General features: G+C 43.7%; 2 protein-coding genes, 1 long non-coding RNA gene and 1 pseudogene across 5 annotated transcripts; all 4 read right to left on the bottom strand.

Moving 5' to 3' along the window:
* Positions 1–38904: 38904 nt before the first annotated feature.
* LOC106593771 (exocyst complex component 5) lies at positions 38905–58622 on the bottom strand. Of its 3 annotated transcripts, none has more exons than XR_001325970.3 (19): positions 58395–58622; positions 56744–56838; positions 55941–56088; positions 55574–55768; positions 52596–52660; positions 52306–52334; positions 52099–52208; positions 51847–51891; positions 50897–51037; positions 50701–50783; positions 50396–50605; positions 50015–50162; positions 49796–49904; positions 49518–49638; positions 49280–49366; positions 49058–49166; positions 48567–48782; positions 45121–46693; positions 38905–41847 (listed from the first exon to the last, which is right to left on the bottom strand). XR_001325970.3 is itself a non-coding variant. In XM_014185184.3 (18 exons), the coding sequence occupies exons 1-18, from the start codon at positions 58419–58421 to the stop codon at positions 46505–46507; spliced, it is 2127 nt and encodes a 708-aa protein (XP_014040659.1). In that variant the 5' UTR covers positions 58422–58622; the 3' UTR covers positions 44823–46504. The 3 variants fall into 3 exon arrangements, 1 of the variants encoding a protein (XP_014040659.1); XR_006769495.2 differs by lacking the exon at positions 38905–41847 and having other exon boundaries at positions 44823–45295; positions 46387–46693; XM_014185184.3 differs by lacking the exon at positions 38905–41847 and having other exon boundaries at positions 44823–46693.
* Positions 58623–73091: 14469 nt separating this feature from the next.
* Positions 73092–74699, bottom strand: LOC106585955 (zinc finger BED domain-containing protein 4-like; annotated as a pseudogene).
* Positions 74700–84242: 9543 nt separating this feature from the next.
* Positions 84243–90501, bottom strand: LOC145877550 (uncharacterized). Its single transcript, XR_014391849.1, has 4 exons — positions 89758–90501; positions 89288–89371; positions 87063–87180; positions 84243–86944 (listed from the first exon to the last, which is right to left on the bottom strand). It is a non-coding gene; the product is annotated as an uncharacterized LOC145877550 (long non-coding RNA).
* A 1421-nt stretch (positions 90502–91922) lies between these two features.
* LOC106593636 (solute carrier family 35 member F4) lies at positions 91923–116436 on the bottom strand. The gene is made up of 7 exons (XM_014185027.3): positions 116091–116436; positions 96788–97088; positions 96018–96237; positions 95760–95885; positions 95457–95649; positions 95290–95379; positions 91923–94364 (listed from the first exon to the last, which is right to left on the bottom strand). Exons 1-7 carry the CDS (start codon positions 116311–116313, stop codon positions 94123–94125), a joined length of 1395 nt encoding a protein of 464 aa, XP_014040502.1. The 5' UTR covers positions 116314–116436; the 3' UTR covers positions 91923–94122.
* Between the last annotated feature and the right edge of the window lie 27743 nt (positions 116437–144179).

Below are 144179 nucleotides of genomic sequence, written 5' to 3'. Positions count from 1 at the left end.
TCAGCCTGGAGTAACATGTCGAGCGTCCGTACCAGAACTCCAGTGCTCCCCCACAGCCCGGTTTATCCTGTGCCTCCTCCTCGGACCAGGCCTCCAGTGGGTCTCCCCATCCTGGTCCATCCTGTGCCTCCTCCCAGGACTAGGCCTCCAGTGGGTCTCGCCAGTCCGGAGCCGCCAGAGCCGCCCGCCAGTCAGGAGCCGCCAGGGCTGGCCGCCAGTCAGGAGCCGCCAGGGCCGGCCGCCAGTCAGGAGCCGCCAGGGCCGCCCGCCAGTCAGGAGCCGCCAGGGCCGCCCGCCAGTCAGGAGCCGCCAGAGCGGCCGCCTGTCCGGATCTGCCAGAGTGGCCCGCCTGTCCGGATCTGCCAGGGTCGTCCGCCAGCCGGGCGCAGCCATCGCCGCCCGCCAGCCGGGCGCAGCCAGGGTCATCCGCCAGCCGGGCACAGCCATTTCCCGAAAGTCCGACTTTTCACACATGCCAACTCATTTTTCTCAGAAGCATCTGCATTCACCACATGTTGTGTGGTTATCCTTAGAAATATTCTCCAGACTTGTCCTAGAGAGAATTGTTGATATGTTGTCAAGTTTTTTATTCTAGATAACATTTTATTTGGAAAACTGCACCAAAAAGGCATTTTATGTACAGTTGAAGTTGGAAGTTTACATACACTTAGGTTGGAGTCATTACAACTGGTTTTTCAACAACAAATTTCTTGTTAACAAACTATAGCTTTGGCAAGTCGGTTAGGACATCTACTTTGTGCATGACACAAGTCATTTTTCCAACAGTTGTTTACAGACAGATTATTTCACTTATAATTCACTGTATCACAATTCCAGTGGGTCAGAAGTCCACATACACTAAGTTGACTGTGCCTTTAAACAGCTTGGAAAATTATGTCATGGCTTTAGAAGGTTCTTATAGGCTAATTGACATCATTTGAGTCAATTGGAGGTGTACCTGAGGATATATTTCAAGGCCTATCTTCAAACTCAGTGCCTCTTTGTTTGACATCATGGGAGAATCAAAATAAATCAGCCAAGACCTCATGAAAAAAAATTGAAGACCTCCACAAGTCTGGTTCATCCTTGGGAGCAATTTACAAACGCCTAAATGTACCACGTTCATCTGTACGAACAATAGTACGCAAGTATAAACACCATGGGACCACGCAGCCGTCATACCGCTCAGGAAGGAGACGCGTTCTCTCTCCTAGAGATGAACGTACTTTGGTGCGAAAAGTGCAAAACAATCCCAGAAAAACAGCAAAGGACCTTGTGAATATGCTGGAGGAAACAGGTACAAAAGTATCTATATCCACAGTAAAACAAGTCCTATATCGACATAACCTGAAAAGCCGCTCAGCAAGGAAGAAGCCACTGCTCCAAAACCGCCATAAAAAAGCCAGACTACGGTTTGAAACTGCACATGGTGACAAAGATCGTACTTTTTGGAGAAATGTCCTCTGGTCTGATGAAACAAAAATAGAACTGTTTGGCCATAATGACCATCGTTATGTTTGGAGGAAAAAGGGGGAGGCTTGCAAGCCAAAGAACTTCATCCCAACTGTGAAGCACGGGGGTGGCAGCATCATGTTGTGGGGGTGCTTTGCTGCAGGAGGGACTGGTGCACTTCACAAAATGGATGGCTTCATGAGGTAGAAAATTATATGGTTATATTGAAGCAACATCTCAAGACATCAGTCAGGAAATTAAAGCTTGGTATCAAATGGGTCTTCCAAATGGACAATGACCCCAAGCATACTTACAAAGTTGTGGCAAAATGGCTTAAGGACAACAAAGTCAAGGTATTGGAGTGGCTGTCACAAAGCCCTTACCTCAACCCCATAGAAAATTTGTGGGCAGAACTGAAAAAGCATGTGCGAGCAAGGAGGCCTACAAACCTGACTCAGTTACACCAGCTCTGTCAGGAGGAATGGGCCAAAATTCTCTCTACTATTATTCTGATATTTCACATTCTTAAAATAAAGTGGTGATCCTAACTGACCTAAGACAGGGAATTTTTACTAGGATTAAATGTCAGGAATTGTGAAAAAATGAGTTTAAATGTATTTGGCTAAGGTGTATGTAAACTTCCGACTTCAACTGTACATGTCTTTAGCATTTTACAGATAGAAAGATGAAAAAAGTATTTATCCGCAATCTGCTCTGGACAGGTCCGGTCCTGGAGTGTCTTAACAAATTGAAACAAAAACATTTTGGCTGACTTCATCCAATGTCCAGACAAATTCATTTGCGTGGTTTACAAATATTTGCATATTTAATGAGATATAGCCTAATTTGCCTATTTTAATACAATATTTCAGGATTTTCTTTTTACAAAAAGTATTATATTTGTGTCTACATTCAACTGGTAAAGGTTGATTGTGATATGATTAGGAGAAAAACAAATCCCTATTATATTGTGGTGCCTGGCCTTAAAGTGCTTGTCTTGTGGGTAAGTTAATTTGTGAACCTATCATTCCTAGTCTGTTGTTAATCATGCAGGGTTTATTTACCAGGCACAGGTCTGCAACCTTTGGGAAGTGTACCACTACGGCCCTCTCATTGGATATTGACTAGCTAGTTTTTTGATTGTGCTAGCAGTGTGGCTTGCGTGAATAGCTGATGAGGTTAGCAGACATTTGATTTCTAAGACCATATCAACAAGGGGGTGTTAGAGTTGTTTGTTCCTCTCATACACTCACAATTGCTCAACAGCTTTGAGATAATTTCTGTTAACTCCTTCAGTTCATTTCCCCCTGATGAAAGGACATAACCCAGGAGGGCTCTGAAGAATCATCATGGCCATTATGACATTAGCCAGGGCTTATCCTAGATAAGTGGCTGAGCCAACCCACACTAACACTAAGGAGTTTAGGATTCTGACACGATGACACAGAGCAATACAGTATCGAGCAATGGCGGCTATCAGAGTGGTGATGGACAGGGGTGTGTAGCCTTCAATATAAGTTCAACGTTCTGGAAAGGGTTAAAAGGGGACTATCCAATTAAGAGGATGTCTCTTTGAAAACATAGACAAAAAGTTAGATCACCAAGTGAGGTGAGTGACACTGAACAAATGCTGGAGAACTACACCCCCCCATCCACTAATAAGCTTGAGCTACCGCCATTACGTACAAAGGAACGACTGCTCTTTGCTAAACAGTCTGTCAGTTAGCCAGTTAGCCTATGTATGCTGTCATGGACTTATTAAGGGTTCTGTGAGGAGGATGGTTCTCTTTGAATGGGGTGAAGAGGCTGTTTAATATATACAGAAAATTAGTGGGGGGAAATACCTTTCTGCTGGTCTGGGGATCGACCAAGGGGGGTGCTAGCTGGGATGACCAGGGGGTATGGTGTTGCGGGGTGGTGGTAGTGGGGAGATGATTACATGTGATGTATCCCAGGTTGTAATCCCTGGACAAGAGATTGTGAGTTCCTTTCTAGCCAGCAGAGGGGCTCTGGCCGGGGAAGGCGCTGAGCTTAATTAGACTTGTCTGGAGGAGAGACGGGCTATAGGTGTAGCTAATTAAGATCATAGCTCTGGCTGAAATGGCTTAAACTGCACAGCAATAGGAATCAGGTCCCCGAGGAGGCAGCATTATGCCAGTTAGACATCATCTTTCCCCAGCCCATGAATTCACACATTAGGAGATAAGAGCAGTGGCAGGCATAAGGGGGAGGGTTAAGGGTACAGGGCGCATGATTGCATGTTACTTTTCTTTGCGTTGATGGAGGGGGGTGATCGTGCAAAAGAAATCAATGTTTGCATTATGTTAGTTTGATTACATTTTGCCCACATGGTGGCCCACAATTGTTATTACTTTAAACATTTGCATTTTGACAAGGTGGGGGCACCAGTAAGACATTTTTTTTGTTTTTGATGTTTGCATGAACAAATTTAAAACATGCAGTTTTGAAAATCCACAGTAGGTCAATGTGCGAATCTGTCTGAATCCCCCAGTGAAGGTATAGTGATTGGTCCTGTTAGTGCCAAAGACACTTGACAAGGAGACTGGAAGTGAATCAGACTGGAGGCCTCTTGTGTTTTCTGGCTGGTGTGTTTAGGTCCAAACAGACATTCCCATAATCCTCAGCATCAACCGCCACTACTCTGTTCTGCTCTGTTCTCTGTATGGTTCTCTCTGTGATCTGTCTGCTCTGTGAATGTTGAGGAGCCCCGTTGATGCTCAGAGGTACAACATCTTAAAACAGAGTCATTACAGTTCTGGGTCAGATGGAAATGCACGTTTGAACAAGATTTTTTCATGGTGTTTCATAGAAATATGAACAAGATAGAGATCAGAATAAAAAATATATACACTGCTCAAAAAAATAAAGGGAACACTAAAATAACACATCCTAGATCTGAATGAATGAAATAATCTTATTAAATACTTTTTTCTTTACATAGTTGAATGTGCTGACAACAAAATCACACAAAATAATCAATGGAAATCCAATTTATCAACCCATGGAGGTCTGGATTTGGAGTCACACTCAAAATTAAAGTGGAAAACCACACTACAGGTTGATCCAACTTTGATGTAATGTCCTTAAAACAAGTCAAAATGAGGCTCAGTAGTGTGTGTGGCCTCCACGTGCCTGTATGACCTCCCTACAACGCCTGGGCATGCTCCTGATGAGGTGGTGGATGGTCTCCTGAGGGATCTCCTCCCAGACCTGGACTAAAGCATTCGCCAACTCCTGGACAGTCTGTGGTGCAACGTGGCGTTGGTGGATGGAGCGAGACATGATGTCCCAGATGTGCTCAATTGGATTCAGGTCTGGGGAACGGGCGGGCCAGTCCATAGCATCAATGCCTTCCTCTTGCAGGAACTGCTGACACACTCCAGCCACATGAGGTCTAGCATTGTCTTGCATTAGGAGGAACCCAGGGCCAACCGCACCAGCATATGGTCTCACAAGGGGTCTGAGGATCTCATCTTGGTACCTAATGGCAGTCAGGCTACCTCTGGCGAGCACATGGAGGGCTGTGCGGCCCCCCAAAGAAATGCCACCCCACACCATGACTGACTCACCGCCAAACCGGTCATGCTGGAGGATGTTGCAGGCAGCAGAACGTTCTCCACGGCGTCTCCAGACTCTGTCACGTCTGTCACATGCTCAGTGTGAACCTGCTTTCATCTGTAAAGAGCACAGGGCGCCAGTGGCGAATTTTCCAATCTTGGTGTTCTCTGGCAAATGCCAAACGTCCTGCACGGTGTTGGGCTGTAAGCACAACCCCCACCTGTGGACGTCGGGCCCTCATACCACCCTCATGGAGTCTGTTTCTGACCGTTTGAGCAGACACATGCACATTTGTGGCCTGCTGGAGGTCATTTTGCAGGGCTATGGTAGTGCTCCTCCTGCTCCTCCTTGCACAAAGGCGGAGGTAGCGGTCCTGCTGCTGGGTTGTTGCCCTCCTACGGCCTCCTCCACGTCTCCTGATGTACTGGCCTGTCTCCTGGTAGCGCCTCCATGCTCTGGACACTACGCTGACAGACACAGCAAACCTTCTTGCCACAGCTCGCATTGATGTGCCATCCTGGATGAGCTGCAGTACCTGAGCCACTTGTGTGGGTTGTAGACTCCGTCCATGCTACCACTAGAGTGAAAGCACCGCCAGCATTCAAAAGTGACCAAAACATCAGCCAGGATGCATAGGAATTGAGAAGTGGTCTGTGGTCCCCACCTGCAGAACCACTCCTTTATTGGGGGTGTCTTGCTAATTGCCTATAATTTCCACCTGTTGTCTATTCCATTTGCTCAACAGCATGTGAAATTGATTGTCAATCAGTGTTGCTTCCTAAGTGGACAGTTTGATTTCACAGAAGTGTGATTGACTTGGAGTTACATTGTGTTGTTTAAGTGTTCCCTTTATTTTTTGGAGCAGTATATATATATATTTATTTTCAGTTTTTCATCATTTTATCCACCTTCCCATGGGATTAGACCTTTCTAAGCTGGAAATGTGTTACATTCAACATCCCTTGTTCATATAACCAGAAGGGGGGGTGGTGTAGATTTTATTTCCACATAGCTGTTAACAAGGGCCCGTCTCTCCCTCCCATCTGACCACCCGTCACCTTTAAATCTGCCTTTTCATATTCGTCTCAAAGCTCCATGTCAATGAAACAGGCCACTCACATAACTGGATCTCTGGACAAACAAGAGCCGAGTGAGAGAGAGAAAGAGATGCAGACACTATTAAAGACAAATTATTTAGCTATTCGTGAGGGGAGAAAACTTGCTCTTTTATTCTGATCTCTCACTGGCTCTTTCTCTCCCTCTATCTGTATCCACAGAGAGTTTGATTTGCAATTTAGGAAAAATAGCCAGTTGGCAGGAAGGTCTGAACTGTTTTTCTGCCATTAGGCATTTTAGTATTTATGGCCTGACCTTACTCAAAGTTATGTATTTAGAATTACAGTCTCAGTAAGATAAGATCTAATACTTAAGTTAATAAATTAGAATTATATTTGCATTGTACTCCTTTTGTCAGTACTATACTACCCATCAGTAATGTGTTGGAAGGCTATTGCTACTTCAACACTTTAACAGCTCTGAAAAGACATGACACTGATTCGTGCTTGAAATGTTTGGTTTCATACATGTTGAGTGACAAATCTCTGACAGCAGTGGGAGCAGAGAGAGTGTAGCCTACCTGGATGGTGGTCCAGTGATGGAGCCTATAGATTAGGGGAGGTTGGGTTGACCGACAGGCCTGGGACGAGTGAAGACTGTCAGGCTGCTGATTCACAGAGAGCTGGGGCTCAGTCGAACGCATTAGGAAACAAATGGATCCCGACAATCCTGAACTATGCTGAACCAAAATATAAACGCAACATGTAAACCGTAGATCCCCATGTTCCATGAGCTGAAATAAAAGATCCCAGACATTTTCCATACGCACAAAAAGCTTATTTCTTTCAAATGTTTTGCACAAATGTGTTTACATCCCTGTTAGTGAGCATTTCTCCTTTGCCAAGATAATCCATCCACCTGACAGGTGTGGCATATCAAGAAGCTGATTAAACAGCATGATCATTGCACAGTTGCACCTTGTGCTTGGGACAATAAAAGGCCACTAAAATGTGCAGTTTTGTCGTGCTATTCATTCACCGCTATCACTTCATGTTTCAGCATGATAATGCACGGCCCCATGTAGCAAGGATCTGTATACTCACCAGACATTTCACCCATTTGGGATGCTTTGGATCGACGTGTACAACAGCGTATTCCAGTTCCCGCCAACATCCAGCAACTTCGCACAGCCAATGAAGAGGAGGGGGACAACGTTCCACAGGCCACAATCAACAGCCTGATCAACTCTATGCGAAGGAGACGTGTCACGCTGCGTGAGGCAAATGGTAGTTATACCAGATACTGACTGGTTTTCTGATCCACAGCCTACCTTTTTTTAAGTGTCTGTGACCATCAAATGCATATCTCTATTCCTAGTCATGTGAACTCCATAGATTAGGACTTAATGAATTTATTTCAATTGACTGATTTCCTTTTATGAACTGTAACTCAGTAAATATCGTTTAAATTGTTGCATGTTGCGTTTATGATTGTGTTCAGTGCACATCCGTGTGCTGCGTGAAAAATAAATACTGAAATGGTAATGGGAGAGCCATGAATCATAAGCCCAAGGTAAGCTATGTAATGCTGGTAAGATGGTGACTAGTGTTTTATTGTTGAGGAGAAAAATCCTTTCCACCATTCAGGAGATGAAATGCAACAGTAATACCATTAACTTTCACCCGGATCACCAAAAGCCATTTAATTGCCAATAGCAGCCTATTGTTTGGAGGGGTAAACACAGGCTTCAGACTGGGTGTGTTTCTGTGTGATGGGGCGAGGGATGGAGGGGTTATATTCGAGGGGGGCACAGTGTAGATGTCTGGAGAATGATAGCCCTTTCAACACACACACTCACACACGCTCACACGCTCACACACACACACAAGTGGCCCATGCCTAACTAAAGCCCCGCAGTAACTAGCTTAACTAAAGACTTTAGGGAAAGTAAATTCGGACAAACTCATCTCTCCTTAATACCTGATTTGTTCAACAACATGATTTGGGGCGCGTCTATTCAAGGCCTTTTTGGGGCGAGCCGAGGTCTTAAGGCTCAAGTCTTGTACCTCGCGGTTATTGTGGTCTGTTTTGGGGTTTGTATCAAATCTTCTTGTGCGGGTGTTTGTGTGGACGATCCTAATGCTGGCTAATGGGCTTCAGTGGCGTAATGGTCTTCTCGGTCCTATTGAGGACCCCATGGAAAGCAGCATAAGCTCTGTGGAAGAAAGGCTCCAGCCAGACCTTTCAGTGCAAACTTTTTTTTAATTATGGGGAAGAGGCCACCCTCCATCACCCCTGTTTTCACCCCAAATCTTCTGTCCATTCTCCCTGAATCCCAGTCCCCACTGAACCACCCACCTCACCAAACCAGCAGCACCCCCTTTCCGGCCTGCGTGCCCAAACCCGTCAACAATATCCCCACCTAGAGCCAGGACATTGCCCTCCTTCCCCGTGGCCCGGTCTCATCCAGCCAGTGCTGACCCTGACAGCTATGTCCCGGGGAATAAATTGAATGTGAAATGCATGGTGGGTCCTCACAGACTCCATTGTGCAGAGGGGGAGTCTGGGAGGCGAGCAGCGTCACTGGCCCTCATCCCTGATCGAGTTTGACAGCTCGTCGGGAGGAGGCAAGGAAAATGTTTTCTTTCTTTCATTCAAAACCGAAAGAGGGCCTTTTTCAGCCCCCTCCTTCTTTACCCTGCCCCTCTTCTTTTCACCCTGAAATGAAATAGGCCCAGGCTTTCCCTGGACCAGCTCCCCTGAGACCAGACTGGGGCAAAGGACCTTTTCTCTAACTCCATCTTTCTCTCCTCTCTGTATCCCTCTCGCTTTCTCCTGCTCTTTCACAACTCTACATCTCTCAACATTACTATCTGTCAGTCTTTTTGTCGTTCTCTCTCCATCTGTCTCAGCTCAACTTCCCCTCCATCCAATAATATCCCCATTTTAGTTGGGTCTCCCATCCATGAGCAGGTTTAAATGCTCTTGATATCATTCTACTAAAGCACCAAACCTGAAGCATCCTTATTGTCCACTTCGGTCTTTGTGACCATGTCTCTCTCTCCCTCTCTTCCCATCCCTCTCCATCTCCAGAGCCCACATCATGTGGTTGAGTCCTGGATGATCCTCTCCTTGACCTTGAGTGATTATTCTGTCGTAGAACATTGGTCTTTCTTCAAAGGATTATTTATAATTTTACTGTGTGTTTGTCATGTTAGTAAGTTGTTGCCAATTTTGAAATAGATAGACTGATCCGACTATGATTTGAACACAGCAACATCTTGTGAGTAGTCATCACACATTTCTTCTGTGTTTATTTGTGCATGCTTGTATTGTGCGTGTGTGTTCATTCTCTCAGTACAATATAAAAAGTGCTATTTGGTCCGTTCCACTTGATGGCTGTCAGGCAGGCGGTCTCCCTCCCCTGGAAGCGGCAAACTCCTCATTTAATGCAAATGACAGTCATCTAGAATCCAATGCATTTCTCATCGCTGCACATTGCCTAATCAATGTGAATTGCTGTGTAAAAAAACAACATTGGCTCCCTGTAATAGTTGTTTTTGACCGAGTCAAGTGCAGCTCCTAGAATTAATCCCAACCTGAGATTCAATTATGGGTGTCTGGATAAGCAGAAGGGGGGTAGCATTGTATGCAGTGGAGAGAGGAGTGTTTGTGTGTGTGTGCACATGTGAATATGACCTTTGCTGGACATGAGATGGGCTCAGCCCACAAAATGTTATATGAAGGCTTATGGGATGACCATAGGCTCCAGGACCCCAATGACAGGGAGAGGGGCAAAAGGCTCTCCACACTCTGTTTCCCTGAGTCCCAGTGTCTATTCAGAACCCACCCACGTCAGCCTCCGTGGTCGTGCCCTGAGTAGCAAAGGGAGATGTGGAAGATTGGCTGGTAGAGTTGCAAAACCTCATTGTCACCTTTTTCTAATGAGGTCCCTGATCGTCAGCTGTGTTCTCAGTTCTGATATTGCCCCAAGAGGAGGTGTAGACTTTGGGCTTGAGTGGGGAGGTGGTGGGGGTTGCAATGTGGGTATCAATGTGGGCTGACTTCATCAATGTGCGTGAAAAACCAGGATCCCCGGAAATTCATTTCTAGTGTGCTGCTAGATAAGCATGTTTCAGTTCTGTGTTTGTGTGGTTGTGTTCTGAAAATATGTGGTGTTCATTATAAGGTGTTAGAATAGGTATTTTAATTTTAATTTACATTTACATATTTTGTGTTGTTTGGATACATCAACACCTCAAATGTAAATAATGATCAATTTGGACATATTGGATTAGTCCAACAGCCAACATGGAAATTATTTTTTTATTTACAAAGTTGATTTATTCCATAGAGAATATTACTTTTTGATTTTGTTTTCATCACATTGAAGGGAACACATGCACACTCGCTTGCGCGCGCGCCCACACACACACACACACACACACACACACACACACACACACACACACACACACACACACACACACACACACACACACACACTATTAAGTTGATCTTCCCATCCAGCCCAAGGACATCGGTGCTGTCTCCCTCCCTCCCCCTCATCTCCTCTTCCTGAAATACAACAGTGGGCTAATGACAACATAAACACAGAAAGGCAATTTAGCTCCCTCTTTTAGAACTACTTTGAAAATAAAGGAATTTTAATTATGGACACAATGAAAAAGAAAAAAGGACTAAAAAGAGAGAAAACACTCACGCATAGTAAACAAAGCTAAAACAATTATCTTCTGGTGACCAGTCTGTGTTTTTAGAACATTCATTTAATCTTTTATTTACTGCAGAGAGAGAGAGAGAGAGGGAGCGCAAAAGACAGAGAGGAAAAGAGGGAGCGTGTGATGGGGAAGGAGGAAGAGCGATAGGAGAGAGGGGGAAGGGTTGAGCAAGGGTAGGGTGAACGAGAGAAAGATAATATGCATATATTTATATAAATAGCCCCACCCTCCCAATCAAAAGATGCATTTTTATTAGGGAAATGATTTAGCTAAAGACTCGGAAGGAGGAGCGGGGGGGGGGGGGGGGGCAGTTGCCATTTTGTTGTTGGAGATATCTTACCCCACCACATCATCACAAATACAAGTATAGAAACAGCCAACCCCCAAAGACAACATTGTATTTGTCATTTCATTCATCTCTGAAAGAGAACGGAATGACATTGTGAGGTTCCTCTGATGGGATAAAACCAACAACGACAGCAACAATCACACAACACAGAGTGGTGAATTAGAAACCCAATAACAGTGTCTAAAGACAACCTCTACTTCCTGAAGAGCAGTAGTATATGCTGGAGTAGCGGCAGGTTGCAGCAACCTGGCTCCGGCCTCTCTATGGAGTTTCTATACTTGTATTTGTGATGATGTGGTGGGGTAAAGGTGTGAGGTTGAGAGAAGGGTCATTACCGAATTTGTTACACTTAAGTCAAGTCAAGTTCATTTGTCACATGCTCAGGAAACACATGGTGTACACAGTACATTACATTACTTGCAGGTTCTCTCTCAGTAATGCGACAACAATAAGATTCATTTTTTCTAATGAGGTACCTGATCAATAATAATAAGGAGATAATTAGACGGATAGTCCACCTGCTCAGTAAGGCTACAGATAACAATAACTGCTACATAAAAACCATGCATCCTCATTTAGAGGGTTAGGCCCGCGTTTTCACCATGCACTCCTATCCAGTGGTATACTGCAATGGAAACCTGGGAGACTCTCTGATGGTTTAAACATTATTCTTTGAGATTAGGAGGAAAGCGTGCATATAGAGTAGTGAGTGTCTGTATGAATAAGTAAACCATTGTGTTCCAAGTATTCTAAAATGAGGATTATGAAATGATTGAATATGTATATCTCCTTCTAGGAGGAATACAAAAACACATAGCCATAAATAGGAAAAATTGTATGTGTACTGAAATGATCACAACAACGCACAGTCCATTTCTGATGAAAAGACGCACTCACAGTCCACTGTTGATCTAACAATTACCCTCCTCCACTGTTAGGTGAAATTGTGGGGAAGTGATGCTGTTGGCTGCCTGGGCCTTGTAATTGGCAGAGAGGATGTCCAGCGGGAGGCCGGTGTAAATGAAATATAATGAATCTATCACATCAATTCCAAATGAGCTACTGACACCTTTCCTTTGATGCAGGCAGCCGCAACACTGCTATGTAGATCCGTATCAGCTCTCTGAATGAACACTGCCTTCCACGGCGCCCCTGGGTTCCTCGGATGTAAAAACTAACATAGCAAGGCAAAAGCTACAAATCTCAGTTTGCAATGGGGAGAAAATTCCATAGGATATATTTTGTGTAAGAGGCCTGCTCATGCCCCACCCCCCACCCTGTCCACAACTTCAGCTGTGCGGCCCGGTGTTAAAAGACCCGGAGGAATACTGTCTTTGTCATCCTGCCGTTTCAGGGTGAAGAATAAGAGAAGTTTAATCCCCATTGTCCAGGAGTCTGGGGGGTTCGGCGGCTGTAAAGTGATCCAACTGGCCCCACTAATCCCCCCATACTCACTCGCCGCCACATCAAAAACACCCCCACCATCCCACAATGCAGCAGGCCCCAGACTTGGACCTCAATGTGTGCATTCTAAAAAGGAAAATGGAGCAAAGAAAAAGTTGCAACAACAGAGTAGAATGGACATAAAGACAGTTGTACAGAAGATAGGGAGCGCTTTGGGGCGAGGGTGGGGTAGGGTGGGGCATGGTAGGTTCTCTGGCCCCTCAACACACCCTCTCTCTCCTGCCACTCACCCCCCCAGGTCAAGCCCCTGCTGCTGTTGCTCTTTTGTGGGCCTCCCTGGTAACCAAAATATTCCTTGGGTCCTCTGTATCTATGTTCCTGAATTAAACCCCAAAACAGGGAAAGAGGACGGGTACCTCTGCCGACTCCACATCGGCTTACCACTGCCCTCTCAAACTGGACACAAACGTCGGGAAGCCATCGTCTCACACTATTATTAACAGATGACTGTTACAAGGCTGCTTTGGTTTTCCTTTCTCATTTCAGAGAGCGGATCATCTATCAGAACACCATGTCTAATTGAGGATACATACATTTATCCATCATGTAATGTACGCAAGTCAAAACGTGAGGTCCCATTTGTTATTTTATGAAGTGCTTGGATAAATTAGAACTAATGGGGTATGCATATAATACATGATGACAATGACGCAATGACAATGGTGGCAACGACAATGATAATGACAATGACGATAATGATGATGATTCTAAGCCCAACAGAGAGTGAGGCTGAGTAAGCAATAAGGCCAGAATAGGTGTGGTATATTTAAGCAATAAGGCACGAGGGGGTGTGGTAAATCGCCAATATACCACGGCTAAGGGCTGTTCTTAGGCACAACGCATCACGGAATGCCTGGATACAGCCCTTAGCCGTGGTATATTGGCGATTTACCACACCCCCTCATGCCTTATTGCTTAAATATACCACACCTATTCTGGCCTTATTGCTTACTCAGCCTCACTCTCTGTTGGGCTTACCACAAACTCCCGAGGTGCCTTATTGCTATTATAAACTGGTTACCAACATAATTAGAGCAGTAAAAATAAATGTTTTGTCATACCCATGGTAGACGGTCTGATATACCATGGCTGTCAGCCGATCAGCATTCAGGGTTCGAACCACCCAGTTTATAATGGCCAATATACCATGCCTAAGGGCTGTTTTTATGCACAACGCAAATATCCTCTGGTATATTATCTGATATACACATGGCTGTTTCAGCCAATTACCCACGGGGCACAGATGTCAATTCAATGTTTATTCCACGTTGGTTCAATGTAATTTCATTGACCAGTGTGTGCCCAGAGGGTAGCAACCCAAACTAGTTGGTTTATAATGTGTCTTAAAGTATGAACAGTAGGGGCCTCCTGAGTGGCACAGAGGTCTAAGGCACTGCATCGCAGTGCTAAAGGCGTCACTACAAACTCGGGTTTGATCCCGGGCTATATCACAACCGGCCGTGATTGGGAGTCCCATAGGGCGGCGGAAAATTGGTCCAGCGTCGTCAGTGTTAGGGGAGGGTTTGGCCGGAGAGCTTTTACTTGGCTCATCGCGCTCTAGCGACTCCTTGTGGTGGGCCGGGCGCCTGCAGGCTGACCTCGGTCGTCAGTTGAACGGTGTTTCCTCCAACACATTGGTGCAGCTGGCTTCCGGGTTAAGCAGGTGGGTGTTAAGAAGCGAGGTTTGGCGGGTCATGTTTTGGAGGACGCATGACTCTACCTTCGCCTCTCGAGCCCATTGGGAAGTTGCAGCGATGAGACAAGATAAAAATTGAGGTCTATTTGTTTTTTTGTTTTTTTGTTTTTTTAAGTTTGAACAGTAAAGGGATATGGAAGGATGGGTCTGAATTATTCCTTGGTTCTGGTGTTCTGCTATACATTTAAAGAGAGGAGAGGTGGGCGATGGATAAGGAGATAGAGTGAACAGAATGGGGATTTGGGGACTAATAGATTCGAGAGGAAAAAGGAGGTTAAAGTGGAACTGAGAGCATTTTAGGGTGGGGCGGGGCAAGGCAGGGTAGATTTGGGTAGGGTGGTGTAGGGATGGGTAGGGTAGAGTAGGGTGGGGAAGGGTAGGGTTGGATAGGGTGATGGTAGGTTGGGGTCTGGTTGGGTAGTGTTATATTGGGTAGGTTAAGGTGGGGTAGGTTTGGGTATGGTTGGTAGGGTGGGATAGGGTAAGGTAAGGTTGGGGTAGGGTAGAATTGGGGTAGGGTGGGGTTGGGTTGGGTAGCGTGGGGTAGAGTTGGGGTAGGATTTGGTAGGAGAGGGTGGAGGTAGGGTAGGGTTGGATAGCGTGAGGGTAGGTGGGGGTAGGGTAGGGTAGGGGAGAGTTTGTTAGGGTAGGTTTGGGTGTGGTAGGGTAGGGTAGGGTGGGTAGGGTTGGGTAGTGTTGGGTAGGGTAGGTTAGGGTAGGTTTGGTTGGGTGGGATGTGTAGGATTGGTAGGGTAGGTGGGTTGAGGTAGGGTTGATTGGGGTTGGGTAGGGTAGGGAAGGGTAGGATTGGGGTAAAGGGTAGGAAGGGGTATAGGGTGTAGATGAAACATGTGGAGGGGGTGGTGTGTGTCTGTGTGAGAGGGAGCCAGGAGACAGCTGTTTAAAATTCTGTTTCCTGCAAGTGAAGAGGCTAATCCTGCCCCCATAATTCCCTGCAGCCAAATGCACCCCTCCTTCCTCAACATCACCACTCCCTCTTCTCTATCTCACTCTCTCTCTCTCTCTCTCTCTCACTCTCTCTTTCTCTTTCTCTCTCTCTCTCTCTCTCTCTCTCTCAGTGCACACTTGGTGAGTGACAGCACAATGCCCAGGCCCTCGCACGCTTATCTAACTCTAGCAGATGGTCGACTTGGATCAATGCACACACGCCACGATCAATGGCTGCGATAAAGAGCGGCGGGATGGTACTCGCTCCTTCTCCCTCTCTCCATCTATCTCCCTCCCCTTACGCCCAGTCTACTGCCCCCTGCCCAATTGTTTATCTCCTCTCCTCTGCCCGTCTGCATCTGCACTGGCACCCACCAGGCCATGGGACCCTGTTAGAGCAGGTCCTGCTAATGGCAGGGGTGTCCAGTGTGCTGCCTGCTGTCTCCGCTTCGCTCAGTCTTCTGCTGTCTGTGAGTGCTCTGAGCCCCCTCTCTCTCTCGATCAGGCTTATCATGAGATCACTGCTTCAGCTCCCTCCCTCCTCCCATGTCCCCACTCCCTTCTCCCTCCCTCCCCCCTGCTTTATCTCTCTGTCGCTCTCCTTCTCTCATACAGTCAGTCGCCCTGGTCTTATCTACCTTGTCAATCTCCCACAGCTGTAGTCATTCTCTCTAGCCATACAGGAGGTACCCCTGTTGTTCCCATTTTTGCTCTCCCTGCGAGCCCCCTAACCGTGCCCTGCCTATTAACCCTTAGGCTGCTGTCCTCTTATGATGTGATTTGACCCAGTATAGACATTGTACAGTGTTACCCATCGGTTTCTATACTTCCATAAGTGTTCCGTCTTTAATTTCCCATTTAGACAATGACCATATAATCTCTAAGGGGATCTCAGAGTGGGCCAGTGTTGTGAAGTGAATCAAACTGGGTCAAAACTGGAGCTGTGAGGAGGAGAAACTGGAACAGAACACTAACTGGGTGGAAGAGGTCCCACTGGGAACTATGGGAGGAACTGGGACAGGGTGCATGCTGCTATAGCGATATAGACACTAAAAGAAAAAACGCTACTCAGAAATACACAGTGGCATCCTATTCACCAATAGCACGTTGAAGTAACAACCCTGATGACTTCCTGCCTCAGATCAAGGGAATGAATAGCCCTATAAACCAGTGCATTATTCTCACCCTCAGACAGAGGGGTAGGTGACTTGTCAGCTGTATAAACTTTGCCCAAGTGTAAGCTTTCCCCTTGTCCTTCTCACTATTTTTAATAGGCCGTTGGTGATGTAATGCAGTTCATAATAAGCCCATTAACGGCTTTCTCTGTGCTGATGGAAAACGCAGTGGCAATATGGACACCTCTGCTATCTATACCTCTCAAATCCTCATGCATATTCACACAGTGCCGAGACAGGGAAAGAGCAGACAAATAAGTGCCTGGATTTCATTTCTTTGGGAGCCTAAGCTATTTCAGCTTGCTGGGGCCCTTTCCCTCCTCACACTAAGGATGGCCTCAGCCTCATCTATTCTCCGGGCCTCACTGCTTTCATTTGCCTTCAGTTAACGTGATCAAGGAAATTGTGTGTGTGAGCGTGTGTGTGTGTGTGTGTGGAGTGTGTGTGCAGGTGTACTGCAACAGAGGGTGATCATGAGGCATGGTTTTGGACTATAATCCCTGTTCGGGGGGAAGACAGGCACAACAGATTAGACTGCCTGGCCTAACAACCACCCACAGGCCTATACACTACCGGTCAAAAGTTTTAGAACACCTACTCATTCAAGAGTTTTTCTTTATTTTTAATATTTTCTACATTGTAGAATAATAGTGAAGACATCAAAACTATGAAATAACACATCATGTACCACATCATCATCACTACATCATGGTGTAACCAAAAAAGTGTTAAATCTGTCATCAAGGCAAAGGGTGGCAATTTGAAGAATCTCAAATATAAAATATATTTTGATTTGTTTAACACTTGTTTGGTTACTACATGATTCTATATGTGTTATTTCATAGGTTTGATGTCTTCACTATTATTGTACAATGTAGAAAATAGTAAAAATAAAATGAATGAGTAGGTGTTCTAAAACATTTGACCGGTAGTGCACACACACACACACACACACACACACACACACACACACACACACACACACACACACACACACACACACACACACACACACACACACACACACACACACACACACACACACACACACACACACACACACACACACACACACACACACACACACACACACACACAGTACCATGGGCCCCATACAAATAGATGTATCAGATATGTCAACCTGATTGTATGAACTGTACTAGTCAGACTCTATCATCATTTATCTCAGCTAATGTGTACATACTGTACGTGTGTGCATTAACGCTGTAATGTATTCCCTGCAGCTTAAACGCCCACGCAGTGATGTCCAATGGCTGCTCAGCCTCTGTCTTGCTCCAGGTCATCTTCCAGCCCTCCCCTGGTAATGCCTCAGCAGCCATCAATCACTTTGAACTAAAGCCTGAAAATGTCATCATCACAATGGCATAAGGAGGCTTGCATATGATGTTCCCTCATCATAGTACCTTCTATACAATACCATTATCACTCATAAAAGTTATCAGAAAACTGAGAATCCCCCAAAAGAAAGAACAGACAATCATCTCAACTCAAATAAATGTTGGTTATGAAGAAAATGGAGAATCCCCCAATAGGAAAGGTATTGAAGACCATGTGAAACCCCTAGTGGAGTGAGAGGGGAGCCCAATGTGCTGACAGAGGGCTCGGCAGGCTCTCTCTCAGGCTGGGCTGCCCTTGGATCTGTCCCTGGATCTGTCCTTGGATCTGTCCCTGGATCAGGACACAGTCTGGCTGGCCACACTGAGCCCCACTCAGCTATTGTCACATGAGCTAGAGCCTGGAGAGGCCACTGCTTCCCCTCTGTCCCCCTCTGCCCCCCCCCCAAACCTTAATCCTGCTTAATTTGAGTGCAAAGAAATTCACATGTGCCAGTAAGAACGTTTACAGAGTACACTGCCTCCATTTTCCCTCCGAAAATATAACACAGCTTAACCGCTAAGCTTTATTGATCTCACAACTTGATAGTGTGATTAAGGGGGAGAGACGGTGCCTCTAAAACAGTGCACACTTATAGATTACAGACCACGCTACACTGATTTTAATTGGGAATCCATTAGCGTGGCTGCAGTGTCTTGGCAGGGAGTCTCTCTCTGCTCCTCAGCACAGATACCTACCACTCTGTGTTTAATGCTGTGTGTGTGTCTGTGCCTGTGTGTAAGGAAAGCCTCTCTGTGTTGTGTTTTCCCAAGAAACGTCTCCCGCTGCCTCCACCGTTAGCAGCCGTTGTGATGGAGAAGTGAACCGGAGCGGAGCGTATGTGTGTGTGTGCCGTGGGGCAGAGAGATGCAGAACAGCAGATTCCACCCAACACTGATTTGAACACCTCTGTACAGTGGGTGGGCATGAGGCAGACGCAGAGCAGTAGGACATGTAGCCACCCAATAGCTGTTACGTTACACTCCAGTGAAAGGTAGTTCAGCCACAGCTCCACTGACAAAGGTAAAGCTATAGGCTGCTGTAGAGAAAGCTTTGATAGGGAAATCATTTACATTTGTGTTACAGTGTATACTTATGGAGAGTTTATTTTAGAGTCTAATCAGCATAATCCGTTTTTGCTTTTTGAGCATTATTTAATTTATTAGGACCCACATTAGCCGATGCCAATGGCGACTGGGGTCCAACACATTACCAAAAATACATTACAGACAAAAGACTTTACAATTTACATACATTTAAAAACAGTAACATGCTGTGTGTGTGTGTGTGTGTGTGTGTGTGTGTGTGTGTGTGTGTGTGTGTGTGTGTGTGTGTGTGTGTGTGTGTGTGGTGTGTGTGTGGTGTGTGTGTGTGTCTATCAGTTACACATACATGTCAGTACATACACCCGACAAGTAGGTCACATGGGGGAGAGGCGTTGTGAGCAAGATGTTTTTGAGTTCACATGCAAGTAAAGAACGTTTCTTACACAAACCCACAGGCAAGTAAAGAACGTTTCTTACACAAACCCACAGGTAAGTAAAGAACGTTTCTTACACAAACCCACAGGTAAGTAAAGAACGTTTCTTACACAAACCCACAGGTAAGTAAAGAACGTTTCTTACACAAACCCACAGGTAAGTAAAGAACGTTTCTTACACAAACCCACAGGTAAGTAAAGAACGTTTCTTACACAAACCCACAGGTAGGTAGAAATGAGAAAAGTTGTCACAATCCAATCAATGTCTCTCAGATCATGTTGGCTTTTAGTCTTGGCTTACTTAAGTACCTACCTTCATGTTTGTGTTTTCATTTTAAATTGTATTTTACTGGCTAGAGCGCACATCAGAGCAATGTCTCCCCTCTGAAAACACCTACTCATTTCAGCACTGATTCATACCAATCTAATTCAAATTCCTGGGGGATTAGAGACATCTAATTTGGTGATATCACAGTCCTGCACACTTTAGATGTTGTATTCAACCAACATTCCCCTCCCCCTCTGTCACAGCGCACACAAACACAACCGCACAAAAACACACATAGCACTCTACTAGTGAACCTGAATGCCACGCTGATCATATTTTGCATGTGTTCGGTAGAGCCAAGAGCAAATCTGGTCCCCAGTACTAACACACAGACCTATCCTATGTGATGATGGCATGGTGAGGGACAAAGGCTGCATTTAAACAGGCAGCCCATTTCTGATTTTCTTTTCACGAATTGGTCTTTTGACGAATCACATCAGATCTTTTCACATCAGACATTTTTCAGAACTAATTTGATTGGTCAAAAGTTAGAAAAAAAAGATCAGAATTGGGCTGCCTGTGTAAAAGCAGCCAATGAGACCAGGGAGACTACATCAGGGCACAACAAAACCAGAAAACAAAGAGATAGCAGCTTCCAGAAGGAGTTAGAATAAGGGGTGACACAGTATAACAAAGCACTGATGGATCCAGATTAGAGAGAGGGAAATAGCAGTCCTGTAAGCTTTGGACCAGGACCAGAAATAGGCATTAAGCAGCAGACCAATTTCAGGCGCTGCCACTGACTCAACTTCCCTGTCCCTCCAACCTCCACTCCAGCACCCTCTTCCTATTACCACTAGCAACATTGTTTTCCACTCCAACCTTTCAGACAAGAAGGACCATGAGGCTCCTTCCCTCATTAGTCTAGAGAAGCAGTGGTGCTGGACTCCTGAAACAAGATACTGTGATGTTCATATAATTTTCATAACCCACTAGTGTTAGTACAGTCCACCCCAGCTCCAGGTCAGGTATCCAGCCCCAATGTGGCCCTGTTGGCTGGGACAAGCAGGGTGGCATGACAATGATGGATGGCTGTGAGCCTGGTACCAATAAGGCCCTCTGAAAGGTCCATATAGAGGTCCATATGGGGCCCTGGGCCCTGGGAGATGAGCCCACCGGGGAACCTACTTTAATTTAAATCCCCAGAAACTGGCAGCCAGCTATGGCACTTTCCCCGCGCCCTGCACCCATCCCAGACCACCGCCTCCACCTCCAGCCAGCCACTTTTGTTCCTGGGACCCACAAGTTTTTCCCCTTAATTAATTCAACAGAAAGTAATTAAACCTTTGCTTTCCACCGACGTGCCTTGTCTGCCCCCACCCCCACGCACCACAAAGGAAAGGTATGATGGAGAGGCAGGCGCAAGAAATTAAGAACACTATGCCAAATGACTGTCGGAAGCAAAACAATATAAGCCCCCTGAGTCAAAGGGCCAGGGCTCATAATAAAGGAATAACAAGACCAGGCAGAGAGCTGAGATGAATGCACTGTGGCGGCCAACGGGTCTCATTGTTCTGTGGCGAGGTAGAGGCTGTTAAGGTGGAAGGCCCCAGCCACAAGCCCAGCTCTTAATTTGCTGAGTGGTGTAAGGCCTCAGGGGTGCATGTTGTTTTGGCCAGAGAGGCAGTAATGCACTTGGCAACGGCTCCTCTCCTCCAGTTTTTGGTCAGCACTTTGGAGCTTTTGTGGAAACTTTGAAAAAAAGTATTTTCTTCTCCTTCACAATATACAGTACTCTTAAAGGGAAACTTCACCGCTAGACTCTATTTGGGCTGTTCTTCCAGTCTCTCTACATAATTACGAGTGATGAGAGGTGTTTCAGACATCATTTTTGCGCCAGGAATGACGTCATTGGTTGATTGATCATAGCCTGGTTCCTCTCTAGGTTTCTTCTTAGGTTCTGGCCTTTCTAGGGAATTTTTCATAGCCACTGTGCTTCTACACCTGCATTGCTTGCTGTTTGTGGTTTTAGGCTGGGTTTCTGTACAGCACTTTGAGATATCAGCTGATGTAAGAAGGGCTTTATAAATACATTTGATTTGAATTTGATTTGATTAAGCCTGCTGTCTAAAAATGAATGGAGTCATGTATTGTAACAATTATTGTGGCCTTTGTGTTTTGTCAATTGCACGATCATTCTAGCAGCGAATAGATAGGGTTGTCATTGTTCAAAAGAAACATTGAACTTGTCTCAATGATGTTCCTATCTGCCACGACAACCAAAACTAACCAAAACATCACAAAATCTCACCATAATATAGTCAGTGGCGACCCGTTTTGAGCCCCACATTTATAGCAAAACAATAGTACATATATATTATTTTGGGGGGGCTTACCTGTTTTGAGCCCCACATTTATAGCAAAACAATAGTACATATATATTATTTATTTTGGGGGGGGATTTCCTATTTTGCATGTTATTTTGGCATCAATACGTGTCACATATCAGTTAGCAAACAATGTAAAACATATATATATATCATTTAGTTAATGAAGCCGCATACAAACATGGTCTCTTTTTTGTTTTCTTGAGTAAGGCAGCTACAAAATGCAGGTGTTTCAGCCTAGCTCAGTGCTTTCTGTGGTGGTGGGGCAAGCCAGCAGAAAATAGGAGCATTGCGCCGTGATTGGCTCAGTGTTCTGTCACTCATGGGGACACTATGTCACAGGCCTAGTCTAAGTCCCCTTTGGGCCCTGCCATAGAGTTACATTAGAAGAGCCCTTCCAAGAAGGCTCAAAGTCATTGGCCACAGATAAAATTACGTCAAATCACGTTATATGTACAGTAGCTTTGATTGGATTGATCATGTCAACATCTTACTTTCAAAATCTTAGCTAGCAGTCATCATCATGAATCAAGTCGACAATCTACTGGAAAATCCTTTTTAATCCTTGGAAGGAATCAGTGGCTATCTGCAAGCATTGCAAAGCAACCACTAGCCTGCTATTCAGTGGAGTGGCTGTGTGGTTTTTTTCCGAGTTCACACCATAAATCCAGAGAATGCCAGACTTCAATGGCAATTTTTTATGACAAAATTTGCCCACACAGGACCGCCGCGCCACCTTTCTGTTAAAGTGAGCACAGCACAAGGTGAGTCCAAAAATGTCTTGTAACGTTATGCTGCTGCATAAATTATGTAATATGCAAGGGAGATATGTATACTGTAGCTAAGAAAGTAATACTAAGTGTATGTTGTGTAGTAAGCTGTAGCCCATGTGCCTTAATAATTTAGTCTATTTTGAATAACATGGTATTGGCCGGTGTGTGCTTGTTTGCAGACTTTATTTGTACAGCTTTGACAGCGCTACTGATAATAGTGGTGGCGCTTGACTTACACGTGCAAATTCAAATTCTATAATAGAATTGTGTTATTTGACGTGTCAAATTAAAAGCTTATTTAACATGTCAAATAGTGTTATTTGACATGTATCATTTTTGACATGCAAAGCGTTCAATGTGCCTCACCCTAATAATTTGGTCTATTTTCACCTCTTATTTTCACCTACTGTTCTAATTTGGTGGTGCACATGTAGCCTATAACCTGTTTTAGAGAAATGTAATCATTGAATATTGTAAGAGCCCTTTATTTATCCTATGGTTCTGACTTGGTGTACAGGGAGAACACTGTAAGAACGGCCCATGTTCTGAATTCTGTCGCTGTACATTTCAAAAGTGCTGAACAAATAGTTACATCGACTACGTCCGTCGTCACTCGCTCGCTAATGCCTTAATCGAAATTACGAATTGCCTATTTTCCGCTTGTTGTCCCCTTATGCCATAGTTTGTACATCTCAATTGTCAGTAGAAATCACATTTGTTTAAGCATGTCAGCCATATGAGCAATGTTTTTTTAAAACATGCAACGAAAAACAATAACAGGTTTTTAAAGGGGAAATTTCATCGCTGCTTTTTCACTGTATATGTCCATTAATATGTTAGTAACATATAATATGTCATAAAAATCAAGAAGTTCCTCACTAAATCAAATCAAAATGGTCACATACACATATTTAGCAGATGTTATTGTGGGTGTAGCAAATTGCTTGTCTTCCAAGCTCCAACTGTACAGTAGTATCTAACAATTCACAACACACACAAATCTAAAAGTAAAAGTATAATAAATACACTGCTCAAAAAAATAAAGGGAACACTTAAACAACACAATGTAACTCCAAGTCAATCACACTTCTGTGAAATCAAACTGTCCACTTAGGAAGCAACACTGATTGACAATACATTTCACATGCTGTTGTGCAAATGGAATAGACAACAGGTGGAAATTATAGGCAATTAGCAAGACACCCCCAATAAAGGAGTGGTTCTGCAGGTGGGGACCACAGACCACTTCTCAGATCCTATGCTTCCTGGTTGATGTTTTGGTCACTTTTGAATGCTGGCGGTGCTTTCACTCTAGTGGTAGCATGAGACGGAGTCTACAACCCACACAAGTGGCTCAGGTAGTGCAGCTCATCCAGGATGGCACATCAATGCGAGCTGTGGCAAGAATGTTTGCTGTGTCTGTCAGCGAAGTGTCCAGAGCATGGAGGCGCTACCAGGAGACAGGCCAGTACATCAGGAGACGTGGAGGAGGCCGTAGGAGGGCAACAACCCAGCAGCAGGACTGCTACCTCCGCCTTTGTGCAAGGAGGAGCAGGAGAAGCACTGCCAGAGCCATGCAAAATGACCTCCAGCAGGCCACAAATGTGCATGTGTCTGCTCCATGAGGGTGGTATGAGGGCCCGACGTCCACAGGTGGGGGTTGAGCTGACAGCCCAACACCGTGCAGGACGTTTGGCATTTGCCAGAGAACACCAAGATTGTCAAATTCGCCACTGGCGCCCTGTGCTCTTCACAGATGAAAGCAGGTTCACACTGAGCACGTGACAGACGTGACAGAGTCTGGAGACGCCGTGGAGAACGTTCTGCTGCCTGCAACATCCTCCAGCATGACCGGTTTGGCGGTGGGTCAGTCATGGTGTGGGGTGGCATTTCTTTGGGGGGCCGCACAGCCCTCCATGTGCTCGCCAGAGGTAGCCTGACTGCCATTAGGTACCGAGATGAGATCCTCAGACCCCTTGTGAGACCATATGCTGGTGCGGTTGGCGCTGGGGTCCTCCTAATGCAAGACAATGCTAGACCTCATGTGGCTGGAGTGTGTCAGCAGTTCCTGCAAGAGGAAGGCATTGATGCTATGGACTGGCCCGCCCGTTCCCCAGACCTGAATCCAATTGAGCACATCTGGGACATCATGTCTCGCTTCATCCACCAACGCCACGTTGCACCACAGACTGTCCAGGAGTTGGCGGATGCTTTAGTCCAGGTCTGGGAGGAGATCCCTCAGGAGACCATCCGCCACCTCATCAGGAGCATGCCCAGGCATTGTAGGGAGGTCATACAGGCACGTGGCCACACACACTATGAGGCCACACACACTACTGAGCCTCATTTTGACTTGTTTTAAGGACATTACATCAAAGTTGGATCAGCCTGTAGTGTGGTTTTCCACTTTAATTTTGAGTGTGACTCCAAATCCAGACCTCCATGGGTTGATAAATTGGATTTCCATTGATTATTTTTGTGTGATTTTGTTGTCAGCACATTCAACTATGTAAAGGAAAAAGTATTTAATAAGATTATTTCTTTCATTCAGATCTAGGATGTGTTGTTTAAGTGTTCCCTTTATTTTTTTGAGCAGTATATATTGTCATGTATACTCCCTCTCCGGCCTCTAGGTCATCAGGCTGCTGATTATCCCGCACACCTGTCACCATCGTCTTGCGCACCTGCACCTCATGACACTCACCTGGACTCCATCACCTCCTTGATCATCTTCCCTGTATCTGTCACTCCCCTTGGTTCTTTCCTCAGGTGTTATTGACTCTGTTTTCATGTCGGTGCATTGTTTGTGTTTTCTTGTTCATTATTTATTTAATTTATTAAAACACTCACTCCCTGAACTTGCTTCCCGACTCTCAGCGCACTCGTTACATATATAAATATTAGGACGAGCAATGTCGGAGTTGCATTGACTAAAATAGAGTAGAATAGAATACAGTATATACACATTAAATTAGAAAACAAAGTACAGTACCAGTCAAAAGTAGTTTTGTCTTTATTTTTACTATTGTCTACATTGTAAAATAATAGTGAAGATATCAAAACTATGATATAACACATGGAATCATGTAGTAACCAAAAAAGTGTCAAATCAAAATATATTTTAGATTCTTCAAAGTAGCCACCCTTTGCCTTGATGACAGCTTTGCACACTTGGCATTCTTTCAACCAGCTTCACCTGGAATGCATTTCCAACAGTCTTGAAGGAGTTCCCGAATATGCTGAGCCCTTGTTGGCTGCTTTTCCTTCACTCTGTGGTCCAACTCAATTGGGGTGAGGTCGGGTGATTGTGGAGGCCACGTCATCTGATGCAGCACTCCATCACTTTCCTTCTTGGTCAAATAGCCCTTACACAGCCTGGAAGTGTGTTGGGTCATTGTCCTGTTGAAAAACAAATGATAGTCCCACTAAACCCAAACCAGATTGGATGGCGTATCGCTGCAGAATGCTGTGGTAGCCATGCTGGTTAAGTGTGCCTTGAATTCTAAATAAATCACTGACAGTGTCACCACCAAAGCACCCCTACACCATCACACCTCCTCCTCCATGATTCACAGTGAGAACCACACATGCGGAGATCATCCATTCACCTACTCTGCGTCTCACAAAAACACGGTGGTTGGAACCAAAAATCGCAAATTTGGACTATTCCGACCAAAGGACAGATTTCCATCGGTCTAATGTCCATTGCTTGTGTTTCTTGGCCCAAGCAAGTCTCTTCTTCTTATTGGTCCTTTAGCAGTGTTTCTTTGCAGTAATTCGACCATGAAGGCCTGATTCCCGCAGACTCCTCTGAACCATTGATGTTGAGATGTGTCTGTTAATTGATCTCTGTGAAGCATTTATTTGAGCTGCAATGATGGCTATTTAACAGCCTGATGGCCTTGAGAAAGAAGCTGTTTTTCAGTCTCTTGGTCCCAGCTTAGATGCACCTGTACTGACCTCGCCTTCTGGATGGTAGTGTTGTGAACAGGCCGTGGCTCGGATGGTTGATGTTCTTGATTACGTTTTTGGCCTTCCTGTGACATCGAGTGCTGTAGGTGTCCTGGAGGGCAGGCAGTGTGCCCCCATTAATGCGTTGGGCAGACAGCATCACCCTTTGGCCAGCCCTGCTGTTGCAGGCGGTGCAGTTGCCGTACCAGGCGGTGATAGAGCCTGACAGGATGCTCTCAATTGTGCATCTGTAAAAGTTTGTGAGGGTCTTAGGGGCCAAGCCGAATTTCTTGAGCCTCCTGAGTTTGCGCCTTCTTCACAACACTGTCTGTGTGGGTGGACCATTTCAGATTGTCAGCGATGTTTACGCTTAGTCTACAAGCAAGCACTGGCTGCTGGGGTAATATTTCATTGGTTACCTTACTAAGAAGTGGAGCAGAGCTAGCTTGCTAGCGAACTTCATTTGTTTATCTCAACCAAAATCTAAACCAATGTAATTGTAGGATACAGTGAAATTCTTATGCTCAGAGCTCCAACAGTGCAGGTCAAAAGAGAAGTGAGTGTGACAATAATAACAAATAATAATAATATAGACACATTTACAACTGTAGCAATGATAAATCTCCATTGGTTGGTGGGGTGGGAGCATGGTAAGTGTCAATAGAGGCAGTAGCAGGGTAGAATGTCCATAGAGGGGGGGCAGCAGGGTCAGCGGTGGTGGAGTTGCCATTCCAGGTTGTGATGCAGCCTGACAGTAAGCTCTTGATGGTGCTCCTGTGGAACACTAAGGGCCCTCGGGGACAAATTTCTTCAGCCTCCTGAGGTTGAAGAGTCATTGCCGTGCCTTCCTCACCAATGTATCCGTGTGGTTTGACCATTTCAGCTTATCGGAGACGTGTACGCCGAGGAACTTTACGTTATTGATTGTCTCCACTGAGGCTCCATTGATGACGATGGGGCAGTTCCCAACCTGATGACAGCTTTGCACACTCTTGGCATTCTCTCAACCAGCTTCATGAGGTAGTCACCTGGAATGAATGTCAATTAACAGGTCTACCATGTTAAAAGTGAATTTGTGGAATTTATTTACTTCTTAATGAGTTTGAGCCAATCATTTGTGTTGTGACAAGGTAGGGGTGTCGTGGTATAGGCTTGAGGGGGAATGTACACGGCTGTGACAATAACCAAAGAGAATTCTATTGGGAGGTAATATAATGGATATAATGGAGTTTGATATAAAATGTTTTATATCATATTTTCTGCAAGTGTACTGACAAGTGACTAAGTGATTCAAGCTGCATTAGAACCAATAAAGTGTTGACTTCAACTTTTGGATCAATTCATTGTGATATTCATGAAATATATTTACTGCTAAAACAAATTATGCAGGGAGTTGGTGTATCATTTCAACTTCCATTTGTTCATCATCAACATCAAAACATTTCTCCAGTTTTCTCCTAGTCTTAAAGAAAGTTAGCTAGCTAGCTATAACATTAGGCTACAATACATTTCGGGTATAGCAAACAAAGCTAGCTAGCTAAACTTGGCTAGCTTAGCTTGTAGTGGTAATAGCGAGCCCTGTTATGTCCGAATCTATCACAAAATTATACTGTACTGAATTACACTGCCTTGTGTGAGAAGAGAGCTTAGCTATATTGCAAGCTAGCTACTGACAGCAGAACAACTTACCTGTTTGACATTTGCCCTCCTGGTCCAGCTGGTCTAGCCTGCCGCCGCCAGTTGATCTTGGAGGTTCTGAAGAACGTCTCCAGCACACCTCTATCCATTTGTGCATTGAAACTTCGATGGTCTGTCACACACACGTTCCATGGGATCTGCAGTGACCCTGTCCAGGAAGAACTCAAAGGAATAGGGCAGAATGTCCCTATGTTAGTATGTCCAGCTCTTCTTGGAAAGAGGAATCACTAGAAGCAGCTGTTGTAATTATTGAGCTAGCCATCTCAGAAAGACAGTGCACGTTAACATAGCTCTTTTGAACCTGTACAAACTACTACCGCCCCTGTTTTGAAAAGCCTGTCTTCGAGGGTGGGAACAGAATTGGACAAGGAAGTAGGGCTCCCATCAGGCTGTAGTCTTTCCAAAGCCAGATAAAATGAGTCAACCTAGATATCCTGTTCGTCATTTTTTGGGGGGGCTGTTCAAGCACACACATTTTTCCCTTGAGGCTAGTTGAAGTTCGGTAGTCTACGCCCAGTCGTGGATGATTAGTCAATAGTAGGGATTCTTAGTTAAGGGTTTGTTGTCATTCAACAACAGACGACTAGTTTTCATGTACCGGTATCTTACATCTTAGTTGGATGTAAAAATGTGCGACTAAGTCCACCTCTGCAAAAATGTCCAAATTAATTACATATTTCTTGACTTAGTAGATTCATTCAGACTATTTTGAGGAAGTGTACTGGTTTACGGCATCTCAAGAGGGACAAACAGTAATATTGTCGCTTTTTCAAGCAAAGGTATTTTAACAGAAATTGGAGCACAGATGTTCACTTCGCCTAGACGAATTCTGCTAGGAGCAAACCGAACCTATGTATGTGGACACCTTTATTGAACCTTTATTCTGTCAAGGAGTCATGCTGAGACCAAGGTCTCTTTCACACCAAAACACATCAAGTATAGACACCAATATACACATGAATATTCATTCACATCAATACACTAAAAGCAAAACACAATCATAGAAAACAAACACATTCTTCAGTCAGCCTTTTGAATTGCCCTAGACGCACCAATTCATTAGATTTTAGAGAGCCTTGGAGTGTATCCACAAGTAAGGTGCAACAAAAACTAAAGGCAAATTGACCTAACTCAGTGGAGACCAAAGGGACCTCCAGAGATAGCCCTCCCTGAGACCGGGTCTGGTATCTCGTACGTTAACAATGAAGTATACGGTGGAAGGTCATGCAGGAGGGTTTTATATAAGAAGAGTGAAATGCATCGGTCTACGAGACTTCAGAGGGCCAGTCTACTTTCTGATACAGAATGCAGCAATGTGTACTGAACCTATCGCCCGTAATAAAGAGTAGTGAGTTATGATGATAAACTGCATCCAATGACTTTGATACAGTGGCAGTTGCATTCATATAGACAATATCCCCATAGTCTATAACCGAAATGAATGTTGACTGAATTATTTGTTTTCTGCTATTTAATGAAAGGAATGACCTATTCTTAAAAAAATAACAATTCTTAACTAACTCATTAACATGCTTTTTGAAAGATCGCTTTTCGTCAATCCAGATGCCCAGATATAAGCAGAGACACGTTCATAAACCAGCAGATGTATTTTTACGTGATTTGGAAAGGAACATATACTTGGTTTTACCTGCTTGTGGATTTGACATCTCTAATGCTGTTCCACCTCCGACACTGGCAAAAAACCTACTATGCAGATATCAGCTCGCACGGATCTGATAGAATCTAGCCCGAGAAATCAGATTAGATGGTAAATTAGCCAGCCTTAAAGGCCCAGCGCATTCAAAAACGTGATTTTTCTGTGTTTTATACATTTTTCACACTTAGGTTGGAATAATACGGTGACATTGTGAAAATTCCATTTTAGTGTACGAGCTGATTAAAAGGCCACCTGAAATGTCAGCCTGTTTTGGTGGGATGGAGTTTTGGCCTGCCTGGCAACATCACCAGGCAGTATAAGTTAATAGACCAATGACAGACAGCAATTTTTTTTAGGCTCGGTCAATAAGACCCCACACTCATATCACTCCCAGACATTCCTGGCAAAATTATTTATATAGAAATTGCTCTTTGCTAAGATGCTACTGTATTTCTTTTTTGACCATTTTAATTGAAAACAATCACAGTAAGGTACTTAATTGTTACCCAGAAATGATTTGATATTGAGATAAAAACAGCTGCATTGGACCTTAAAAAAACAGATTAGGGTGTTGGTGACAGAATGGACCTCTAACAGTGAGCATGGGTCCTCCATGAGTCCTCTTTTTCATTGGTCAGTCGATATTCCTCCATGTTTGGGCCATTTTTGCCATTCACACTGAAGAGGCCCTGATTTCCATGTCTAACCCCAGTGTCAGTGGGCCACATAGCTAACCCATCAGTGCTTCATCAGCAGGTGCAGCATGTCAGCACCTCACATGATGCACTTCAAACAAGCCATCTCACTACTGCACATGTAGGCGCTGACACTCATTTGCTCAAAATATTGTCCTTAGACTGTTACCATCATCTTTTCTCCCCTGGGCTTTCAAGCAAGTCAACTCTGTCTGCTAATAAGGAGAGTGAGTTTGAAGATGTTAAGGGTGGTGTCTAGGGTTGTCTATGATGCTTGTAAAGTTAGGAGAAGGGATGGTTAAGCCCATGTCTTTGAACTACGGTGTGGGATCAGACAGATATTTGCACAGCAAATATTTTAATCCCTAACTAATCACTTGGTGAGTCCAGTGTGGGTTGAGGTTTTTGGGGGTGATGGAGGGGTACGGGGGGCTGACGTGGTGGCCTGGCACATTCCTCATGTCAATGACACTTTTGTTCCAGGGGATTGTGGGAAAAGTCAAACAGGGTGATCTCCAGAGTGGGCCACTGGATGGCTGGAGCTGTCGACTAAATGCTTCTGTTCCGCTTCCAGCTAGGCCATGTGGATGGATGCATGCACGAGACACACACAAACCCCAGCCGTGCTAGCCCTAGCCAGACCAAGGCACACTGCATGGCTCCAGGGCCAGGCTTAGTTAGTTATCCCAGGGGCCTTGTCCACAGGATGCCTGATGTTTACTGGATGCCACAGGTGTGTCTGGGAATACATTTTAGAAGTACCTCTCAGCTTTTACACCTAGTGACATATGGCTCTGGGTTGGACAAACTAGTCAAATGTCTTCCAATGGCCATCCTGCTTCATGGTCTCGAAAAGGCTAGGCAGGCAGGCACGCACGCACACAGACACACACACACACACACACACACACACACACACACACACACACACACACACACACACACACATCTTTCACACACGTAATACTACACATTTTAGCATCCTTCCCTACTCACCCGTTTGGTGACTGTCTGCATTTACTTTTTATTAAAATATTCCTAATCACCATGGAGACAGCGCCAGCCGAGAGAGCAGACAGGAAGCGTGATGGACAAATTAGTCAGAAGTGCTGCCTAAATGGATGGTAAGGGCAGAGGGGGGGAAGGGAAAGTGAGTATATATGTGAGAGAGGGAATCAGAGAGAGAGACCAGGAAAGAGAGAGGAACAGAGAACCATCTCCATTTCACCATTCAGCTGTGCCTCATATTGCTGAAGCACTCCGCCAGATCACAACCCACTAACTGATAGAGAAACAAATTAAGGAAAGGCTGTTCAAATAGATATGCTTCTAAAGGAGATTTAAGGAGTGGAACTGATTGTTCATGTCGGATTCCGGCGCTTCAGAGCCCTCACCCAGGGGGCTTGGCTTTCAAAGCTGGGTGACTCGCACACAGAAACACTCCATTAACAAAGTTCACCTCTCCTCAGTGCCCCCTTCCTCCTCCTTCCACACCAGCCCTCTCCTCTCCTTTCCTCAGTGCCCCCTTCCTCCTCCTTCCTTACATCCCCCCTCTCCTCTTCTTCCACACCAGCCCTCTCCTCTCCTTTCCTCAGTGCCCGCTTCCTCCTCCTTCCTTACATCCCCTCCTCTCCTCTCCTTCCACACCAGCCCCCTCCTCTCCTTTCCTCAGTGCCCTCTTCCTCCTCCTTCCTTACAGCCCCTCCTCTCCTTCCACACCAGCCCTCTCCTCTCCTTTCCTCAGTGCCCCCTTCCTCCTTCTTCCTTACAGCCCCCCCTCTCCTCTCCTTCCACACCAGCCCTCTCCTCTCCTTTCCTCAGTGCCCCCTTCCTCCTCCTTCCTTACAGCCCCCCTCTCCTCTTCTTCCACACCAGCCCTCTCCTCTCCTTTCCTCAGTGCCCCCTTCCTCCTCCTTCCTTACAGCCCCCCCTCTCCTCTCCTTCCACACCAGCCCTCTCCTCTCCTTTCCTCAGTGCCCCCTTCCTCCTCCTTCCTTACAGCCCCCCCTCTCCTCTCCTTCCACACCAGCCCTCTCCTCTCCTTTCCTCAGTGCCCCCTTCCTCCTCCTTCCTTACAGCCCTCCCTCTCCTCTCCTTCCACACCAGCCCTCTCCTCTCCTTTCCTCAGTGCCCCCTTCCTCCTCCTTCCTTACAGCCCCCCCTCTCCTCTCCTTCCACACCAGCCCTCTCCTCTCCTTTCCTCAGTGCCCCCTTCCTCCTCCTTCCTTACAGCCCCCCCTCTCCTCTCCTTCCACACCAGCCCTCTCCTCTCCTTTCCTCAGTGCCCCCTTCCTCCTCCTTCCTTACAGCCCTCCCTCTCCTCTCCTTCCACACCAGCCCTCTCCTCTCCTTTCCTCAGTGCACCCTTCCTCTCCTCTCCCTCCACACCAGCCTTCTCATAAGCAGCAGCCCAGTTCTTGCTAATGATGTTCCAGGGAGCTGTGCTTTAATATATAGGCTGGGGACAATCTGAGTGTGGTGAATAGAGGGCCGGAGTTACAGTCCTGATTACGATGACTACTGGGGGGGGGGGGGGGTTACAATAAAATAAATAGCCGCAGGTTTAAAGAAGGACAGAGATCATTGGCCATACACAGAGACAGGGGTTCTGAACAGCACAGAGCAGTAGCTCGGCCATTGAGTCCCTGGATTAGAGAGTCATGGGACCAGGCAGGACCATTACCCTTGCCTGGCTACCCATCCACATCACACCGGCCAATTGACATTTCTTCTCCACGATGAGTCTTGATTTACCTCTCTCCCCAACGATTTCTAGAATGCGAACACATTCTGGGACAATTCTGATTGGTCCCAGAAATCGATGGGTTGGGCCAGAGCCAGCCTACATGATGACATGATCAACTTTGATACTCTGATTGGTTAGATTTGTTAGAGATGATCCAATCGCTGATTCATTTGTTTTGTACAACGCCCCTCATTTTGAAGTCACACAAACAACTTGTAGGATGGCAGTTTCATACTGAATGTATGTAGCGAAAGCTAGATCAAGGGAATTACATTCAGGGTGAGTCTTCAGGCAACCATTACCCCTGAGTAAAGGAGCTCAAACCCAACCCTCTCACTCAGATGGAGAGGAAAAGACTGGCTGATAGAATGAAGCCTGCCGCAGTCTAACAGATAAGTTCTGCAAAATTACTGTAAGTGGAGCAGAATGAGGAAGATGGGTTTCTTCCTGATGGTCCGAGAGTTTTAAGATACATTTTCATTGATGAATGCTTTAGAAGATGATCTCTTTTGGACTTGGCGGTGAGATAAATGAACTGGTGACCAGAGAGGTGCAGGTTTAAATCCCAGGTTGGGAAAAGTTGATTTTGGTTGTTAACCTTCACTTTAGTCAGTCTTGGATTATTCTAGCCCTGGCCTTCAGATTCCCACCCATGTTGTTCATAAAGTTGTTATTTATCATTTTGATTTCTCTGCATTTGTTTTAACTTTATCTCTGTGCTCTGTTCTGTGTGTCTGTGGTCTTGAGGACAAGGAAATATTTCAAGATGATATGCTTCAATGTGAGCAAGGTGCATAATACAGATTTCACAGACAGTGCTCTGCTCAAGACATGTAGACTTGAGATTAGTGTGAGAGTCAGACATTGAATGAGGTGCAGTAGTGAAGGTTTTTATTTGATGGGAAAAGAGGAGTGGAAAAGGAGAGGAAATCTCTGAGGAGGAGAGATAGACAGAACAAGAGCCAGGGAGAGAGAGAGAGAGAGAGAGAGAGAGAGAGAGAGAGAGAGAGAGAGAGAGAGAGAGAGAGAGAGAGAGAGAGAGAGCAAGATATGGATGGCAGGCAGCAATTACTGAGGCTCCATGCGCAAAGAGCTGTGTGTGTGTGAGAGTGAGAGAGAGAAAGAAAGATAGGGAGGGAGGGAGAAAGAGAGGAGGGAGAGGGAGGATTGAGATCTCTGCCTGGGCCCCTGCTGACACATACAGGCAGATCACAGGCTCATCATGTCAGCTCTGTTTGTGGCAACCCTCCCTCATCAAATGACAAATTTGCTCCACGTTTACCTTTATCAGATCTGGGGAGGGGGAGCGAAGGAAAAGAGATGAGAGAACAGGGGGGGGAGTTGCGAGTGCCTCTCTGCCACCGCCATCGTCAAGGGGCCAATTACTTGCTCCTCCGACAGCAACTCTGCCATCCCAGCCTTTCATTCGGCCGCCTGCCCTCTTCCTCCTCATCGTCTCTACTGCCACTGCAACATCTGCCTCTGAATATGCAATGAGTTTGTCAAGGAAGAGAAAACCCTACATCCTGCACAAAGCTAATATTTGCGAACATCAAACCTGTCTGTTGTGGCTTGAGCGGGATGCTGCCGGTGCTGCTGGGAGTCTCTCCCCCTCCAGCGGTAAGATTACTGGCCCTGTTACTGACTCCTCGCCTCGCTGCCCTCCTACTCCTCCTCCTCTTCCTCTCTTCCCCATTGGCCACCCTCCCCTTATCGCCCATGCTGGTCAATCATTTTCTAATGGAGTCTTAATTAACTGGACCAGGGCTCATCAGTGTGGTAATTACTGTGGAACGCTTGCCTTTCAAAATGAAAACGCTATATCAACCAATTTCTTTAATTTGTATTTTTTCATCAGAAATGATTGCTTATGGGTACCTTCATGTGTGTGTAAATTATTACTGTTCTCAGACTTTTAATAAATAGATTTTTGATGTGTATGAAAATGTTTTTCTTTTTGCAAAATGCTATATACTGTATCCATTGTGTAGCTGGAATGGAATGTTTGTATCATGTATATTTTAAATGTGAAATGTGGTTGTCTCACCTAGCTATCTTAAGATGAATGGATCAGAGCATCTGCTGAATTACTAAACTGTAAAATCTAAATGTTTTACATACAGATCTCATATTACTGTATTGAATAATTTATTATAAAAAATAAATAAAATTATCATGTCACAAATGTGTCATTTATACATTTCTTAATAAAAAATGTAGCTATTTGTTAAAGTTGACTGTGTAAAACCTAGCAGTACTGCTTATTTCTCTGAGAGTGAGATGGATATACAGCATTTTGCAAAGAAACATCATTATTTGTCCCTGTGAACTGAAACCGTCAAGTGATAGATTTTAAACAAATACATGTCTGTCCTAGAACAACCCCATGTGAAAAAACACCACTCTCTTTCATCATTTACCAACATTTCTGAAAATGGATATATAGCGTTTTGGAATTAAACTCTTCAATTTATCAAAGTTTGACCACCGAAAAGGAGACAGTGAAGGCTTGGGACTAACTGGATTGTTTCTGTATATCTTTTGCATTTGCAGTATATTATGACCTGGTAGGCAGAATGATCAGGACAAGAGGATCACAGGAGTGCCATCAGTGACTGTAAATGAATGAAGATCCCCTTGAATAAAGATCTCCATCATCTGACTACACTATCATACATGTCACATTAGAATGAGGGAATGAAGAGAAAACGATATCCTCTTCTCTGTCACAAGGTAGAGAGAGAGACAGAACAAGAGCCATGAACACACAGAAAGAGAGAGAGAGAGAGACATTCTCCTCCCTCCCCTCTGGTTTGCTCTTGGAAATCTTTGGAACGCAATCAACACTTAATGAGAGAGAGAGATGAAGCGAGAGAGTGAAATAGAGAGAGATGAGGCGAGAGAGTGAAATAGAGAAAGATGAGGTGAGAGAGTGAAATACAGAGAGATGAGGCGAGAGAGTGAAATACAGAGAGATGAGGCGAGAGAGTGAAATAGAGAGAGCGACAACGAGAGGGAAGTGTACTGACAGGAGACACTGACAGCTGTCTTTTTCCCGGGCAGCTCTCTGTCTCTGCAGACTGATGAAGATTATAGAGAGAGAGAGAGAGAGAGAGAGAGAGAGAGAGAGAGAGAGAGAGAGAGAGAGATGGGAGAGATGAAAAGAGGAGAGGGGGCAGAGGAAGAGATTATAGAGAGAGGGACAAGAGATTGACAGAGAGGGAGTGGGAGAGAATAGAGAGAGGGAAAGAGAGAGAGAGATATTGGGGAAAGGAAGAGAGCATTAGCATAATGTCCTTCACCACAGTAGGTCCCTGAGGCTCCCCGTGCTGGATAACAGAGGGCCAATACTCTTAATTCAATCTCTTTATTTTTTCTAATACTTCCGAAATTAATAATTCTGCCCCCCCCCCACCCACAAACCACCGTGAGCGCTGAGCTGCCTAACTTTGTAACTTTAACCCAACCAATTGATGTGAGCAGGCCTCGAGGCAGACCTGCTAATGAATGGATAGAGGAGAAAGAGGAAAGTTAAAAGATGGTCTTTTATAAAGTAATTTAAGAAAATCCTGTTAGCTGGATCAAGTACAAGAGTATAATTTCTCAAAATGGGAAAAATAAGAGCTTTTTCCCCTCACTCACTGAAAATGTAGGAGTTAGAGAGATAAAGAGAAGGAATCAATTGAGCCAGTAAATAGTGCTGATTGCAGAGGGGTTGGGATGGTAGGATGGCACATGGCAGTGGGATGGGGGGGCACTGTGTTAAAGTAGATAGAGCCCTGCCACAGGCTCACTAATCACACTGCACCTCCCACATTGACAGGCCAGTTCAGGGCTAGGCTGAGGTTGTGGCTGGGTAGCCAGCAGGCACTCAGGATGGTTTCCCATGGTGGATACAGTATGTAGGACTGACCAAGCCTGTTCATGTTTGCTACTGTTCACTGCAATAAGCCAGTCAAATCAAATCAAATTGTATTCATCATGTTTCGTAAACAACAGGTGTAGATTAACAGTGAACTGCTTACTTATTGGCCCCAACGGGGCGGCAGGTAGCCTAGTGGTTAGAGCATTGGGCCAGTAACCGAAAGTTTGCTGGATCGAATCCCGAGCTGACAAGGTAAAAATCTGTCGTTCTGCCCCTGAGCAAGGCAGTTAACCCACTGTTCCCTGGGCGCCGAAGACGTGGATGTCGATTAAGATACATTTCAGTTGAAGGCATTCAGCTGTACAACTGACTAGGTATCCCCCTTCCCAATGCAGAGAAAAAGAAAATAGAGAAATAATAGAAAAGTAAAACACGTAATAATAAATATACATTGAGCAACGATAAATTAGCTATATGTACCAACACCGAGTCTATGGAAGGGAAGTGTATGACATTTAATGAAAAATAAAATGTTATTATAGTTGTGAATTTAATAAGGAATATTGTAAATGACTGTGTGTAACTGTATTTATTTTTATGTTATTGTTTTTACATAAAAAAAATAAGCCACTGATAACTTTGCCTAGAATATCAAGTCTGAAAAGAGATAATTAACATAAAAACACTTCTTAGATTTGATTTACCTTAAAAAAAATCTATTTGCTATTTGTGTGAACTGAGGTGTCCAGGTTATCTGCTGTAGTCGGTGTGTCCCAGTGTTGTCTTCTCCAGGCTAGTACTAACACTAGCACTACAGTGTGGACACATCAACACCTGTCAACAGACAGCCTGTTAACCAGACACACGATATACTACCGTAGATCAAATCAGATTATCACACAGTTGCCATCTCAAAGGGAAGTGATCTGTCACAAAGGCTTGGCCAGGCTCAGTCAGTCAAGAGTGTCAGGAAGTTAATTGCAAAATGTGGTGGTCTCGTAAAGGTAAATTCAGTGCGATGAGATACCTGAACCTCTATTCACTCTTTTATAGACTTGATAAACTTGATGACCTTGATAACTTTGGTCTCAGGGATTGAGTGAAGGAATAATAAACCATTATGAAGGTATGATAATTATATGTTCAAGGTCACTTTATAGGTTGCTTTTCAACAGAAATGTACATTACCGTAATATGAGTAGCATGTGTTGAACAATGTGTTTAAACTGCAGCGGACAATTTCCGCTGGATAAGAAAAAACTTGCCTCATATGCACTATAAAACATCTTCTAATATAATATGATAACATTAATAATGATTTTAGAATATATATTTATATTGTAATATCCCCATGTCTAATTGTGTGTTGTGTAAGTTGTTGCAAGTGTAGAACTGATATCTCAAACAAATATTGCTTCCACATAGGCCTATCTTATGATAATATATCTACAATTACAATAATATTGAACTAGCCTTAAAACACTGTAATTACACAATTATAGATTATTAATTATATATATCAAATACAAAATGAATCCATATTTATCCTTTAATCATGAACATGTAACAACAGTGTGTTACGTGTGAGACAGTGAGATATTCACATTTTAATATTGAAAATAAAGGCCTAATTGCATCCTATACACTCACAGGATATTTAGCAAAACATAGAAATTGTTGTGCAAATGATTTGATGTACATGTAGTACAGTAAGCCCAGACATTGACCATAAAACCCCTCGATCAGGCGATCCCCCTCTGTACAATGCTCTCATTGATACAGTGTGGATGAATGCTCTCTGAAGGTATGCCAAACAGCATGCATTATTTGATGTTTAATCCCTCGTGTATTATGACTGGAAAGTAATTGTAAGTATTTGTATTTGTTTCTTTTGCTGTGGTGTGTTCTGGGTAATTCTTAATACCTTCCAGAGATTATACGGTAACTCCCAAACTCCCATGATTATAATTAAGCCTGACTTGGATATAAAATGAGCAAATACCAATTTAGTTTTGCAACGTGTGAGGGAGCATCTCTGTGTTTCTCCTCTGTGTCCCCTTGTGTCTCTATTTCTGTATATGCTCTGGGATCTGTGTTTTATGTTTGATGGTTGTCTCTGTGTCTGTGTGTGTTGAGTGTGTCTGTTTGCCTGTGTGTGTGTGTATCACTGTGTCAGAGGAAAGTCTTGCTGGAGAAGAAGACGGGCAAAGGGCAAGTTTGGTGAGGCATGGAGACTGCAATCATCTCCCCTCTGGCAAAATTCACAAGAATTCCCCCATCCATGCTCTCTTCTTCTTCTTCCTGTTCTCTGTCTGTCATACACTGTCTCCTCAGCTCTCTCTTTCTCTCTCTGTGTCACTTACAAAGGCAGCGGTTTCCTCCTCCAAAATGAGGCCACGCACGGAAGGTATGCAAATGAATCATTGCTCATGGATTAGAATGGGACACCATATACCCTAAATCATGATTGTCAATCATGGCTGGGGATTAAGGGATATGGGTTTACAGACCTAAAAAAGCAAAATTTCACCCCTCAGGCAGATCCCCATTGTGAGCAGCTCTGAGGAAGAGAGAGTTCTTCAAGGGAGGAGAGCAATACAAGAGCACTACTGCCCTCTGCTGGCCTACTAGAGGTACTGAACCATTTCTACAGCAGCACGGCTACTCATTCCACATGGGAAAATACTTGGGAGGAGAGCACAGAACACATTCATTTACATTTGATCTACCCTCAAGGCAAATGCTTGATGAAACAAAAGCATGTGTTTTTGTGTTGACGTAGTGTTTCATCTTTAGTCGAGGAGAGAGCTCTGTTTCTCTCTGCCAAGTGTGGTGGCTCAGTGGGGTGCTGCAGATGTTTGTATTGGAAAACAACCCAAACCCATGATCAAGACACCTAACTGCTCACATCCCAGGGTTGGGTGAGTGCTATTGAACCTAGCTGTTGTTTTGTGTGTATGTATGTGTGCATGCGTGTGTGTGTGCGGGTAAGTGATACAGATTAGCAACTAAAAGTAGCATTGAGACAATTTATATTTGGATTTCTCGTGAGAAGTCAACCCTGTTTATCATAGACAGAGATCCATGCTTAGCTGATTGTGTGTGCAGGCCTCGGAGACAGATCCATGCTTAGCTGATTGTGTGTGCAGGCCCCGAAGCCCGGAGCCCTCAGTCAGAGTGCCAGTCTGTTCCTGTGGAGCAGTCAAACAGACAAGCCCAGCCAAGAGCGTGCACAGCACAGGCATCGAGCCAGGAAACAGCTCCGCAAAATGATGAATAGTATTAATAGAGTTATGGCGCAGAGGGAAGGAGTGGGAGAGAACAAAGCACAGCACTGCACGTTGGTTTCATATTATCAAAAGGATGGTGGTGTATGATTAAATGATTCGAGGGAGGGCTCAATTGGGCCACAGTGGACTAGGCCTTCACTATGACGAGTGAGGCGAAGGAGGAGAGCATTGGCATCAGTCTCATTCTGCCTAGTGAATTTCCAGGATGCCCAAGACTAAAGGTGGCATGACACCTGTGCCATGTTGGGCCTGGCTGGCACACTCTGGGCAGTGGGTCAAGGCCAGGGCAAAATCTACAGCACATTAAGAGAGCCTGGCGGGGTAAGTGTCTGGCACGATGCCCACCTCCTGACTCCTGTTCTAAGCCTCTCACGTAGTGACATCCTGGAGAATGGCTTTTGAAAAGGGGCAGCACATGAACAACAACCCATTCTATCTTTCAATTGGAAAGCACCCTGTTTGCAACCCCTATCATAGCTGTATCCAACCTGCCTTTGATTACACACTATTAATATGCACTGGGACTCCTTTTGCATCTCGACTCCCTCTTTTCAAGCCATACTGTAGATGTCAAGTGACAAATGTCTGATATGAAATGTAGATAGGGACAACAGGCAGTTGAATAGCACCAGTTATTGTTGGCTCTGGCATCATTAATCTGATTCCCACATCAAAGAGGCTGATGAGGGGTGTTGTATGAATACAAAGCTGCCCACAATACAAGTGTTAATTACTTGGTGTCTATTTTGAAGGGGGATCCTTAACACCCTCCCAGCCTGGCTGCTACAGCGCCCACACCTGAGTCATCTCTCTGATGATGGCAGGAAAATCAAATACATAAGTGAAATTGATACAAGCCGCCGGCAGACGAAAGAGCAAGTGCTAATCACTATGCATCATTAGGTGAAGATTTAGCTTAAATGTGTTTAGCAGGAATTAAGCAAAGCTGTTGTTGACATGGATTGACTGCTGTAATGCTTTATTGTCAGTGCTCCAGGAGGCAGAGGGAGGACCGGCATGTATGGGAGGGAGACGCCGAAAGCAGGGATTTGTGGGATTCTGAAGGACTAGCTGGGCTTGTAGCGTAGACAGAGTGGACAAACTGAAAGTGCTATGACATCTTAGTGTGGAAGAGTGGGTTGCTGGAAGAATGGTGTTGAGTGTGGATGATGGGGGAGAATAACCTGCGGAGAGAACAAAGATATTGACGGACAGAGCAGAGGACTGGAGGAATCAGACTTCCTCTTAACAGAACACACAATAAATGGAGATTCAAGAGTTGTTGCTGTTGAATATGTAGCTTAAGTGGAACACTCAAGAGGCTAGCGTTTGAAACAATGTCTTTCATTTGAATACAATAACACAAGCCAAGAACAAATGACAAAACAATCAATCCACTTTTTATATTGCCTAATGAGGATCACTCGACAAGGAGACATCTTCCTTCCTGAGGGTGTGAGTGACAGAGAATTAGCCTGGTGACACTGCAGGTTGGCAAGTTTGGTAGCTTAAGAGAGGGGCACTCCGTATCTGGCCATAATACAGGTGTAATTGCTGGCTGAGCTCTACCTGAGCCTGCTGGGTGAGGATAAAGCTCAGGGGGAGTGGAGGAAGAGAGAGAGGAGGGAAAGTGAATTAATGGGTTTGGATGCATGTTCTGCATTTCCTTGTGTAGGAAGTTAAGAAATGATTGATAGATAAAAACATGGACAGTACATATTTGGTATTTTTACAAGAAATTGAATAAGGTTCTTTGGCTACATCCAGATGCTTGCATTCTTGCAGAACTGCCTTGATATCGGCACAGGAAAAGGCATGAGGAAATAGTGCCTTTGGGAAAGTACTTTAAGGCCTTATTCTAAAATGTATTAAATTAGAAACAAATCCTCAGCAATCACATTTTGGAAAATGTATTAAAAATAAAAACCTTATATAAAGTATTCAGACCGTTCGCTATGAGACTCGAAATTAAGCTCAGATACATCCTGTTTCCAATTATCATCTTTGAGATGTTTCTACAACTTCATTGGAGTCCAGCTGTGGTAAATTCAATTGATTGGACATGATTTGGAAAGGTACACACCTGTCTATATAAAAAGGTCCCACAGTTGACAGTGCATGTCAGAGCAAAAACCCAAGCCAGGAGGTCGAAGGAAAGTCCGTTGAGCTCCGAGACAGGATTGTGTCGAGGCACAGATCTGGGGAAGGGTACCAAAACATTTCTGCAGCATTGAAGGTCCCAAAGAACACAGTGGGCTCAATCATTCTTAAATGGAAGAAGTTTTGAACCACCAAAATTATTCCTAGAGCTGGCCACCATGACAAACTGAGCAATCGGGGGAGAAGGGCCTGGGTCAGGGAGGTGAACGCAATGGTCACTCTGACAGAGCTCCAGAGTTCCTCTGTAGAGATTAGAGAACCTTCCAGGAGGTCAACCATATCTGCAGCACTCCAAATCAGGCCTTTATGGTAGAGTGGCCAGACGGAAGTCACTCCTCAGTAAAAGGCACATGACAGCTCGCTTGGAGTTTGCCAAAAGGCACCTAAAGACTCTCAGACCATGAGAAACAAGATTCTCTGGCTTGATTCTTTGGCCTGAATTCCAAGCGTCACATCTGGAGGAAACCTGGCACCATCCCTATGGTGAAGCATGGTGGTGGCAGCATCATGCTGTAGGGATGTTTTCAGCAGCAGGGACTGGGATAGTCAGGATCGATACAAAGATGAACAGATCAAAGTACAGAGAGATCCTTGATGAAAACCTGCTCCAGAACGCTCAGGACCTCAGACTGGGGCGAAGGTTCACCTTCCAATAGGACAACAACCCTAAGCACACAGCCAAGACAACGCAGGAGTTGCTTCAGGACAAGTCTCAATGTCCTTGAGTGGCCCAGCCAGAGCCCGGACTTGAACCTGATCGAACATCTACGGAGAGACCTGAAAATAGCTGTGCAGCGACGCTCCCCATCCAACCTGACAGAACTTCTGCAGAGAAGAATGGGAGAAGCTCCCCAAATACAGGTGTGCCAAGCTTGTAGCATCATACCCAAGACGACTTGAGGCTGTAATCGCTGACAAAGGTGCTTCAACAAAGTACTGAGTAAAGGGTCTGAATACTTATGTAAATGTGATATGTTTCTTTAATAAATAATCAAACATTTCTAAAAACCTGTTTTTGCTTTGTCATTATGGGTGTGTAGATTGAGGGGGGCAAAAAACTACGTAATTAATTTTAGAATACGGCTGTTAGGTAACAAAACGGAAAAAGTCAAGGGGTCTGAATACTTTCTGAATGCACTGTATATCTTCCTCAACCAGGGGTTTGATGGAATTTAGAACAAGAACAGTTTTCAATTTTTTGGTCTCCGTCTCCAGACAGACACCCCTACGTGTGTTTGTGTGTGTAAACGTGTGTCGATGCAGGAGCTGCTCAGACTGTGGCGGCTGACGAGTAAGAGGGAACAGTCTTATCCAGCTCTCCAGTATTGACAGTGTTACTAATCCCCTCCAACTGCTCAAACACCCCCCCCCCCATCCCTCCCATTTACCCAGGCAGGGCGTCCCTGGGGGCAGGCTGTGCCTTAGCCTCCTCTCCAGTTATAGTCTCTGGCCGGGGCCCATTCCCCCCACTCCTACCCAGGCAGCATGTATTAATCGCCGCTAAAACAAATAGTTTTCAAATGTTTGGTAAAAGGCCCAGTGTTTGCACCAGGGCCTAACAAAATATTTTTTACAAGCTATCCAGTTGTGATTAGGGCTGGGAGAATTTAATTTCTGTGGCATTGATAATAATATTAGCCTAATTAATGATGTTGTTTGACTTTGCTCAGCACCCTGTGTACCTTCTACACAACACTAGCCAGCCGGAGCTGTGGCTGAGTGCTCAGCCATCTCCATCTCGCCCCGTCTCTCTAGTCCATGACGACTGCACACATTTCATGAACCGCTAGATGTCTAATCCCTCGAACAGATTCTGTTCCTGGAGTCTAGAGAAAGTTACTCTTTTAGGGAGAAATTACTCTGAGTCTGACATGTTAAGAATACCTAATGAGTTCTAGAAGTCTATTCCTATCACTTCCAGCACCAAGCCTACTCTCTCACTCAGTTCTTACATTTCAAACTCTTTCTTCACTGTTATTGTTAATGAAAATGAGACTAATTAAACAACATTTTTTATGACTCATTAAGGTAAACAGCAGTACACTGGGAATAGCTTAGCATAATACATAACTTCAGGTTTGGTCTCACCGACACTGATAGACAGACAAACAATTACCACCATACAGAGGCACAGTGATCTTGACCCTCCCTGGCCCCCTGTAGGCCCCGTGAAGTCCACTTAACTTTCACTCATTATCTCCTTAAGCGGTGAAGAGAAGTCCACAATGGAGACCACGGTTGGTAAGCCTCGTTGGATAAGCAGGTGTCGATCTATGCAATTACAATGATTCACTGACCTCTCGCACCCGTCATCTTAGCCACAGACGGACCACCCAGGACCCCCGAGTGGTTCTCAGACATGATTACGGCTGGGATCACAGCCAGTGTGTTGACCCCTCACCTCTCCCTTGAGGTCAGAGAGAGGTGGTCATGTGACTCTCTCTGCCAGGCACAGCGGAGCTCTTTAGCAGGCTTGGTTCGGGAGGAGAGAGAGAGCGAGAGAGAGAGAGAGAGAGAGAGAGAGAGAGAGAGAGAGAGAGAATGTTGGTGAGAGTAGATTCCTCTGGGAGTTCTGTATGAGGGGTGGCTGTTTCCAGTATGCAGTCAGTCAGTGCCATGACAGGCCTGAGCTATGAAGAGCTCAACTTTGTCTTTGCAGTAGCTTTAAAGTCTGTTCCTGTGTACAAGTGCAGCCACAGAATATACATTTGGCACAATCAAAACAAAATATCTCTTTATGTTAAGTTGAAAGCTTGGAAATCAAGGTTCATATTACCGGTAATATGACACAATCATGTTTTGGTGGATTAGTATTTCAAAACAAGAGTCATATACATTTAAAATTCCTTGTGTTGCAGAAATCAAGGGCAAAATGCAGGTAAATTTAGGTGAAAGGTGCAGTGAAAATGTGTTGTTTTACAGCACGTGTCAAACTCATTCTACGGAGGGCTGAGTGTCTGCAGGTTTTCATCCTCCCTTGTACTTGATTGATGAATTAAGGTCACTGATTAGTAAGGAACTCACCTCACCTGGTTGTCTAGGTCTTAATTGAAAGGAAAAACCAAAAACCAGCAGACACTAGGCCCTCCATGGAATGAATTTGACAGCCCTGTTTTACAGGGTCAGTCATAGTAGTATCGCACCCCTGGAGCAAACTAGGGTTAAGTGCCATGCTCAAGGGCACATAAACAGATTATTCACCTTGTTGGCTCGAGTATTCAAACCAGCAACCTCTCGGATACTGGCCCAATGCTCTAACCCAGGGTTTCTTAAACTTTATCAGCTCGAGACCCAAATGAGAAATTGACCGTCCTCCCGTGACCCAAATCGTCCTCCAACAACCCAAATTAAAAAGAAATAGTGTGTGATTATGTATGTATTCTCATAACTCGACCCACCTCCCACAAACTCAGGGCCCACTTTGGGTCCCGACCCATAGTTTAAGAAACCCTGCTCTAACCGCTAGGCTACCTGTAGACCAACTGTGAATGGCGGTGGTCTTTCTTGGCCTCTAGGACAGACAAAGCAAAAGGTGCTACTGCAGATGAGAATGAAAGACTAACTCAGAGAAGACTCCATCCAGGTTGGCTGAATTCCGTTTCCATGGTGAGCTTTGTGAAATCATAGGCCGTGGTCATTGGACGGACCGAGGGCTGGACAGCGACGCATTGGCCAGGGCCATTAGCTGAAGTGTCGTCCCAGTCTGGCCTGGCGGTAGTCCACTCTCAGCTGTACGAAGGCGTGCAGAAGGTTCCGGTCCAGGTTGGTGAGCTGCTCGCCGGAGCAGACCTGTTTGAGGTTGTCTGGGGCAACCACCAGGAGGTTACACAGGGCGTGGAGTGTGTCAAAGAGCTGCAGCACAAGAGGAACCTGGGGAACAGACAGTAAACCATTAGGAACCAGAGGATCCTGGGGAACAGACAGTAAACCATTAGGAATCAGAGGATCCTGGGGGACAGACAGTAAACCATTAGGAACCAGAGGATCCTGGGGGACAGACAGTAAACCATTAGGAACCAGAGGAACCTGGGGGACAGACAGTAAACCATTAGGAACCAGAGGATCCTGGGGGACAGACAGTAAACCATTAGGAACCAGAGGAACCTGGGGGACAGACAGTAAACCATTAGGAACCAGAGGATCCTGGGGGACAGACAGTAAACCATTAGGAACCAGAGGATCCTGGGGGACAGACAGTAAACCATTAGGAACCAGAGGAACCTGGGGGACAGACAGTAAACCATTAGGAACCAGAGGATCCTGGGGGACAGACAGTAAACCATTAGGAACCAGAGGATCCTGGGGGACAGACAGTAAACCATTAGGAACCAGAGGAACCTGGGGAACAGACAGTAAACCATTAGGAACCAGAGGAACCTGGGGGACAGACAGTAAACCATTAGGAACCAGAGGATCCTGGGGAACAGACAGTAAACCATTAGGAACCAGAGGATCCTGGGGGACAGACAGTAAACCATTAGGAACCAGAGGATCCTGGGGGACAGACAGTAAACCATTAGGAACCAGAGGATCCTGGGGGACAGACAGTAAACCATTAGGAACCAGAGGATCCTGGGGGACAGACAGTAAACCATTAGGAACCAGAGGATCCTGGGGGACAGACAGTAAACCATTAGGAACCAGAGGATCCTGGGGGACAGACAGTAAACCATTAGGAACCAGAGGATCCTGGGGGACAGACAGTAAACCATTAGGAACCAGAGGATCCTGGGGGACAGACAGTAAACCATTAGGAACCAGAGGATCCTGGGGGACAGACAGTAAACCATTAGGAACCAGAGGATCCTGGGGGACAGACAGTAAACCATTAGGAACCAGAGGATCCTGGGGGACAGACAGTAAACCATTAGGAACCAGAGGATCCTGGGGGACAGACAGTAAACCATTAGGAACCAGAGGAACCTAGGGGACAGACAGTAAACCATTAGGAACCAGAGGAACCTGGGGGACAGACAGTAAACCATTAGGAACCAGAGGATCCTGGGGGACAGACAGTAAACCATTAGGAACCAGAGGATCCTGGGGGACAGACAGTAAACCATTAGGAACCAGAGGATCCTGGGGGACAGACAGTAAACCATTAGGAACCAGAGGATCCTGGGGGACAGACAGTAAACCATTAGGAACCAGAGGATCCTGGGGGACAGACAGTAAACCATTAGGAACCAGAGGATCCTGGGGGACAGACAGTAAACCATTAGGAACCAGAGGAACCTGGGGGACAGACAGTAAACCATTAGGAACCAGAGGATCCTGGGGGACAGACAGTAAACCATTAGGAACCAGAGGATCCTGGGGGACAGACAGTAAACCATTAGGAACCAGAGGAACCTGGGGGACAGACAGTAAACCATTAGGAACCAGAGGATCCTGGGGGACAGACAGTAAACCATTAGGAACCAGAGGATCCTGGGGAACAGACAGTAAACCATTAGGAACCAGAGGAACCTAGGGGACAGACAGTAAACCATTAGGAACCAGAGGAACCTGGGGGAGAGACAGTAAACCATTAGGAACCAGAGGAACCTGGGGGAGAGACAGTAAACCATTAGGAACCAGAGGAACCTGGGGGAGAGACAGTAAACCATTAGCGTTCTGCTAGGAGGAATAAATCCAACCTTTAACTAGGCCAAGAGGCATTTATTCAGTATCATTACTAGCTCTACATGATGTCAACTGTTGCTACATGCGTAATGATGCTAACTCTGGTGTGACCTCTCACCCGGAAGTCCTTGGCACTTTTGCGGTACTCGGCCACGTCGCAGATGGCCAGCATGCCTCCCATGGAGCTGTAGCTGTACTGCTGCAGGTGCTCGTGGATGAGGCGGTGGAAACGCACACCCAGCTCCGTCAGAACTGTGTCCACGTTCTTACCGTCCATGGACTTCCGCACACGCTCTACCTGCCGACTTACATACACACAAACCTTGGAGCAGGCCTGGGGAGCACAGGGAGGAAGTAGGAGTCGGACTATGTAGGTTTGGTGTCAAAGGTCAAATTAATAAATGTGCAATAAAATTATTAGCAACTTCTACAACTATGAAGAATTCTCTGGTACTTTCAAGTTAAATACAGTTTTAAAAAAAATACACAGTGAAATTCGACAACCTATTCTGAACTGCCAGGAGCAGTGTGTTTAACATGGTTTTGATTCTCGCTTTGCTTTTCATAAATGAGACCAGAGGTGGAGGTTGGGTGCAGTTCACTACTTACTGCGGTGCACTGGATCATGACGTTGTTCTCATCTTCAGGCCTGAAGTCTGTCTTCTTCTGTTCCGTAGCTAGGATGTGCTTCATCTGTCCCACCATGCAGTTCAGTGTCCTGCAGAGAGAGGACAACACCATGACGACCACCCCTAACACACTAATAGGATACATTCACTCACTTCCCATGATGCTGTTGATAACATTTACAACACTTTGTGGTTTACTGACCTGTCTATGCCTGTGTCCAGTTTCACCTCCATCTGTTCAATCACCTCCTTCTTCTTGTGCAGGCACTCTGTCAGTTTGGGAGACGAGCTGGTGGAGACAGAAGGTCCATGAAAGGTCAAAGGAAATAAAAACTTAACACAGAACAACTTTATCTGGACAGCATGAAGCTAGCTAGAGAGTTGCTACCTTTTAATGGGGGGGGTGTGTGTGTGATTGACAGTTCAGGCCCCACGCTAACCTGATAAGAGGCATCAGGTGGTCGTTGAACTGCTTATCAAACAGGTGGAAGATGGTGTTGGCCTGCTGGACCACATCCAGGAAGTACAGGTTGGCATTCTTGGCATCAGCTGAGGGAATGGCTGTAGAAAGAGAGAAACACACCACTTTCCTTTAAAAAAAAAAAAAGGCAAAAGAGAACAACAGAAGGATAGGAAGATGAATATACAACACCTACAAATGAAAAGTATCTGCTCAAGGTTTCGCAGCCTTTACTGTGTTAGTGAGAGTTAGATGTACCGGAGAGGCCGATCTCCAGTGCGTAGTCGATGTGGTCCACACACAGGTGCTCCACCAGCAGCAGGAAGATGGAGAAGGCGTTCTTGGGCAGGTCCGAGGGATCTGAGAGCTGGTTCACAACACACAGAGACAGGACCTGATTTACTCTCAGCACTCTACAGAGATTTACTGCATGCAGTGTTATTGTCTCTCCTGTAGGTGGCAGCATAGCAGCCTTACCCTGTTGCACCTCTCGAAAGCGTGGCGCGTCTCCTGGAGCAGGTTGACCACCACCTCCTGAGAGAGGAAGGTCTCTCCGTGGGTGTCAATGCTGGGCCCCAGGGGCAGGTTGGTGCGCTGCCTGATCCGCTCCTTCAGCTCTTGGATACTGGGGGGGGAGCATTAATACACTTAAGGAAAAGGGAAGAGTCTGAACTCAAAGACAGGACCTTGCTATGATGAGGAGTGGAGAGATGAGGAGCGTACTATTTAAATACATTTAACTATTTAATCCAACTGAGATCTGACCCCAAGGATGAACAAGAAGTATTGGGTAAAGGAAGAAAAGACTGAAGAGAGGGTCAGGGGGTATTGGGGTAGAGGTGGTCAGTCACTTCCTACCTGCCCCCACCCTGTGGGCGTTTCTGGTGGTTCTTGGAGTCGTAGTAGCGCTGAAGGATCATGGCGCTGCGTGTGCGGAGGTAATCTTTCTCCATTTCAATGTAGCTCTCCAGATAGGAGGAGAAGATGTTTTTAATGAGCTTAGACAGGAAGGTGTGTTTGTCTGAGCCCAGGTTGAACTCGGTCAGCTTGGAAGCCAAGGCCGTTGTCCTGGAGACACAGGGTAGCCACGGTTTCAAAAAAATTCAGAATAGATGGTATGAGTTGCTTAGAGTGAGCGGTCAAAGGGTGAACAGCAGTATTACCTGGTATAAAGGTCATAGAGGTTTTTGAGGTATTGTTCTACATCAGAGTGGCGGGTTTCATCCAGTTTTTCTTTTACGTGGGCCTGGAACACAAAACTGCTTAGTCAGTCCATCAGAACTGGGTCAGCGAACTAAGACATTTTTAAACCTTGTGGCAGCTGAAGATTTGGTCAATAGGAGAGACTGTCCACTGTACCTGTAGTTTGTTCTCAAAGATGTTCTGGATGAGTTTGGCCATGACGGTCTCGGGGCTCTGGAAGACCTCTCCCACCTGCTTGTTGACCCGCTGGCAGAGGAGTGCAGTGTCTTCAAACACATCACTACGCATGTACGCCCCCTGAACGCAGACAGTCAGACAGAGTGCAAAAGAGAGAGCGAGAGAGAGGGTTAACCCCATAGAATTAGGAATTAGAATACTAGAATGGATAAAGTCTTATGCCAGTATAAACGGTCAGCCATTTTGGTCAGGGAGTTAGGCAGCCAGTGTGCTGTGATAAGATGGTGTAAAACAATGAATTTGAAGATGATCTGCACAGTATGTTTAGTAGCTAGCTAACCAGCTAGTTTAAGTGGAATGATTCCATATATTTTCAATTTAACTGCCAATATTCCATACAAATGCAGTCAATCCACAGCCATACACTGGCTGAAATCAGATGATGATAGGACTTAGACAAGTCAGAAATGCAACAAGTAGTGATATTGTATTATAACACTCACAGCTTTCCAGGGAAACAAACATTGAGACATTTATGGTCTGTTTACATATATTTTTTAGGCTATTTATACATAACATTTATATTACAATATTTTAGGGTAACAATAATTCTATAACACTAATTCTGATATATCCCACCTTAGTTGCATTTTTCTGCCTAAGTAAAAGCAGGAAATGCATCACTTCTTTACTAATGCCTCTACTGCCATTCATTCCAATTAGAATGGTTTGTATTTTAACAATGGCTACCATTTTCATCCCATTCTGGAACTTTGAGGGTTTATGACAGAGATCCTATTAAATTACTAGAGGGGCTATGTTAAATCCAGACCTCAGAACTAACCTGCAGTGAGACTACAGAAGCACGCAGGTACTCTATACTGAGCTGTTATAAAGGGTTGATGTTCAACTGAACACTACACACTCACCTCCTGGCACTGCTTGATATATACATCCACACAGTGTGCATAGCCCTGCAGGAAACATAGACATGTCACAATCACACCTGCATCACTTCCACAATCTAACACCACCAAAAAATGACAACAAACTGTATGCATGGTTGCATAGATGCTGAATGAGACACAAGAGCATATTGTAAGTTACAACACAACTCAAACAATAACACACATTTCCTTTAATATGGAGACATGAAAGTGTGTCCAGTGTTTGTGGGTCACCTTGAAGTGTAAGAGGACCGCAGCGACTTCCCGCATGCGTCCAATCTCGCCCCTACGCTGGGCCGCCGTGAACTCCTGGATCAGCTGGCGCTCCAGGTCGTGGTATTTACCTAGACACAACAGATTTAGTTGCATTTCTTAGCCTGGCTGTGTTATCACTTGTCCATCAATCAGCAACAAAAGAGCATGTTGAACGCAAACACTCACTTGCAATCTTGGCCTTAACATCTGCAAACCTGTTAAGAGGACAAGGATAGAGGCGTTCATCAGAGACATCAGACATTTAAAAAGACAAACCCAAAATGGAATAATGTGTAGTCCCTCTGATTTGAAGTGAGTTAAATATATTCTCTCCCTCAGACACAAGTTAGTGCAACCTAACATTGACAAAAATACTTCTGATGTTTCTATGAGATGGGTAGAGGCAGAGTAGCAGCACCGATACTGTTTACATTATACCACGGAGCTCGTGTAAAGCTGCCTCCAGGACTACTCACCTGTCGAATGGCAGCTCCTGGGCTATGAGATGCAACTTCTGAATGATATCAGCAGCTTCCTTAATCTGGGAGAGGGAGAAATAGGGGGGAGAGGGAGACAGAGGAACATAAGAAATGGACATCCAAACATCCAGAGAGCAGAGCAGCAGTAGCAGCATCGCCACTTAGGGGATCATGTTAAACCAGCCCTCCTCCACCTCCTCTCTGTACACCACGGAGATGATAACAAGCAGCCGCCGCTCACCTGGCTAACAGCAACCACAGCAGCCCTGAGTTAGCAGCATATCCAACTCTGTATTGGTATGGCTCCTCTGAATGGGCTGTAATCCCACAGGAGCCTAAATTGCCTTCAATAATCTGTCCGGCCAGGGATATCTCTCTAAAGAGGGGCCCTGTCGAGAACCGCCCACTCCCCCCACCCGACATACACACACTGGCTGAAAACCCCAGACCTAGGACAGGCCCACCGTCCGCAACTCCCCGGTTGCTGCAGATGCCTGCCTCAGCTAACATTATTACTCCGCTCCCGTGAGGAGGATCCAGCCTTTCTGCTCGGCGAAGGTTTTCTAAGTATCTGTCCCCCAGCTAAGATTAGCTAAATCCCATGTAAGTAATGTAGCCGTCTCTCTGCAGTCAGGGTTTAGCAGCACTTGTCTCCACGCTGGCGGCCCAACCCTCCCTTTCAGAAGGATTAGCAGAGCCTTCCCCCTTCAGCTATTCACTCGCAGCTTTCCTCTTTCCTCCTCGTCTGGAGGTATGCTCAGAAAAAGGGATCTGTCTGCAATTTCCACATCATGCCTCTCTGGAAGCATTCTCATCCCATGTCCAGCTCCTGTCTCTGAGATTGATTACCGTTTTCCCACTAAAAGGAATTGATTGAGAGAATCCCAAACTCTTCAAAAACAGCTATGATATTCTGATAATACACTATCAAATTTTTGAGGGTTGATAGTGAGGTCACTCAGATGGTTTTGAACCCTACAGACGGGTTAGCTGACAACGTCACAAAAACAATGCGAACGCTTCAATGGGGCAGAAGGCTGTGGTGTGTTGCTGTGATTCTGGATAGCCAGATAGCTAACAACAAGGACAAGAAACTGCCATGTTGAGAAACGTAGGTGGCTCATTTCAACTCACTGTACACTATATATACACAAAAGTATGTGGACGCCTTCAAATTTGTGGATTCGGCTATTTCAGCCACACCCGTTGCTGCCAGGTGTATAAAATCAAGCACACAGCCATGCATTTTCCATAGACGAACATCGGCAGAATGGCCCGTACTGAAGAGCTCAGTGACTTTCAACATGGCACAGTCATAGGATGCCACCTTTCCAACAACTCAGGTAGTCAAATTTCTACCCTGCTAGAGCTCCCCCAGTCAACTGTAACTGTTCTGTTATCGTGAAGTGGAAACGTCTAGGAGCAACGACAGCGCAGCCGCGAAGCGGTAGGGCAAACAAGCTCACAGAACAGGACCGCCGAGTGTTGAAGCACGTGGCATGTAAAAATCGTCTGTCCTCAGTTGCAACACTCACTCCTGAGTTCTAAACTGGATCTGGAAGCAAAGTCAGCACAAGAACTCTTCGTAGGGAGCTTAATGAAATGGGTTTCCATGGCCGAGCAGCCGCACACAAGCCTAAGATCACCGTGCGCAATGCCAAGTGTCGGCTGGAGTGATGTAAAGCTTGTCGCCATTGGACTCTGGAGCAGTGGAAACGTGTTCTCTGGAGTGATAAATCCCGCTTCACCATCTGGCAGTCCGACGGACAAATCTGGATTTGGCGGATGCCAGGAGACGCAACCTGCCCCAATGCATAGTGCCAATTGTAAGGTTTGGTGGAGGAGGAATAATGGTCTGGGGCTATTTTTCATGGTTCGGCCTAGGCCCCTTAGTTCCAATGAAGGTAAATCATAACGCTAAAGCATACAATGACGTTCTAGACGATTCTGTGCTTCCAACTTTGTGGCAACAGTTTGGGGAAGGCCCTTTTCTGATTCAGCATGACAATTCCACCATGCACAAAGCGAGGTCCATACAGAAATGGTTTGTCGAGATCGGTGTGGAAGAAATTTACTGGCCTGGTCAGAGCCCTAACCACAACCCCATCGAACACCTTTGGGATGAATTGTAACGCCGACTGTGAGCCAGGCCTAATGCCCAACCTCACTAATGCTCTTGTGGCTGAATGGAAGCAAGTCACCACAGCAATGTTCCAACATCCAGTGGAAAGCCTTCCCAGAAGAGTGGAGGCTGTTATAGCAGCAAAGGGGGGGACCAACTCCATATTAATTCCCATGATTTTGGAATGAGATGTTCAATGAGCAGGTGTCCACATAATATTGGTCATGTAAAGTATCTTGTTACTGATACTGTCTCTTTTTTGGGGATGTTTGACTGATGTCACGTCTATGCTAATATGGCTAAAATTTGTTAGCTAGCTAAACAACAACCGGAGAAATGTCTTTGAGAGACAACAAATGCTAATTGTGCAAATTAATTTGTTTTCAATAAACATTGGAGACGAAATATAGTTTACATGTTGTCAACAATCTCAGTCAACCCCGTCTGTTTTGCCCCATAGTTGCACATGCATCGGTTGTTGCTAAACAACCAACCCATCATTAGGAAACATAGATTAATTAGGCCCAGTCTACCTTGCACCTTAAGGCAATTAAGACAGACATGAGCATGTTGACATCCATACCAGTCAACCCGCTAGCTATTGTCAAGGAGTAAATGCGAGTATATTAATCCAAATTAGCTAAGGGTTTCAACTAAAGGGATCAATTCCACAAATTAAAATGGGTGGTTACGTCATAATCCTGTTCATTAACTAATTTCAGTTCTTAATATCTTTCACTGCTGTAGTGTTTTTTTTTGGTTTCAACGGTCAAACTCAATCTTTTTTGAAAACATAAAAAGGTCAATCTCTTTAGGACTACATGTGGGTGGATGGTAGTGTATGTATCCTGACTTTTTCTGGGTTGTTGAAGACATCACTGCGCAGCTCCCCATCCAGGAACTCATTAAAGTAGGTCATGAGACGCTGGGCCTCCACAGCCCTCTGCCTGGGCGTGTTCACGCCCTCCAGCTGGTCACCAAGGTGACACACCTTGGTGGCCACATAGCTGATGTGCTCGTCCAACTCCTGGAAGTGCTGGAAGGCTACCTGTATGGAGACAAAGAGTTGTGCAAAAAGAAGTCACATGTTTAGTGACATGATTGATGAATGTGGATAAAACAAAACATTTTCTTCAGAAAAGTGTCTGTCTACAGGAGAAACTCCTGGGGATTTGGGGTGGTGGTGGGTGGTTAAGGGTCCGGTGGGCCAAGAAGCTGACCTGGTTGCTCCTCTGTAAGTCCTGTACTTTGTGGGCAAACTCCTTGGCTTCTCTGTGACACTGGTGCTCCAGCTTCTCCACCCGCCGCTGGATCTTCTCATCCAGATGCTTCAGCTCCTCTATATGGTTCTCAAACTCCTCCAGCAGCCTGGAAGGGAAGCAGGACAAGGGCTTTAACACACTGCAGGCCTACCTCACATTGGTCTAGAGTAAACACTCTATAGCCATAAGTCCACTTGCAGTACAAGCTGGCCTTCAACAGTCTTCATTGATCTACAGTCATGAGTTTTACAGCAAACAAAGGGTAGGGAAAAAATGCTTTACTATATTGCTAGCATGAGTGATTGAGTAATATGGGGTTAGATTTGTCCTACTAACCTTACACTCTCTCAGTTAATATTTATAAATAGCATTGGGGGCTTAATTCTTGGGTCCCCAGAATTCAGAATCTCTACAAACTGGAAGCTTCGTCAGCTGCTTTTAAAGTGAGGACTGTGGAGCAAATGTTGTAAGTCAGCACCATATTTAACAGAGTAGGAAACATCCCAAAATGATGAGTATATAATCTCTTGGCTAATTCCTTAGGCGGTGGCTACAGCTTAGGCACATCGCCCATCCCTTCCCAACGCACATACATTCCCTCTCTGTCAGTTACTGTATGACTCAGAACTTGGTGGCCTCCCATAATGCTCTGCCTCAGAGTTATCTTCAATGGAGGTTTAAATAAAGCTTGCTGTATGGTTGGGACTAGAGCCATGATTATAGTGAGTCTCTTTAAAGCCATGTCTTTAGTACAAGACAACCTTTTGGGATCGAATGCCTCTGCTCCTCCTTTGGACCCTCCTCCAGGGGTTCTCCAGGCCAACCTCTCTATGTACTCGTCTGCATCAAAGGGCTCCTGTGGATCATATCATATCACACACACAGTAAATCAGTGTAAATGGTGTGTATCTTACATGACATGAGCAATACTGGACCAAGCTGAGGAACGGTCAACTCTGTTCTCTTATATCGAGGTGGGGTTGAGTTCTGAAAATGCTTACCTGTACCTATGTTTGTTCTGTACAACTGCGGTCCTTCTGCGGGGTGCTGAAATTCTACGTAAACTGAAATCACTTCAAAAAGTAGGCTACCTGCCAGTTCGATTCACCATAATAATTCCTTAATAATTTTGCTATAATTAATATACGTTTCTGCTTATAATTTAAGACATTTGGTAGGCCATTTGTTTGTCAACTATAGTTTGATACATGCAGCTTCTCTTCTGTCATAACTTGTTGCCCCAGAAGACCAAATAAAGTAGTGCTCACCAGAATAATGTCTTACATCAATGGAATGAATGCATTAGTAATCTAGTTAACGCTGGTAAAATTGTCTGTTTTGTTTAGTGACCGGGGTGAAAACAGTGGAAAGATTGGTCCTGTGCAAAATGTCCAAATGTCATCAGCTTGACCAGTTTTAAGGAAATGAAAAGCTGAGAAAAATACCAAACAGGTTTCTGATAAGACTTCAGTGTTGGTGCATATTTGATGTGGTTGAAATACTGTCTGATGGCATAACAGTGTCAGGGATAGCACATTACACATACATTTGCATTTTCTCAAGAGATGCTGAAAGAAAACATAATATTTCTTCACTGCTGTTCCCGAGACAAAATTAACATTTGTTGTATAATTACACTGCAAGAAATGAATAATTCTCCAGGAGTTAATATTATATTACGCTACATGTGAGCGGTTATAGGCCGACACTCAGTGTCCATATTTCAGTGACTAACCCATATGAATTTAAATGAAGCATATTATGTTTAGTCATGTTTACAGGGATACCCATGAGCAGGATATCAAAGGTGCATGTAAACAGCTTTTCCCGAATAAGACCTTAAACGGGATAGGAGTTACTATCAGTAATAATATGCGCATGTAAACGTAGTCACTGCTTATAGCTAACACTGGGCTAGCTCTTTCACCGACGGTAGTACATTATTGGGCCAACACCGGGCGTGACAAGCTAGCCAATGCAACTGTACACCAGTATACAATAACAAAAAACATAGTAGCTAGAATTAACATTCACTGCTGGAAAGGCTCTGTTGGCCATCATATGTAGGTAGCTACACGTTTGACAATATCACATCAACATATCCCTGGATAAACACAGCACTGTCAACTGTATAGCGAGTGGTAGCTACCTAGATGATGGCAGCTTCCTTTCAAAAACGCGATTCACACTCATTATAGTTATCTGGCTAGCTAGCTATAGCGAACGTTAGCCAGCTAGCTATAGCCTAATCTGTTAAACAATAGGCTGGCTAGCTTGCTAGCTCGGACTTATCGTCATATGGATGGATAGCTAGCACTGACTTCTCCATTCTCCACCTAGCTAACATTAGATAGCTACCTAGCACTAGCAGACAGCTATCCCAACAATACTAGAACATGCAGTTCAATTTACCTCGAATAGTTGAGCAGTAGTTGACATGTTTTACTTCGATGTGCAATGTAGAAATTGCAAACTAACAGTCGGGTATGACAGACAACTGATTGATCAGCTGGATTTATATTTTACCCTTTATTGACAACAGTTACACAGCTCTACTTCCTGTATCCAAAGCAATACAAATCCCGTGCTGAAGAAGAATAAAAAGGTTGGGACTGATCGTTGCGAGAGTGCACTGCGTAAAACGCATGCACCAAATGTTTCTTGATTGGTCCAGGCAGTCACACTGTTATAAAAATAGGAAGGACATTTTGCAATGAAAATAGAACGAAACAGAACCTCATTGTTAATTTGATAGAACATCAGTTGTGTAAATTTAAAATGAAACAAAATTGCATTATTTTTCCTTTGTCTATTTTAGGATTTTACTCATAGATGTATCACTGAAGAGTCCTGGTTACCATATTTATTCATAACCTCAATCAGTCAATAACAGTCATTACTGGCCAAAATGAGTGTGAGGGCATTGTGGATTATAGAGTAACGTTATATACGAGAGGGGGAATCTGTAGTTGTGCGTTTTTTCCAGATTTGTAATGCTTTTTTTCTTCTTCTATTCTCTGATTGTACTGTGCATGTACTCATTTTTATTATTCTACTTTCAACGCTGTCAGCAGGCTATGTCATCTTTGTGATTGTGCAGTATTTCGTCTTCTTCTCTAACACATGCGATACCCAACAGTGGAGCAGCGTGCTAAGTGTCTGGCCAGCTCCCTGTGTGTGTCTGTCCCAGAGGATGTTACTGTGCTCCAGCTCCTACTCACAGCTCCTATTACTCACAAACCCTGACAAACTGTACATGGCTCTTTGAGATGACTGTCTCCACCAGCAGTGCTCACCAGCTATGAAGCTGCATGTGGAGGGTCCCAGTGGAGGGGTCCTCTGGCCAGTGTTGGCCATTTGCCCCTGGTAGATGGCCCCGTCCTCCTCTGGCCAGGCTGTTCTCTGTCTCACAGGACCTCACACTGTTGTCGGGGTCGTCAATGTAAATTGTTTATGGAAAAACAACATGCCTATTCTGCCCTGCCACTCTTTAGGCCAGAAGTTCCCCAAGTCCAGTGAGGTGTCACTAGACAGCACTGTGAGTTTCTTAGGGCAGCTCCCAGGACCTACAGATCCTCTCTACACAGACCTTACAGTCTACATCAAAGTAAGTCAGAATCTTTCTAGACAATGGAGATGCATCTAAAACCAAACAAACCAGAAAAACTTTTCATTTATGTTTTTCAGTTGTACTTTTGAGTGCCAGACTTGACTCTGTCTGGATGGATGATGTGTAGCCCAGCATTCAGTGCAGGTCTTTTCCTCTGCAAAACCTTGCATAGTCACATATTTGGGTTCTAATGCTGGTTTCATTATTATGTATGAAAATAGGTGTATTTGTGTGAATTCTGAATGCACGCTCTGTCTCTCTCGTCTCTGCAGCAACTGGACAACAGGATTCTGGTGACCAGGTTTGAATCTGTGAAACGGACAGCATCCAACGTTATGAACCCAATGGTTAAAGTACTGTAATTGAATGGTTTGTATCGGCTGTTGTTCTTACAGTCTCGGTATCATCTAAGATGCAAAATGCTGTTTCTCATCTGTTCTGAACACAGACCAATCCCTTTTCTGTGAAAGAATGAGGTAATGGTTATTCATCTGATTTCTAGTAAAGAGTAGTACTACTGGATAGAGATATTGAAATAAAACATAATGGTATTGATGCTGCTATTTTTGGAACTTGTTTGGCCATCCCACACCACATCTCTTTAGAGAGTGTTGCCACCCTTAGCTCTGACAGTCCCACTTCAGTCTCACCCCTCCATCAGCCGGATAATTAGCAGCTGGTGCCTTGTTGTCAGCTGGAGCTGAGGGCCTGTGGGAGACGGGGCTTGGGCTGTGAAAGGGTAAGCTGATCTGGGCAGAGTCTGTGCCACAAAGTGCCCCTCTGGAGAACTGGCAGGACTCACTGGTCCCTCCCTGTGACTGCCCTGCCTGTCAGCCAGTGGTCTCTTCAAATACCCAGCCTCTCCACTAAACCGCCCTCTAAAAGTTGAGGCCCCAGCTGGCCAGATGACTGGCTAATTGGAGAAACTGGGTGTGGTGGCATTAAATATTACATGACAAAAATGGGTTTACCGTAGGGGCCCGGATTCAGGTCATAATTGCAATTTGATTAGAGTAGAGCTCATGCATGACCATGATAACAAAAAAAATAAAAATTAAAAGAAAATGCATAGGCATGTCTACAAAATGTAACAAAAAAGTGAACGAAGCTGTTTACCAAGACATACTATATGTAGACCTGTTTTTAGTAAGGAAGGTACACTGAACAAAAATATAAACAAAAATTAATTTGGCCCTAATCTATGGATTTCACATGACTGGGCCTGGGAGGGCCGACCTGGGAGGGTCCACCCACTGGGGAGCCAGGCCCAGCCTATAAGAACAAGTTTTACCCCACAAAAGAGCTTTATTACAGACAGAAATGCTCATCAGTTTCATCAGCTGTCCGGGTGGCTTGTCTCAGATGATCACACAGGTCAAGAAGCCGGATGTGGAGGTCCTGGGCTGGTGTGGTTACACGTGGTCTGCGCTTGTAAGGCCAGTTGAACGTACTACCAAATTCTTTAAAACGATGTTGGAGGTGGTGTATGGGAGAGAAATGAACATTCAGTTCTCTGGCAAGAGCTCTGGTGGACATTCCTGCATTCAGCATGCCAATTGCACGCTCCCTCAATTTGAGACATCTGTGGCATTGTGTTGTGACAAAACTGCACATTTTCGAGTGGCCTTTTAATGTCCCCAGCACACAGAGCACCTGTGTAATGATCATACTGTTTAATCATCTTCTTGATATGCCACACCTGTCAGGTGGATGGATTATCTTGGCAAAGGAGAAATGCTCACTAACCTGGATGTAATCAAATTTGTGCACAATATCTGAGAGAAATAAGCTTTTTGTGCGTTTGCAACATGTTGCATTTATATTTTTCTCCAGTGTATATACAGTGGGGGGAAAAAGTATTTGATCCCCTGCTGATTTTGTACGTTTGCCCACTGACAAAGAAAGGATCAGTCTATAATTTTAATGGTAGATTTATTTGAACAGTGAGAGACAGAATAACAACAAAAAAATCCAGAAAAACGCATGTCAAAAATGTTATTAATTGATTTGCATTTTAATGAGGGAAATAAGTATTTGACCCCCTCTCAATCAGAAAGATTTCTGGCTCCCAGGTGTCTTTTATACAGGTAACGAGCTGAGATTAGGCGCACACTCTTAAAGGGAGTGCTCCTAATCTCAGTTTGTTACCTGTATAAAAGACACCTGTCCACAGAAGCAATCAATCAATCAGATTCCAAACTCTCCACCATGGCCAAGACCAAAGAGCTCTCCAAGGATGTCAGGGACACGATTGTAGACCTACACAAGGCTGGAATGGGCTACAAGACCATCGCCAAGCAGCTTGGTGAGAAGGTGACAACATTTGGTGCGATTATTCGCAAATGGAAGAAACACAAAAGAACTGTCAATATCCCTCGGCCTGGGGCTCCATGCAAGATCTCACCTCGTGGAGTTGCAATGATCATGAGAACGGTGAGGAATCAGCCCAGAACAACACGGGAGGATCTTGTCAATGATCTCAAGGCAGCTGGGACCATAGTCACCAAGAAAACAATTGGTAACACACTACGCCGTGAAGGACTGAAATCCTGCAGCGCCCGCAAGGTCCCCCTGCTCAAGAATACATATACATGCCCGTCTGAAGTATGTCAATGAACATCTGAATGACTCAGAGGACAACTGGGTGAAAGTGTTGTGGTCAGATGAGACCAAAATGGAGCTCTTTGACATCAACTCATCATGCCGTGTTTGGAGGAGGAGGAATGCTGCCTATGACCCCAAGAACACCATCTCCACCGTCAAACATGGAGGTGGAAACATTATGCTTTGGGGGTGTTTTTCTGCTAAGGGGACAGGACAACTTCACCGCATCATTTGACGGGGCCATGTACTGTCAAATCTTGGGTGAGAACCTCCTTCCCTCAGCCAGGGCATTGAAAATGGGTCGTGGATGGGTATTCCAGTATGACAATGACCCAAAACACACGGCCAAGGCAACAAAGGAGTGGCTCAAGAAGAAGCACATTAAGGTCCTGGAGTGGCCTAGCCAGTCTCCAGACCTTAATCCCATAGAAAATCTGTGGAGGGAGCTGAAGGTTCGAGTTGCCAAACATCAGCCTCGAAACCTTAATGACTTGGAGAAGATCTGCAAAGAGGAGTGAGACAAAATCCCTCCTGAGATGTGTGCAAACCTGGTGGCCAACTACAAGAAACGTCTGACCTCTGTGATTGCCAACAAGGGTTTTGCGTCCAAGTACTAAGTCATGTTTTGCAGAGGGGTCAAATACTTATTTCCCTCATTAAAATGCAAATCATTTTATAACATTTTTGACATGCGTTCTTCTGGATTTTTTTGTTGTTATTCTGTCTCTCACTGTTCAAATGAACCTACTATTAAAATTATAGACTGATCATTTCTTTGTAAGTGGGCAAACGTACAAAATCAGCAGGGGATCAAATACTTTTTTCCCCCACTGTATAATGGTCATATAGACACTGCTAAGTATGTGAACATCTGGTAGTTGAAGAGTTAAAACAGGGGGAGATTGTGATCCACTGTGAGTGTGTTCCATTGTAGCCAGATTCCTCTGAGTGCTCTATTGTCCAGCATTGTCCTCTCTTGCCCCCTTGCTGGTGCAATAGCCACATTCTCACCAGGATTTCCACCCAGGAGACTGACCATGACCAATCCTCTGTCAATTGGAACCAATTGCTAACATGGCATCCTTCACCTTTTTATGTAGCAGTATGGTATGGCAGACACCAGGACCTCTGAGCCTTCCCTTTCCCCACATTGATTTGGCTTTAAGACCCTGTGTGTGTGTGTGTGTGTGTGTGTGTGTGTGTGTGTGTGTGTGTGTGTGTGTGTGTGTGTGTGTGTGTGTGTGTGTGTGTGTGTGTGTGTGTGTGTGTGTGTGTGTGTGGTGAACTGAACTGGTAAAGGGTATGTTTTTTTAAGTTGCTGACTGCTCTAAAGCTCTTGAGCATCCCATCCTGTTGTCAGCCTGGCTCCTGGGGTCTGTGCAGTTACTGGGTTCTCACTGGCAGACATGGCATTGTTGGTTAAATAAGGCTTTCTACATTAATGGGCTCATTTTAACAAGCCTCTGCTAGAATGCCTTGAACCCATACCATAGGCATTCAGCTAAATTGAGATGCTGCATTCTGGGGGATTTTTTTTAAGCAATTTCTTTTGATTCATTGACTTGTCAACTACTTGACCTAACGGAAAATAAAAAGCATCTGATTTTTAAGAAGATCATGTAATAGACTATGGGTATTCATAAACTTTTTCTCATTCTATCATCTTTGCGCTCACCTGTGGAACCAACATGATATTACACAAAGCACAAAGGAGGCACCACATTGATTTGCTCAGTTGTAGGAAAATGCTTAATTTGGACCATTAGCTTTTTTTGTGGATTGTTTCAAATCATAAGCGTGGAGGCCTATATGCCTATTTGGCTATCCCATAATTTGTGCAGTGCAGGTAGCAGTAGGCCTCGCTGATTATTAAGAAGTGGCTGTCAGTGAAAAGCAATGCATCTCAAATATGTGTGAAGATAATGTGTCTTGAGGAAAATTTGAAATGTTGAGACAAGAAGGGGAGGAGTGTGTGACAAAGACATTTGGTACATCTCTCTCCAGAATGTGCTCAGCTCTCCAGAATATGGTGAGCTGTCTCCTGTTAATTGTTTGCACTTCTAATGTTTATTTTTATCAAAACACCAGTAGTACATTTACAGTTAATCCCATCATTTGGTTACATACATTTCTGTTAATGCATGGATTAATTAGGCCTCAGTCAATTACTGTTCTTATTCTTGCAGTGGAAATGTTGTTTGCAGAGTTCACAACCTGCTCCACTTGTGAGAAACAAGTTTTGGTTGTAATACCATAATTTCTGAGTGTTGTCAATTTTTTCATTGTGTTTTGTTCGGAGCGTTCCATGTGAGCAACGAGCATGTGTCTGGTTTTGCTGTCTTCTTAATGTTGATGGAGCGTGGACGCCTGAGCACGCAGAGAAGTACTACTTGCCTGCTGCTGACAAATGTAGGAAAGTGCCCATTTGGGGATGTCCGATTTCTGATTGTCTTAACTCACCACGACTAGGGCTGTTGTGTGACCAGTCATGAGTCATGACTGCAGTAAAATAAATAAATTCTACGTGACCATTGAGTCATGGTAATCTCCTTATGACATGTGTTAGTAGAACCCAACTCGCGAATTATCATCAGGTAGCTAATGGCCTGGTACTCAGGGCTCTATTGTCCCTCTAACCACGCTGACATCAATGCAAATGTAATTGAAAATCACATCAAACACTTATCAAAACAGTATCATGCTTTTAAAACTCACCTCACTGTGATGATCAATTTGAAACTGAGTGGAAAACATGGTCATTGTGGATGTTGTTTCAAATCCTAACACAACAAAATGGACAGTGCTTTCTAAGGTGATTATCAATTTAAACACTCATACATATAAGGGCTTATGCGTATTCAGCCCCTTGACTTTTTTCACATTTTGTTATGTTACAGCCTTATTATAAAATTGATTAAATCAAAATACAAATAAAAACTCAGCAATCTACACACAATGCCCTATAATGACAAAGTGAAAACAGGTTTTTAGATTTTTTTCCAAATGTATAAAAATGTAAAACGGAAATGCCTTATTTACATAAGTATTCAGACCCTTTCTATGAGACACGAAATTGAGCTCAGGTGCACCCTGTTTCCATTGATCATCTTTGAGATGTTTCTACAACTTGATTGGAGTCCACCTGTGGTAAATTCAATTGATTGGACATCATTTGGAAAGGCACACAGCTGTCTATATACAGTAAGGTCCCATAGTTGACAGTGCATGTTAGAGCAAAAACCAAGCCACGAGGTCGAAGGAATTGTCTGTAGAGCTCCGAGACAGGATTATTTAGAGGCACAGATCTGGGGAGGGGTACCAAAAAATGTCTGCATCATTAAAGGTCCCCAAGAACACAGTGGCCTCCATAATTCTTAAATGGAAGAAGTTTGGAACCACCAAGACTCTTCCTAGAGCTGGCCGCCCCGCCAAACTGAGCAGTCGGGGGAGAAGGGCCTTCGTCAGGGAGGTGACCAAGAACCCGATAGTCACTCTGACAGAGCTCTAGAGTTCCACTGTGGAGATGGGAGAACCTTCCAGAAGGACAACCATCTCTGCAGCACTCCACCAATCAGGCCTTTATGGTAGAGTGGCCAGATGGAAGCCACTCTTCAGTAAAAGGCACATGACAGCCCACTTGGTTTGCCAAAAGGCACCTAAAGACTCTCAGACCATGAGAAACAAGATTCTCTGGTCTGATGAAACCAAGATTGAACTCTTTGGCCTGAATGCCAAGCATCATATCTGGAGGAAACCTGGCACCATCCCTACTGTGAAGCATGGTGGTGGCAGCATCATACTGTGGGGATGTTTTTCAGCGACAGGGACTGGGAGACTAGTCAGGATCGAGGCAAAGATGAATGGAGCAAAGTACAGAGAGATCCTTGATGAAAACCTGCTCCAGAACGCTCAGGACCTCAGACTGGGGTTAAGGTTCACCCTACAACAGAACAATGACCCTAAGCACACAGCCAAGACAACACATGAGTGGCTACGGGTCAAGTCTCTGAATGTCCTTGAGTGGCCCAGCCAGAGCCCAGACTTAAAGCTCATCTCTGGAGAGACCTGAAAATAGCTGTGCAGCAACACTCCCCATCCAACCTGACAGAGCTTGAGAGGATCTGCAGATAAGAATGGGCGAAACTCCCCAAATAAAGGTGTGCTAAGCTTGTAGCATCATACCCAAGAAGACTCGAGGTTGTAATCGCTGTCAGAGGTGCTTCAACAAAGTACTGAGTGAAGGGTCTGAATACTTATGTAAATATGATATTTCAGTTTTTAGTTTTTTATAAATTTGCTAAAATTTCTAAAAACCTGTTTTTGCTTTGTTATTATGGGGTATTGTGTGTAGATTGATGAGGGAAAATTTGATTTCATAAATTTTAAAATAAGGATGTAACCTAACAAAATGTAGAAAAAGTCATGGGGTCTGAATACTTTCCGAAGGCAGCGTATCAGCCCAAGTCCAAAAAAAACCCTGAATTAAAATGATTGTGTAGTTATACAATACATAGCCTACCGCAGAAAAACAAAAATACTGATTCAAGATATCTTTGGTACATAATTGGTCTAGCCTAAATGAAACAAATTCAGAGTTAGCCTACAATTATAGTGAATTTGTATTTGAATAGCCTAGGAATATGGCATTTGTTATATTTTCATAATTAATAGGCTGACACATTACCTTTATCTACATAATATCTCACCACCATGGGTTTTCATCTCCTCTCTCTCCTTCATTCCTCTCTCCAGCACGCAGAGAGAGGGTCTGTCAACAGTTTAATGAAATATGTTTAATTGTGAAAACATGTTACTATCGATGCTCCCAAACAGATTTCACTTGGTTTCCCAAATGAAGCACTGGGTAGCTGCAGGAAGAGGGTTGGAGAGCCCATGACATAAAGAGTTTGGGTGGAATGTCACCTGTCGCGTGATGAAATAACCAATGTAGCCTACCTGACATGAGTGAAACGAACCAGTGGGAAAGCGGCCTCCATTCGCTATTCGAGCGCATACGGATGACATGTGTTTTTTGTCTTGCCACTGTTCCTGCCTATTTGATAATGGGCAATTATAAATCGAAACTAATTTTACATGTTAGTAAAAACAATATTAAATTGAGAACAGTCTGATGGGTGAAAATATGCTAACTTTTTTTTTGCAACTTTCTCAAATCGTCAGTAGCCTATAGTCGCATCATGCAGCCCATATAGGCCTATCTGTTGATTTCTAAGACATTCTATGGTTTGTATCATTCACAACTAACGTTGCCAAGTAACTCAATCTAGTTTATAGGACCTGTTTCAAATGATCACTTTTAGGCTCAACATAGCCACATATGCACACTCTTGTTCAGGAATGGGAAAAAATATCCTTTCTATTTTAGTCAGCTAAGTTCAATTATATTCTTCTTACTATGAAATCTATAATGGCACGGGACTTATAAGCATATCTTCTCTGCTAAATGAACAAGCCTACAGCCTATGGAATGGCATGCAGATAACATACAGTAGACCAACTCATGTTCTGTTATTCTGAAATACATTTTCTTCATATCATAATGTTTCTTTAGACCCAGCTAAAATATATAATGGATTTATTGTGATGGTGTATATTCAATTGATTTATTAGACTTTTTAAAATGTAGATGTTCCAAAGGCGAGCATCGTGGTTTATATGCGGCTTGTATGCATGGAGGCCTGGAGATGCTACATTTGTTTATGTTAATTAACACATTTCCCTTCGCACAAAAACAGCTGTGTTTGTCTCTGTGGGCCCGGAATAGGGTAGTTGATACAATGTTCCATAGCTACAGCAAGTTCGATAGCTACAGCTTCGGGCTGGACCTTCATGTATACGGTCATTGAGCCAGACCAACCCAGTTAATTGATTTGATACAATGTTGCACTTCACTAGCAATAGCTCAAGTCAAGACCAATAGAAATGGAGGCAGACAGGTGGAATAGAGAGATGAATGTGATTGAATGAACCTGCATTTTCATCAAGATATGTTCTGTTTTCATTTGTCGGCTATATGTATTTTTACTTAGTTGACAAAGGAAGTTATTGCTACGTTGGCCTAGGCTACCTCTTACTTCCATGCATTCATTTCTTTAGCCGCCAATGGCTCATGGTGAATCAATGTGTCCATAATGGCAGGAGCTTATTTTGAGAAACAAAATCGTTATTATTTAAATTAAACTGTTCCATGAAAATGCACATATAAAAATCATAACTGGGACCCAGATCGGTAGAAATGGTAGGGTAAATTGTACGTTTCCCCAAACTTGAAACTCACAAAATTTAAACTCATGCACTGCCTAGGTGCACATTACAATGGGTGTGTGAGAAAGAGAGATAATGAGAAGGGGTTGTAAGTATTCTGCCTTAAAACTGAGCACAAATGGACAGCTATGTGATCCATCCATCACGGAAAGCACCACTCGCTGGGCCTTGCCCAGCATGGTGTTGCTTGCTAAACTAGTGGGCTAGTACACCTATGTGTTTGACATGGACAGGAGCAGGTCTGCAAGCCAAGGTTGAGAGAATGCCATGTTCCTTATTTGATATTGTTCCAGTTCAGTGCAGGGTACTGGGCAGAGGTCGGCTAGTAATGACTATTTAACAATCTGACGGCCTGCAGGTGGAAGCTGTTTTTCAGTCTTGGTGGTCCCAGCTTTGATGCACCTGTGCTACCTCCGCCTTCTAGTTGATAGTGGGGTGAACAGACTGTGGCTTGCGTGACTGAGGTCCTTGATGATCTTCTTCGCCTTCCTGTGACAGTGGGTGCTGTAGATGTCCTGGAGTGCAAGCAATGTGCCCTGGTGATGCGTTGGGCTGACCGCACCACCCTCTAGAGCCCTGCGGTTTTGGATGGTGCAGTTGCCGTACCAGGCGGTGACACAGCCCGACAGGATGACTCTCAGTGGTGCATCTGTAGAAGTTTGTAAGGATCTTGTTGGCCAAGCGCTGTTGCGCCTTCTTCGCCACACTTTCTATGTGGATGGACAATTTCAGGTTTTCAGTGATGTGCATGCCAAAAAACAGTCCCTCCGCTGTCTCCTGAAGTCCACAATCAGCTCCTTCGTTTTGTTGCGTTCACCACCTGGGTTCAGCCTGTCAGGGAGTCCAGGACCCAGTTGCACAGGGCGGGATTCAGACACAGGGCCTAAGTTTAATGATGAGAGCTTGGAGGGTACTATGGTATTGAAGGCTGAGCTGTAGTTGATGAACAGGATTCATACATAGGTATTCCTCTTGTCCAGATGCAATGGCGATTGTAGTGGGTCTAGGGTGTTGGGTAAGGTGAAGGTGATATGATCCTTAACTAGCCTCTCAAAGCACTTCATGATGACAGAAGTGAATGCTACGGGGTGATAGTCATTTAGTTCAGTTACCTTCGCTTTCTCGGGTACAGGAACAATGGTGGACATCTTGAAGCAAGTGGGGACAACAGACTGGGATGGGAGAGATTGAAAATGTCTGTAAACACTAGAGCCAGCTGGTCTGCACATGCTCTGAGGGAGCGGCTAGGGATACGGGCCCTCAGCACTGGCACTGGGTTTTCCTTGAAGCGGATAAAGAAGGTGTTTAGCTTGTCCAGAGCAAGGAATCGGTGTCCGTGACTTCGCTGATTTTCCCTTTATAACCCGCAATTGTCTGGAGTCCCTGCCATAAGAACTCGTCTGAGCCATTAAATTACGACTCCACTTTGTCTTTGTTCTGACATTTTGCCAGTTTGATTGCCTTACGGAGGGCATAGCTGGACTGTTTGTACTCATCCATGTTCCCAGATACTTTGCTGTGGTTCGCGCTTTCAGTTTTGCGCGAATGCTGCCATCTATCGATGGTTTGTGGTTTGGATAAGTTCTAATAATCACAGTGGGAACAACATCCTCTATTCACTTCCTCTTATTCTCAGTGGAAACCCAGAACCTATCCCAGTCCGCATGATCAAAGTGATCTTGAAGCATAGATTCCGATTGGTCAGATCAACATTGATCAATCCTTAACAGGGGTACTTCCTGTTTAAGTTTCTGCCTATAGGAAGGGAGGAGCAGAATTGAGGCGTGATCTGATTTGCTAAAGGGAGGGTGAGGAAGGGCCTTGTAGCCATTATTTACCTTTATTTAACTAGGCAAGTCAGTTAAGAACAAATTCTTATTTTCAATGACGGCCTAGGAACAGTGGGTTACCCCTCTTGGGTAGGGGCCAGTATTTTCACGTCCGGATGAAAAGCATGCTCAAAGTAAACTGCCTGTTACTCAGGCCCAGAAGCTAGGATATGCATATAATTGGTAGATTTGGATAGAAAACACTCTAAAGTTTCTAAAACTGTTAAAATAATGTCTGTGAGTATAACAGAACTGATATGGCAGGCGAAACCCCGAGGACAAACCATCCCCCCAAAAGAAATTCAGCCTACCACTATTTTCAATGGCTGTCACTTTTATTATAAGGCGAAGTCCTCCCAGATTGCAGTTCCTAGGGCTTCCACTAGATGTCAACAGTCTTTAGAAAGAGTTTCGGGCTGGTTTTTGGAAAAATGAGCCAGAAATTGTAGTTTGTCTAGGTGGCTCCCATTTTGGCTGTAGTGTTTCCAAGCGCATGAATGAGAGCGCGTTCTTTGGTATTTTTCTCCGGTAAAGACAATAACGACTCTTCGTCTTAAAATGTATTGTTTATTTATGTATTAGGGTACCTAAGGTTTGATTATAAATGTTGTTTGACTTGTTTGGAAAAGTTTATTAGTAACGTTTGGGATTCATTTTGTATGCATTTTGATGGAGGGAAACTGGGTGGATTATTGACTGAAGCGCGCCAGCTCAACTGAGTTTTTATGGATTTAATAGTAAGGTATTCCAGATCCGGAAAACAAATGGACTTGAGTTCTTGTACGTTACCACAATCACACCATGAGTAGTTAATCATGAAACATATACCTCCGCTTTTTTCCTGGAGACTTATTTTATTCCTGTCCGCACGATGTACTGAGAACCCCGCTGGCTGTATGGACGGGGATAGTATATCCGAAGAAAGCCATGATTCCATGAATGTTACAGTCCCTGATGTCTCTCTAGAAGGAGATCTTCACCCTGAACTTGTCTACTTTATTGTCCAGGGACTGAACATTAGCGTGTAATATGCTCGGAAGCGGTGGATGGTATGCACGCCTCCTGAGTCGGACTAAAGTGGGCTGAGTCGGACTAAAAGCCCACTTCATATTCCTCTTCTCCGTCAGTGGAGTCTTAGAGCAGCCCATGGTGCAAGAAACGTTCTGAGCAAATAATGTAAGAAATAACATACACAAAAAAATACTACAAAGTTGGCTAGGTGCTAGGAACAGGGCGACCATGTCTGTTGGTGCCATATTGTTCATCTCACCACCAGGGGGTGCTGCAGCACCTCCAGCACCTGTACTTCCCACAGCTATGGTGAGATGCAAGACTTCACTCTCACACAGTCACACACAGTATCTGTGCATGGGCATGGTTTTGCTTCACACTCTTACAGCGTTGGAGCCACGGGACCAAAACAGTTGAAAAGTTGAGCCTTGAGCTTCTATACTCTTAGTTGTTGCGGAAATTGACCCACTATGCTGTTTACTTTCTTTGTCTACGTCATATCGCTGTGTATACCTTGAATCTCCTTACGCTTCGATCACACCGACAGCGTTCTTGCGCAAAATAGTATGCAGCATCATCTGGATATGTATGCAACAAAAATCAACATTCACCTTCTGCTACAATTTCTGTCAAGCCATTTACACATACAGTTTGACGCATAGGTCGATAAATCCAATGTATGCACCCCACCGAAAGCACTGAAACTGCCTCTGCAACGCAATGCTGCAAGGCGAACACAGCGTTTCATTGGAAATGAATGTAATTCTGGTGTACCAAAATGCAGTGTCGGGACGAAGCGTTACCCTCACACTGTCAAGCCTTCTATGACATCCAGTGGTATGGATGGAGAACATGTTGTTGAGCTCTGTCTGTTTGACACACAAAAAAAAACGTAATTTGTATTTATAAATATGTCGTTTTATTTCTGCATTCAATTATTTCATATAATTTGTAGACTTCTTGATAGTACACTGTTCCAAAGATTTGTATGCGACTCCTCAGCAAATTAACTTCTATGAGTGTCGTAAGGTTGTTTTTCATGGGATAGTGAGCCCAAGGGCCGGTATTTATATGCCCTCCAAAGAAAGGACGGTGGACCAAGATTCAAAGGTCAGATTAGGAAGGAAGAGGTGGTGTTTGCTCAGTTGCGCCTTGGACATTGTACATTGAACACATCATTACATCTGGTTGGCAAGCATGTGAATAGTTTGTGTATTGAGTGTATGGTTGATGAAACACTGGAGCATGTGATGATGTGTTTGTTGTAAGTACCGGTATGTGGAAGAGCAGGAAAGATTGATGTGTAAAGTTATTGAGGTTGGATGAGGATTGGGGTTTGATTCACTACACACTTCAGTACAGTAGGTGGAGGCTCTGTTTGTTTGTGAACCGCCATAATACCTTAGAAGAAGAAGAAAAAGAAGAAGAAGAAGTACAAGAATACGTTTTTCGCACAGTGCATGTTAGAGGTCGACCGATTATGATTTTTCAACGCTGATACCGATTATTGAAGGACCCCAAAAAAAGCCGATACCGATTAATCGGACCATTTATATATATATTTGTAATAATGACAATTACAACAATACTGAATGAACAATGAACACTTTTATTTTAAGTTAATATAATACATAAATAAAATCAATTTAGTCTCAAATAAATAATGAAACATGTTCAATTTGGTTTAAATAATGCAAAAACACAGTGTTGGAGAAGAAAGTAAAAGTGCAATATGTGCCATATATAAAAGCTAACGTTTAAGTTCCTTGCTCAGAACATGAGAACATATGTAAGCTGGTAGTTCCTTTTATATTCCCAGTTAAGAAGTTTTAGGTTGTATTGCAGAAAGCAGAGCTTGTCTGTATGTTCCCCTGTCAGTCTGCTCCTCCGCTTATCATAAATGATCCCCACCTCACTGAACACTCTCTCGCTAGGGACCGAAGAAGGTGGGGGACAGAGAACCTTCTTTGCCAGTGGAGCGAGTGATTGAAGTCTGGCCTCATTCTGCTTCCACCGCTCCAAAGGCAAGCCGCTCTTTCTGTCAATGACAGGCTCTGTGAGGTAACGCTCCAACTCAATTTCAAAACTGCACTGGACTTCAGCCCTGCCCTCTTGGATTCCAAGGATTCTAGCGTAGAGGCTTTCCAGACTGGGTGGCTGATCTATTCGGACTCTTGCACCTGGATCTGAGTCCTCCTCTACACTAGTCCTTTCTGCTGTGGCTCTGGGATTTGGTTTCCTTAGTAGGACAGATTCCACCTTCAGCCACTCTTTTGCTTTCTCTAGTGCTGTCCCTGAGGTGAAGGCATAGCTCTTGTAACGTGGATCCAGGACAGTTGCCAGCACCAGGGACTTTGTCTCCTCGGCCTTGTGGAACCGCCTTGTCAGACTGTCCAACAAGGTCTTCCGTAAAGTTTTGATGCCTTGAGTAGAAGAACCCTCCTGCTGCAGCATCAGCTCCAGCATCGACACACAGGAGATGATACATGCGGCTGTAGAGTTGGAGTGGCTCATCTCCAGTGTCACCTCCTCCATAGGTGCCAGAGTCTCAATTAGGTTAGAGACAATGTCCCACTGTGCAGCAGACAAACTGCTGATGTGTCCATATTCACCTGCATACACATGCAGTGCACGCCTCTATTCAAACATCCTCTGCAACATGTGCAGTGTTGAGTTCCAGCGAGTTTGAACTGCTTGGATGATGCTGTGTTTGGGAAGGCCAAGCTCTTCCTGAATGGCCCTCAGCCTCTGTTTGGCCAGTACAGAGTGGTCAAAGTGAGTTGCACAGCTCTTCAACATGGCAATAATGTCTAGCACAGCTCTCTGACTGGATAGTCCATCATTGATTACAAGCTGTAGGGTGTGTGCACTGCAGCTGAAGTCTGGAAGCTCTGCCAGTCTCATTTCTTTCACCATGTTTGCCCCACTGTCCCAGAGGACCAGCACTACACATTTGGTGTGGATTTCCCAGTATTCCAACATGGTTAAAAATATCTCTCTGATGTAGTTTCCTGTGTGTGATCCAGTCATAGTCTTGACATTCAGCACAACCTGCTTTCTTGTCCAGACACTGTCAATGAAATGTCCAGTAAGGCTCATCAGGGACTCTGTAGTGCCGGACCAGCAGTCAGTTGTGAATGCCATGTGTGGAGCATTCAATGGTGCCACCAGATTCTTCACTTTCATCACAGCTCTTTCATGTATTTTATCTAGCATATCTGTGCGGTATAATTTTTCATCTTTGATCCTGTACCGGGGTTCAGCAAGAGTAATCAGCTGCTGAAAACCAACGTTAGACACCACTGTGAATGGCTGCTTGTCAGGGGCTATCATCTTAATAATTGCTTTATCCATCTTCTTAGGTCTTTGTCCTGCCATTTTGCTTGTTCATTAAAAAGTTATAAGATTGCAGCCTGCGATGTCTGTGACGTGTCTGTATCACTTTTTCCTTGCGAAGAATTTGCGTTTTGTCACATCCGTCATATGAAGGAGACCAAGGCGCAACGTTGGTATCGTTCCACATTATTTATTTTAATGTGAAACTATGCAAGACATACAATAAACTATAATCAAAACAACAAACCGTGACGAAGAGGTGCAACATGCACTAACTCAAAATAATCTCCCACAAAACACAAGTGGGAAAAACAACTACTTAAATATGATCCCCAATTAGAGACAACGATGACCTCTAATTGGGAATCATACAAAAAAAACATAGAAAAAATAAACTAGAACATAACATAGAAAAATTAAACTAGACAAAATCCCCCAGTCACGCCCTGACCTTCTCTACCATAGAAAAATACGAGCTCTCTATGGTCAGGACGTGACACATTTATCTTTTTTCATCATTGCTTCCTTATGGGCTTTTGGATAGGTGTTCTTAAGGTGAATCCACAGGTTGCTGCCCCCCTGCTTACATCTTTATCACAAATAAGACACATTGCTTTCCCTGGTGCCAATTCAATGTAATAGTCCCACGCTGGTGCTTCTCTCTGCCATCTGTAAAAGTTATATAATTGTACACACACACACGCACAGCTCTCTGAAGTGACAAGGATACTGAAGAGTCTGCTTAGGAGACACACCTATTCTCAACTGTTTGAATAATAAAACTAGAGTTTAAGTTACCTGTGATGAATGTTGAAAACAAAAACTGTCATTTCTATATGCAGGAAATCCTATTTTAATAATGGGCATGGTAAGAATTGACTACCAAAGTGTGAGTCCTAATTCCCATGACACCTTACAGCAAAATCTGAAAAGCGGTTCCTTCATTCATTTATTCCATAGGATATTTTTAGATTCACTTCAAATAAGGTCTGTGTTTCGTGTAGGCTTACACCACCTTGCCAATTTGATAACTGTGTAGATATCAATAGGACAAGGTAACTCTGATCAGTATAGGCTAAATATAAGCAAATATTTTTTACACTGGACTTTTAGAGAAATTACACTGGACTTTGTGCAAACTGGAAACCACATATCCTTATTGTAGCTGGGGATTTTAACAAAGCAAATTTGAGGAAAACGATACAGAAGTTCTACCAACACATTGACTGTAGTACTCACGCTGGAAAAACGCTCGACCACTGTTACTCCCCCTTCCGGGATACAAGGCCCTCCCCCGTCCTCTCTTTGGCAAATCAGACCACAACTCCATTTTGCTCCTCCCTTCCCATAGGCAGAAACTCAAACAGGAAGTACCCGTGCTAAGGTCTATTCAACTCTGGTCTGACCAATCGTAATCCGTGCTTCAAGATTGTTTTGATCACGTGGACTGGGATATGTTCCCGGTAGCCTCTGAGAATAATATTGACGTATACGCAGACATGGTAACTGAGTTCATCAGGAAGTGTATAGGGGATGTTGTTCCCACTGTGACTATTAAAACCTACCCAAACCAGCAACCTTGGATAGATGGCAGCTTTTGCGCAAAACTGAAAGCGCAGACCACAGCGTTGAACCATGGCAAGGTGACTGGGAATATGGTTCAATAAAAACATTGTAGTTATTCCCTTTGTAAGGCAATAAAACAGGCAAAACGTCAGTACAGAGACAAAGTGGACGGCTCAGACACAAGATGTGTGTGACCGGGTCTACAGACATTCACGGATTACAAAGAGAAAACCAGCCAAGTCATGGACACCGACATCTTGCACCCGGACAAGCTAAACACCTTCTTCGCCCGCTTTGAAGATAACACAGTGCCACCAACGCGTCCCGCTCCCAAGGACTGTGGGCTCTCTTTCTCCATGGTCGACGTGAGTAACCCTCGCAAGGGGGCATTCCTAGCCGCGTCCTCAGAGCATGCGCTGGCCAGCTGGCTGGAGTGTTTACGGACATATTAAATCTCTCCCTATACAAGTCTGCTGTCCCCACTTGCTTCAAGATGTCCACCATTGTTCCTGTACCCAAGAAAGCAAAAGTAACTGAACTAAATGACTATCGCACCTGTCGTGGAAATTCTAACCAAGTGAGAGAGACTTTATTATTTCTTCAAAACAATCAAACTTTATTATTAATTATTGCAATAATGGAGCTGGTAAACAATCACCCGGAGGTGATCGCTGAGAACCCATGAGCAGATTTTGGTTACAGCTCTTTATAGCAAAGTACTTCCTCCTGAATTTTCATGACAACAGATGTGTGGAATGGGCCAAAGGTGTATGTGAGAAAGAAATAGCCTCCAGACAGATAGCATTTGCTGTGAAGACTATTCCAATTGTATAGAAACCAAGGTTTGGCCCTGAAGACAAGGTTCTTCTTATCAGCTATCCATACCAGAGCCATCTTCTCCCTGGTTCCTCATAGTACACAAACACCAACTCATTCTATGGAATGCAGGCTGTAGGTTTTTAATCATCAAGCCATCATAAATCAATTGCCAGCCCAAGCCCCAGATGCCCAACTCAGTCCACACAGACGCAGATAAGAGAGTACTGAGAAAAACCTTATTCTGAGAAAAACCTTATTCGATGCGATATGCAACTTTTCAGGGAAGTTAGGAACCAATATACACAGGCAGTTATGAATGCAAAGGCTAGCTTTTTCAAACAGAAATTTGCATCCTGTAGCACAAACTCCAAAAAGTTCTGGGACACTGTAAAGTCCATGGAGAATAAGAGCACCTCCTCCCAGCTGCCCACTGCACTGAGGCTAGTGTGGCAAAGAAGGGGGTCGAGTGATAAATGGCAGATATGTGAGGGCAGAACTAATAAACGGGCTATGCCCGATCACTAAAATGGCCACCCCAATCAGAACTACAGATCACAAAATGGCCGACTGCCAAAACTACAATTCCCAGAAGCAAGGGGAACCCTCAGAAGGTGGAGCCGACCCACAGATAAAGGGTCAAGAAAAACCAGAAAGAGAGAGAGAGGGCGGGAAGGATCTATGAACCATAGAGAAAGAGACAGTCTACATTGGCTGGATTTACCGTGTACGAGCTGGACTGTTTTGGACTTACCTGTTGGCGTTTAGACCTGGACCTACCGAGAACCAGATTTGTGTACCGAACCCAGCTATCCTTGACCTTACCTGCGGCCTGGGTGGACCAGGACAGAGAAACAAACACACAGGTACTGTCATGTTCGAAATAACTTTCATTCTGGGCTGACTTTGGTGACAGTTTCCCACTTAATTTGTGACAAACACTCCTAACTTTGAAGAGGTTTGCCACACTAGGTAACACTGTCACCACCGACAAATCCACGATAATTGAGAATTTCAATAAGCATTTTTCTACGGCTGGCCATGCTTTCCACCTGGCTACCCCTACCCCGGTCAGCAGCCCTGCACCCCCACAGCAACTTGCCCAAACCTCCCCCATTTCTCCTTCACCCAAATCCAGATAGATGATGTTCTGAAACAGTTGCAAAATCTGGACCCCTACAAATCAGCTGGGCTAGACAATCTGGACTCTCTCTTTCTAAAATTATCCGCTGCAATTGTTGCAACCCCTATTACCAGCCTGTTCAACCTCTCTTTTGTATCGTCTGAGATCCCCAAAGATTGAAAAGCTGCCGCGGTCATCCCCCTCTTCAAAGGGGGAGACACTCTAGACCCAAACTGTTACAGACCTATATCTATCCTACCCTGCCTTTCTAAGGTCTTCGAAAGCCAAGTTAACAAACAGATCACCGACCATTTCGAATCAAACCGTACCTTCTCTGCTATGCAATCTGGTTTCCGAGCTGGTCATGGGTGCACCTCAGCCACGCTCAAGGTCCTAAACGATATCATAACTACTATCGATAAAAGACAGTACTGTGCAGCCTACTTCATGGACCTGGCCAAGGCTTTCGACTCTGTCAATCACCACATTCTTATCGGCAGACTCAACAGCCTTGGTTTGTTCAGTGTGTTAAATCGGAGGGCCTGTTGTCCGGACCTCTGGTAGTCTTTATGGGGGTGCCACAGGGTTCAATTCTCGGGCCGACTCTTTTCTCTGTATACATAAATTATGTCGCTCTTGCTGCTGGTGATTCTCTGATCCACCTCTACGCAGACGACACCATTCTGTATACTTCTGGCCCTTCTTTGGACACTGTGTTAACTAATCTCCAGACGAGCTTCAGTGCCATACAACTCTCCTTCCGTGGCCTCCAACTGCTCTTAAATGCAAGTAAAACTAAATGCATGATCTCAAATCGATTGCTGCCCGCACCTGCCTGCCCGTCCAGCATCACTACTCTGGATGGTTCTGACTTAGACTATGTGGACAATTACAAATACCTAGGTGTCTGGTTAGACTGTAAACTCTCCTTCCAGACTCACATTAAGAATCTCCAATCCAAAATTAAATCAAGAATCGACTTCCTATTTCGCAACAAAGCATCCTTCACTCATGCTGCCAAACATACCCTTGTAAAACTGACTATCCTTCCGATCCTTGACTTCGGCAATGTCATTTATAAAATAGTCTCCAACACACTACTCAGCAAATTGGATGCAGTCTATCACAGTGCCATCCGATTTGTCACCAAAGCCCCATATACTACCCACCACTGCGACCTGTGTGCTCTCGTTGGCTGGCCCTCACTTGATATTCGTCGCCAAACCCACTGGCTCCAGGTCATCTATAAGTCTTTGCTAGGTAAAGCCCCGCCTAATCTCAGCTCACTGGTCACCATAGCAGCACCCACCTGTAGCACGCGCTCCAGCAGGTATATTTCACTGGTCACCCCCAAAGCCTATTCCTCCTTTGGCCACCTTTCCTTCCAGTTCTCTGCTGACAATGACTGGAACGAATTGCAAAAATCACTGAAGCTGGAGACTCATATCTCCCTCACTAACTTTAAGCATCAGCTGTCAGAGCAGCTCACAGATCACTGCACCTGTACATAGTCCATCTGTAAATAGCCCATCCAACTACCTCATCCCCATATTGTTATTTCTTTATTTTTTTCTCCTTTGCACCCCAATATCTCTACTTGCACATTCATCTTCTGCACATCTGTCACTCCAGTGTTTAATTGCTAAATTGTAATTACTTCGCCACTATGGCCTATTTATTGCCTTACCTCCCTAATCTTACCTCATTTGTACACACTGTATATCGATTTTTTTTTTCTTCTTCCCATTGTGTTATTGACTGTAGGTTTGTTTATTCCATGTGTAACTCTGTGTTGTTGTTTGTGTCGCACTGCTTTGCTTTATCTTGGCCAGGTCGCAGTTGTAAATGAGAACTTGTTCTCAACTGGCCTACCTGGTTAAATAAAGGTGAAATAAAATAAATTAAATGTAAGTCGCTCTGGATAAGAGCATCTGCTAAATGACTAAAATGTAAATAAAACAGTATTATAACATAATCTTGTAATTTTCTACCATACCCCATAGCACTCACTTCTGTCATCATGAAGTGCTTTGAGAGGCTAGTTAAGGGTCATTTCACCTCTGCCCTTGACCCACTTCAATTTGCATTCCGCTCCAATTGCCATCGCACTGCACACTGACCTATCCCCTCTGGACAAGAGGAATACCTATCTAAGAATGCTGTTCATTGACTATAGCTCAGCCTTCAACACCATAGTAGCCTCCAAGCTCATCATTAACTCGAGGCCCTGGGTCTGAACCCCGCCCTGTGCAACTGGGTCCTGGACTTCCTGACGGGCCGCCCCTCAGGTGGTGAAGGTAGGAAACAACACCTTCATTTCACTGATCTTCGACACAAAGGGTGCATGCTTAGCCTCCTTCTGTTCTCCCTGTTCACCCACGCCTCCAACTCAATCATCAAGTTCGCAGACAACACAACAGTAGTAGGCCTGATTACCAACAATGATGAGACAACCTACAGAGAGGTGGTGAGGGCCCTGGTGGAGTGCTGCCAGGAAAATAACCTCTCCCTCAACGCCAACAAAATGAAGGAGCTGATCATGGACTTCAGGAAACAGCAGAGGGAGCACGCCCCTATCCACTTCGACAGGACTGCAGTGGAGAAGATGAAGAGCTTCCTCGGCGTACACATCACTGACTATCTGAAATAGTCCACCGACACAGACAGTGTGTTGATGAAGGCGCAGCTGCGCCTCTTCAACCTCAGGAGGCTGATGAAATTTGGCTTGGCCCCTAAGACCCTCAAACTTTTACAGATTCACAATTGAGAGCATCCTGTCGGGCTGTATCACCGCCTGGTATGGCAACTCTACCGCCACATCTGCAGGGCACTCCAGAGGGTGGTGTGGTCTGGCAAACGCATCCCCAGGGGCACACTGCCTGCCCTCCAGGACACCTACAGCACCAGATGTCACAGGAAGGCCAAAAAGATCATCAAGGACCTCAACCACCCGAGCCACGGCCTGTTCACCCCGCTACCATCCAGAAGGTAAGGTCAGTACAGTTGCATCAAATCTGGGACCGAGAGACAGAAGCTGTTTTTCAATCTCAAGCCCATCAGACTGTTAAATAGCCATCACTAGCCGGCTACCACCCGGTTATGCAACCCTGCACCTTAGAGAATGCTGCACCATATACATAGACATGGAATCATTGGCCATTTTAATAATGGAACACTAGTCACTTTAATAATGTTTACATACTGCTTTACTCATTTCATATGTATATACTGTATTCTATTCTGCTGTATTTTAGTCAATGCCACTCTGACATTGCTCGTCGTAATATTTATATATTTCTTATTTCCATTGTTTTACTTTTAGATTTGTGTGTATTGTTGTGACTTGTTAGACACTACTGCGCTATTGGAGCTAGGAACACAAGCATTTCGCTACACCCGCAATAGCATCTGCTAAATACGTGTATGTGACCAATACAATTTGATTGGATTTATTTATCATCCAATATGATTACGTAGTACCTGTCTTGACTGTATCAAACTGGGAGAAGCTAATATAAAACAAATATTATGTAGCAGCCTACCTGTTGGCTCTTGGTAGTAGCCTATCCTTTTCCTTTAATTCCGTAATTTTAATTCCATCTTCCTTTGATTAGATATCTCTTAACTTTTGCCACACACAGAGGCTCTGACTGTAGCCTATTGCCACTTGATGACTTATGATTGGCCAACAACAAGCTCGGTGCGCCACTCTTGTGAAAAGCAAGAGCAGCAGCATACATTATACAATTTCTCTCTATATATCTCTACTGCAGCAGTCGTGTTCGGCTCTGTACTGGTCATTCCGGACAAGCAGTTAAAATTACATATACCTGAGACCCGTGACAGTCAAATCAGATCTGACCCAGACCCGTGACATTATTTAGAATTCTGGATACGTACCCGTTCGGGTCTCGGGTATTCGGGTACAGGTGGATCCTTGAAGACCTCTAATTCAGAGGGTGAATGGGCAAGACAAAAGACTTAAGTGTCTTTGAACAGGGTATGGTTGTAGGTGCCAGGTGCACCGGATGTGTCAAGAAACCCAGCAGCGTTGCAGTTTTCACGTTCAAACAGTTTTCTGTGTGTACCAAGAATGGTCCACCAGCCACCTTGACACAACTGTGGGAAACATTTAACATGGGCCAGCATCCCTGTGGAACGCTTCCAACATCTTGTTGAGTCCATGCCACCCGACAAATTGAGGCTGTTCTGAGGGTAAAAGTGTGTGTGTGTGTGTGGGGGTGTATGTTGAAGGTTTATGCTAACCTCATTCCACCAATGCACATTTGAAACTGACAATGCCATTGAATGCCCATGTTGTTGTAATTGCGCTTCTTGCATTGTATTAATTTGCACAGCAGCATTGTATTCAGTACAGATCTCTACTAAATTACTTGATTTTGTTGACTTCAACAGGTGGTGCTGGAGACTAAAATCACCAACCAATCAGCCCAGAAACTGTATGAGCACCTGGGCTTTGTGAGGGACAAGAAGCTCTTACGATACTATTTAAATGGAGTGGACGCTCTACAGGCTCAAACTGGCTTCGGTAGTCTTTGGCTCTGGCTCTGAGACCTCTTCCCCCCAGTCTCAGGAAGAAATGTTCTCCCTATGAGGAGAAACATCAAAGCCACAGAAAAGCCAGCAAGATTAGGAAGGAGGAAAAGGAGGCCGGTACCACAGTTTTCTTTGGTGTATTGGAAGTACTTGTGGCATTATAGTGGCCAGTGGAAATTAACAGAAAATTACCACACCCTAGCTCTTGACCTGTACTAAACTAGAGCTATTACAAACAAAACAACAGCTTGCTTCTGTCCTTGTTTCTTAGAAGACTAAAAACATGGCACACGGAGAGTAAGACTACACAAACTGAATCTTCATCATAAACCCTTTATAATGGCTGTATACAGTAGCCTAGATGCTTCAGAAATCATTGGAAAAGTGGACTCTCACTCGATTCAAGAACGAAATGCACCTGACCCTGCTCTTGTTGTGTGTTCACCATTGTGGACCCAGGTGTTTGGTAGCTGGCCAGTTCTACTTTGTCTCTCTAGTCCTGTTAAGAGCTTCAATCTGGGCTTCATTGAGGTGGAGAGGAGTGTTGCAATAAGCAATTTCCTGTTGTTATGGTAAAAGGAGACCTGAAGTGCAATAGATCTTTTCAATGTTGAAGGGAACTAGGGAACATAAGAGATCTTCTGTGTCCTTCTCACCAAACAAAATATATATTTTTAAATACTTTCTCTTTGAAGCTAGATCAAATGGCCATTACACATTTTTCCATTAAGATTAAGTATTGAAATTGAAGAGTCTTTGGGTCCTTGAAAATCTATATATAAATACCATCCCACTGGGCACAGACATCAGTTCAAAGTGTAGTTTTGACTTACATTTGGTTGAAAATATTAATATATATCACTATGTCATTGGATTTAGGTTAAAAGTTGGGTGAAAAAAGACGAAATGCTGATGTTATTTTGATGACTTTGCGAATTCAATCAGTTTTCCACATTGATTCAACGTCATCACATTGATTTCTTTGGTTGAAATTACATGGAAACAACGTTGACTCAACCAGTTTTTGCCCAGTCGGAGGTATTAATCATAATAATGAAATAAGATTGAAAACGAACAAATCGATTAAAGCCACTTTGGTTCCATGAAAAGTATTATATTTTTTTAACTAGGCAAGTCAGTTAACAACAAATTCTTATTTACAATGACAGTGGGCTAACTGCCTTATTCAAGGGCAGAATGACTGATTTTTACCTTGTCAGTGCGGAGATTCGATCCAACAACCCCTCAGTTACTGGCCCAACGCTCAAACCACTAGGCTACCTGCCACCCCTAAATCTAAATACCATGTAATCCTAAGACTTATTTAAGGTTGTTTTCTTTTCAATCTCTCTCTGAAGATGACATAAGACAAATGTATTATTTTGAATGTGCTTTCTCACCTTCTGAACATTACACTGGTGTTGAATCAAACACGTTAGTCTTTCCACAACTGGATCATCACTATCATCCCAAGAGGGCGCCCCATGCTGTGGCTTCAAACGTATTGGAATAATAGACTGACGCACTGTCACAAACACATTTATTTGTTATGGAAAACAGAATGGTTCCCACAATGAGACTTATTTTAACCACAGTGACAAAATGATCAATTATCAGGTAAGAGAGAACAGCTCTACACAGAAGCAGCAAAGAATGTATTTTATCATGGTAAGGATGCCAGCTGCTATTCACAATCCTACTAATACATTCAGGTGATAGTTTAACACTGGTGGTGGACACATTTTCTGAAATTTGGATTTCTGCATAAATTATTTATGAAATTTGATCTGATCTTCATCTTAGTCACAACAATAGACAAACATAGTGTGTTTAAACTAATAACACACACATTATTGTATTTTTCTTGTCTATATTGAATACATAATTTAAACATTCACAGTGTAGGTTGGAAAAAGTATGTGAACCCCCAGGCTAATGACTTTTCCAAAAGCTAGTTGGAGTCAAAGGTCAGTTACCTTGAGTCCAATCAATGAGACGAGATTGGAGATGTTGATTAGAGCTGCCCTGCCCTATAAAAAATACTCACCAAATTTGAGTTTGCTATTCACAAGAAGCATTGCCTGATGTGAACCATGCCTCGAACAAAAGAGATCTCAGAAGACTTACGATTAAGAATCGTCGACTTGCATAAAGCTGGAAAGGGTTACAAAAGTATCTCTAAAAGTCTTGATGTTCATCAGTCCACGGTAAGACAAATTGTCTATAAATAGAGAAAGTTCAGCACTGTTGCTACTCCCTAGGAGTGGCCGTCCTGCAAAGATGACTGCAAGAGCACAGCGCAGAATACTCAATGTTAAGAAGAATTCTAGAGTGTCAGCTAAAGACTTACAGAAATCTCTGGGACATGCTAACATCCCTGTTGATGAGTCTACGATACGTAAAACACTAAACAAGAATGGTGTTCATGAGAGTTCACCACGGAAGAAGCCACTGCTGTCCAAAAAAAACATTGTTGTACGTCTGAAGTTTGCAAAAGTGCCCCTGGATGTCCCACAGCTCTACTGGCAAAATATTCTGTGGACCGATGAAACTACAGTTGAGTTGTTTGGAAGGAACACACAACACTATGTGAGGAGAAAAAAAGGCACACCAACATCAAAACTTCATCCCAACTGTAAAGTATGGTGGAGGGAGCATCATGGTTTGGGGCTGCTTTGATGCCTCAGGGCCTGGACAGCTTGCTATCATCGACAGAAAAACGAATTCCCAAGTTTATCAAGACATTTTGCTGTAGAATGTTAGGCTATCTGTCTGCCAATTGAAGCTCAACAGAAGTTGGGTGATGCAACAGGACAACAACCCAAAACACAGAAGTAAATCAACAACAGAAGAAAATACACCTTCTGGAGTGTCCCAGTCAGTCCTGACCTCATCCCGATTTAAAATGCTGTGGCAAGACCTCGAGAGCGGTTCACACCAAACATCCTAAGAATATTGCTGAACTGAAACAGTTTTGTTAAGATCAATGGTCCAAAATTCCTCCTGACCGTTGTGCAGGTCTGATCTGAAATACAGAAAACATTTGGTTGAGGTTATTGCTGCCAAAGGAGGGTCAACCAGTTATTAAATCCAAGGGTTCACATACTTTTTCCACCCTACACTGTTAATGTTTACACGGTGTGTTCAATAAAGACATGAAAACATAGAATTGTTTGTGTGTTATTAGTTTAAGCAGACTGTGTTTGTTTATTGTTGTGACTTAGATGGGGCCAGTAATCGAAAGGTTGCTGGATCGAATCCCCCATCTGACAAGGTAAAAATCTGTCGTTCTGCCCCTGAACAAGGCAGTTAACCCACTGTTCCCGGTAGGCCGTCACTGTAAATAAGAATTGTTTCTTAACTGACTTGCCTAGTTAAATAAAGGTTTCATTTTAATTTTTTAAAGATCAGATCAAATTTTATGACCAATTTATGCAGAAATCCTGGTAATTCCAAAGGATTCACATTTTCTTGCCACTGTAATTGATAACAAACCAATATTTAACTTTGCCATGCAATCATACAGTAAAATGCAAACATTTTAACAAATAAATTAGATACAATTTCAGCTTTTTCTAAATAAAGTGTCCATGAAATTTAATTAGCATTTTGCAACATGAGATTGGAGATCCAGTTTAATCCCGATTGCTAAACCTAATAAACAGCTCCTAGTCCAGTTCAGGTTCCCAAATCACGCTCTCCACATGATATAGCCCACTGGGCACAGACGTCAATTCAACGTCTATTCCATGATGGTTCAACGTAATTTCATTGAAATGACGTGGAAACAACGTTGATTCAACCAATGCCCTACCTCTGCCAGCCTATCAGAGGCCTGGGCCTCATGTCCCACCTACTAGCCCACTGACTATCCCCTAAAGAGATCAAGTGTTTGGGAACTGGATCTCCTTGCTTCCCTGTCTTCCAGTCCAGCATCCAAGGTAAGGTTTTCCTCAAAGTCAGTCCACCATCCATCTCCCCTGCCTCTGTCTGTGAGAGTATTGGTTTTCTGGTGAGGACTCCTGAGGCCTCCCCAAGTCATGTCTCTGTTGATCAGCTCCTCATCCCTACACAGGCGCTGTGGTTGTGGTCCAGGCTGGTACTGTTGTCTCTCTCCTTGCTCTGGGGGAAGGGGGCTTTGTTGGAGGATCCCAAAATATGTCCCCTAGCGTTGGCCTGTTCAGCAGATGCAGTGTCTGTATCCCTTTGCTGCTTGGTGCTCCAACTATAGAGGCCAAGAGAGAAATACAATAATACAAGTACACCATTTATCTATGGACCGTATGCGTCAGTTAGAACATGTTCAAGTTGGTGGGGGTGTTACAAAATGTCTGCAGTCTCACAATTATCTGTATAGATGATCCTCTCGTGCTCCCGCTGTTCTCTGACTTGTCTCTGGTGGGCTCGCCGTCTCTGCTGGGCCTGTTGACTGAGGACCATCTGTGCCTCCAGGAGACCTCCCTATCCAGCACAACCCAACGCACGCAGCCAGAAAGACCACACCATTCATGGGTCATCAACAAATGGTCGTTTGACATATAATATAGTTACATGCCACGGTATACAGTCGTGGCCAAAAGTTTTGACAATGACACAAATATACATTTTCACAAAGTCTGCTGCTTCAGTTTGTATGATGGCAATTTTCATATACTCCAAAAAGTTATGAAGAGTGATCAGATGAATTGCAATTAATTGCAAAGTCCCTCTTTGCCATGCAAATGAACTGAATCCCCCAAAAACATTTCCACTGCATTTCAGCCCTGCCACAAAAGGACCAGCTGACATCATGTCAGTGATTCTGTCATTAACACAGGTGTGAGTGTTGACGAGGACAAGGCTGGAGATCACTCTGTCATGCTGATTGAGTTCAAATAACAGACTGAAAGCTTCAAAAGGAGGGTGGTGCTTGGAATCATTGTTCTTCCTCTGTCAACCATGGTTACCTGCAAAGAAACACGTGCCGTCATCATTGCTTTGCACAAAAAGGGCTTCACAGGCAAGGATATTGCTGCCAGTAAGATTACACCTAAATCAACCATTTATCAGATCATCAAGAACTTCAAGGAGAGCGGTTCAATTGTTGTGAAGAAGGTTTCAGGGTGCCCAAGAAAGTCCAGCAAGTGGCAGGACCGTCTCCTAAAGTTGATTCAGCTGCGGGATCGGGGCACCACCAGTACAGAGCTTGCTCAGGAATGGCTGCAGGCAGGTGTGAGTGCATCTGCACACATAGTGAGGTGAAGACTTTTGGAGGATGGCCTGGTGTCAAGAAGGGCAGCAAAGAAGCCACTTCTCTCCAGGAAAAACATCAGGGACAGACTGATATTCTGCAAAAGGTACAAGGATTGGACTGCTGAGGACTGGGGTAAAGTCATTTTCTCTGATGAATCCCCTTTCCGATTGTTTGGGGCATCCGGAAAAAAAGCTTTTCCGGAGAAGACTAGGTGAGCGCTACCATCAGTCCTGTGTCATGCCAACAGTAAAGCATCCTGAGACCATTCATGTGTGGGGTTGCTTCTCAGCCAAGGGAGTGGGCTCACTCACAATTTTGCCTAAGAACACAGCCATGAATAAAGAATGGTACCAACACATCCTCCGAGAGCAACTTCTCCCAACCATCCAGGAACAGTTTGGTGATGAACAATGCCTTTTCCAGCATGATGGAGCACCTTGCCATAAGGCAGAAGTGATAACTAAGTGGCTCGGGGAACAAAACATTGATATTTTGGGTCCATGGCCAGGAAACTCCCCAGGCCTTAATCCCATTGAGAACTTGTGGTCAACCCTCAAGAGGCAGGTGGACAAACAAAAACCAACAAATTCTGACAAACTCCAAGCATTGATTATGCAAGAATGGGCTGCCACCAGTCAGGATGTGGGCCAGAAGTTAATTGACAGCATGCCAGGGCGGATTGCAGAGGTCTTGAAAAAGAAGGGTCAACACTGCTAATATTGACTCTTTGCATCAACTTGTTGTAATTGTCAATAAAAGCCTTTGACGCTTATGAAATGCTTGTAATTATACTTCAGTATTCCATTGTAACATCTGACAAAAATATCTAAAGACACTGAGGCAGCAGACTTTGTGGAAATTAATATTTGTGTCATTCTCAAAACATTTGGCCACGACTGTACACATAATACACCAACAATATCTTACAGAAAATTCACCCAAAATATGCTATAGAAAAAAATTGGATCTCTAGATCATGCCTTAAGCAATGAAACATGAACATTTACAAAATCTGTTCTGTCTGTCAGTTTGCGAGGGAGTGTATGTCCGCATACATGCTTGTGTGTGTTTGCCTGGTTGTGGGGATTTTCCTGTTCCCCATACCCTGAAAGAGCATCCCACTTTCCATTCCACCAGCACTGTAATCAGGCCCACTGGAACAGGAGGGGCCTGGGCTGGCAGCTCACAAGCTGTCTGTCTCTTTCTCTCTCTCTCTCAGACCCACTCACAGACCAAGCACAGCGCTATCTTGCTGAAGACACTACGCACGTACATTTCCTCTTATAACAACTGAGTAACATAAACATGTTAATCCATTACAGTGTCTATCTGCACCTGCGGATGGTGGCCGGTGCCACCGTGTGCCCCCTGGCTGGGTGTAGAAAAGTGGAGGACACCCCCATCTCTCCAGTCCCTGCCCTGTGATAATAGAAGAAGAACAAATCAAACTGAAGCATAAGGCCATTAAAACAGATTCAAATTTGACAATATACTGAAAAACTATTTATCTCACATAGAGATAGGAAAATAAAAAAGTAGGAATTTAGTAACAGTTGAACAAGAACGCTAGTAATAGTTTGTAGTACATTTTTAGTGAAAGCTATACTGTTCTGACCTGTAGTCTTTGTGGTGGCTGAGAATGAATGATGCTTGGACCCCAAATGTTGATTTGACTTTATGGGAGGCTGCTTGATACATATGATGATACTTACACACACGCACATGCACACATAGACACACAATACAGTTCATCCTTCATGAGGATGACAACAACATTTTGAATAATGTTCTGCTTGTATACCAACCTGTAGATAGTGGTGGGAAGGTTGCAGGGTTTTCCAGTTTCAGTGGGGGCAGCTGGGTAGTCCTCCTATGTCCCAGCGGCTCATGTTGTTGCTCCAGTGGGGTTGGTGTGGCAGGGATGGTCCAATATGAAGTGGGATGACTGGCCCGCTGGTCCAGGTCTCCCTCTGTCTGACTGTGACATGGGGCCACCTGACTGAGCCTGGACCTGGAGCCTGTAGAGCCCATATTCCACTACTAGTCCTCTGCTATGGCTGTCAGGCTGCTATGCTACGCTAGGCTTTTTCTTTTAGCGAAAGTCTGTTGGTCAGTCAAGCAGGAATTTGGGTTGGTTAATAAATTACCTTTAGTGTTGAAATCAGAGGAACTTGTCTCCTCTCACTTGTTTTAGAGTCCTCCGCTCAGGTTCTCTCATTCACTTGGCTGTATGTGATGTGGCATGCTCCGCCACGGCTGCTACGGCTCTTGATATACGTAGTTGACTTTTCTTCCTTGATAAATTAGCATAGCCCTTTAGTATGATACCATGAATTACATAATAACTTAACTTGTTAGTTGTGGTGGCATACCTCTCAGCTATCAATTTGTCATCTATAGCTATCAATCAAAGTGGGCTTCAAATCCTCCCACTGGCAACATGAGCATTTCCCCTCTGAAACCATCTCTCTGTATGTTACAACTGTACAAGTGCAGTAACCAGTTTTAGTTGTGGTTAACATGGAAGGTGTGTGCAACCTCCCTGTCTTTATACTTTTTCATTATAATGAGCTGTGTTTCTATGGAAACTCTCCCTACAGGTTACTTTGTAACTCCAAGTTAATGCTTGAAAGACCCTGTTCTTTTTTCGAGCCCCATACCTCCTCCCCTCCCTGTTCCAAACTGCCCAGGCATGGGTAAAGAATCAGAGACAGAGCTGCCTCAACAACATACACTCTACTTTCCCAGAATTCAGTTTTCAACAAGGAAGTCATTCAGAGCAGGAAATAAGGGTAAAAGTTGGAACCTGACTTTTCCAAAAATGAGGAAGTTCAGACTACCTGCATAACATGGAGATGTTGCCTTCTCTCCCGTCTGTGTGTGGATATGTAAATATATCAGTGATGAGGGGTTTAAACCCCTCCCTGCATTCCTCCTACTCCTCTTTTCTCGCTCGTTTGGTTTAATGAGGCAGCAGCCACAACAGTCTGTGTCTGTGAATCTGTCACTTCAGCAAATGCTTCATTAGAGGGCATGTCTCACTGACAGTACACCAGCCATCACAGCACTGACTGGGGACTGAGCTCTGTGTCTCACAGCCTCAGAGGAGAACAGCTCCAACAAACACACTGCACTTCGTCTCCAGGAATAAAGCAATTCAAGTGCCCTGAAATGAATTTAAGATTAAGTTGTTCCGTCTTTCTTATTGGTTTCATTGTATTTCTATCACACTGAAAGGCTGCTGTTTTTACTGCTCCTCTGTCACTGTTTGGCTGTGGAGGAGCTGTGAGATGCTACCTTCACATGAATCAGTGCTAGGTTTCTGCTGGGCTATAAAAGCCTTTATCTCATAATTACCAGAGATATCTGTGAAAGTGAGCAGGGGGAGCAGAGAGAGGAAAGATGGAATGACACAGAGCATGCAGGAGAGTCTGTCATCTCATCACAATTCATTAAATGTGTTATTACTAAGAATGGATGAATCCCACTCGCCATATGGCTGGATATGTTTGAAACTAAGAAGAATCAGGGCAGAAGACAAGGTAGTGACAAGGTTGTGACAGAGGGCATTAAGTGTGTTTCACAGCCTTCTAAAGCTCATTATAAAAAGTACTGCTATAGTTGATCTAAAGAAGGCAGTATCTTCTCAGGCCTGTGTGAGCAGATCTACTGAGCAGTTAGTTATACACATAAATCTGAACCTGCTGTCTGTGTGCTGCGTGCAGAAGGGATGTAATAGGAGAATCTGAAGGCCCTGGCAGTATGGAGAGAGAGACCTCAGAAGCTCTGCCAGGAGCCCCTGTCCAATGTGGACCTGATCGACTTCCCTGGCTATTGATAACTGAAATATCAATTTATAGCCATCTCAATCATTTTCATGTTTTGAACATAGCATGTGTTTATGTGTTTATAAGACAATTTGATCTGATGGGCACCAATAACCAGAAGCTATTGGTCTTTTTATGTATTTTATTAAAAAAGAAAAAGAGCCTGTACATTAAGCAGATACAGTGCCTTCAGAAAGTATTCATACCCCTTGACTTGTTCCACATTTTGTTGTGTTTCAGCCTGAATTCAAAATGGATTAAATATATGTTTTCTCTCACCCATCTACACACAATACTCCATAATGACAAAGTGAAAACATATTTTTAGAACTGTTTGAAAATGTCTTGAAAATGAAATACAGAAATATCTCATTTACAGAAGTATTCACAGCCCTGAGTCAATACTTTGTAGAAACACATTTGGAAGCGATTACAGCTGTGAGTCTTTCTGGGTAAGTCTCTAAGAGCTTTCCACAGCCATTATTCTTTTAAAAATTCTTCAAGCTCTGTCAAATTGGTTATTGATCATTACTCGACACCCATTTTCATGTCTTGTCATACATTTTCAAGTAGATTTAAGTGAAAACTGTAACTCGACCACTCAGGAACTGTCTTCTTGGTAATCAACTCCAGTGTAGATTTTGCCTTGTGTTTTAGGTTATTGTCCTGCTGAACGGTGAATTCATCTCCCAGTGTCTGGTGAAAAGCAGACTGATCCAGGTTTTCCTCTAGGATTCTCCTGTGCTTAGCTCAATTCCATGTCTTTTTTATCCTGGAAAACTCCCCAGTCCTTAACGATTGCAAGCATACCTATAACATGATGCAGCCACCACTTGAAAATATGGAGCGTGGTACTCAGTTATGTGTTGCAGTTATGGATTTGCCCCAAACATAATACTTTGTATTTTTGCAGTATTACTTTAGTGCCCTGTTGCAAACAGGATGCATGTTTTGGAATATTTTTTATTATTTTAACTCTGTCAATTAGATTAGTATTGTGGAGCAACTATAATGTTGTTGATCCTTCCTCAGTTTTCTCCTATCACGGCCATTAAACTCTGTAACTGTTTTAAAGTCACCATTGGCCTCATGATGAAATCCCTAAGCTGTTTCCTTCCTCTCCGACAACTGAGTTAGGAAGGACATCTGTATCTTTATAGTGGCTGGGTGTATTGATACACCATCCAAAGTGTAATTAATAACTTCATCATTATCAAAGGGATATTTACCCATCTACCTTCTTTGCGAGCCATTGGAAAGCCTCCCTGGTCTTTGTGGCTGAATCTGTGTTTGAAATTCAGTGCTCGACTGAGGGAACTTACAGATAATTGTATGTGTGGGGTACAGAGATTAGGTAGTCTTTCAAAAATCATGTTAAACACTATTATTGCACACAGAGTGAGTCCATGCAACTTATGTGACTTGTTAAGCACATTTTTACTCCTGAACTTATTTAGGCTTGCCATAACAAAGGGGTTGAATACTTACTGACTCAAGACATTTCAGCTTTTCATTTACAATTCATTTGTAAAAATGTATTTTTTTAAAACATAATTCCACTTTGACATTATAGGGTATTGTGTGTAGGCTAGTGACAAAAAAAATCTAAATGTAATTATATTCAGGGTGTAACACAAAATGTGGAAAAAAAATACTTTCTAAAGGAACTGTATTTCCCAACCCATTCCTGTACATAATACTATATAAGAAGTAAAATGTAAATACTATACTGATACACCTCTGAGTAAATTCAATAAATACATATAAGATTGAGCCAAACTGGCCCATTCAATATTTATATTCACAGAATACAGTCCGTGTAGCAGGTTCAAGGTTGGGTTTACATGGTCTAGGGCAGTGTTTCCCAACTCCGGTCCTTGAGTGCCCCCAACAGCGCACATTGTTGTTGTAGCCTCGGACAAAAACAACTGATTCAACTTGGCAAGTGCTAGATGATTAGATGTGCCTGTCCGGGGCCTCAACAAAAAGATGTACCGTTGGGGGTATTGGAGGACCGAAGTTGAGAAACACTGGTCTAGGAGCATGTGACGGGCAAGACTGGGCGTGGAAAGGAGTTCAAGAAAGTAAATAACACTTTCCAACTTTCTGCTCAGCAAACTCAGCAGTAAATGTTCTATTTTTACTCCCCAGTAGTTCCTGGGGAAAGTGACAGAACTGTGATAGTTTCTCTCAGTCCTAGTTACACTTCCTGTTCTCCTGATTTTGGACTTCCTGGTCTGTAGTCAGCACCAGAGTTATCCCGCCACGCTTCCCAGATGGAACATGTAGAAACGTGCGAGAATGGGGGTTGGTGATGGGACGGGGCAGTGGTGGATCATGGGATCATGCCATAGGGATTGAGACTGTGCCATTGGCTCGGCTGCGGCTGCGCGTGTTGATGCTGGACTCGGTCAGCTCCTCACCATGCTCCTCAGACTTCTTGTCTGCGAAGGCGGCGAGGAAGCGCAGAGTGACGGAGTCCCACTCCTCAGGAAGCAGCAGCAGCAGGAAGCCCAGGCAGATGATGCAGGTGGCAGCCAGACGCACCACACTGAAGATAACCTCATGTTTCAACACATCTACCGCTACGGAGGGGGGGAGAGAGGGAGGAAAGGAGGGGAAGGAGGAAGGGGGGGACAGAGAGAGAGATGTTTTGATTAATTAAGTAGAAGTGAGGTATAAGAAGAGAGAGAGCGAGAGAAAGATGTTCTGATTAATGACATAAAGTAACAGAAACCACAGGACACAGGTGGGGGGACAAACTGAACTCCAGGGGGAGTTAAACATAGCTAACAATGCGGCTTACAATCAGCACAAGATTACAAATATGTTTTCTCTCTGCTCTATTGGCCTACAGTTTAAAAAAAAGGCACTATCTAGAACCAAAAAGGGTTCTTCAGCTGTCCCTGTAGGATCAGTTCTAGATATAACTCTTTTGGGTTCCATGTAGAACCCTTTCCACAGAGGGTTCTAAATGGAACCCAAAAGAGTTCTACCTGGAACAAAAAAGGGTTCTCCTATGGGGACAGCCACAGAACCCTTTTGGAACCCTTTTTTCTAAGAGTGTAGACCCCTGCACTGCACCAAGCTGTCGTAACCCACTGACCTTCGTACAGGCCTCTGTGGTTGAGGAAAATAACTAGTCTGCAGGCATTTATTGTTGCCTTAAAAACCTAATCCACCTTAGTGAGGGATAGTTGCTGCGTCTGTGTGAAGGCATATTGATGATCGGGTTTCCGAGGTGAGAGAGTCAGACTTGCTGTGTAATCTGTTTGCTGTGGGGGCCTAAAGTGCTGACCTCTGGATACAATACCTCTGCATGCACTAGAATAAAGGGGCCTTAACACAAATTTCAGAGATGATACAGACATTCAACATTTGCACATTATAAAGATGAAGAGCCTGTCTGTTTATTAACAAAAATCAAGGTCAGTATAAACTTTACTTCACCCACACACGGATGCACACACACACACACACACGCACACACACACACACACAGACACGTACCTGCATTGCCGGGCACACTGAGCAGTGTCCCTATAGAGATGAGGATGGGGTAGGTAAGCACCACACCAACATTAACCAGGATATTGAACACTGGAAGACAAATGAAAATGTTAACCAAAATATCTTTCCTGTGTGAGTGTGTGTGTCCCATAGTTGTGTCCACTCACCCAGCCAGAGCCCAGCCAGGCCACACAGGTATCCCCAGGGCAGCGAGGACAGAGAGCCCCAGTGCTCCACTTTGGTGAAGTAGAGGATGAGGGGGATGAAGGAGATGAAGATGAGATTGAAGACACCCATGGTGGAGAGGAAGTGAGCCACCTCACCCAGGCTGGCACTGCCCAGGAACATCTTAAACAGCACCTGCAGCAGAGGAAACAATGTCCAGCTATGTTATACTGATGGCACTTTTTGTAAAACTAATTGAGAATACTAAGTATTTCAGTAAACAGACACATGCTTAGTAAACAAACCTTGTAGAGAGCCGATGTGGAGGCAGAGCCCACAGCCAAGGCCACACCTATGATGGAGTCCCCATGGAAACCATCTGCGTATGCCATCATGACAATGCCTGTGATGGCCATTATGGCTGCCACAATCTGCAGGTAGGGATGAGGGAAGTAAACCAATCAACCTTAATACTTGTGCATACTGTCCCACTCCCCTGTATGATTCGTTAGATAGCTGTGTAACCAAGCCCAAGGAAGTAATAGTAGTGGTAGAGTACTGACCCGTACACCCATGAAGCGGTCCTTCAGGACGATCCAGGACAGCAGGAAGACGAAGGCCTTGTGGCAGCAGTAGAGGGCTGAGACGTCAGTGGCGGTCAGCTTCCTCAGGGCCAGCAGGTACAGGTAGTTAGTCAGGGTCCACAGGATGGAGAAGGGGGCTGTCCTCTTCAGGAACAGCTTGAGGGTCATCCCATCTTCCCCAAAAAGCCTGCTGCACTCTCTGACGAATAGAATTACAGAAAGGAAATGGGGGATAAAGGAATGGGAGAGGCTATTTACTTCTCAAAATTGTTGTTGTTGGTAAGAGCACTTATCAAAGGGATTAGTTCTAGGTCTATTCCCATGAGGAAATGTAAGAGTGGGAATCCAAAAACTTTGGATGGAAGTCAAAACTGTTCGGGTACATTTGATCATTTTTGTTTGTTTTTCCGGCTGAGAGGCAACGCTTCATTGAAATATGCAGACATCACCATTACTACAATGGCCATTTCTCCTGGTTGCGGTCAATATCCCCATTCACACGCCTGAGTGCCAATGGTAATTAGAGGAGGGATGTGTCATATTAACAACGTCTCACTGAGCACTGGAGGAGATTAAAGCCACTGAATACTGAACAAACAGAATCTTCCAAATCTGATAACTACTGTAGCTCCCGTAAACACTTCCGGGTGTCACCACTGATTCAATACCCTCCATATAGTCTATGGAGTCAATGGCTTCTCAAAGAGAAATACATGTATTATCCCTTCCCCACTGTCACAATAAATCACCTGAATTTCTGTATAGGAGTCTGCTTGTCTCGGGTGGTGACCACATGGCCTCCGTAGTAGAGTGGGAAGAGGAGGATGTTCCAGTTGGTGCTGAACCAGGAGACGAAGAAGGGGCAGGAGAAGGACTTGAAGGTGAGCTGGACCAGCTGAGTGGTGCCCACCCAGGAGGAGGACACACATAGGACCAATAGGAGGCCCCCCAGCACCTTCAGCACTGTGTTAGCACACGTCTGGTATGATGTCCCCTCTCCACTGGCCTCGCTGCCTGGTGTGTCTGCACGAGACTCAGAACCCTCCTCTCCTGTGGGGGGAAAGCACATGCTGTTGAACTATGTAGGGAATAGGGTTACCCCTATGGGCGTAGGTATGGCTGAAGAGTAAACACTTCAGCACCACGGACAGTGGAACTGGCTTCAGCACCACGGACAGTGGAACTGGTTTCAGCACAACGGACAGTGGAACTGGCTTCAGTACAACGGACAGTGGAACTGGCTTCAGTACAACGGACAGTGGAACTGGCTTCAGTACAACGGACAGTGGAACTGGCTTCAGTACAACGGACAGTGGAACTGGCTTCAGTACAACGGACAGTGGAACTGGCTTCAGCACCAAAAACAGTTGAATGGCTTTAGAACCATGGACAGTTTGTGGTTGTTGATGACAGTACACAACTAGTACATGTGTACTACCATTGGTATGAGAGATTAATGACATGCAATTGTGTAATTCAGCTGTGGCTGACCCTCTTTTCATCAACAGACAATTAATTAGAATGTTCAGTTTTCACAATAAAACACTTAGCACTTCAGAATACAGCTGATGTGGGATAGTTTTCAGAAATACATTTACATTGGATTGTTCCTTTGTTCTCATTGGGTTCCATGCTCCATTCTTTGACACTATCCTGGCTGCCTCACTGAGGTAAGTAAGCAAGAATTGATCATTCATCCTTAGTGAGCAGTAAATCCCCCAGATTGAATAACCTTAGCATGGTGGTTGCTGGTTGCCGATGTCAGAAATAGAACCATAAAGTCATTATATAGCAAAGTGGATACAGTCCTAACATAGTCATGTAGTCATATGCGTACAGAAACCTGATGCCCCAAAACAACTATCCACAATATGTATGTGTCAGCCCAATCACGTGACATCCATCCACCTCTCTAAAGAAACTACAGGATTGATAAAGAGGTCTGACTATTGAGGAATAAAACTTTTCAAAAAAACCTTTACAGCACTGAGCAAGATCTTCCACTAGGACTTTCCCTTGTGGACATAGCAGGGCAACTACGGCAGACTGCTGACATCTTTACAACCGCAAGAAAACATTGTTAAAAGGTTAGCAGACTGGCCTTTTTGTTTTTGCTTGCGACTGTAAAGAGAATAGATTAGCAAAGCTCTGAGTGTGCATTTATGTGTTCAGTGGCTTCAGTGCAGACTGAGTGGTTTTTGGACTGGTGCAGTGTGCGCAGGGAGACTGGGAGCAAGGAGAACCCTAAAACTAACTGTGAGCACACACATCACACCCACTACAATAGACAACCAGGAATTGAGAACAGAAATGAAAGGAATTATATTGAATGTTATTTCTTGCAGCAGTCATTTTGCAGTCAAAACAGAATAATGTTGGGGGGGTGCAATGCCTTAATGGATTGTGGGACTGAATGCCTTCTGGGTCATTGCTTACTTGCTGTAGTGTGTGTGTGTGTCACTGAGATGATGTGAGGGTGTTTCCGGAGAGAGCTAGGATCCGTTATATAACCCTCCAGAGCATGATCAATTTACACCAGGGCAGGAATAAAATATGACATGTGCTGGGTGTTTGCTGCTCACTTTCAGCTTGCTGGTTCAGCACTATGGGCTCAGCCCAGCCATTTCCACCATGGCTATAGACATTACATTACAATACAGCAGGAAGCAGCAGCCTCTCTCGCTCTCTGAGGAGGAGCATTATCAGTGCTCAAAGCAATATGAGTACAATCAGTGCCTCAAAGTTATCCAATAAAACCCCTAACGTACACCACTAGGTATCGACCCCCTGCTCCCAGAGAGAAAACTAACTGTTGGTTCAGAGCAGTCTTCCGACCCCCCTCAAAAAATCTAATCAAAACTATAAAAGCGCCACTAAGATTCATACCGTGACGCTTCCCCTTAGGTTCTCTAAAACAGAAAGCAGAGTGTAATGGAATATGTATGAGATGAGATCAAATCCATTTGATTGAAAGAGAACAAGGGTAACATTAATTGCTGGCTTAAAATGTCATAGATGCTTAAGAGTGTGTGTGCTGGGTTCTGTAAAACTTGAACGCCTTAGAAGTAAGAGAAAAGACTTCAGCAGCACATCCAGAATGATAATATCCTTGAAACCCAAGAAACTTCATGCTCTCTGACCCAAACTTATAATAATGCTGCTATTCAGTACCCACGCTAAGGTGTTGGCAGAAACTTCATGATGACAAACCTAACAGTAGCAGCATTGAAAAGCATTCATACACCTACAGTTCCTACATAATATTAGGTGAGCATTGCATCTCTCCGAAAAGTGCCTTTCCATAGGAAGGAAAAGATAATGCTGGCCAAACACACATTATGAAGACAGACAGTGCATGAGAATCAGTTCCAGTCTATGTTTTTTGACTTCTGTCTTCAAAAGGATTTTGATAGGGAAACTGTATCTCTGTCACACTGAGGTTACTGTGACAACTTTCACTGGCATTTGGAACTCTGGCAATTTGGCTTGGCATCTAGGCGAACAGTGCAGAGTTTTATATTGGATGCAAATGTCATCTCCAATACATCCATGAAATGCAAAACTTGGCCCTTACATCTTTTATCAATTTGTATGCCTTAAAACTAAAGATTGATGACGTGTTTTATCGCACTTCGTCCCAGATGGGGACAGACAGATAGACCTTAAGTGGAGAAAGGGAGACAATCAAGAATTGCATGGTTTAAAAGCAGAAGTAACATCATCGGATGTAGATGTTGTACGCTAAGCTACATTTTTATGTCCTCTTCCCATTGACCATTCAAAGACCATGCCCAAACTGAGAGGACATAATTCACTGTACAGTACTGTAGTGGGTGCTGGGTGCAGAGAGTGACAAATTGTAGGCTTGTTAGCATCCTGTTTCCCCAGGCAAAAGCACCACGCTCTGATCCATTGCCAGGATATTGATATTAAAACAAAACTATCATTCCACATCATTAATGCTGAATTATTCGCTACATTTGAGCTCCTGTAACAGACTGCAATATTTCCTGCTGATGGTGCTATAAAACGTTAGACTACAATACAGTATGGCACAGCAAATAATAGCATAACAAAAACTAAGGTATCTCACACACTGTAGCTCGGACACCTGAGAGCATCTTATGGCTGAGGTCTTGCAAAGGACAGGAATATCTCTACGCACTGCTGCTTAGTAGGCCTTTACCTAGTAGCTACCTATATACATCTAGTTACCTGTACTGTATTAAGCCCCAAGCTATGATTTGAGTTGACTCATAAGCAAAGGTGTGAAATACAAACTCCCATTAAGCGAACATACACAGGATATGCTGACAACGTGACGCAGTGCCCCTGCGTGGACCTCACATTCCAATCCATGACAGAGGAAGGGTGGTGGAGACAGTGATGGATAAACTAGTGCTGAATATAATAGATGGCTAGTAGTTCACATGAATGTTCCTACATGGCCTGCAGGGGTATACAGAGGTCAGGCAATGCATCTAGTCCATACCAGGTGGGAATAAAATACATGGTTTAACTGAGGATTAATATTAAGTGTATATTTTGTTCATCTCTGCAAAATAGATACAAAGACAATGGATATGGAACTTAAAGCCTTAGAGACGGGATGGTGTATGGCTGTGGAGAGAACTGTACCATTTAAAGGACTTGGTACCCATGTACCTCTCAAAACGAATCACATGCAAGACAAGTAAGTAAGAAGGAACAAATGTGAGAACAGCCAAACCATCAGCCTGTTTGGGCATGGAAACATCAGTAGTAAGGCACAAAGTACAACTTGAACACAACTAAACATATGCTGTGATACCAGAGTCCCTGTCGATAAGTTCAGCATCCCCTCTCAAAGAACGGTGAAGAGCAAAGGCATGAATGTTTCTCATAGTTATGTAATACAGTCATTCAAGTGAAAGTATTTAAATAATCATAACAGTTGATTTGTAATATAAGCATTAATCTGATCGTGTATGATTTTGAATAACCACAAGATAATAAAGAACATTTTAGCCTACTTGATAATTATATTTTCAAGCCCTTGTGACATTTCATAGACTTAATGAGGAGCCCAGTATACACTATTCTGTAGAGGGCACATAATGTGCTCTTTACATAATCGTAGAAAGCCCAGAGCATAAAATTATACTAAGACTGGACACATCCAAATTTGTTTTAGCTACCTTAACTATCTCCCCCTCCCTTTCTCTTTCTTTCTCTACCTCATATTCTGCCCTTTGGGGTTGATTTTAATGAACAATGTAATGACCACATTACACCAAGGCCTATATACACATTAATATGGGAAAACAGAAGACCTGCCATAGTTGTTTAGCCATAGGCATTAACAATGCACAAAGATATGGTAATCTCTCCACACATATCCCTTCTTTTGTAGAAGGGTTTAATGAGTTTCCAATGCTGCCCATCTTAGACACACAGATACGCACACATTCGCAAAACACACAAACGTACACACACGTCCCAGACATGGCGCCTAGGGCCAGACTCCCGCCCTACTCCCCCGTCCCCTACCCCCAGTCTGGAGTCTTTACCTTCGGAGATGGGGCAGGTGAGGACCTGGGAGCTGTAGGAGCTGAGAGGAGCCACTCTGGCCGAGTGCTTCTTCATCCTCCACTAGAGGCAGAGCCAACAGTCCCTCCCTGGGATGTGTGTGTGTTGTCTGTCTGCCTGCCTGGACTGCTGCTACACTCAGCAGCTCCTCCTGCAATCCCTCTGCATTCCCAGGCTCCTGGCTCCTCCACAGGCGGCTAGCTATAGCTCTCTATCAGTCTCTTCTATCTAAATGTCTATTGATGTTTATATCTCCTTCTTTTTTCTTTCTCCCTCTTTCTCAATCAGTTGAGCTAACTCCCTCACTGTCTCTTACTCTGATGCTGTCTCTCTTTCTCTCTGGACAGTGCTGGAGCTCAGTAGAAGTGCTGTGGAGTGGAGACTACTGTTACACTGTCATGCACTGTCTCCAAGGGAGACTGAGACTCAAGTGTGTGGCTCCGCGCAATCACTCCCTTCATCTCTTTCCTTTCGTTCTCCCTCCTCCTCCCTTGCATTCCCCTCCTCTTCGTTTGATCTGCAAATCAGCTGCTTTGTTTGGAAGGTAACCAAGCAGCCCCAGCTAATTATGCTGTGTTAGCTGCTTCTCTCTCTCTCTCTCTCTCTCTCTCTCTCTCTCTCTCTCTCTCTCTCTCGCTCTCTCACTCTCTCGATCTCTCGCTCTCTCGCTCTCTCTCTCTCGCTCTCTCTCTCTCTCTCTCTCTCTCTCTCTCTCTCTCTCCTGGCACTTCTCCCCTACTTCACTACTCATTCAGTCTTAGATTATTTATAGTGGTCCTGTCCTGTTGTCTGTGACATTGCAACACAAATGAATTGAACTGAGACAGGGAAGGGACCACCCCTAACTCCCCATTACACCTCACGGCATGGAGATCAGCTGCAGTAGGAACTCACAGAGTCTGGATGAGAAAGAGAAGCAAGCCTGGCTGCACATGCTCTCTCCAACACCCACACATCCAGCCCACTTCATGATGCTCTGTCATGCCAGCAGAAAGGAGGCTGGAGAGAGCATGGACCAGACACATCAAATGTATAGTTGAAGTCGGAAGTTTACATACACCTTAGTCAAATACATTTAAACAACATTTTTCACAATTCCTGACATTTAATCCTATTACAAATTCCCTGTCTTATAGGTCAGTTAGGATCACCACTTTATTTTAAGAATGTGAAATGTCAGACTAATACTAGAGAGAATTATTTATTGCAGCTTTTATTTCTTTCAACACATTCCCAGTGGGTAGGAAGTTTACATACACTCAATTAGTATTTGGTAGCATTGCCTTTAAATTGTTTAACTTGGGTCAAATGTTTCAGGTAGCCTTCCACAAGTTTCCCACAATAAATTAGGTGAATGTTGGCCCATTCCTCCTGACAGAGCTGGTGTAACTGAGTCAGGTTTGTAGGCCTCCTTGCTCGCACACCCTTTTTCAGTTCTGCCCACATATTTTCTATAGGATTGAGGTCAGGGCTTTGTGATCACTCCAATACCTTGACTTTGTTGTCCTTAAGCCATTTTTCCACAACTTTGGAAGTATGCTTGGGGTCATTGTCCATTTGGAAGACCCATTTGAGTCCAAGCCTTAACTTCCTGACTGATGTCTTGAGATGTTGCTTCAATATATCCACATAATTTTCCTCCCTCATGATGCCATCTATTTTGTGAAGTGCACCAGCCCCTCCTGCAGCAAAGCACCCCACAATATGATGCTGCCACCCCCGTGCTTCACGGTTGGGATGATATTCTTTGGCTTGCAAGCCTCTCCCTTTTTCCTCCAAACATAACGATGGTCATTATGGCAAAACAGTTCTATTTTTATTTCATCAGACCAGTGGACATTGCTCCAGAAAGTACGATCTTTGTCCCCATGTGCAGTTGCAAACCATAGTCTGGCTTTTTTATGCCGGTTTTGGAGCAATGGCTTCATCCTTGCTGATGTCGATATAGGACTGGTTTTACTGTGGCTATAGATACTTTTGTACCTGTTTTCTCCATCATCTTCACAAGGTCCTTTGCTGTTATTCTAGGATTGATTTGCCCTTTTCACACCAAAGTACGTTCATCTCTAGGAGACAGAACGCGTCTCCATCCTGAGCAGTATGACGGCTGCGTGGTCCCATGGTGTTTATACTTGCGTACTATTGTTTGTACAGATGAACGTGGTACCTTCAGGCTTTTGGAAATTGCTCCCAAGAATGAACCAGACTTGTGGAGGTCTACAATTTTTTTTCTGAGGTCTTGGCTGATTTCTTTAGATTTTCCCATGATGTCAAGCAAAGAGGCACTGAGTTTGAAGGTAGGCCTTGAAATACATCCTCAGGTACTCCTCCAATTGACTCAAATTATGTCAATTAGCCTAATGGAAGCTTCTAAAGCCATGACATCATTTTCTGGAAATTTCCAAGCTGTTTAAAGGCACAGTCAACTTAGTGTATGTAAACTTCTGACCCACTGGAATTGTGATACAGTGACTCATAAGTGAAATAATCTGTCTGTAAACAATTGTTGGAAAAATTACTTGTCATGCACAAAGTAGATGTCCTAAATGACTTGCCAAAACTATAGTTTGTAAACAATACCTTTGTGGAGTGGTTGAAAAACAAGTTTTAATGACTCCAACCTAAGTGTATGTAAACTTCCGACTTCAACTGTAGCTCCTACAAGGTACAGTATAATCACAGGGAAGAACAGAGTATCATTCAGAACTCTTTTTCAAATGTTTACTCCCTGTTCGTGCTATTGTTTTTGACTGAGGAGTGCCCACTGTCTTAGTGAGCTCCTCCTGCACAGGAGAGGGGAAACCACTTGTTGGTTTCCCAGTATGCCCCAGCAGAGGGGTGAGCTCAGGGCATAACCAGCTAGCACATTTGGTTCCTTGGAAATTGTGGGAACGTACGTTTTTGGTTTTTATTATGCAAAGATGTTCATTTTAGTCTATTCAAACAGACTCCATTTCAGAAGAAACAAGCACTCATTAAGATCCGGTGTGGCCAATTAGTGGGTGCTGCCAACACACCTGAACACACTTAACAAGATAGAGGATAGAGAGAGTTTTCCTGATGCCGAAAACAGAATGTACATGTTTTCTGAACATGTACATCACATTTTTTTTTATGGAAAGTTTTCTTAACGTTTTAGGAACAATTTGAGAATATGACTTTAAATAGAACCATGAGGAAACCTGTAGGAAACTTTATCCTGAAGTACTGAAATTCCCACAGAAGAACGCTGTTTATTAATGTTCTCTGAACTATTTGAGAACATTCCCAATGTCAAACCAGTTAGATAATGTTCCTAGAACATTACCAACATTGAAAGCAAATGTAAACATGTTTGAACTGTTAGGCGTAATACAAAGAAAATCAAGTTTTTTTGTCAAATTCCTTAAATGTGCTGAAAATGCTCCAAAGCCAAGCAACTATCCTGCACCATTCCCAGAAAGTGTTGGGAAGGTTGTATGTAAAATAACCATAGGACAACCACGCTCTCACCAAGCTCTAAGAAACATATGGTTCTCAGAACATTATTTGCTAGCTGGCCCATAGGAGTGTGGTCAAGAGTTCCCATCTCACAGTGCCCTCGCTCCCGGTCATCCTGCCTCTGTCTGCGGTTTTCACAATCAAAGGTTCTAATGGGCCTCGGCATCCTGTCAGCCTATACATCAATAGCATACAACAGCATCAATGCGGTGAGACACAGAGCAGAGGTTCAGCTCCCTGTAATATAATCTTAATATATCCCCCACCCTGCTTACTCTCACACCAGAAAAATTCATCTCAGGCAAGCCAGCCAGGGAACATAGCCGTGGGAAGTAGGGGCGCTTAGGGAGATGCAGCACCCCTTGATATATATATATATATATATATATATATATACACTGCTCAAAAAAATAATGGGAACACTTAAACAACACAATGTAACTCCAAGTCAATCACACTTCTGTGAAATAAAACTGTCCACTTAGGAAGCAACACTGATTGACAATACATTTCACATGCTGTTGAGCAAATGGAATGGACAACAGGTGGAAATTATAGGCAATTAGCAAGACACCCCCAATAAAGGAGTGGTTCTGCAGGTGGGGACCACAGACCACTTCTCAGTTCCTATGCTTCCTGGCTGATGTTTTGGTCACTTTTGAATGCTGGCGGTGCTTTCACTCTAGTGGTAGCATGAGACGGAGTCTACAACCCACACAAGTGGCTCAGGTAGTGCAGCTCATCCAGGATGGCACATCAATGCGAGCTGTGGCAAGAAGGTTGCTGTGTCTGTCAGCGTAGTGTCCAGAGCATGGAGGCGCTACCAGGAGACAGGCCAGTACATCAGGAGACGTGGAGGAGGCCGTAGGAGGGCAACAACCCAGCAGCAGGACCGCTACCTCTGCCTTTGTGCAAGGAGGAGCAGGTGAAGCACTGCCAGAGCCCTGCAAAATGACCTCCAGCAGGCCAAAAATGTGCATGTGTCTGCTCAAACGGTCAGAAACAGACTCCATGAGGGTGGTATGAGGGCCCGACGTCCACAGGTGGGGGTTGTGCTTACAGCCCAACACCGTGCAGGACGTTTGGCATTTGCCAGAGAACACCAAGATTGGCAAATTCGCCACTGCGCCCTGTGCTCTTCACAGATGAAAGCAGGTTCACACTGAGCACGTGACAGACATGACAGAGTCTGGAGACGCCGTGGAGAACGTTCTGCTGCCTGCAACATCCTCCAGCATGACCGGTTTGGCAGTGGGTCAGTCATGGTGTGGGGTGGCATTTCTTTGGGGGGCCGCACAGCCCTCCATGTGCTCGCCAGAGGTAGCCTGACTGCCATTAGGTACCGAGATGAGATCCTCAGACCCCTTGTGAGACCATATGCTGGTGCGGTTAGCCCTGGGTTCCTCCTAATGCAAGACAATGCTAGACCTCATGTGGCTGGAGTGTGTCAGCAGTTCCTGCAAGAGGAAGGCATTGATGCTATGGACTGGCCCGCCCGTTCCCCAGACCTGAATCCAATTGAGCACATCTGGGACATCATGTCTCGCTCCATCCACCAACGCCACGTTGCACCACAGACTGTCCAGGAGTTGGCGGATGCTTTAGTCCAGGTCTGGGAGGAGATCCCTCAGGAGACCATCCACCACCTCATCAGGAGCATGCCCAGGCATTGTAGGGAGGTCATACAGGCATGTGGAGGCCACACACACTACTGAGCCTCATTTTCACTTGTTTTAAGGACATTACATCAAAGTTGGATCAGCCTATAGTGTGGTTTTCCACTTTAATTTTGAGTGTGACTCCAAATCCAGACCTCCATGGGTTGATAAATTGGATTTCCACTGATTATTTTTGTGTGATTTTGTTGTCAGCACATTCAACTATGTAAAGAAAACAGTATTTAATAAGATTATTTCTTTCATTCAGATCTAGGATGTGTTGTTTAAGTGTTCCCTTAATTTTTTGGAGCAGTATATATATATATATATACTGTGTCCCAATGACATATAAATATATATATTTTAATGTTTTTTTTTTCTCTCACAAAAGATGCGCACTGGGCCTTTTATTACTCCTGTATGAGTGGACCTAAATATAACAAATTCTATCAGCACCCCCCGCAAGGGAGTGACAGCAGTATTTCACCAGAGATATGAACAACAGTACAGCGAACCTGTGCTGCAGCACCTTCCAATTGGGTACCCCTGATTACAGTTAACAGGAAACCAGCTGTCACTGCCTTTTTGCAATCATGTGTACTCCAACCTCTCTCTGTCACTATATCGATGTCACTCAGACCCCCCCTTCCCACTCTCCTGTCTCTCCTCTCCAATTCTCAGTCAGAATCCTGGCAAGGCTACAGAGCATGGCAGATCACAGTGCTTCACTGTTCCTCAAATTCTGAGAGTGAGTGGGGCAGGGCAGGGCAGTGGAGACTGTCTGGAGAGCTGGCTCTGGCTGCACCTTGTGCTTGTATGGTTCCCTCCCCTGAGGCAGGGGCTAGGAGGGGGGGGAGGGTTGACTAAATTTAGAAATAGCCCTGCATAACCACAGTGGAGACAGCAGCTAGACAGGGAGGGAGAAGAAAGGCAGCTAGTCAGCACATTTGGCCCAAGGATGCTAATCACTGAGAGTTTAGGGGATTGAAATAGGGCACGGATATTGACATAGAGCACGGACATTGACATAGAGCACGGATATTGACATAGAGCACGGATATTGACATAGAGCACGGATATTGACATAGTGCACGGATATTGACATAGAGCACGGATATTGACAGCGCACGGATATTGACATAGAGCACGGATATTGACATAGAGCACGGATATTGACATAGAGCACGGATATTGACATAGAGCACGGATATTGACAGCGCACGGATATTGACATAGAGCACGGATATTGACATAGAGCACGGATATTGACAGCGCACGGATAAGGACATAGGGCACAGATAATGACATAGAGCATGGATATGGTATGGAGACCAAACTCAGGTACATCTAGATCATGAAAGGCTGAAAAGGTTATTATCCCCCCCACCCCTCATTCCTAGTCCTGGGATATGATGCCCATAAGGACCGGGACAAGCCCTCTCACTCTGCGTCCCAATGACACACTTCTCCACCTCATTGCCGACCAATCATATCCCCCTAGCCTCTTATCACAACCCCAGAGACCCCTGACCAGAGTTTATCCATAGACAACACAATGCTTTTGTCGCATCTTGGACCAGGGCACAGATTCTAAAATAAATCGTGCACACATCCATAGCAACGGTGGTGCTCCGGTGTGCTCTGGCCTGAAACACTGACGCAGTCAGGCCCTTTGTCATTCAGATTAGCCTGTGTTCCTCTGCCACCGTACAGCCCTTTGCCTTTATGCATCTCTCTGTTAATCAGTACGTCTCAGAGATGAGCAAAATAGGACAAAAGGACAGAGAGGTGAGAGAGGACAGACAGGAGAGGGAGGAGAGAGGACAGAGAGCCACTGAAATAATGTATTAGAGTAGGTAGTAGTGAAATAGTATTCTGACTAACCCATATGATTATTACAAAGTATACATTTTGCATCTATATTTTTCTTAAGCATATTGAAGTATGCCAGGGCTATACAAAATGGTGTGAAGTTGTGAAGTTAAGATTGATGATTAAAACCATTGCCCATGGTTTTAATCAAAGATTACTCTAGTTTTAAGAGGGAGACATCTACTGGGCATTAGGGAGAGTGGCAGAGCAGGAGCATCAGTTGAGAATATTACCAATATTTTTGTGTATGATGTTGGCATCTACTGTGTATAAATATAGCTCTGGTCATCTAGAGCACCATATGCCACACATATACCCATGTTATGTGCATTCAGTGGTTATTCTAGGGTCACTGGGGCTGTGCAAGTCACTCTGCATGAGAACTATTGACATAGAACCATTTACCTAATTTCTACTAGCATGTTAAATGTACAACCAGAGGGGGAAAATAAACTCTAGACCAGCTTTACACCACACACAGAGACACATACAAAGCTCTCCCTCGGCCTCCATTTGGCAAATCTGATCATAATTCTATCCTCCTGATTCCTGCTTACAAACAAAAATTAAAGCAGGAAGCACCAGTGACTCGGTCTATAAAAAAGTGGTCAGATGAAGCAGATGCTAAACTACAGGACTGTTTTGCTAGCACAGACTGGAATATGTTCTGGGATTCTTCCGATGGCATTGAGGAGTACACCACATCAGTCACTGGCTTCATTAATAAGTGCATCGATGACGTCATCCCCACAGTGACAGTAGTTACAGACCCCAACCAGAAGCCATGGATTACTGACAACATCCACACAGAGCTAAAGGGTAGAGCTGCCGCTTTCCCGGAAGCTTATAAGAAATCCCGCTATGCCCTCTGATAAACCATCAAACAGGCAAAGTGTCAATACAGGACTAAGATTGAATCGTACTACACTGGCTCCGACGCTCGTCTTATGTGGCAGGGCTTGCAAACTATGACAGACTACAAAGGGAAGCACAGCTGTGAGCTGTCCAGTGACACGAGTCTACCAGACAAGCTTAATAACCTCTATGCTCGCTTCGAGGCAAGTAACATTGAAACATGATGTGAGTAAGACCTTTAAACAGGTCAACATTCACAAGGCCGCAGGGCCAGACGGATTACCAGGACGTGTACTCCAAGCATGCGCTGACCAACTGGCATGTGTATTTACTGACATTTTCAACCTCTCCCTGTCTGAGTCTGTAATACCAACATGTTTCAAGCAGACCACCATAGTCCCTGTGCTCAACAACACGAAGGTAACCTGCCTAAATGACTACCGACCGGTTGCGCTCACGTCTGTAGCCATGAAGTGCTTTGAAAGACTGGTCATGGCTCACATCAACACCATTATCCAAGAAACCCTAGACCCACTCCAATTTGCATACCGCCCCAACAGATCCACAGATGATGCAATCTCTATTGCACTCCACACTGCCCTTTCCCACCTGGACAAAAGGAACACCTATGTGAGAATGCTATTCATTGACTACAGCTCAGCGTTCAACACCATAGTGCCCTCAAAGCTCATCACTAAGCTAAGGACCCTGGGACTAAACACCTCCCTCTGCAATTGGATCCTAGACTTCCTGACGCCCCCCCCCCCCCCAGGTGGTAAGGGTAGGTAAAACACATCCACCATGCTGATCCTCAACACAGGGGCACCTCAGGGGTGCATGCTCAGTCACCTCCTGTACTCCCTGTTCACTCATGACTGCATGGCCAGGCATCATTAAGTTTGCTGATGACACAACAGTGGTAGGCCTGATCACCGACAACGATGAGACAGCCTATAGGGAGTAGGTCAGAGACCTGGCCGTGTGGTGCCAGGACCACAACTTCTACCTCAACGTGATCAAGAGAAAGGAGATGATTGTGGACTCCAGGAAAAGGAGGATCGAGCACGCCCCCATTCTCATCGACGGGACTGCTGTGGAGCAGGTTGAGAGCTTCAAGATCCTTGGTGTCCACATCACCAACAAACTATCATGGTCCAAGCACACCAAGACAGTCGTGAAGAGGGCACAACAAAACCTATTCCCCCTCAGGAGACTGAAAAGATTTGGCATGGGTTCTCAGATCCCCCAAAAGTTCTACAGCTGTACCATCGAGAGCATTCTGACTGGTTGCATCACTGCCTGGTATGGCAACTGCTCGGCCTCTGACCGCAAGGCACTACAGAGGGTAGTGCGTACGGCCCAGTACATCACTGGGGCCAAGCTTCCTGCCATCCAGGACCTCTATACCAGGTGGTGTCAGGGGAAGGCCCTAAAAATTGTCAAAAAGACTCCAGCCACCCTAGTCATAGACTGTTGTCTCTGCTACCACACGGCAAGCGGTATAGGTCCAAAAGGCTTCTAAACAGCTTCTACCCCCAAGTCATAAGACTTCTGAACAGCTAATCAAATGGCTACCCAGACTATTTGCAAGCCCCCCCCCCCCCCTCCATTTTACACTGCTGCTATTCTCTGTTTATTATCTATGCATAGTCACATTAACTCTACCTACATGTACATATTACCTCAATGACCTCGACTAACCAGTGCCCCCGCACATTGACTCTCTTTACTGCTGCTCTTTAAATATTTGTTACTTTTATTTCTTATTTTTTACTTACGCATGTTACAAATAAAATGTGATTTGACTAGATTTTTTATATAATGGATTTCAGCGCGGGTGTGATTTAAGGAGCTCTCCATGTTGACTTATACATGCTGGTAGTTATTAGGCTTAGTAGACCTCCAGTCACAGCTCCCCTTTTCCAGTTGTCATTTCTTTGGAGGACAGAAGGGGACTTCATACTGAGGTTTAGATAGCCTAATAGACCACAAGAGGGCACTAGGAATCCAATGATGTATATAAACCCTGGATCACTATGTATTGGCCAATGAGATGGCTTTGAAGCCACTGGTCAGACATATTTTCACTCCTCAGAAGAAGCAGTCCTCCATAGGAATAAGGCTACAGTATTTCAATTAAATGTTTCAAGGACAAAATTACATGTATTTAAATATTTTGCCCTCAGAACAGCCTCAATTCGTTGGGAGTATGGACTCTACAAGGGGTTGAAAGCATTCCACAGGGATTCCAATGCTTCCCACAGTTGTGTCAAGTTGGATGGATGTCCTTTGGGTGGTGGACCATTCTTGATACACATGGGAAACTGTTGAGAGTTAAAAACCCAGCAGTGTTGGTAGTTGGTAGAGCATGGTGTGTGCAACGCCAGGGTTGTGGGTTCGATTCCCACGGGGGGCCAGTACAAAAAAAAAAATGTATGAAATGTATGCATTAACTACTGTAAGTCGCTCTGGATAAGAGCGTCTGCTAAATAACTAAAATGTAATGTAAATGTGTTGCAGTTCTTAACACTAACCGGTGAGCCTGGCACCTACTACCGTACCCTGTTCAAAGGCACTTACATGTTTTGTCTTCCCATTCACCATCTGAATGGCACACATACACAATCCATTTCTCAATTGTCTCAAGGCTTAAAAATGATTCTTTAACCTGTCTCCTCCCCTTCTTTTACATTGGTTGAAGTGGATTTAACAAGGGACATCAATAAGGGATCATAGCTGTCACCTGGATTCACCTGGTCAGTCTATGTCATGGAAAGAGCAGTGTTTATAATGTTTTGTACACTCAGTGTATATAAATCTCTCTCTGCTAGAGGGACTGGCTGTACTGAACAGGTACTTTGCTGCTGTTTGGAGTGAGCTAAGGAACAGGCTGACCAGAAGAGAGAGGGGGCAACACATGGTAACCACCACCTCTAACAGTCAATCCATTAGTGGAGTAGAGATCTAGTCTTAACAGATGGTTGCAGGTGCACATTCAAGGTGTTAAATAGCTGTGCATTTCTACCATTAGTTGAATATTCTGTACCATACTGGTGCTAAAGTCTCAATAACACTGAGAATATGAGATCAAACTCACTTTCAAGAATATGCAGTGTATGCCGAGTTACCTTTAGTTACCTACCCTAAGCACCTAGATTCTTGTGTGATGTTAATTTGCCTCTCGTGTTTGTTTGTTTGCTACTTTGGCAAACACACAGGAGTCCTTAACCTATTTTGAATAAATATTTCCCCCATTACTTTGTACAGGTTTTTACCCATTCTCAAGAGAGCTAAGGGCTATGGTGGTTCAAGAGAAAGCCCACATCCAATTAGACACTAGTTAAAAATAGCACGCCGAAAGAGTGAGGTTTCAGCGGGAAAGTGATTGCAGACATAGGCCTACATGAGGAATGTCTGAGTGAAATCATAAATGATTCAATTAAAACATGAATGTGATTGTCTGTGTGTCTGGGGAGACTTTTAGAGCCATAGGTATCATAGTGTGCCTTGTCATACAGTGGCGGTTCTAGACCATTTCAACTGGGGGGGGGGCCAAGCTGGGGCCAGTTGTACTGTTAGAGGGGTCAGTTACATTAGACCTTATTGTTGTCATATCGTTTTCTTCACTGCATTGCAGGCATTAGCAGGCAAAAGACCATGTTCATAATCATCATCGTTGCCACTGTCTAATAACGGATGTAAAAAAAGAATGATAGCAAAAATGTGTTATGTAAAAATGATTTCATACTCCACATTTAGGGGGGCCACAAGGGGGTCCAAAATTGATTGATAGATAGATAGATAGATAGATAGATAGATAGATAGATAGATAGATAGATAGATAGATAGATAGATAGATAGATAGATAGATAGATAGATAGATAGATAGATAGATAGATAGATAGATAGATAGATAGATAGATAGATAGATAGATAGATAGATAGATCCACTAGTGTTGTCATACTCCAGTTTGTTAATGTGAGCTGCCTGCCTGGCTCGGTGCTGAGTGGCGTTGCCAGGGTCTGTCATTTCACTTCCTCTCGCCTCTGCCAGTCTGCCCAGTGCTGTGCCAGCCCAGCCAGTTCCTCTGGACCACTGAACAGGACATCTCAGCACTTCACGGGCACGATACTATACACCACGAATTATAATAAATTAAACTAATGTTTGTTCAAGGGACACTGATCTGCAACTTGGCTGAGCAGGGCCTATGAGGAGTCCCCAGAATTGATCCGAGGACTGGTGCTGGGGTAAGAAACAGCAACATTATTTTGTACAATTTCAAAGCAACACTTCAACTTGAGTCAGTTTTTCAATTTCAAAGTTATTTTATCACTTAATGTGAGCAAAACATTTACATTTTTTGTCACATCGCTACCTAACAAGTTATCACAAACACCGTGTGAACTTTAGCCAAGACCCTCTCTGAAAATGTAGTCCATGATCCTCCTTGGAGGCATATTTTAACTCACTGCAGATGGCAAAATATAGAATTACCCAATGGCGTTGGCAAGATCAAACTAATGTTCTATATCTGTGCTATTTTTGCTTCCACCCAACAACAGTCTTCTTTTAAATGATATGCAACATTTCAAGAGACATTTAATTCAAATTTCAAAATATAAACAAAATCCAATGAACAAATAAGTGTCAGGCTATCCTCAGACATCAACTTCATAGTGTGGAAATATATATAAAACATGGGAAAGTCAAATATTTTGACTGCATTGAGCCTTTAACATTATGAAAGCAAATACTATCAATTCAGACATTCTCTCGCTATGCTGAAAGTGATTTCCCCTTTTGCCTGGAAACCTGATTCATGATGCACTAGAACATTTCTGTATAATCACTTTGTGACATCTGCTGATGTAAAAATGGCTTTATAGATACATTTGATTGAATTTGGTTGATGCTCTAAAGCCTGGTGAAGACTTGTTATTCACCCAGAGTGATAATGTGTATGACTGACTTCCATTGTTCTTTAGGTCTGAGTAACTTTGCAAGTAATTCATTTAGATGAGCTTTTATATAACAGTTCGGAAATGCGTCGAAGCTTGTCTGTGACAAGTCAAATTCAATTCAGTAAGGATATTTCAGTTCAGCTAGGGTATTTCTGAGTATGAATCACAACAGGCTCATGGACACTGAATCAGTGATATTTTTCTCTGACGTCTTCAACAACAGTATAGGTTCTTCCTTCCATTTATCCCCACATACTGCATACTAAAATGAAAGGCACAATTATAGCCTACTTATAGTCTGACCAGTATGGCATCTTACAAAATACTGGCCTTGATCTCATTAGATTTTGTTTTGTATATGCTATACATAATTTTCACTATAAACCAGTCAAATGCTCTGCTATGTTTGTTCTATACAGTACATTTTGATTTGATTTTGATTTGATAGCTATTGCTTAAATAGAGTTCCCCGTGAACAACCCATATAATCAGTCTTATTTCATCTCAACCCATGATTTCACCACAGCAATCATACATTTATTGCAAATCAAAAATAAATCCAATTAAGGGTAGCACAGGCAGATCACTTGCAGCTTCTTCTAGCACGGAGGTGGCAAGTTGCCCAATGATTATTATATCCAATGTATGCTGCAATGCATGTACAATGCACAGTGGTGGGATTTATTTTGATCATTGTGTTTCTGTCATTTCACAGACAGAAAACATATAAAGTCCTGCAGAATCAGAGTAATAGAAGCATGGGAGAGTTGCATGTGACGAGGGTATTTGTCTACTGGAAAATATTGATTATTTTAATAGCTGCAAAACTATTAACATGACCAGCAACAAACAATTCAATATGCATCTAACATCTAATAGAGTGAATGTTGTCTCCTCCTCATTAGGATAGTTAAATGATCATAAAAACACTACAGTTCAAATAATTTACAGTCATGGTAACAGGAACAATGGTTTGCATATATGTCATTTGCATAGATGTCATGTTACATTATGGTATTGCATCTGTCTATCTGTGCCTGTCTGTCTGTGCCTGTCTGTCTGTGCCTGTCTGTCTGTCTGTCTGTCTGTGCCTCTGGTTGTCTACTACTGTTCAGTGTTTGTGTCTCAGACCAAAAGTCAATAAGGATGTGAGGAGGAACATATTACTTAGTCTCCATAGCAGCAGCTCTGTCAGGCACATGTCACCTTAGAATGTGGTTCCATTATGGCTCATTCCACAAACAAACTGAACTGTAGGCTATACAGCAGCAATTCCCCTAGCTCTCAGCTAGAGAAGAGAAGAATGAAAAATAAATACCCTCTTCTGACATTACACAAGTAGATATCAGTCGAATAAACAATAGAAAATCACATGCCCCAACAATCACTAGATTTTGTGAGTGAATATAATGTTTTAGCCTATTCCTGCAACACCGTATAAATGGTTAACATTAATTTCTTATGGGAAAGCAAGTGCCCCCCCCCCCCCCCCCGTAATATGCTGGTCACATACAGTATAGGCTACTACCCGTGCCATTGTCTCTACCTGGATGAAGAGGAGCAATAGTGTTAAAGGGCTTCAGTTTTACGCTTACGTTTAGTTGACATCTACTTTATTAGTTGACTTCTACTGTTTTCTATTTTCATGACTTACTTCTGTGACTGGAGTAGCCCGGATAATAGCCGTAATAACCAGTGATCCGCAAAATTCTATCCTCAATGTCTTGCACACCGTTGGCCGACACTTTAGAGGTGGCGTCCGTGTCCCCATAGAGAAGGTGGGTTTCACCCGCTTTGCCTGATAGGTGCGCGTTCAAAGGTTCCAGCCGAAAGCAGGGCTGGTCTCCTCCACCTTCAGCACCCTCGGTACTGATCATCGTAAATCCAAACGCGCAGTCAGAAGGGAATGTTTCGTGTGTTCCACGCTCACCATGCGAAATATAGTATCAAAGGCATCAACTAACAGCTATGGAAGGACATTCACATTGCACCACACTGTGCGCAAGGCGCGGAGGTTATTGAATTTGGGGAGCGTGACAGACATCGTATACCAGGGGGCGTGTCACTATCGCATCTAAATTCAGTTGTAGTAGTCTCGGGCCCAATTCCTAATGGACCTAAACCTTAAACTTGGGGCCTATGCACTTGTGGAGATCTGAGAGGGTATGACAGGTGCAATCAGGGGTGTCATGCACCTATTATTTTAGAGGGGGCACGAAGTACATGAGGATGGAGGGGAAATAGCTTTTTCCTGCAATCAAGAGCCATATAATCATAATGCTTAATTCTATGTAAAAAAAAAAGTATCTAAGCATACCTCTTTACCTGTTCAATTGTCATTTTAATTAATGATGCACAATGATTCTTTAAAGGGCAGTGCAGTCAAAAACATGTTTTTCTTTTATATATACTTCCACACTATGAGGTTGGAATAATATTGTGAAATTGTCAAAATGATAATAATGCACTATTACTGTAAGAGCTGTTTGAAAAGACCGCCTGAAAATTCAGCTTGTTTGGCTGGGTGAAGTTTTTGGACCACCAGGCAGTATAAGTTAATAGACCAATAACAAAGAAAGTTTGCCTTTCTCTCTGCCAACAAGAGCTAGTTTTCAGGTTATAGATCCTCCCATTGGGCTCCTTCAATTGGTCCCCTCTCTCAAACCACTTCCAGACAGTCCCAGCCAAATTCTTGTTTTTAGAAATATTTTTCTTAGAAGCAAATTTTGTATCTTTTTGACCATTTGAATTGAAAACAATCACAGTAAGGTACTTATTTGTTACCCAGAAATGATTTGATATTGAGATGAAAACAGCTGCATTGGACCTTTAAGAACATTTATGCCTTAAAGGCCTGATTCCGACTTAGGAATGTACGCCTTTCCTACGTACGCCTTACCTACGCACTTCTCAGTATTTGGTATTCAGACTTACCTTATTCAGTTGCTTAATGCACTCTGCAGGTGTGGCTACCTTGCCTGCTCTGAATACATTTCATTCAACTGCTGAAAACCCTCCCACTTGCTGGCCAACAGATTTTCTCGTGTAGTTTTCAATTAATTTATTTTTCAGTACATTTATCTTAAGCCATCCCTTTAAAGGTACTTCATTGAAATTATTTGATATTGAAATGGAAATGGCTGCATTGGACCTTTAAGAACTTTTATGCTTTAGACGTTTAGTACAACTGCCACACTGGTATATATCATAACCCAATAATTAAAGCAATTTTTGTATTATCTAAAGCCTAGCAACCTTGCCAGCATGCTAGCTAGGATAGTTAGACAAGCTACTTTAACTTGATAGCCTGAAATGGCTTGGTAGCTAGTTATGAGGTTGGGAACCTATCTAGCTGGCTAGCTAAAGCCAACTTATTAAAATTGCTAGGTGGCTAGTATTATAGAGCAACAACAAAACATTTTTATTTTATTTATTCATCAAGAAGGAATCAATAGGCTACATAGATTGTTCAAATTAATTTACAAACAAGGCCTGCCCATCATCAGCAGCTAAAATAAAATAAAACGCTGTGTGTGTGTCACTCACAATACTGTTTTCACACACCAGAGTATCTAATGTCCTGCCTAGCATATCTTTGCTCCATGGTGCACCTTGGAAGGAACCACTAGTAGGGAGAACAGAGCAGGGGGGGTACTCTTTGCCTGGTCCAGTCATTGTGCCCCCTCCGCAAAATACCTCTGGCAGATCTTTTTTATAAATAATTATAATAAAGCGTGGGCTTAAAAAATAAGTTAAGTAATTCATTTAACATCTGAAAATGTAATTAAAAAAAATTATATATTTAATATACAGTATAAATATGTTTTTTTTAATTACCCCCAAAAATATGAGGGGCACGTACCCCCTATGGTATGAAACCTCAAGGTCCAATCGATATGGTAATAGCGCCACCTTGCCCTTTGATAGGCTTTGTGTAAGTTTCACCATATTGATTATACCAATCAAATCCTTTCAGATCTCCACAAGTGCATAGGGCCGGACCCAGAACGGGGTCAATACGGACCACAGGTCTTTTTTGGAGGGGGGCTAGGAAGGGCTTCGACCTCTGGTATCATATTAACACAAATAATACATGGGAACATGTGTAGAATTGCAGGAAATGTATAGAATTGCAGGAATTTAGCTTTAAAACAGAAACATGTTATCTCAGCTATAAAGAGGGGTGTGTAAAGTTTGGGATCGCATGGATTGAGAGCTGGGCGTTTATTACTGCTTCTCAGATAATACTTAAGTACCCCTGGCATAGGGTATAGTGGTTGATTTGGGATTGGCCCTCAGTATCTCTTTTACAATCGAAAGACAGTAGCCGGAAGTTTATTATAGCCTAGTTTGATCAAGGACCTCAGCCACCCGAGCCACGGCCTGTCAGTACAGGTATATTAAAGCTAGGACTGAGAGCCTGAAAAACAGCTTCTATCTCAAAGCCATCAGACTGTTAAATAGCAATCACTAGCCGGCATCCACCCAGTACCCTGCCCTGAACTTTAGTCACTTTCACTAGCCGGCTACCACCCGGTTTCTCAACCCTGCACCTAAGAGGCTGCTGCCCTATATACATAGACATTGAACACTTGTCACTTTAATAATGGAACACTGGTCACTTTTCTAATGTTTACATACTTTTTTACCCATTTTATATACTGTATTCTAGTCAAGGCCGTTGTGCTAAAAAATTAAACTATTGCTGTACATATACTATTCTATCCCACGTATTCTTCAGATTTACTACATATTCTATCCACATACTGTCCATAATGTCTATACGTTAACAGTGAAGAGGCGACTCTGGGATGCTGGCCTTCTATGCAGAGTTGCAAAGAAAAAGCCATATCTCAGACTGGCCAATAAAAAGAAAAGATTAAGATGGGCAAAAGAACACAGACACTGGACAGAGGAACTCTGCCTAGAAGGCCAGAGTCGCCTCTTCACTGTTGACATTGAGACTGGTGTTTTGCGGGTACTATTTAATGAAGCTGCCAGTTGAGGACTTGTGAGGCGTCTGTTTCTCAAACTAGACATTCTTATGTACATGTCCTCTTGCTCAGTTGTGCACCTGGGCCTCCCACTCCTCTTTCCATTCTGGTTATAGCCAGTTTACGCTTTTCTGTGAAGGGATAAGTACACAGCGTTTTACCAGATCTTTAGTTTCTTGGCTATTTTTGGCATGGAATAGCCTTAATTTCTCAGAAGATGAATAGATCGACAAGTTTCAGAAGAAAGAGCTTTGTTTCTGGCCATTTTGAGCCTTTAATCGAACCCACAAATGCTGATGCTCCAGATACTCAACTAGTCTAAAGAAGGCCAGTTTTATTGATTCTTTAATCAGAACAACAGTTTTCAGCTGTGCTAACATAATTGTAAAAGGGTTTTCTAATGATCAATTAGCCTTTTAAAATGATAAACTTGGATTAGCTAACACAACCATCACACAGGAGTGATGGTTGCTGATAATGGGCCTCTGTCGCCTATGTACAGTTGAAGTCGGAAGTTTACATACACCTTAGCCAAATACATTTAAACTCAGTTTTTCACAATTCCTGACATTTAATCCTAGTAACAATTCCCTGTTTTAGGTCAGTTAGGATCACCACTTTATTTTAAGAATGTGAATGTCAGAATAATAGTAGAGAGAACGATTTATTTCAGCTTTTATTTCGTTCAACACATTCCCAGTGGATCAGAAGTTTACATACACTCAATTAGTATTTGGTTCCATTGCCTTTAAATTGTTTAACTTGGGTTAAACATTTCAGGTAGCCTTCCACAAGCTTCCCACAATAAGTTGGGTGAATTTTGGCCCATTCCTCCTGACAGAGCTGGTGTAACTGAGTCAGGTTTGTAGGCCTCCTTGCTCGCACATGCTTTTTCAGTTCTGCTCACATATTTTCTATAGGATGGAGGTCAGGGCTTTGTGATGGCCACTCCAATACCTTGACTTTGTTGTCCTTAAGCCATTTTTCCACAACTTTGGAAGTATGCTTGGGTGTCATTGTCCATTTGGAAGACCCATTTGCGACCAAGCTTTAACTTCCTGACTGATGTCTTGAGATGTTGCTTCAATATATCACATCATTTTCCTTCCTCTATTTTGTGAAGTGCACCAGTCTCTCCTGCAGCAAAGCACCCCCACAACATGATGCTGCCACCCCCGTGCTTCACGGTTGGGATGGTGTTCTTCGGCTTGCAAGCGTCCCCCTATTTCCTCCAAACAAAACAATGGTCATTATGGCCAAACAGTTCTATTTTTGTTTCATCAAACCAGAGGACATTTCAAAAAGTACGATCTTTGTCCCCATGTGCAGTTGCAAACCGTAGTCTGGCTTTTTTATGGCCGTTTTGGAGCAGTGGCTTCTGCCTTGCTGAGCGGCCTTTCAGGTTTCAGGTTATGATACTTTTGTACCTGTTCCTCCAGCATCTTCACAAGGTCCTTTGCTGTTGTCCTGGATTGATTTGCACTTTTCGCACCAAAGTATGTTCATCTCTAGGAGACAGAACGTGTCTCCTTCCTGAGCGGTATGATGGCTGCGTGGTCCCATGGTGTTTATACTTGCGTACTATTTTTTGTACAGATGAACATGGTACCTTCAGGCGTTTGGAAATTGCTCCCAAGGATGATCCAGACTTGTGGTGGTCTACAATTGTTTTTCTGAGGTCTTGGCGGATTTCTTTTGATTTTCCCAGGATGTCAAGCAAAGAGGCACTGAGTTTGAAGGTAGGCCTTGAAATGCATCCACACGTACACCTCCAATTGACTCAAATTATGTCAGTTAGCCTATCAGAACCTTCTAAAGCCATGCCATAATTTTCTGTAATTTTCCAAGCTGTTTAAAGGCACAGTCAACTTAGTGTATGTAAACTTCTGACCCACTGGAATTGTGATACAGTGAAATAATCTGTCTGTAAACAATTGTTGGAAATATTACTTGTGTCATGCACAAAGTAGATGTCCTAACCGACTTGCCAACACTATAGTTTGTTAACAAGAAATTTGTGGAGAGGTTGAAAAATGAGTTTTAATGACTCCAACCTAAGTGTACGTATACTTCCGACTTCAACTGTGTATATATATATATATTTATTTATTTATTTATTTATTTATTTATATGTATATTTATACTCCGGACTCCGACATTGCTTGTTGTAATATTTCTATATTTTTTTATTCTATTATTTGACTTTTAGATTTGTGTGTATTGTTGTGTATTGTTAGATGTTACTGCACTATTGGAGATAGGAACACAAGCATTTCACTACACCCACAATAACATCTGCTAAATATGTGTATGCGACCAATAACGTTTGAGTTGATTTGATGTGATTATGGTCATCACTAGTTACCACAGTCACAGTCATAATTATGTCTAAACCCCACCTATTTCTACAATTTCACTTCTTGAAATCTGATTTTAAACCTAACCCTAACCTCGTCAGCTTTTCTAAAATATATGATTGCCACACCAATACATCACATTAAGTCACTCGGCAACATACAGTGTTTGAGAAAGGTGAGTCTTTATGGGAAGAAGGAATTAAGATTTATGTTAAATCTCTGTAGGTTCATTTAAAATACCTTCTCATAATGTAGGCCTAATACCCTGACTACAACCTTCATCCTGTCACAAATCAACAATAATGCCCCTTTCCCTCCAATGTACTGCATTTGTAGAATCCATTCAGTGCTCCCTGTAGGCTCCCTAGTTTTCCACAGTATGCTGTACTTCAATACTTAAGTACCCTTGGGTGATGTTTCTATTTATTGTTTTCAATGAAATATGCATGAAGCTTGGAGAGTGAGTGAGTGAGAGTGTAACAGGTCTGTGTCCATACATATTGGTTCACAGCTTTCAGAAATGTTTTTACTGCAGGCAGTTTACAACAGAGTAGAAACAGAGATAGTTGTCATACTCTCCAGTATGGGTACTATAAGCAACCCAAAAAGTTTGTATCCAAATTTGAGGACAGAACTTTAAATCTGAAGTAAATCCCATAACAATCTCTTTTCCCCTGCTGGCAGAGGGAGAGCCAGAGGTTCCAGGGCTGGTGAGGGAAGGAAGGGAAGCTACTCTTGACTGGATCCCCCCAGTTTGTGGATATTGCCCAAAGGGCTGACTATTGGGCTCCAAATCCAATAACACAAGCTGCAGTATTTCAATGTGTTTCCGATACGCCTCTGTCCAAGTCCTCAGCACTTTGTGTGAAATTGATTTCTAGAGTATGGAGAATTTGCACCCGTTGGCATTGTTGTGGAGACACCCGCTGAGTTGTGGCGATGCCCCTGGATGCCAGCAGTGTTTCCTCTCCCTTTCTTACTTACTAAACCAATCTCCACCTCATGTTCTATTGTCTCTGGTTGTTTTTTCTCCAGAACACTTATCTCTCCTCTACCCGGCAGGGATATGATAGATTTATAGCTGCAGCGACATAGAAATGCCAGAGCCCAGAAGTGTTTTCCCCCAAAGGCTTTGTGAGATTTGTTTCTGTGATTTTATTATTGGCCACATGAGTCTGGTCTCCACAAACTACAGTGCCAAAAAAGTTAGTGTCTCTAAGTTGTAGGCATGTGGTGAGTGTTGGTCTTATGTGAGGAGCAGGCAGAATTTAGAAACCTTCATTCTGGAATGTCAAAATCCTGAAGAGATCATATTTTTGTGATCTGAACACTTTTGGTTTACATCTACGGCTCCATTTTATGTAGTGTCCTTCTGGTTGTCCTTAGCCTGTTTATTTATTTCTACCCATCAATATTTAATGTCCCCCCGTCTGTTGCTTTTGAAGCTCAGTGCTTAGTGCTTTCCCACTGGGCACACACTGGTTGAATCAACGTTGTTTCCACGTCTTTTCAATGAAATGACATTGAGCCAATGCGGAATAGACGTTGAATTGACATCTGTGCCCAGTTTGTTTCTAGAGATTGTTTTCCATTTTACCCAGCACTTTAGTGATGTATGTCTCTGGCATATGAGTAGCCTGGGAGGCCATTCTCATTGATATTCCCTGAGTCACCTGCTGTATAGTACAGAGGAGGATTCAATTTAGAGGGATGGCTGATTGTTTTCTAATGGCTTTTTGGAGAGGAAGCTAGCAAGTATGATATACATTTTAGTCTCCAATGAAGCCTTCCAAGCACGTGTCGTCAGCAATGAGCAATCAGTCGACTTGGTATGCATGATCGCCGACAGCCTGTGTCTGTTTGGTGGATCGGATGTTTATCTATTCATTTATTAGAATCCAGAAGTCACATTACAGTAAACTGGTTTGGAATCATCAAAGAGAAAATACATTTAACCTCTAAATCATTTCTTGCCTCAGTCATCCATAATATGGACATAGAGAATATTATGCTGTCATATATTTCATCTGTGATGTGACATCCCCTCAGTAATAAGGAGAACATGAGGACGTAGGGATGAAGATGCATTCTGTCCCAATGACACTTCTACATCCTCCTGCTCAGTATTCAAACCATTCTCAGCCTCACGTCTTGTCTCTGTAAAGATGACTGTGGTTAACAATTTGGTTCACCGGCACAGCTAACCCACTTGGGGTCTGGTCTTATTAGTTTGTCCTCTCCTCCCCTTCTCCTCCAGTCTCCGTCAGATATAAGAAGCTGAATTCTGTGAGTATTTTAGCCCTACAATCAATGGAAGTCATTAGCATTCTGACCCTATATCCCCCACTCTTTTCTAATGAGGTGTCATGTGGCCACATGAGTCTGGAGGAGATTACATGCCAGCAGTGTTTGTTGATGCTTATTATCAGTAATGTGTTTTTCAGGCATTTGGACAGCAAATGCCTATTTATAGACCAATTAGGCTGTTAAGCTTCTGATTTTAGCTTCAGTACTAGGCTGGATTTGATGGGGAAGTCAGACCTGTTGTATAATTCCATTTGACTTATTTAGCAGACACTCTTATGCAGAGAGACTTACAGGCGCAATTAGGGTTAAGTGCCTTGCTCAGGGCCACATCGTCAGATTTTTCACCTAGCTGGCTCAGGGATTTGAACCCGTGACCTTTTGGTTACTAGCCCAATGCTCTTAATCGCTAAGCTACCTGCCACTTGTGTAGCTTGACAGATCTATATATTCCGGTAATGATTCTAATATACATGAAATACTCCAGAGAAAGCCATTACTAATAGGTACAGCTATTAAGAATGACACATAATCCTTCCCCTAAGAAGAAGAAAGGTAACTTTTATGAGACATCATGTACCATGTGACTTGGCTGGCTCCGCACCAGCACCCACTGCAAAGACACCACAAGTCACCTTACAGATCAGTGACGGTGCTCCCAGCCTCTTTCCCTTATAAATATTCAATGTGCACTAAAGATAACATTGATGTGCCGTGGTGGTGGAGAAAGAGGTCTGTTGTAGAAGAGGTTTTCTCATTAGAATATAGCAAGGCCAGCGGTGGCTGCCTACTGTGTTGGCCTGCTAAAAGGTCAGGTTTAAAAGGCTGCTAAATATTTGATGTCTTTGATCAGCATGCCACTGTAGCAATGTATAGCTTTAATTAGACTGAGTGGAGGAGGGGCAGGATGGAGAACGCCGTCGGGGAAAAATATAGCATAGAGTCAGTACATACTGGGCTGGATGGTAGGCAGCTATAGAAGACTTATTGACCCAATCAGAGAGGAGTTATGTGTGATAAAACAATCTAATACAGAAGCAATGGTGCATGCAGTCTGAGGCTTAAAATGTTTTGCTCACTGAATTGTTCCCCAGTGTACAGAGTAATCTTTGAGGCCCTAATATTTTTCCACTTAGGGCCATTCTTACACACGTCATAAAACAATGATGCATTGTATATAACATGGCCTCTACATCCATGGACAATGGCCTTTAAGTCTTCTACTCACTCTGCTGTAAGTAGGCCTAAGCCAGTCTCTATATGAATAAAACATAGTAACCAGACCGCATTTTAAAATAGAGGATGTACAGCGCTGAGCTTCTCTAGCATGCTAAGTTCCGCCCGGTTTGGTTTGATACGTCTGATCACACTTTTAGTGAAAGGCAGTTAGATCACTACACTACTCACTACAAAGACAAGTACTCCAGTAAGTCTGTGGTGATGATGGTGTTGTCGTCTCTCATTCCACCACGCTGCCACCACATGTTAATATGGAACCCACGTTGCATCAGCCTTGGTGCCACGCTCAAGTACCATCTAAGCTGGTCTTCTGCCTCGTTCATAGAAAGAGCCAATTGCTCACTTTCCCATGAAATTCCTATGGTGGTCAAGGTCTCCAGAGTGGCTAAATGTGGTCATCCATGTTAACATAGCCTTCCCTGTAGCTCAGTTGGTAGAGCATGGTGTTTGCAACACATGGTGTTTGCAACGCCAGGGTTGTGGGTTCGATTCCCACGGGGGGCCAGCACAGAAAACAAATGTATGAAATGAAATGTATGCATTCACTACTCTGGATAAGAGCGTCTGCTAAAATGTGAACATGATTTTAGCAGAGTAGCCTGACATGTAACACTGCATAACCATGTCAATAACAGTGAAGAAAAGAAGGAATGTTTGATTTACAGTGTATGATGGGATGGGAATGCACTTTCCTCCAGGTGTTACAGATGGATAATGACATTTTAATTACAGCAATTAGTGTCTTAAATCATTCATTTACATACAGTTAATGCATTATAGTATAGAGCAATCATGATCTACTTTCCTTATCTGGATGTTATGTGCCATTCTCAGACGCATGCAGTTCAGCCTGGATACTACTGTGCTACTGCGGTGCCTGGCTGTCTCCTCATGCTCATCTTATCTCTCCAAACCAGTTTTAGGGGATACAGACCAGGGTAACTTGCCATCTCACACAAATAAACAAGTGAATAATTAGCTATTTCAGGAAATCATACAAGTTGTCCATTTGCTGTGCTGAAAACAACAGAGAAATGGGATGATGCGTGTGTTCGAAGAGGAGAGAGGAATGTAAAGAATGGTGGTTACAGAGGTTACTAACTCCTGAAAGATAGAGGGGCATGGCCCATCTGGGAATAGGTTGAAGGCTGGTTCTCCACTTTCTAATGCACTCTGCTTCTTCGAGGATAGTTACATTGTCCGAGATGGCAACAGAACTAAAAGTTCAGATAATGGCTTTTATGGGTAAGGGGAATTGTCCCATTCTATTTTGTTGACTCCCCCATGGCCTGTCATGATAATGTGTTCTTTCTTCCGTCTTCCCCAGCTTTTAATAAATCCCCATGATGTCTATGGCAACGCACTGATATTGCTTGGTTATGATAAAAACAATGAGGATAATGCTACGCTATGCTCAATACCTACCTAATGTGTTCAATGTTATGGATGGTTTGGATCAGGAAATTGATTTGGTTGCAGATCACGCTGCTCAGTGGTTAAGCAGTAGGTCTAATGCATTGATTTTATTAGTGGATGCTCTTTGATGCTCTGTATTAGTCTGGATATAGGGTACACCCAGCCTGGTACACTGCAGTGACTGACTTGGCTGGATTGGACATTGAAAGGCAATTCCTCACCTCGCAGTTTAACTCAATCGTACCTGGAGGACCAGAGAGATTTACTAACTCTCTATATAGACCTAACAAAGTCAGAGCCTCCTGCAGCCCCTCTAGCTACTCCTGCTTCTCCTGCCCCAGTCACTATGATGGATAGGGTCGCCTGGAGAGGATATATTGTTGAGGAGGATGGACTGAACAAAAAGGAGGACTGATAACTGTGTATTAATGTTGATAGGCTTGTGGGCAAGGCAATACAGGACTGCAGAGCCGGATCCAAGCATAAGCGACATAAGCAGTCGCTTAGGGCACCCTGTCGCTAGGGAACTCAGTCGGGGCGTCAACTTACTGTTGATAGTTTGAATAGTAGAATACACAAGGTTCAAGTTGGAACTTGAGTTGTGCATCAGCAGTTTTTCTCATGTTTTGTCAGTCATTGACAGTCACTCAATTAGCCATGTCCGCTAACAATTATTAGATTGGTAAGTTAGTCTAGCCAGTTATCTAAACTTGTAGTAATCATGCCCGAATATCGACCGGGCATGCAGGGCACGTGTCCAGGGGCCATGACCTCCAGAGAACCCCCATTGATTTTGTTAGTCACTCTCACTCAGATATGATTCATTTGGAATAAGTCATAGTAAAATGTGTAGAATTACAGGAAATTCGCTTTAAATCTGCAAAATGTATCTCCACCCATAACAACATGGGTAGAATTGCATGACATTTGTTGTAAAATTGCAAAAATGGCCACTTGGCAAAATGTGTAGAACTATAGAAAATGTGCTTTAAAACAGCAAACATTTCTCTCTGCCCGATGGCAAAATGTGTAGAACAGCAGGAAACTTGCTTTAAAACTGCAACATTTTCTTTATTACCCATAGCAAAATGTGTAGAATTGCAGGAAATGTACTTTAAAACGTACATTTTGCTCTCCACCATCAAGAGGGAGGCCACTTCTTCCCCCCCCCCCGGGGGGGGGCCCCCAACCAAATCTCTCTTAGGGCCCACAAAAGGCTAGAGCCGGCCCTGCAGGACTGTAATGATATTCTAAAGGAAAATTCTCAAGTCTGCAGTCTTCTGCAGAAAGTTGACATTAAGACACAGTTCCATTTTGTCACGTGCCTCTGTATGCTACAATTTCCATAAAAACCTTCATAGATAGTGATCAGGTTGGTAAGAGACTGTTGGCTGCAGTTCCCCTTCCGAAGATATGACCAAAATAAAAATAAATACAGTTTACAGTTAACTGTAAAGCTGCCTCAATACTCCTTTTAAAAGCTCCATATCGTAAAAAGGTCAATAACCAGTGCCACTGGTTATTGACCAGTGGCACTGGTCAAAGTTACTACTTTATGTCTGCTGCTTATGGATTCTGATCCCATTCTTCTAATACAATCTAAAACAGTCACGTTTGGCACAACAACAAAAATCTCCAAAGTAGCTGTGAGAGATAAGCCTGCATTGATTTACATAACTCTCCCAGCTTAAATGAAGACGATAAGGAGGGGAAATAAGAGGAGTGATACAATAAAAGGAGAAAATTCTTTGAACTGTCCTCTTTGAAGAAAGCAGGAGTAAAGTGAGAGTAAAATGTAGGCAACGTGCCAAAAAGAAAAGCACAGAATGATCGAGCCATTCTTCGCTGACCACCTCCATCATTAATCTTCACTGTAAAAACTGAGACCTAGATGTACAAGATGAAATTCATAGAACCACCTTTTCTCATTCACCTCTCTCAGCTCCCAGATAACAATCTAATTAAAGAGATGCTGTAAATAGAGGTGGATGGATAGTAAAATGTTAAAGCTATAGAATTCTTTCAGGTGTCTTCTCTCAACACACATTTTATGAGCAGGTCCCATGTGAGTTCTGCCACTTAATCAAACCCACCTTACTACTGCAGCGCTGAGAAAACTCAATCTACTGTGCAGTATCCACAGACAACCCACCAGTTCTATTATCTGTGTACAGTCACTTTGGAGGTTTCTGATTAGACTGCCATTTTCTCCCTGAAGTACACCAGCATTATGATATAGGCCTACATTACTGTGGAGTCAATATAGTGGCAGGTGTCTCTACTCTACTCCCTGCAAGATTTCTGAGCCCAACATTGACCCCGCAGCGTACAGCCACTCTCCCCGTGGGTCATTAAAGGGGATCTATGGAAGGGAAATCAACAGAGAGTTCATTCCTCCAACCAAAACCCACTGAACACTGATGGTAGGAAAGGCAACACTCACTCTGGCGATTCAAGGTCGAAGTCACCAGAGAGTGAGAGATCAGGGGAGGGATTTGGGAAGCCTCTAAGGAGCCCTCTGTAAAAGCCTCTGTCAATTGTCCGTAATGAGAATAATGATTTGGGAGATTGGCAATCTTAGAGCTAGGATTTCTCCCCTAGCTGGTGCCCAGAGCGGTATGGAGATGGTTGGCCGAGCACGTTGCCCTCCCAGGTCAGGACTAATGTCGCTTTAAATCAGCCTCTCACAGTCCTCCTCTACTGGCTTGACATTCTCATTAAACTCTGGGTATTTATGGTTGGCCCATTTCCTCACGCATGTAGAATGCCTGAGCAAGTGAATAAGTGTTGTCATGAGTAGCTCCTACTTGACCACTCATTAAATGGTGTCTATATAACATGCCAATAGCAGCCATTTGTTATCATGCAATTAGAGGGAGAACAGTTAACGTCACATGGTAGATAAAACGCATAGAGGGAAGGTTTCCACATTGGCTTTGATGACTCTCCTCTGGCCTGCTGTTCAAAGTGACCATAATGAAGCCACGGTCATGTGTCACTGAGAAAGTAATGTCTGTGTTGTTGTGTAATAAAAATGTCATAGTGTGGTATGGCCTCATGTCTTTATAATGGAACCGAGCACTGAGCCCTCGACTCCTCAAAGACTGTCCAGGTCCATGAGTCCTCATCTTTAAGATTGCCATACTGGCCCCTGTTATATTACACCCCTATTGGGATTCCCTAACACCTGTGGAGATTTCCATTGGTCACAATTCCCTAAGCTTATATCTTACTTGTGTAATCATTAACAGCCCATGATCAGAGACCAAAGCTTTCTTGTGCTTGGTATTTATCCACTAACACGGAGGATGACTGCTAAGCACTCCATTGAAGAAACCTGTCAGCCATCTCCCTACCCTTGCTTGCAGCACCACGCTGACCCTCCACCTCAGTCTGACAGTTCCCCTGTTTCACATATTGATCCGACTTACCACAAAAGACTCAACTTATGCTTGTATATAACCCCCAATGCCCCTCTATCCTCCAAAGAGGGCGAGCCTAATTAAACCAATTTGTCCAGGCTGACGCTTAAGGCAAAAGGCTGAGCTCTCTCTCCCATGATCACTGTCTACCCAGGGACAACTTAACAGGGAATCAATACCTTCTGATAAATGCCTCCCAACCCCAAGGGTGTTACCTAGGGTGGAAATGGCCCAGAGAATTTCCTCTGTGGCCAACAACTGACCAATCCTGCCTGGTATTGGCAGCTAGATAGGATTATTGATGAATTATTCATAATATCTCTTCTGGGCCGCAGTATGAGTTAGTGGACATTGATCGAGCTGTAACTCAACACAGTATGCACTGCTTTCCAGACCTTAACACATGACACAACTTGTCCATGGCATCAGCCTCTTTGTGTTATTAATTCATTTGCTAAGGAATCTGTATTATGGGCTGATAGGATGGATTACCTCTGTGGACTTAAAGTAAATAAAAGCTAAAAGGCTCTGCTGCTGTTGAGGTCTGGATGGAGTTGGGCTGTTCTCCGTCTACTCCAGTACAGTCAGAGATAGACAAGGTACTCCCCAGGGAGCCTCACACTGACTCTGGGCTATTTATGGGAGGAACATGAGTTTCATGACCTGGAGGTGGCTTCTTCTATAACAGACCCACTCTCAACAATGCTGCTGCCTCAGACAACAAGATCTGACTGTTTTTGTTGGTCTGAGTGAGCTGAACTGTTACTGTGCCCTCATCAGCCTCCTGTATCTGACAGAAATGCATCCTGTCTTAGGCTATAGTATATTTCACATATTAAGTCTTAATTGTAGTATAGTATATATAGAGAGTATACAGTAGTATATATTTTGCATTCTTTTCATTGCCTATTGACATCCATTTTAGGGATATGACCAGACTGCCACCCTGTGGACAACCAGTATACAACACAATGTGGACAATTACAACAGTTTGTTCTCACAGAGGAAATAATTAAATTAAGATGATTTCCTCCGCAAGCAAATGCTGTACAAATAGATATTAACTTTGGGATTGTTTGATAAACACTGAAAGTTTACATTGTATGTTGTGCACTTGTCCCAGAAATGTGCAGTTCATCAGGATGCGTACTCTGTTGGGAATGGTGCTTAGTGGTTCATAAGGATCATCAAAGGATATTGATGCTTCTTGCTAATGTATTGTTCCTCTTAATGGCATTCATTTGCACCAATAATATAATGCACTAACATCACTTAACTGAAACATTACCTTACACAAGAAAACATTACATTTTTTTACAGAGAAATCCCACCAAAGTGGCATCACAATTGCAAAAATTGTGAAAAGGATCTTATATTCGGACATATATAATAGGGTGCCTGATATATGGTTTGCTGACTGCAGAGGGACAAAAAAACATTTCCCTTGTGAGACTTTTTGAATTGAGTTTTATTTATTCCATATAACAGGTTATGCTGTTTCCAGATCATACAAAATGAATGGATAAACCACAGTTTCCACCACACCCCTAACATGGGCTAACAGAACATGATATGCTTGAAGATGCACCTTGATGTGTGCTCTATTGGGAGGTGTGGTTCTAGTGAATGTCCTCCTGGAAAGAAACAGTTCACAGAATCCAGTGGAATGACAATTCCATATGGTCTCTCCAGAACACTGAATCACTCTCAGGATGTAGGGAATTAGATTAGTCTGATTATCTTTCCAGAACAAATGTAACCTCACTGCATTTAACAAGGATCATTCTCATTCATCATCTCAGTATTTGTGCAGTACAAACTGCCGTTAGATTAGGTCTTTGCATTTATCCATATGATCTACAGTATTTTATTATTTACAGGTGCAGATATCTCTTTACTTCATCAAATATTTCAACAAACAAGTTAGACCTATTTAATAAACGCATGAACAAGACAGTAGAGGACAGAGGTATTTGTTTATTGAGGTAATACACAGTAAATGCACTAGGGGACACAATTGTGTCTACGGAGATGGGCATGTCAAACTCAGGAATAGACGGGCCTTGTCGCTTATTTTCTTAAGCTGGTGTTAGTGAGACAGCAATTTCTTACAAGGCCTTGTGTTAATACCTTAGTCTGCAATCATCATACTACCACTCTTTTAAGAACTGTGTAGACAGTTAAACAATTATAGTAAATTGCAATGTAGATAGAGCTGCAAAACACAAATAGATTGATGGACTTGAGGAGTTAAAGGATGAGCTGCAATATTCGTAGGGAGTGTTCCAGTAGGATTAAGTTCTGAGGTTAGCTTTAAGTCTGTGTATGCTCTCAATAATCCCCAAAAGCCTCTTCTTTCCCACAAAGACCTTTCCTCAAGAGCCATGGAAGCATTAACCAAACACTCTTGGGGTGTGTGTAAGGCACCCAAGTCAATGGGCAAGCCCAGCTGCCTCACCAGGCCAGATTGCAGAACGGTTATCCCCCCATTTCCACAGGGTTGCCATGGAGTTTGGAAGTGCAAACAACTCTGGTCCTGTTGAATTCAGGCAGTGTTCAGACTATATTCAGGTTGGACAGGCATCCCAGGCCTCCGACTCCAGTTCCGGCCCTGCCACTACAAATGGGCTCAGTAGGCAGAAAGGGTAAATCCCTTGGAAAACGTGTTAAATCAATAATGGTGTTCCTTTGCCATCACAAAATAATCATGTTGAAACCAGTTCCAAGCAAGGATAGTAAATCACAGCTTTATTATACAGCTGATCACACAGCTGATTACATCAAGTGATACAATGTCATACTGTGCATTGAAACATGTTACGGTTTCCACCTTGAACAATTGAAACAAGATGAACAATTGAAAAGGAAGCATGTCTAGACAGGAAATACTCTGCGTAAGGCTTCGCACTCTACATTGCCTAGTTAGTTCCTGTGTCTAAGCAGGTGGTTGTGTGTTGGGTATGTATGACGTCAAGGCGGAGCACAGTGGCTGAGGCTCAGAAAAACTCCCACCAGAATTCTGAGGTTACACAAGTTTAAAGCTTGCAGTCCGCTTCCACTCAATGATTTATAGAGTGCATTTCGGAAAGTATTCAGAACCCTTGACTTTTTCCACATTTTGTTACGTTACAGCCTTATTCTAAAATTAACACAAAAAAATGGCCCTCCTCAATCTACACACAATACCTCATAATAACAAAACAAAGATCCTCTCAAGCTCTGTCAGGTTGGATGGGGAGCGTCGCTGCACAGCTATTTTCAGGTCTCTCAAGAGATGTTTGATCAGGTTCAAGTCCGGGCTCTGGCTGGGCCAGCCACTCCTGTGTTGTCTTGGCTGTGTGCTTAGGGTCGTTGTCCTGTTCGAAAGGGGAACCTTGGTCCCGGTCTGAGCACTCTGGAGGAAGTTTTCATCAAGGATCTCTCTGTACTTTGCTCCAATCATCTTTCCCTCAATCCTGATTAGTCTCCCAGTTCCTGCTGCTGAAAAATATCCCCACACCTTGATGCTGCCACCACCATGCTTCACTGTAGTGATGGCGCCAGGTTTCCTCCAGACGTGACTCTTGGCATTCAGGCCAAAGAGTTCAATCTTGATTTCATGAGACCAGAGAATCTTGTTTCTCATGGTCTGACAGTCCTTTAGGTGCCTTTTGGCAAACTCCAAGCGGGCTGTCATGTGCCTTTTACTGAGGAGTGGCTTCCGTCTGGCCAGTCTACCATAAAGGCCTGATTGGTGGAGTTCTGCATAGATGGTTGTCCTTCTGGAAGGTTCTCCCATCTCCACAGAGGAACTCTGGAGCTCTGTCAGAGTGAACATCAGGTTTCTTGGTAACCTCACTGACCAAGGCCCTTCTTCCCCTATTGGGCGGCCAGCTCTAGTAAGAGTCTTGGTGGTTCCAAACTTCTTCCAATTAAGAATGATGGAGGCCACTGTGTTCCTGGGGACCTTCAACGCTGCAGAAATATTTTGGCACCCTTCCCCAGATCTGTGCCTCGACACAATCCTAACCTCGGAGCTCTACGGGCAATTCCTTCGACCACATGGCTTGGTTGTAGCTCTGACATGCAACTGTGGGACCTTATATAGACAGGTGTGTGCCTTTCCAAATCATGTTCAATCAATTGAATTTACCACAGGTGGACTCCAATCAAGTTGTAGAAACAAAGGATGATCAATGGAAAAAGGATGCACCGGAGCTCAATTTCGAGTCTCATAGCAAAGGGTCTGAAAACGTATGTAAATAAGTTATTTCTGTAAAAAAAAAATATATATGAATATGCAAAAATTTGTACAGTGCATTTGGAAAGTATTCAGACCCCTTGACTTTTTCCACATTTTGTTATATTACAGCCTTATTCTAAAATGGATTAAATAAAACATTTTGTCTCATCAATCTACACACAATACCCTATAATGGCAAAGAGAAAACAGTTGTATTTTTTTTTTGCAAATGTGACCCGATTCAGGAAACTAGGCATATGTCGCAAGCCACGACTTCACAGGAGAGCCTTTTGAATGTAAAAATAATATTTTTTTATCAAAATGTGTTTTTTGGCAGAAATGCCTTCTCGAACATGTGAACTTTCATGTGCCTTAATATCAAACGTGTATGTCATCTGTAAATACCAATTAAATTATGAGCCTAGTTGGTTTAGCCACAGAAAAAGTCGGCAACCTTCCCGCTAGCCATGATTGGCTGAGATAATGAGTGGACTGGACATGCCGAGAGACGAGTTTGGATTGGTCTGCGGTGTTGCATCTTTTGTCTTTAAAATGAGCTGCTCATAATGTGTAAATAATCCTTTCTACTGCAGTTTTTTTTAGAAAGATATTATGTTAGCCATGGAGAACTGCAAATGTGTTGTTACTGCTCTCAATAACATTGCTGCCCTGAATTTATCAGGCGTTATCGACAAAGGTCAGGTCAGTGGGAAAAAGTTGTGATTGACTACTTTCTGGACGATGATCGTGCCATGCAATGCTGACTCTCTCATTTCATGACATGTTTTGAAATCAGTGGAACATAACGGGCCAAACCAAACTAAACAGAAACAACACAGTTGGTCTTATAAATGGGGTTGCAGTCTGCCGTGAAGCTTTCATCCATGTATACAGGTAATAATCTAGCTACAGATTCAGATATTATACGTTTCTAATTTTGTCTGAAAATGGATTACATTGAAAGCTAAAGCTTGCTGTTAGCTAGCCAGATGGAGTTCGATGGCTGGTTTGCGAACTAACAATGAACCTAACTGAAGCATTCATCCAAGTATACATGTAAGAATCTTGCTACAGATTCAGATATTATACTTTCTAATTTTGTCAGAAAATTGTTTTCATTGCAAGCTAAAGCTTGTTGTTAGCCATCCAGCCATTGAACAATGAACCTAATTTTAGCTTGCTATGACAATCGGTTTGTATTTCTAGTAACGTTACTCTATGGATTGGGATTATAGTTACTTTTTTAGCTTGCTAATTTGACATGTCTAAACAAAAGATCCCAAGTTAAATCTTGTTGTTAGCTAGCTAAGGTTAGGTAGGTAGGTGGCTGGCTGGCTTGCTAACATTAATTTATATGTGTGTAAAGTTAGTGATGTTTTCTCAGAATGCCATTTCGCATTGCTAGTTATAGCCTAATGTTAGTTGACAATCGGTTTGTAGTGCTAGTTAAAGCTTGCTGTTAGCTAGCCAGCTGACGTTAGATGGCTGGCTAGCTACAGTAGCTAACATTACCTTTGAACTGTGTGTAGTGATGTTCTCAGAATTCCATTTCGCATCTATTGTATAATAATGCTAAAATTTTGTATCTGGAATTTGTCTTTCAGCATTAAATCAGTAGAACACGCCTGACTAGTCATAGTCATCAAAAGAGAGCTGGCCCAAGCAACAAAAAAGGCAGCAGCGCAGCCATCAACTACATGCACGTTTCTTCACCAACTACAGAGTTGGGAAAACACTATGGACCTGAATTGTGATAACTGCAGTGGCCAAAACAAGAACAAGTTTGTGCTCTGGTATTTTCCCTGGTGGACCATGCACAAGCTCCACCACAATCTGGACCTTCACTTCCTGATCACAGGACACACCAAGTTTGCCCCAGACTTGTGCTTTGGCCTCATCAAGCAGCGCTTCAGAAAGACCAGAGAACACTTTGTCTGAGATTGCTGGTGCTGTGAAGGACAGCACTGTGACAGGGGTCAACATCCCACAGCTGGTTGGACTGGAGGATGGTACGGTGCTGGTGGAAAGCCATGGCTGACAACAACACCTGACTCCCTACTTCAGGCCGCTGCCACAGATCAAGCAGTGCCAGCACTTCAGGTTAAAAACTCTTATCTAAACATGAGAGGTGAATTGATGTTGTGCAGGGTTGTAATGTCTTCAGATTTTTTTTGTTATTCCCTGTTTTATAGCTTCAATGCTCTGGAGCCTGGTGTTGTTGCCAAGGAGCATTCGGACTGTCGGGACCAGGTTTCAGCTGCTGCGCAACGCTGACATCCTTCCTCCCATAGATGGTCTGCCTGTAAAAGCACCACCTGGACTGGACACAGCTAGATAATATATTTTTGACAAGATCAGGGAGTTGTGCGACGAAGAGGCTATGGACATCACATGCTCTGCACCAAAGTCAAGGTCAGGACAGAAACAGGCTCTCTGAACATAGATTCCCTTGTTCATGCGTGGTTTGGACGGACCAGTCATCAGCACTATCTGCAGTGCCTCTATTCACATGACTCTCTCCTAACACACGTTGCTGATATATTTTTTTTATCCTGCTGCTCAGCCACTTTACCCCTGATTGTATGCATATAACTACCTCGTCTATCACTATCGTTATTGATGTTGTTCTTGTACATAGTGATAATATAAATAAAATATACACTATCTATTTCTGATATTACTACTATGCAAGTAACCATTTGGCTGTACCATTTACACCTTCTGTAGAGACCATCCACTTAGCAAGACTTAGCCAATTATTGATATATAAAATGAATATTGATGTGTGGTCGTATCATGATTTTGTGACATAACACAACAATATCATGTGTTCGTATCACGTCCACCACTTAAATATATGGCGCATGCATCTGTTTATATACTGTACATGTGCACCTCACTCAGGTTTCAACTCAGTTTGCATGGCCTTAACTTATGTATGGTATACTATGTGATAAGTTCATGCGTAACAGTATATAAAGTATGCTAATATACTGGTGTGAAGGCATTTGGGCAGTGGTGTAAAGTACTTAAGTAAAAATACCCTAAAGTACTAATTAAGTCATTTTTTTTGTGGTATCTGTACATTACTATTTATATTTTTGGCAACTTTTACTTTCCTACATTTGTAAAAATAATGTACTTTTTACTCCATACATTTTCCTTGACACCCAAAAGTACTTGTTACATTTTGACAGGAGAATTGTCCAATTCAAACACTTATCAAGAGAACATCCCTGGTCATCCCTACTGCCTTTGATCTGGCAGACTCACTAAACACACATGCTTCGTTTGTAAATTGTTGGAGTGTGCCCCTGGCTATCCATCAATAAAAAAAGAATACAATTGTGCTGTCTGGTTTGCTTAACATAAAGAGGTTGAAATGGTTTATATTTTTACTTTTGATACTTAAATACATTGTGCCCCTGGCTATCCGTCAGTATTATATATTTTTTAATACAATTGTGCCGTCTGGTTCAATATAAGGAATTTCAAATGATTTATACTTTTATTCAAGTATGACAATTTAGTACTTTTTCCACCACTGGATGTGGCTGGGGGTTCTAGCATTTCTTTCACATGACCCATCAATTTAGACAAGTGTGTCTGGGTAAGCGTCATCTAATATTTATATCTGGACACTTTCTGTTTACCTGGAATTTTTCCTTATTGTAGGCTACTACCACTTTTAGTCTTTAGCACATGACCTCATGTGAATCCTTAAAGATATGGGTGGGGCTGGCTTGTGAGGGTGTGAACAATGCTGAATGGATGTATACAAAGAAGTAGGTACCAAAACATTCAAAAGTGAGTTTACAAATATATCAACTTTCAAAGTAGAATTACATTCCCATTGTTCCTCAAAAATGCTGTGTATGATATACCATTTTGTAGCTCTGAGTCTCTACCTTTATCCAATGTAAAAAAAAACAGAGATTCAAATTTTACTACATAAGACCAAATTCAGGTGGTGAGTCACAAATGTATTAAAATGTTTTTAAAAAACCTGCAGAGAAGAAACTCCCCAAATGCAGGTGTGTTAAGCTTGTAGCGTCAAACCCAAGAAGACTTGAAGCTGTAATCGCTGCCAAAGGTGCTTCAACAAAGTACTGAGTAAACGGTCTGAATACTTATATTAATGTAATATTCAATTTTCTGTTGTTCAGAAATTAGCAAAAACAATTTAATACATTTTAGAATAAGGCTGTAATGTAACAAAAATTGTGCAAAAAGTAATGGTGTCTGAATATTTTCCGAATACACTGTATATACAGTTGAAGTCGGAAGTTTACATACACCTTAGCCAAATACATTTAAACAGTTTTTCACAATTCCTGACATTTAATCCTAGTAAAAATTCCATGTCTTAGGTCAGTTAGGATCACCACTTTATTTTAAGAATGTGAAATGTCAGAATAATAGTAGAGAGAGTGATTTATTTCAGCTTTTATGTCATTCATCACATTCCCAGGGGGTCAGAGGTTTACATACACTCAATTAGTATTTGGTAGCATTGCCTTTAAATTGTTTAACTTGGGTCAAACGTTGTGTGCAGCCTTCCACAAGCTTCCCACAATAAGTTGGGTGGATTTTGGTCCATTCCTCCAGACAGAGCTGGTGTAACTGAGTCAGGTTTGTAGGCCTCCTTGCTCGCACACGCTTTTTCAGTTCTGCCCACATATTTTCTATAGGATTGAGGTCAGGGCTTTGTGATGTCCACTCCAATACCTTGACTTTGTTGTCCTTAAGCCATTTTGCCACAACTTTGGAAGTACGCTTGGGGTCATTGTCCATTTGGAAGACTCATTTGCGACCAAGCTTTAACTTCCTGACTGATGTCTTGAGATGTTGCTTCAATATATCCACATATTTTTCCTCCCTAATGATGCCATCTATTTTGTGGAGTGCACCAGTCCCTCCTGCAGCAAAGCACCCCTACAACATGATGCTGCCACCCCCGTGCTTCACGGTTGGGATGGTGTTCTTCGGCTTGCAAGCCTCCCCCTTTTTCCTCCAAACATAACGATGGTCATTATGGCCAAACAGTTCTATTTTTGTTTCATCAGACCAGAGGACATTTCTCCAAAAAGTCCGATCTTTGTCCCCATGTGCAGTTGGATTTTTTTATGGCGGTTTTGGAGCAGTGGTTTCTTCCTTGCTGAGCGGCTTTTCAGGTTATGTCGATATAGGACTCGTTTTACTGTGGATATAGATACTTTTGTACCCGTTTCCTCCAGCATCTTCACAAGGTTCTTTGCTGTTGTTCTGGGATTGACTCAAATGATGGGTTCGAATAGCTTTTTTCCCTTAATAAATACAATTATCACTTAAAAACTGCATTTTGTGTTTACTTGGGTTATCTTTGTGTAATATTTAAATTTGTTTGATGATCTGAAACATTTAAGTGTGACAAATGTGCAAAAAAATAAGAAATCAGGAAGGGGGCAAATACTTTTTCACAGCACTGTATATATAGAGAGAGAGAATTAACAGGGGTGCCTTGTTAAAAGTTAATTTGTGGAAATTCTTTCCTTCTCAATGCGTTTGAGCCAATCAGTTGTGTTGTGACAAGGTAGGGGTGGTATAGAGAAGATAGTCCTATTTGGTTAAAGACCAAGTTCATATTATGGCAAGAACAGCTCAAATAAGCAAAGAGAAATGGCAGTCCATCATTACTTTAAGACATGAAGGTCAGTCAATTCGGAAAATTTAAATTACTTTGAAAGTTTCTTCAAGTGCAGTCGCAAAAACCATCAAGCACTTATGACACAGTTTCACTGTAGCTTAAGATGGCCAGTTTGACCTAAATGTCCATAGAGTTTCCTCATACTTCTTTGGAAGTTATTTAAATTGTGCAATTCGATCTTTCCCATTTGGTCTCAAGATGCAACAAGAAATGAATACCATGACTCACTCAATCCATGCCTGATGATTACAATCATACTGTTAACCTTATGTTTATTATTGGCTTCTCCACAAAAACATCTGAGTATCCTCCACTATTCCCTGACCTGCTGGTATATGATCAATGTCAGTGCAGATGCACATGTTGAACACTGGTTGTTGTTACTCTCTGTGCTGTCAGAACAGGCCAAGCTAGACCTTGCCAAATGTTATCGCATTGGCATCTTATTAAAAACAAACTTCATTATGTGAAAGAATTACCCAATGATGACTGACTGGGAACTCAACTGTGAGTCTGATACAATTCTAATATTGCCCAATCGCTTTCGGGAAATTGCTAGTAGTTTGCAGAACACAACCCCTTTGTCAGCTTTCTCAAAGCTCACATCTGTCATAGATAAAGTCACTTCCACGGCCATTACTTGGCCTTACTGGAGAGACTAATCTGTACTGAATGATCAATATCAGTTCTAATGGTATGAAGCATACATGCCGTACAAGTTGGAAAAAAAATATGAAATGGCCTGTTAGTTTATGAATTGTGAAAATCTGGGGATAGATTGTACTAAGCATAACTACAGGTTTAATTTACCTCTGTTTAGCTCCCATTAGGAGATTTCAGTAATATATAGAAATGGGTCATCGTCTGGAGATGGCCAACTCCGATATCATCTACACGTACGTGTAGTATGACATTCAAAATGTCAAAAAGTGTAAATGGCCATTTCAATGCTGGCACTGAGAAGTGCTGATCCTGCACTCTCTACTCTAAACGCTTGCTCACAGCTTGTTAGATGGATTCTAAAAAACAATTTTATGACTGGATACAATGGCTTGGAAGTATCTTAGGATGGTGGAAACTGCAAACAGCATGGTGGAAACAGTAGCCAGTTCACTAGCTAACGTTAGAACTCAGCTAACCACGGTTGGCGGTCATCAGCTATCCCTCAGACCAGAGCATACCAGACCTATTTTCTCTCCATATCCCCGTATTTCTACCGCAAGCTCTGGACATTTACACCTGGATCTTGCCGCTAGCTAGCTGCTATCCGAGTGACTATTGGCTAACGTCGGTCCCGGAGCTAACATCAATTATTCCGGAGCTAGCCAGCTGAAGAGTTCCATCAGCCACTCCTGGGCTACAATCACCTATCCGGACCCGTTTTACTGCCGATGCGGAGCCCCATCTGGCCTTCACAACTGGACTACCGACGTTATCTGCCTGAGGGAGTTATCCAACTGGCCCCTCCGTCGCGACGTAACCTGAACGCCCATCTGTGGCCAGCTAATCGTTAGCTGTCTTATCGGCTGCTATCTGAATAGGTCTATCGGCCAATTTTCTTGGGCCACTATAACTATAACTATTTTGCCAATTGGATTGGTCCCCTCTACCACACGGAACCCCACTAATCTACTGACGGAAACGCACGAGGTGGCTAAAAACAGACCATCTTCTGCCAACTTGCTACCCATGGCCCGGCTAGCTGTCTGAATCGCCGTGACCGCAACCGACCTCACTACTCACTGGACCCTTTTGATCACTTGGCTAAGCATGCCTCTCCTTAATGTCAATATGCCTTGTCCATTGCTGTTCTGGTTAGTGTTTTTTGGCTTATTTCACTGTAGAGCCTCTAGCCCTGCTCATTATACCTTATTCAACCTCTCAGTTCCACCACCCATAAATGCGATGACATCACCTGGTTTCAATTATGTTTCTAGAGACAATATCTCCCTTTATCATCACTCAATGCCTAGGTTTACCTCCACTGTATTCACATCCTACCATACCTTTGTCTGTACATTATACCTTGAAGCTATTTTATCGGCCCCAAAAACCTGCTCCTTTTACTCTCTGTTCTGGACGTCCTAGACGACCAATTCTCATAGCTTTTAGCCGTACCCTTATCTTACTCCTCCTCTGTTCCTCTGGCAATGTAGAGGTGAATCCAGGCCCTGCAGTGCCTAGCTCCACTCCTATTCCCCAGGCGCTCTCTTACTTCTGTAACCGTAATAGCTTTGGTTTCATGTATGTTAACATTAGAAACCTCCTCCCTAGGTGTGTTTTATTCACTGCTTTAGAACACTCTGCCAACCCGGATGTCCTAGCCGTGTCTGAATCCTGGCTTAGGAAGACCACCAAAAACTCTGAAATCTCCATCCCTAACTACAACATTTTCAGACAAGATAGAACGGCCAAAGGGGGCAGTGTTGCAATCTACTGCAGAGATAGCCTGCAGAGTTCTGTCCTACTATCCAGGTCTGTACCCAAACAATTTGAACTTCTACTTTTAAAAACCCACCTCTCTAAAAACAAGTCTCTCACCATTGCCGCCTGCAATAGACCACCCCCTGCCCCCAGCTGTGCTCTGGACACCATATGTGAACTGATTGCCCCCCATCTATCTTCAGAGCTCGTGCTGCTAGGTGACTTAAACTGGGACATGCTTAACACCCCAGCCATCCTACAATCTAAGCTTGATGCCCTCAATCTCACACAAATTATCAATGAACCTACCAGGTACCACCCCAAAGCCGTAAACACGGGCACCCTCATAGATATCATCCTAACCAACTTGCCCTCTAAATACACCTCTGCTGTTTTCAACCAAGATCCCAGCGATCACTGCCTCATTGCCTGCATCCGTAATGGGTCAGCGGTCAAACGACCTCCACTCATCACTGTCAAACGCTCCCTGAAACACTTCAGCGAGCAGGCCTTTCTAATCGACCTGGCCCGGGTATCCTGGAAGGATATTGACCTCATCCCTTCAGTAGAGGATGCCTGGTTATTTTTTTTAAATGCCTTCCTCACCATCTTAAATAAGCATGCCCCATTCAAGAAATTTACAACCAGGAACAGATATAGCCCTTGGTTCTCTCCAGACCTGACTGCCCTCGACCAACACAAAAACATCCTGTGGCGTTCTGCATTAGCATCAAACAGCCCCTGTGATATGCAACTTTTCAGGGAAGTTAGAAACCAATATACACAGGCAGTTAATAAAGCCAAGGCTAGCTTTTTCAAGCAGAAATTTGCTTCCTGCAACACAAACTCAAAAAAGTTCTGGGACACTGTAAAGTCCTTGGAGAATAAGAGCACCTCCTCCCAGCTGCCCACTGCACTGAGGATAGGAAACTCTGTCAACACCGATAAATCCACTATAATTGAGAATTTCAATAAGCATTTTTCTACGGATGGCCATGCTTTCCACCTGGCTACCCCTACTCCGGTCAACAGCACTGCACCCCCAACAGCAACTCACCCAAGGCTTTTTCCCATTTCTCCTTCTCTCAAATCCAGTCACCTGATGTTCTGAAAGAGCTGCAAAATCTGGACCCCTACAAATCAGCCGGGCTAGACAATCTGGACCCTTTCTTTCTAAAATTATCTGCCGAAATTGTTGCAACCCCTATTACTAGCCAGTTCAACCTCTCTTTCGTGTCGTCTGAGATTCCCAAAGATTGGAAAGCAGCTGCGGTCATCCCCCTCTTCAAAGGGGGGGACACTCTTGACCCAAACTGCTACAGACCTATATCTATCCTACCCTGCCTCTCTAAAGTCTTCGAAAGCCAAGTCAACAAACAGATTACAGACCATTTCGAATCCCACCGCACCTTCTCCGCTATGCAATCTGGTTTCAGAGCTGGTCATGGGTGCACCTCAGCCACGCTCAAAGTACTAAACGATATCTTAACCGCCATCGATAAGAAACAATACTGTGCTGCCGTATTCATTGACCTGGCCAAGGCTTTCGACTCTGTCAATCACCACATCCACATCGGCAGACTCAATAGCCTTGGTTTCTCAAATGATTGCCTCGCCTGGTTCACCAACTACTTCTCCAATAGAGTTCAATGTGTCAAATCGGAGAGCCTGTTGTCCGG

Source organism: Salmo salar, chromosome 01 (genome assembly GCF_965601325.2).
Source record: "Salmo salar chromosome 01, fSalSal1, whole genome shotgun sequence".
NCBI lineage: Eukaryota > Metazoa > Chordata > Actinopteri > Salmoniformes > Salmonidae > Salmo > Salmo salar.
This window is presented reverse-complemented; position numbering and strand designations above follow the sequence as displayed.

Bases quoted from the DNA above. Each gene is read 5' to 3' on its own strand.
- LOC106593771 (XM_014185184.3), bottom strand. From the start codon at position 58,421: ATGTCAACTACTGCTCAACTATTCGAG. The intron at 56,839-58,394 runs GTAAATTGAACT...TATGATCCACAG, and splicing joins CTACTGCTCAACTATTCGAG to GAGCCCTTTGATGCAGACGA. The intron at 50,606-50,700 runs GTAATACTGCTG...CTGTGTCTCCAG, and splicing joins CTCTATGACCTTTATACCAG to GACAACGGCCTTGGCTTCCA.
- LOC106593636 (XM_014185027.3), bottom strand. From the start codon at position 116,313: ATGATCAGTACCGAGGGTGCTGAAGGTGGAGGAGACCAGCCCTGCTTT. The intron at 96,238-96,787 runs GTGATTTATTGT...TCTATTCGTCAG, and splicing joins ACTCCTATACAGAAATTCAG to AGAGTGCAGCAGGCTTTTTG. The intron at 95,886-96,017 runs GTCAGTACTCTA...CCCTACCTGCAG, and splicing joins ACCGCTTCATGGGTGTACGG to ATTGTGGCAGCCATAATGGC.